Source organism: Rhinolophus sinicus, chromosome X, assembly GCF_036562045.2.
Source record: "Rhinolophus sinicus isolate RSC01 chromosome X, ASM3656204v1, whole genome shotgun sequence".
Taxonomy (NCBI): Eukaryota; Metazoa; Chordata; class Mammalia; order Chiroptera; family Rhinolophidae; genus Rhinolophus; species Rhinolophus sinicus.
In genome coordinates, this window is record NC_133768.1 from 27,750,499 (window position 1) to 27,894,677 (window position 144,179).

General features: G+C 35.9%; 1 protein-coding gene and 3 pseudogenes across 1 annotated transcript; 3 read left to right on the forward strand and 1 right to left on the reverse strand.

The window, feature by feature from the left end:
* Positions 1-861: 861 nt before the first annotated feature.
* Positions 862-40,960, forward strand: LOC109451730 (E3 ubiquitin-protein ligase RLIM). The gene is given in 7 exon segments (XM_074323292.1): positions 862-1,102; positions 2,441-4,063; positions 40,258-40,318; positions 40,320-40,434; positions 40,436-40,452; positions 40,454-40,602; positions 40,605-40,960. Coding segments are annotated over 7 exon segments (2,562 nt in total).
* Positions 40,961-73,853: 32,893 nt separating this feature from the next.
* LOC141569568 (ferritin heavy chain pseudogene) lies at positions 73,854-74,634 on the forward strand (annotated as a pseudogene).
* Positions 74,635-80,549: 5,915 nt separating this feature from the next.
* Positions 80,550-94,803, reverse strand: LOC109435271 (ralBP1-associated Eps domain-containing protein 1; annotated as a pseudogene).
* A 6,004-nt stretch (positions 94,804-100,807) lies between these two features.
* LOC109435272 (small ribosomal subunit protein eS1) lies at positions 100,808-101,596 on the forward strand (annotated as a pseudogene).
* The last annotated feature ends 42,583 nt before the right edge of the window (positions 101,597-144,179 follow it).

The following is a 144,179-nucleotide window of genomic DNA, read 5'->3' on the forward strand; positions in this document are numbered from 1 at the left end:
GGCTAGTTTTGTTTAAGTATTATTTATAATACTTATGATAAAGAACAAAAATGAAACTGGATGTATTTATGGAGAATTCCTTAAGGGATTCTCTGGGTGAGCAGAAAACCTGACAGGTTTTTAATTTATTATTATTTTTTTTAACAGAAGCTTGAGGGATTGTATAATGTAAGATGAAACCATTAAGAGTTAAAAGGGAGAGGACCCAATTAAACAGATTCAGCTCTGACCCTGGTGAATTATCAAAAATTGTGAGCTTTCATAGTGAGTGTCTATGATTTAAGGAATTAGGAAGAGGGAAAAAACAAGTCCCTGGGCACCTGAAAATGAGAATTGTTACATTTAACGAGGATGACTTTGGCATGGCATTTTGAAGAAAGCAGTCATATACAATGTAACTAGCTACATTTGGGTTCTGTAATTTTACACACAAATAACCACAGTATATCAGAGCCTGAAAAAGCCTCCTGAAAGCCTGAGAATAGGCTCATGTGGGTTAAAGGATATGAAGGAGTGCTTTGTATAAAATAAGCCCTCGTCAATATTTGCTGGTTTGGAATGAAGTGAAACCTAACTTGAATCCAGGCCCCATTTTGTGACACTAGGACCTATAACGGATGCCTACGTAACAAGACCTAGCCGCGGTTGGAGAGAACGCGGATGGATTTTGACAGTTGACGCACCGCTAGAAGTTACGGCAGCGGCACCCTCGCGCTGTCGTAAGCCGAGGGAGAAGGCGGTTGTAACTGAGGCGATCGGGTCACTCTGACTGAGGCAGAAAGTGAAGAAAACTGAAATATAGTTATCTGTATTTCAACACCATGCCGTAAAAGTCAGATAATTTTCCACTTGTTCATCGTGATGGAAAACCCGGATCCTGACCGTGAACATGAATCCGCAGCCATGGTTCGAAGTCAGATGGGCCGATTGGTTCGGGAAGAAGATTTCTATCGATTTGTAAATAACCTGAGTGAGGAAGATTACAAGCTTATGAGGGATAACAATTTGCTAGGCAACCCGGGGGAAAGTACAGAGGAAGAGTTGCTGAGAAGACTTCAGCAATTTAAAGAAAACCCACTGCAAAACGCAGATGAAAATACAGGTATATTTATTCCACTGTTGACGGGAATAGGATAGGACGGACAAGGAACTTCATAAAAGTAAATGTCAACCAGAGATTATACAGAAGTGGCACAAATTAATTTGGTGCTAACTTCTCATTAAAAAAGAACTGGTATTTACTTGATTTTTGGTGAGAATGTCGAGGTAGATATTTTTCCTGATTCACGTTTGGGTTGTTTTAATTGGGAAGCAGTGTGAAATAACCTATCGATATTTTCCTTGGTTTTCCACCTCATTGAAAGTTTCTCCCACTTCCTTAATTTTTTTTCTATGTAGATAAGTGACTTCCTCAGCAGCAAAAATAAATATTTCATATTCTAATCAAGTAGTTCTCAACTGGTGGCATTTGACAATGTATAAATATATTTTTGGTTGTCACAGGTAGGTGGGTGGGTGTCACTGGCATCCAGTGGGCAAAGGCCAGGAATGCTGCCAAATGTCCCACAATGCACAGGATAACTCCCCAATACAAAGAATTGTCCAGTGCCAAAATTTCAATAGTGTTAAGGTTGAGACACCCTGCTGTAACCTCAGATCTGGTGATTCTTTCCCAGTGTGAAGTAGGGGCTTTTACTATCTAATGAAGAGTTACGTTCTTGAATACAGCCTTATATGTACTATGCTAGATTCAGTCTATCAATTTGATCTAACCTTCAATTTCATATCAATTCAAAACATTGGTAATATTAAGAAGTATTCAAATACTTTTAAATCTATAAACCTTGTTGATATTTGGGCAATGGCTACAATAGTCTTATATTTTAAAACAACTTTATGTATTATCCAAAGCAGTTAAGTCGAAAGCCTAGAAGTAATGTTGTATGCTATTGAGAATTAGACAATAATGTAAATTGAACTAAAATAACCAGCACTGTACCTTAAATGGTGCTTGCCATGTTTAATTGCATTAGTATTTTGACAGTAGAGTGCTTGCCTTGTTTAATTGCATTAGTGTTTTGACACTGGAGTGAAAAAAATTTCGCCATTCCTCCCACAGTGGTACACAAGGCTGTGTATATGATGAAATATTGAAAATAGATTTCCTCCAGATTCCCTTTTAAAAAAACAACTCTGTAAATTTATTTAGGATTATCTCACTCTTTTCAGATGGAATGAAAACTTTCCTGCTTTTTACTTGTTAATTTACAGTGAAGTTTACAGAATATTAACTCTATAAATGTGAAATCTGTTTAAAATATCTGAGTATTAAGTTACCATTTTTTGTTTCTTTGTTGAAACAAAGTTTCAGAATGCTATTTTGTGATGGCTCTGACTTTAGTAGTTCCCTTCTGTGCCCCCGCCCCTTTTTTGTTAACAGGTGGAGGCGACACTTCAGATGATTCTAGTGCTGAATCTCTTTTGAATTGGCTTCTCTCTGCTGCAGAAACTGACGAAAGTGTGACAAGTGAGCAAACAGAACACCAATCTTGCAGAGAATTGAGCCAGGTTAGTCCAAACAATGATTTCACATTCAATTCAGAAACACATTTTCACCTTAATAATGACAACTCCAATTCAGAGAATGAATATGAACCACCTACAAGACTTCCCAGAGGAGAAAATATAGAAAACTGCCAAAGTCATGTGGAAAATCTATGCTCTGAATCAACATTTACAAGACCATCTAGATCAGAACAAAGTATAACTGAAGCATTAATGGAAGTGCCACCCACCAGAGGTCAGCGAAGAGCAAGAAGCAGCAGCCCAGACCATCGGAGAACCAGAGCGAGAATTGAAAATTGGTCACCTCCACGTTCAATGAGTGAAGTTTTCCAAAGATTTCATCAGGTTGCCTCATCTCCGACTATTGAGCAGCCTCTGGTAAATGCGACCGAGAGACTTACTGGAGCTCAGCACGAAGAAACATTGAGACAGCAAATAACTGGACATGATTGGCAAAATAGGGATCTTTTTGCAACTCCCAGAACAAGGAATGCCGCTGAAAGAGAATCTTCCCAAGATACAACAAGGGGAGATGAATCTCGTAGACTGAGACAGATAAGTCCCACCATATTCTTGGATTCTGAACTAGGACAAGTTCATCCTGGGGCATATTCTGAGAGAGAGAGTATAGCTAGTAGAACCCAGATAACATCTGAGACACCAATCAACACTTTCACTTTAGAAAGTGAACAAGGAGGACCCAGGCATATGTTTTCACATTCTGAGCAGGCAGATATGAGAGCTCATGTCAGTACCATCAGCGTTCCCATTCGTAGAACTTTAAATACTGGTTTAAATGATACAACATCTGTTGCAACTCAAAGCAATTCATGGCAGGCAATGACAGATTTTAGTGACTTAAACAACCTTGTGAACAATGACAATGATTTAGAGCCTAGTCTCTCACCTTCAAGTCAAAACGTGGAAAACACAGAGACCCCCACTGGAAGAGAGAGCTCTGATAGTAGGAATTCTGGTTCCAATTCAGATCCTAACCATGATTCCCATTCACCTTCTGCATTGATTTCTAGTTCAAACTCCAGTTACGTGTCTCCTTTCAGTTATAATCCTATGTCTGGTTCCAGCTCCAGTGATGAAAATCCATATCTTAACTTACTGATGTTTGAAACACGTGATGAAAGCAGCTTATCACCAGGCTCATTATCACAAGCCAGACAATACAGTAGATCTCTGAGCCCAATATCATTTGATGACAGCGACTCTTGGACCTCCCTTGAACTGGACCAGTTTTTTCTCGTAAATGACGATCAGAACCCTTCTACAGGACTCACCAGAGAACAGATTGACAACCTGACTGTAAGATCTTTTGGTAAAAATGATGTATTAAAAAGTTGCAGCATTTGCATCATGGAGTACACAGAAGGCAACAGGCTTCGCGTGTTACCTTGCTCCCATGAGTATCATATCCACTGCATTGATCGCTGGCTGGCTGACAATTCTACCTGTCCTATTTGTCGTGGGAAAGTAGTAGATTCGGGTGAGGGAGAAAATTCTAATTGAGTTCTGAATTCTCAGCTTTATGAACTGTTGTAGTGATGGACAAACCATAGTCACCCGCATTATGTCTACTTTGGGAGTGATGCTTAAATAGAACAATCTGAACCTAATCTAAATCTGAATCTAAATTTAACAATCTGAACTGAATTATTGGTTCCTGAAGGAATTAATGGACTTTCCCCAATTTCCATTCAAAAATAAAAGGGAATATTTAAAAAGTCAAACAATACTGTCTTATCTGACAGTAAAAACAAATTTCATACCATAGAGGGTCACTGAATTTCAATAACAACTTAGAAGGTACACGGGGTTGGGATGATCCTTATTCTATAGAGAAATGTCTTAATATGATACAATCAATCCAGATAGATCCTAGTAGTAGACTTATCTAGTCACGTAAATCCCAGACGTCTCATAGCCATGTCCTATCTTGGATGTACATTCAAAGAAACAGGAACCCAGCCAAAATAATTAAGCAATTTAAGAATCTGTTATTGTCGCTAACATAAAGAAGTCATGTTACATTCACAGAATGGTGTAAAAAGCTTTGAAAACCTACTCTGCCTATCTCTCTCTGCAGCAGTTTATCACACTCTAATACTACCTTGAAGTTTCTCCCATTCCCCCACTACCAATGTATCAGTCAGAGTCCTGGCCAAAAATTAATAGCACACTTGAAAAAGGTGAGGAAGGGTGTTTAATGAAGAGACTACTTACTAAAATGTGTAAGGAATGAAGGGAAACCAAGAGATGATGAAGGACCCTGAGGCTAGCAACTGTGAGAAGCCAGTATTATCTTCGCTAGGCTTAAAGGGGCATAGAGAAGGAGTAGCTCCAACAACCTGGAATGTCCTGTGGTTGTAATAGGAGGCCACCCAACAAGAGCTTTGACCTTAAATAAACAAATGGCAGCCACTGCCAATCTAAAGTTTTTTATTTTGGTTTGGGGGCAGGGGGGAGGGTGTTCATAGAAATAAATATCCTTACCTTTCTTTCTCCTCCTGACTTTTAATCTCCTGTTGGTAGTTCATATTAGGCAAACCCAACCGGAAGATACAGCGCAAGAGAGACTGACTGATTGATGAAGCTAGTAAAGATAAGCCTCCTGAAATCATAGAGCAGAGTAGAAAAGGATGGGAAGTGTACTTGACGTGCAAATCAGAGACCATCTACCACAACCAGCATTCCCAACTCTGTTCAAACCCAGTCTGTCTGTGCTTTCTTGTCTCTTCCTTTTGTTCTCCATTTGCTGCTCTTTGACTCGGCTTTTTAACAACCCTCTTAATTTGCCTTTCATTTACTCAGATCTTGTAGGATAAAGGAGAGAACAAGTACAGTTCGTCTTTAGAAGTAATGATATAACAAACCCTTAGAACTTAATTACCTTTCTCTTAAACTTGTCCCAGTTTGGTTTGCTGTGATTGTAAACAACTAAAGAAAAAGGGTTGTATAGGTATTTCTTTAATTTTTGCTTCATAAGTATATTCAAGTTTCAATTCTTTTTGTATATAAGTTTCGCTCATATAATTATTTTAAAAAATGAATCCTTATTTCTCTTAAAAGGTTTTATGGTTTATATATGCCTCTTACTTAACCTTTGTGTGAATGATACAAAGTACCCAATTGCTACTTGGAGACTCCCAAGTTGCAATCTGAAAGACTTAAAAGTAAAACCTGAGTTCAAAACCCGGAGTTCAATTCTCATTGTTCCTAGTAAAAGTATCACCCCATGCATCACCATGACTATTTGAAATCAAATTTTAGGTCATGTTTCCTTTGCAATTCAAACACAGTGAAGGATTTTTCTCCTAATGTAGCCTGAAAACTCTTTTTTGTTTAGTTTAGTTAAGTTTTTGTGTGTGTGTGTATATTGACCAGTTCAGCAAATTTTGCTTAAAATTTTCAACCCTGGTTTAAGTGAGAGTACATTGTATTAAAACCTAAAGCAATAGTCATAACAGTCATAAATTTTGTGCAACCTATATAAATGTGTACAGTATTAAGTATAAACCTGTTCTAAAAATTTAAAGTCAGAATCATCACTGACCTTTACTTCTTATGTGAATTGCTGACAGGCACTGTAATTGCATAGAAGTGTAAAATATAATTGGGGAGTCGTGGTGAAGTCTTTTAATACATCTTTGAGCTAGTATATTTTTCACACAGAAGATACTTGCGTGGCCAGAAATGAAGACTTAGATCAGTCCTCTAAAATTCTGAACATTGTGTGAATGTTAAACTCATCTGTGTGAATATTAAACTCTGAACGTTGTGTGAATGTTCTGGTTTTTATTAAGTATTTCTGGTACCAGATCTACTTCATTTAAAGTAAGCAGAATACTTATAACCGTAGTTGGCTTTCTCGCTATCTTAACAGGTTCTGAACTTCCAAAGGATGATAACTGCCTAATTAATACTTCAGTACATTCACATACGTCTTCTGTGGTAGACAGAATTCTACAATGACCCTTGTAGTAGCCCCTCCCTTTGAGTATGAGACCTGTGAATGTGATGGAATATATTCCAATTATTATGATACATTGCATAGTTGATTAGGAGATTATCCAGAGTGCACCTGACCTAATTAGATGAGCACTTAAAAGGCACAGAGAGGACTTCCAGTCCAGCCAGATAAGATGGTTTATACTCCTCTCTCCCTGCTCCCCATCTATAAGTACAATTATATATCCTAGAAATAAGACAACCAAAGGAGGACTTAGAAAGGTTTAAAGAAGGCGAATTGGCTAGGGACCCTCCGAATAGATGAACAACTTCATGGCAGGGCATCTTATCAGAAAAAAGGTGACCAGGCCCAGCATTTCCTAATTCCCAGTTTAGTAACAGAAAACAGCTCAAATAGGCTCTCCCTCTACCAGATCAAACTGAAGTCTCAATGAAAACACCAGGTGAGCCCTGCAGAAGTTGCAAGGAAGAGCAATTGGAAGCCCTGCTGACAGTAAGTGACCAGGAAAAAGTGCTCTCCTTCCCCACTGGCCCTGAGACCCCCCTTTCCCCACCCAGACATACTGGTGGCCAATCTGAATAACAGTCTGAATCTAATCTAAAGGGAAAAGTGAAAGTGAAACGGTACCAGTGAAAGTGATCCTCCCACAAAAAGCTCCCACTTGAAAAATGGTCTCTTCAAGAAGTCCTGAGACTCCTCTACCCTAGTAAGAGACACCAGGCAACTTGCTGATCCTCGCAACAGGGATCCCAGCACAAAAAGCTCTCAACCTGGTCAGCACCCTCCATCCCTTCAATGAAGGGAAGATCCTACAGCAAAAAATGCCTGGGCCAGGAAGTGCTCTTAATCCAAGTGGATCAGAGATTCCCCTCCCCCACCTACAAGTACCAGGTAACCTGTCCCGGGGAAGCACAACATGAACATGGACCCCATCTGCACAACATAAATCAAACAGACCGAAATAGTACCACAAACGTTCTGAAAACTAGATTGTCATGGAACCAGTCCACAAAAGTAGAGAAGGAACGGTGTGCCAAACCTAAACAGAGTGAATGCCTGCTAAATCTTACAAAAACACTTTAAATAGGACCCAAAGTATCCTAATACAATAGCTGAAATGTTCAATAGACAATAAAATACCACCTTTCATACCAAGAACCAGATACATGACAATTTGAAAGAGAAATGACAAATGATGCCAACCCCAAGATGAAACAGATGGTAGAATTATCAGATAGGGCTTTGGTCATGCAGGGTATCATGTGGGAGATCCTGCTCGCTGTGCCATGTGTCATGCAGGTGTCATGCGGGGTCTCAGCTCCCGCTCCCCACATAAGAACACAGGACACGGTGAGGCCAAAAAGGGAACACCCACGGAGCCATAGGTAGGGGAGTCATACCACTGTACTCTCACTGGAGGCTGGATTCACACGATGCGTGACATGCTGTCCGCTTTTCTGCTAACCCACCGACTCCCCACTTGCTAGCTGCAATCCGCCTCTCTGCAATCCGCAATCCACATTCCACCGCTTGCTAGCTCAGCCGCCATCTTCTTGCCAGCCCCCACTTTTCTGCTAGCGTAGCCACGGCAGTTATATTAGTGGCCAGTGGCTCACTGGTTACAGCTGACGGCCAACTAGCCACAGCTGATGGCCATCCAATCACAGTTGATGGCCATTTACTACCTGTGCCAGCACCTTTCCATGTGAGGCCAAGAGCCTGGAAACTGCACTCCTGGCTCTGTCCCCACAGCTTTTAATGCTGATTTCAGGACTTTAAGTCCTTGAACAGAGGACGTAGTCACTCCATGCCAATACTCCAACCTAACTGGGAGCTAATGAAGGTGGTTTTAAGCCACTATATTGGTGCTAATTTCTAACGCAGCAACACAAAACTAATACAACTTTTCCTAGGATCTATCCTGAACCCAGAAAAAGATTATAATGAGTCCTAGACAAGTCAATGGCTCAATGTCTTGGTTCTAGGCCCACTACAACCATATTATATTCTTGGGCCTGCAGAAAATGTGCTACTTGACCTATGAGCACCATTTTCCCCTAGAATGGAATACCCACCTAATTCCTGCTACTGAAGCTCCAAAAGGACAATATCCTTCCTGTTTGAACAACCACTCGTATGTTATTGCTCTAACTTTGCTTCACATCAGCCTATCCCGCCTAGTAGTGTATGTTGCGCATATCATAAACCCAATTTAATAGCCTGACTTTCAAACTATGTAGCCACTTATTTTTGTCTCAGAGTGACTACCATATTATATCGATTTCCCAAATCACATTCCTCTGTATCTGCCCTGCTAAATGTCAGAAGTTGGGAAGATGTGAATCTGAAGCGTCCCAGCTCCACCGGGTCTGTTTTTTACTCGTACATTACAACCTATCAGTTTAAATCAACAGTATCAATCATATGTGTGATTGTCAGCACAAATATTTCCATCTGATTAATTTTCTCTCTAGCTTTTAAAAAATATGTGTTATTCTGGCCTATTTCCAAAAAACAACAACAACAACAACAAAAAAAAAACACCTCATCTGAATAAGAAATTCTTTTTGAAAACAGTTATAGCCAATAGGTAGGTCTTTGATAGCAATATAAAGTGTACCTTTTTTGGCTAACCATGAAAATGAGTTGTGCTCTCAATCTTCCATGAAGAATTAAGTGTAAAAGATTCTTTAGTAAGTACAAACAAGCTTGAGCACTTAACAATATGACCATCAAAACACTGCAAGTACTAGAAATTTCACAAAGAAATGAGATGTTTCTGTTGAGTAATATCACCTGTTGTCAGTGTAATTTGAGACCTTCAGTATCTTCATCTTCAGTATCCTCATTATAATAATTATGCAAACATTTTACATCTTTAATGAGAGGTGAACGTGCAGTCCCTTCTATGAGATGTTTTCTGGTGTGAAAATTATGAATGGAAATCTGAACTATATTTATTTTCTGCAATTTCACTTAAGATGGGAGCATTCTTTCCCATGCTCACTGAGGCTTGACGATCCTTTCTGTAATATCTGAAACTCTCCATTTTTAGTCATTAAGCCAGCATCTTTAACATCATTGCAAAAATGGGGGTTGGAAAAACATTTTATGGACATCCCTTTTTCTCTTATCCACCATTCATGCAGGACAGACACTAATTATCAGCCAACTCGGGTCGCTTTATCCATTGTGACATCACTAATCACAACACAGCTATCCACCACCTCAGTTTTGTCATATTTTATTCTGGCAGGATATTTTTTTTTTCATTAGTAGCACTTGTGACTATCTAAAACATTTATTATTTATTGTGTGCTTGTTTTCTTCCCCACTCCTACCCCAAAATAAAACCTTCAAAAGATCTTTTTTTATTACTACTACATTTCTGAAAACTAGAACTGTTACCAGCATACACACATACATACGTACATACATACATACATTCATACATACATACATACATACATACATACATACATACATATCCCCCACCCCCCATGCCCAAAGAGAATTTTTGGCTGATCTCAGCATCCCAGACTTATTTTGCACCCTTTACTCTCCAAAGAAAACTTATTATAATATTGTTACCTAGCATCCTGGATTTGATCTATTTCAGCCTAGACTTCTCTAACTTAACATATTTGTATAGTAGTTCTTGCCTGTTACGTTATCACATCTGCCAAACCTTTTCCAAATCATTATTTCATGCATTCAGCACATATACAAACTATCTCCGATGTACGATGTTTCGTCTTACAATTTTTCAACTTTACAATGGTGCAAAGAGCCATATACATTTAATAGAAACTGTACTTCAAATTTCGAATTTTGATCTTTTCCTGGGCTAGCAATATCCATTACGATACTCTCTCATCATGCTAGGCTGCAGCAGCGATTTGATTTTGCCCAACTGTAAGCTAATATAAGTGTTCTGAGCTATTTAAGATGTTTAAGGCAGGATAGGCTAAGCTATAACGTTCAGTAGGTTATGTGCATTAAATGTATTTTGGCTTACAATATTTTCAACTTACAATGGGTTTATCAGGACACAGCCACATTGTAATTCAAGGAGCATCTGTATACTTACCCCGAATGTTCCGCCTGATGCTGGGTGCGAGGGTTATAGTTAAGAAGTATAGTGCTTATCATTAAGAAATGTATTGAATTTTTTTATTAGTTTCAGGTGCACAAGACAAAGTAATACTTAGATGTTTATCATTTATATCCCTCACATTGTGTGAACCCTCCTCCCCCTATCCACTATCCCTCTGACATCACGCAGAGCCATTACAAGAAATGTATTGAATTTTAAAGAAGCTACATGAATAAACATATGATGACACTCTATGTGATAGATGCACTGATAGAGATTCAGATACAGTTAAAGTGGTATCTGAGTTTTATCTTGTAGGACTAGTAGTAATTAATTAGCTAATGAAATGCTGTCATTAATTAATTCTAAGCAAAATAAACACTTCATGCAACAGTAGAGATGCATAACAGAGCGTTGAAAATTCAAGAACCAGTAAGCACTACACTGTGACTAAATCATCATACTCTGGAGTTGAAGAGGAAGAGGTCTAAGGACATTACCAAAACATGAAGAGATGAGGCCAAAGAGGGAACAAGTGGCTCTGTGCATCACACTGAGTTGAGCTAGATCTTCTAAGCAATGCACAGTCAATGTAATTTTAGTAAGAGGAATAAAATTATTCAATTTTTAGAATGATCATACTAGCAGGTGTGTGCAGAATAGATTGTAGAAAAGTTAAACTGACTCATTTATGGAGTTATGACATTAATTGCATCAATAAAGTATAAGGTCCTGAAATATTGGTGTGGCAGTTGAGATGTGGATGTAGTATTTAAAAAAACAATCAAATTTGGTGGCTGCATGGATAATTTGAAGAGAATCTCAACTTTCTGGTGTAGGTGGCTAAGTGGATGGGGGGAGGTTCCACTGATAAAAGAAAAGCAATATAACAGGTTTGTCATGGTAGAGGGACAGGTGACAACTGAGCTGGGATCTCTGAGATTTGAGATGTCAAACTCATCATATATATTTTTGTGGCAATGTTTAGTTATCATGGAATAGCAAGTAAACTTCTAAAATTAGAACAAAGATGCAAATTGAAATCCAAGAAGTATAAGGTATTACCTGTATAAAAAAGATAGCAAAGATAATCGAGATAGAAAAAAGAGAGGTAAAAAGGTAATCATAAAAGTATGATGTGACACAAGCCAGAAAAATAGAACATTTCCAGAAGAAAAGAATGCCAAGAGTCCACTTGAAAAAGCTTCTCTAGTTTAAATATAATTAAATAGATTTTTTAAATGTAAAATATTCTATTTAAAAACATGATTTTAAATAAAAGGGTCATTTTAAATAAATATGGCTAATCAATTCATTAGAAATTAGAATACTGTTTTAACATTAGAAATGTTTACATATTTTTATCTTAAGTAACAATAAAAAAATCTTTGTGGCTATATCTACATATTTACTTAAAAAATTTATTGATGTAGAAATTACGAGGTCAAAGGCTATGAACCATTTTAAGGCCATTGATATATAATGTCAAAACATCAAAAAGTGGGAGCAATTTGCATTCTCTCCAACAATTTGCCATAGTTACCAAATGAGTATATTATTACCAACATTGTCTTATCGTAACAAAAACAGCAAAGGGGAAAAATACTCTTTGTAAAAAAAAAAAAAAAAGGAAAAGAAAGGAAAGGAAGGGAAGGAGAAAAGAAAAAGCAAAAGAAACAGTTCTTTCTCAAATAATAGGTAATGTTCATTGCTTTAATTTAGACTCACTAATAATCAAATAAAATTAATTTGGTATATTACCATTGGAATTGGTGAACTGTCTGGTTAAACCTGCCATCTTTTTAAGTAGTTTGACAGATATTTTTCTTATTTCATATGAGATCATATCAATTTTGAATATATATCATATATAGTATATATGTACTCAAAATATTATATGTGTGCACTATTATTACCTTGTCATAGAGCTTGCTCACATGTTGCACAGTTTGTCATCTGCCTTTCTAAGTTTATGATTTTGTGAATGGTTACAGGTAATACAGTAAAATGTTAAGTCTGTCATTTTTTCCATTACTTCTTCCATTTCTCATATACATAAAAGGTAATTCCTCATTTAGAAATCAGATAAATATGTATTCATTTAACACTTGAATCCTTCTGAAATATATATAGTGATTTTCATATAAAACCTTCCTAGTTAACATTGTATATAGTATTGAAACTCATGCCTCGCACACTCTTAATGCTTCCAATTAAAGAGGAATTCTACCAATTTTCTAACAATAAACGAAAATTTCCTTGTTTGTTTAAAGAAGATAATCTCCATCATGTTAAAAAAAAGTGTTAATAATTTTCAAATTAAAAATTGGAATGGATATTGAATTTTGCAAGGTAACTTTTGAGAATATAACGAGGCTGATTAAACTATTAAGAGTAGTATTTTTACCACCCCTGGATGAATAGAATACATGCTGCTTGGACTTATTTTTATAGACTTTCAGCTTGGCCTCCAATTTTAATTCCTGTATTAACAAAGATGCTAATGTAAGAAATATGCTCCTTCTTTAAAATGAATTTAAAGCTTCCCCAAAAACCCCAGTAAAAATTTATATTAATTTTGAGTGCTCTGTACTTTGAACAATATGAATTTCTTGCTTACTAAAAAAATGAAAGTGAAAACAAACATATTCACTGTTTGTTTATGGATATACTGAATCATTTTTCAATTTCTTTCACGGTGATTTAACCATTGATATTTACTACTCTAGGAGCTAAATGTATTCTATATTTTACCCAGAAAAAGAAACACTTTGAAAATGTTTTCAAATTATAATTCATCAATTTGTACATGAAATTTTAAAATTTTGTATTTAAACAAGTTTGTGTTAAAACTTTAGGTTTAAACAAGGAATGATGAATGAGTATATTCTGGTCATTAGAAAAACAAAATACAAATGAATTACTCTTTTCTAAGATCACTTTCATTTAAATTTCGAGTTCCATTTCTCTCACTTTTCCCTTATACTAACTAAATTAATCACAGTTACCACTATGATATATATCCATCCCAAACTTTTTCATCCATGGGAACTTTTTTTCAGTGTACTGTTCTGCAACTTGCTTTTTCAGTGTAAAAGATCTAAATGAAGATTGCTGTTTCTCAGTATATATAAATAGAGTTTTCTTTTTTTAACTGTGGCATAGAGTTCCATATTACAGGTATCACATATACTATTTACCTATTGCATTACTAGTGGCTATTTGCAATGGATCTGTTCCTTTTGACATTGCTTTCGAATCTGAAATAGTATAATAATTTCCATTATCTTTATCTTTTCATTATTCTTTGTATAGCATCATCTCCACTTGATATGGATGTAACATTGACTCATATTTCTCTCATGTGAGTTTTTGAAGTTCTTTCCTATTCCATGAATTATTCCTATTTTTCCTATGATTTATTTTTCTATTTCAAATATTTATCTTATAATCTCTTACATCGCACCTTTCTCAAACATCTCAACAAATATTTATAGAGTACCTACTCTGGGCAAGGCAGTATTCTGGGTGCAACGAATATTGTAGTGAAAATTACAAAACCATTGCTTTCTAGGAGTTTACATTCTTCTTAACGTCTAGTAATATTTTGTTTTCTATTCATAGTGAAGAAAGGGGGCTATGGGCTCTGCGTGTGTGGTTAGGGTTTGGCTGCTGAAAGGCATAATTTCCCCAAGAACAGATTCCCCAAGAACCTGCCACTATTCTGAAGACCTATAAATGCTGAAAGAATGAGGCTCTGATCTGGGACATTAACAATCATACTGGCCTATGTAGTTCACCCTGGATATAGTCTTTTCATTTCTTTAAAGGAAACACTCCCTTTTAAGAGAAAGAATTGGTAAATGGGTGTCTAAATGCCTTTCTGCCAGCCATTCAGCTTGGAAGCAGAAAGCTGTAGGTGGAATGACTGCCCCACATACACTTTCAGTCCCCTTCTCCCTTTTGCTGTCCTGAGTTACTCAGCAGAGCTGTGGGGCATGTCGGGGAACAAAATGTGCCACTCCAAAATGTGTCTCTTTGGCATGAGGATTATTTCAGGCTGATTATTTTAAGAAACAGAGGACCTAGACGTTTTGATTTTTACCTCCCCCTTTGCTGCCAAAGAGAACTTAGAAAGAGGACCTAGAGCATGAAGGGAGCTCATCTCCGAGATAACCGCAGAGGATATGGGTTAGGTGTGGTGGGCTGGGGGGAGCTGGAGGCTTGGGGATCAAAGTCCTCTCTGTGTCCCATTGTCTCTGCCAGGCAGGACCAACATTTGTTTACCACACATTTGCTCCTTCCATCTCCCTGTGAAATGTATCCGTCCCCTTTGAAGCCCCACACTCCTACCCCCTCTCCTCAGCTCAGGATGGCACATGAGCAGCATGACTGCTGGAAAGGCTCATCTCTTGGGGGTTCCCATACATATGTAATTAAATTGATTTTCCCTTGTTAATCTGTTTTCTGTGAGTTTAATTATTAGACCGGCCTGGAGAACTTTGACAGGTAGAGGAAAAACTCTGCCTCCCTGACAGACACATGTACAGGCCCTAAGCTGAAGCTCCCTCGTTGCATATTTTACTATGGGGCTTCCTTTTCTGTCATATTTCACCATCATTATGATGGTTTATTCATGGCAAGTTAATGGCTGTGTATGCTCCTGCCCACGAACATCTTGAACCAGAGCCTATTTTCTTTTGTATTTTAAAATCCAATAAAAATGAATTTTAAAATTCAGCAATAGGAAAAGAGATTCAGAGTATTTGAATTTGAAAGTGTATATACCCATCACTACATGTTTGCAAGAAAACTCACTTCTTGGAAGTCTTACACGATTGCTATCATGGTTATTACATTTGTCAGGAGTTGTAATTTTAGAGAATTCCTTACAAATTAGTTTCAAAGTGTAAATCAATTTATTGACTGACAATACTCTGAAGTTTGGGACTGCTTATAGCCTCAGACACAGGTATGTATGGGAGCCCAAAGGATGTGAGTAGAAAATGTAATTTTCTCTGTCTTAGATGTTTCTCTTTCTGAGGTGTTTTGTTCTTTTGGGAAAGCTTTCCCCCAAGGATGGCAAGGGTGGATGACCAACCCAACCCTATTTTCATATATTACCAATGTACTGAACCCAGGCAAAGAGAGAGCCTTTATACAACAGGTTGACTCAGCTTTGGATTTCTGTTTAGCCCCCAAGTCCAGGGAATCCTAACTGCCCAGGTCTTGGTCACATGCCCAACACTAGAATATGGAGGTAGGATCTCCAAGTCAAACCATATGGAAATGTGGGCAATTCACCAGCAATAGCAATGAAAGTCCTTTAATAGATAGGGCTCTCTTTTGTTTTTCACACTCTTCTTCAATAATTCTAGTAATACATATTTTACTATAATGTGACCCATTTCATCCAGCGTTTTAAATTTTTATCACATATTTGTGTTCAAAACATCATTCAAAAATTAATGTATATGTTTCTTTGTTTGTTTTCTTTCTGTTCCTATACTTTATAGTTAGGCTTTCTCCTGTATCCTTGATTAGAATGTGTAATAATATTAGATAATATTTGTATTAGGGTTTGATCAGAGAAGTAGAACCACTTAGTGATATAAAGAATATTATACGGATTAAACCTTATGTGATAGTGCGAATTGGTTAAGCATTCTATGTAAATCCATTCGCTCTGACTCTGGAGCCTGTCCTGAAATCAGCAGGGCTGGCAGTCAGAAATGGGAGATGATGTGAAGTGGAGAGATCAAAGACAAGCTGGAACTGGCAAAAACAGGCTACAATCCATCTACCAAAATGAATTTAACACCACACGAAAAGGATTGCACACCATGACCAAGAGGGATTTATTCCCAAAAAGCAAGGATGGTTCAACACATGAAAATTTATCAAGACAGTATACCGCATTTACAGAATGAAGGATAAAAATGACATGAGCATCTCACTGATATGGAAAAAAAGCATAAAAAATGTGCTCACTGGAATTCAATACTCCATAGAAAGCTTAAAGAAGACATTAGATAAAACTGAAGTTGGTTCATAAACTGAAAATAAATCCGAAAACTACAATGAGTTTAAATGAAAATATGAATGCTAAAGGAATGAAAAACAAAATGAACACTCACATTCATTTAATAATATTGTCAGAAGGTGAGAATAAAGTAAGTGCAATAATTATTTGAAGAAATACTTGAATATTTTTTAGGCGTGAAGTTAGAAATAAATTATCAGATTGATATACATAGCATCCCGGGTTAGTAAACCAAGTATATAACAATACATCTGTATCAGACACCTTACCCTCAGCTGTACCCTTCCTTTGTTTCACATTAAATCAATGTGGAACTGTGGTGCACAAGCTGACAGTTTCTCATTATTCATGATGCCACTACACATACCCCCTACCTCTCTAGTCACTGCAGCAGGTGAGGATACTAACAAAGCAAATTCTCAGTGCCCGCCCATGCTGAGGTCCTGGGTGAATTAATTCTCCTTTCTTCAGATTCCTTCCCCATGACTTCGAGATCCAGTTTATAGGACTGCTAGGGGTCAGGTCTCAGCTTGATTCTGCATTTTCACATTGGATCATCCTCCTTCCCTGCTTCACTGCTTATGCCCTGCAATCCTGTTCATTTGGATTGTACTCTAATTAAATAATGGCACATAAATGCTTGGTTTGTGGCTCTGTCTTCTGAGGCTAAAAATCATGTGGTGAATCACAGCATATTAGTGACAAAGAAGAAAATCTAAAAAGCAACCTGGAAGAAAGACAGAATACCAAACAAGAAGAGCAATTAGACGGGTAGCAATCTTCTCATCAGTAACCAGATTCCCGAAGATAACTAAAAACAAAAAAACAAAAATACCCTCCTCAAATTGCTAATGGAGAAATCACTCTTAACCTAGAATGCAATACTCAACCAACCATATGAACAGATGAAGGAAATGACATTTTCAGACAAAGATAGAGCTTTCTATTTATAGACCCTCACCAGTAGAACTTACAAGAAATCGATTTCTTACTGAAAGGAACTGAATCTATAGAGAAGGAGTGGGATTAAGGAACAATATTGGGCATAGAAATTTACATAGTGAAACCCAAAAAGGATTAACTGTTAAACATCATGTAATTGTGTGGCTAATTTGGGAGCTGAGTCAAAAATAAAGAGCCATTAAAATCTAGACAATAATTACGTGGAAGATGATATAAAATACAATCAGAACAAATGCTTGGAAATTTCTTTTTTTTTTTTTTCTGGACGGGGTAGAGGTGCTCAGCATAAGACTGTGATCATTCCAGTAGGCACGTTAGCATTTCAACTACTAAAAACTTAGAATTAAAATAGATAACCTCCCAATCTCTTGAGGGGAAAATATAACATTGAATGAAAAATGCAAATTTCAAAAGGAAATATACTATTAATGTAAAGTTAAAATATACAAAACAGGAACATTGCTCTGACTGCAAACAAATGTCTTGATTTGTAAAAAACATGGATGCTAGAGTACAGTCAAACTTTAGACAATTTGCAACACTGAGCAGTAAGGGAAATGTCTTGGAATTTGAGGGCTCTCAAAGTGGATTGCTAGTATCATTTTATTTCTAAAACAAAAATATATCCATCAAATATGGGAAAATCACATCTGAATCTGTGTTTTGGATAGTCTAGTGATACTTTGATGTCTTTTTTCTAAGTTTGAAATAGTTTGTATTTAGTGAAAGTTTTAGAAAATCGTGGTAGATTCGTGTCCTTCATTAACTCCTTGAGTCTTGGATCATGCTTTCTCCTCTTCTGCTTTTTATTTATTTATCTCTAGTATATAACCTTGTAAATGGAACACAATATGTACACATTAAACATATGTTGACATGAATAATTCACATGAACATGCTTTCCAAACTAATGCCATTATCATAAATAGAAACTCCTCACAAAATAGCATATTTTCCTTCCAAGAAGCGAACCACTATAAATTGTATAACATTCTACAGTGTGCCTAAAAATTAATATTTGTGAAAATAATATGTACCACATTTAGAAACCTATCTTAAAGACTATTAGCAACACAAGGCATATTTGACTAGCATCATCATATTTGGTAAAACTTGTTTTGAGAGATGTCCTTCCAGAAAATTGCAGACTGTGGCATTTTCTGAACTGTGATTCTGACATGAATCCTGTAAACCTATTTTTTTGCAAATAAACACTAGTGAAAGTGTCATAAGGTAACAGTGGTGGGACCAAAGCATTTAGGAATAACTATTTATTTGTGCACAATTACATATAACTTATATGAGAGACTATTAAGTATTTGGCATGCAAAGGCAATCTATTAATGTAAGAGTGTAATGTATAAAAGAGGCGAGAGTAGATGCACAATTGTTATGACAGAAGAAATGGTATCAGAATTGTACCTGAGATCCCATTACAAAGCAGGCCACTTGCTGGGATAGAAAAACAAGATTTCTGAAGTGTGGGAGGCGAAAGGAAAAATAATGGACATGAAATACATGTTTTAACAATGAAAATGAAATTACAAAATAATAGTTTTCATTGAAAATAGTCCCTTTCAGTTACTAAGTCTTGCTAGAATATGTCTAACCAGATCATTTAGTTCCTGTTTCAACCCATTCTATACATCTGATTTGGTTAGTTGTTTTCAAAAACTGCAAAATTTGTAGAATATACCAATGGAATATTAAGCCTAATGTTATTATGAGATTGAGTAAAATCTGTCATTATTCAGTATCCTCATAACTGATTTCATAGTATATGGAGAAGAAACAATTGAAATAATGTATGAAAATCCATATGTTATACAAGTTTAACTGGGATACCACATTACAGTAATTCTTTGATATACATTAGAGATAGATGGTCAGAAGACTTGAGAAAATCCAAAATCAGACATCAACCTACTGTGGCATTAATTTTACTACTGTTCTTTAAAAGCATGTGAACCTTTCTTCAAAGTCTATTCTAAGGGAAACTCTCTTTCATTGTCAGCTGTGATTACCATACACCTCTTTTGTGGACACAAGGAGAGAACTGCCTGCAAATATCAGAACATCCTTCGAGTCCACAGAGAGATTCCTCGAGAACAGTCTACATACGTAGCAAAGAAACATGAGCTGATAGTACACACAACGCCCTGGCGTTCATGCATACAGTGTTTCCTTCAACTGATGTCCCATGGATGTTTAAGATATGACTATATAGGGAAAAGAGATGAAATCTTGAAACTGTACAATGATTCATAAATAAACATATAGTTGACAATGCCTATAAACACTGAAACTAAATCTTTCATTGTGTTTTAGATTTTGGCAAAAGTTTCAAGCCCAGAGAAAAGTTGAAAGTTGAAAGGCCACCATAAAAAATACATACATTAATTTTTAATCATCTCTCTGTCTCTCTCTGTCTCTCTGTCTCATCTCTGTCCACACACACACACACACACACACACACACACTCAACACCTGTCTTTTATGGAACAACCTAAAATTAGCCTGAGGACATGGTATTTTACCTTTAAATGCTTAATTATGCCTCTTCCTGTAATAAGGATTCAAACCCATATCACAGTTACCACACTTTAAGAAAATTAGCATTAATCCAATTCTATTAACCATTATGCAAAAGGGGAGCAAAATCTACCACCCCAAATATGACTTTCTGGCATATTATTTTAGGATAGCCATTTTTAAGAAACAGCAGACACAGGAGGAACTCTGAAAACCTAGAACTTACGCTTTCTTAAGGCACATTTCCATCTATAAGGGAAATTTCCATTTGTGAGGGTGTCTCTCCTCTGTACCAGGGAGAGTGGGATGACTACAGCTCTTATCCATGGAGAAGGCCAGGACCTCAGTCTGCATAACAACCTTACCCTTGTTCACTGTGCTTTCCTGCTAATTTCACATAACTTCCTTGGTCTTGAGCTGGAGATGGTATTTAAGGTGAGGGCCTGGGCCATTTCTGGGAATTACTCAGTTTCCCTGCGTCTCTCCCTAGTATACAGGAGGTGTCCATGTTATTCAACTTCTGTTTTTTTCCTGTTAATCTGTCTTTTATTACAGGTGGGTCTTAGCCAAGAACCTAGAAGGGGAAAGGGAAATTTATTTTTCCATTCTCACAATACTAAATATTTCCTCATTTCCCCCCAAAATGTGCTGTTTCCCACCTTGATTCAATCCAGTTCTACTTTCATATTTTGCTCTGATGGCTCTTGAGTCTTCCGTGATCCGGAAGAGTTGATCTAACTGTCCTGTACCTTTAATGGCATTGGGTCCTTTGCAGAGTCAAGGCCAGTTGCTCTTCAGTATGTTTCACATTCAAGGTTCATCTGAATGTGTTTCCACATTTAGATTCAGAAGAAATATTTCTGGCAAGGACAGCAGATGGATGATGATGTGTAACTTCCTCTGCATCTCATCAATAGACACATAATGTCAGGTCAGAACACTGTTAGTGATTATGAGGTGACCACCGATCTCTGTTGTAAAGGCACATTTTCCATTTGTAATTAATAAGAATCTGAAGGATTTTGAACCTCCTGCTCTCCCGTTTTTTACCATATGGTTTCAGTCATCGATCCTTACCTGAACATACAGAGGGTGCCAAAAAATATATACACATTTTAAGAAAGGATAAAACTGTATTAAGATTGTAATACTCGATATATACTGATAACAAAAGATGAATACAAGTCACTTTTGACTTCTGCAGTTATAAGAGGGGCTCAAAGTTGTTACCATCAGCGTAATGTTAATATAATTTTTTCCTTAAAATGTGTATACATTTTTTTTGCACCCTCTGTCTTATATCAGGGATTACAAAACAGTTCAGTTTCTAACTCTGGAATTCTTTCTATATTAATTTTCTGATCATTGTTATGATATCATTTGTTTAAGAGATCATTTCCTACTTTTTCTACCTCCTGTCTTTTCAAAATGACTGTGAATACTTCTTATACATGGGTATATTTCATTTTTAATGTATTGTAATTCACCACTCTCATTATTCTCATTAATGCTAAAGTTCCACCAAATTTATCTATTGGACACACCTTCAAGCTAGCTCCTGAGTCCTTTTGCTATGGCCTCATTTGTGTATGAATACTTCTTTACTTTCTGGTTCACCTTATGTTTTCTCTGACCTTTCAAATAATCAGCAGAATCCCCAAGGAGCTCTGGCTCCTTTTAGCAAGAAATGATATTTCAAAACCATGATGTCAGTGCCAGTACTCTTAGGTACTGGCAGGTCAACATGTCAAAACCCCACAATCATGTCTCACTCTGTTTTTCAAATTCTCTCCCAGTGAGAATATAATTGCTACAGTGAAGTGTAGTTTCTTTAATGATTGACACAATTAAGGGAGGGTTGTATCTTCTGATACTGCATTATTTTTTTGTTTCTGTAGGACCCCTCATCCCCTTCATTTACTTAATTCTTTCTCTTTGTTTTCAAAAGTCCAGGGGATGTTTACTCCCTTCTCTGTTGCCCCTTTCCCCCAGAAGCGCTGCCCTTCTAAGACTGTTACCTCCAGACCCGCATGTTTAGGTTCCTTCCTTTGGATACTCAGTAGCCAGTGATCTGATCCTTCTTGCCTCACATCTGCTCTTGGTATTTCCCCCACTCAAAATAAGACCTCGTTTTTCTAAGAGAAATTGATCTGTGTTCTGTCACCTGTATTTTCCTGCTGCATGCTTGTGATTTTCAAGCAGTCTCATCTGACTCTCCCATTCAGCCTGGCCTCAAGGCAGGTTCTGCTGGTTTCAGATATTTTCCTAGTATAGTCATGTGCCACATAACCACGTTTCAGCCAGTGACGGATCCCGTATACAATGGTGGTCCCGTAAGATTATAATGTAGCTGAGAAGTCCCCATCCACTAGTGACTTTGTAACCACTGTAAGGTCATACTGTAATGCGTTATGCACGTGTTTGTGGAGATGCTGGTATCAACAAACCTATTGCACTACCAGTTGTTAAACTGTAGCACATATGATTATGTACAGTGCATAATACTTGATAATGATAATAAACGACTATGTTACTGGTTTATGTACACAGTTAATTGTTATTTTAGGTTGTTCTCTCTCTCTCTCTCTCTCTCTCTCTCTCTCTCTCTATATATATATATATATATATATATATATATATATATATATATATATATATATATATATATATAAAGTTTCCCTTATATATATGTCTCCCTTAAAATAGCATGCTGTGTTACACCAGTAGCTGTCTCTTGCATCTTGTATTTACCACGTCTCTTGATTGCATCATTTTCCCTTGTGCTTGATTTAATCTCATTGGTTGTATGCAGTAATGTTCTGTACCGGCTCATAGCCTAAGAACAATAGCTTATACCCTATAGCCTAGGTGTGCAGTAGGCTGTGCCATCTAAGTGTGTGGAAGTGCACTGTATGATGTTCACACAATGATGAAATCACCTATTGATACATTTCTCAGAAAATATCTCCTCCATTTAGCGATGCATGACTAATCACAAATTCATATTGTAGTATTATTTGACTTTCAGTTATGCCGTTGGCATAAGTTTTGGGTGGTTCTATTTTGTTGTTGTCTATGGGTTTTAGTTCTGTGTGGAAATATTAGGAGTTAAGAAGCTGCTATTATCCTATAGAAACTCAGAGGTCAGAAACAATCTTTCTATGTTTGAAATTGTTTTGTGTTTCATTTAAATAAAATTTGTTTTTCCTTTTGATCTATTCCTTATTTGTAAGGCGGAAGGCCTTCGAAAATACATGCAATATCGTTTTATTTTAAGATTCCCAGTAACTTAAGGCTTAATTCTAGCAGGGCTCATGCCCCTTAACCAAGTTGCTTGACAATTTTGAGTTCACTTGAATGCTCTGAAATAAAGTTTTACACACAAAAATGAACAAATAAAAGTGTAAAGAGTATTTTTTTTTCTTAGTTTTTGGTCTAGCACTCCTGAGTTAACTAAGAAAATAATCGCTTTCTTATGTGCCTGCTGAATAATGATGTGTTAGACATCAAAAATTAATTTTAGTCTGTTTCTCATTTCTTTTCCTGTTTGGTCTGGTGTTCAGCTGGTTAGGCTGTCTGTAATCAGATGCTTGCATTCTTTTTAACTAAGAAACAGTAAATCAAGTGAGAGTACAAAAAGGAAACAAATGGCATTGGGTAATGATGAGATTATCCAATTAAACAGAAGAGGAAAAAACCTAGTAGTTTATGAAAGTCATTTAAAATTTCCAATCAAAAATTGCCAGTGAACACTTAAAGTTTAATGAGTATGTTTTCCATTATGTCAGCCAGATCATTAATGATCAATTGCCCCCTTTCCCCAACTGGTTTTTCAATCTACACTCTTATTATAGTGCTTGTTGGTAGAATTACAAAAAGAAGAATCAAGATTATATTAATCCTGCTGTAGACCACTGCTATATCTTTCTGTGTACATGTGCTTTAAATATAAAGGGAACAATGGGAACTTAAAGTTACAATAAAACTTTTTATCAACTTGAATCTCTGTCCACATTTCGGAATGCTCTGGCAACCTTAAAATGGAACATGTAAAAAATGCTTCATTTTTTCCCAAAGTAGTTAGGCTTAAATATCTTCATGTTAAAGCAGACCATACTCTGTTTTAATCATTCTCTAATTTATTCAACACAATTTGTACTGAAAGTTTAAAATGTGAATGGTTATATGCTATAAGCTAAATATACATTCTTAAGTAACATATATTCTGTACCTACCTTTCCAAAGCTTACAGTCTGGTGGAAAAGCAACATTGAAACAATAACGATACTAATACATGCAATTATATATATTGACAATTGTTTCACATTAAAAAAAAAAAGAGCTATGTTGAGACACATAAATATAATACTGGTCACGATTCAGATATAAGGTTGGAGAAGATCTCTTTCATGAAGGGACCATTTCACCAGGTCCTGACAAGATGGGTTAGCCAGAGGAAGCTACCAGGAGAGAACAGTTATGCAGGAAGATAGGTGATATGGCACGTGTCCAAACTCAAGCATCCCTACTCTCTACATTCTAGCTGATTGGCAAGAAGAAACAGAAGAAAAACAAAAAGAAAATAGGTCTATCTACCAGAGTAGGTCATTGGTTTGTTTAATGTTCTAGCCCTTTGGGTAAAAAACAAAGAACCAGTCTGATAAACTAAAATTTTAACACATCATCCACTTCTAAAAGTAAGCAAGGCTTATTCATTCTAACCAATTCATAAACTATCCTCCCTTTGGAGGTGTTGTATGAGGGGTTAGGAAAGGGTCAGATAGTGGCCTTGAATTACTTCCCATGTAAGCAACCTACCTGATTTCAAGCAAATGGTTTTTCAGCAAGGAACATACGGAAGCATTGCTCACCTCCCTGATCCCTCCCCTAATATGTCTGCAGTCACACCCACTTCTCCTTCCTGTCCCACTGAAGGAAGTAGTCTTCCTCATGACTATAACAATCCTTCTATCTGTTTTGGATTCCATACATTTTCATTTCTTCAAGCACCTTGTTTTATCTGATTCATATATCTTTACCTTCTCCCCCTCTGTTGGCTCTTTTATCCTCAGCATTTAAGAAAATATTGACTTAAGCCACTCAGATCTTTAGGAGCAACTCTCCATCTAATCTGCATCTCCCTAACCCCACCATCATTATCACCAGAAATCTCACTATTCATTTCATAACCCTCATAACAAAGTTTCTTTTGAAAAGTTATCTAAATTCTCTACCTCTACTTCTTGATTCTTATGCATTTCCCAACTCACTGGAATTTAGCTTCTTCTCTAGTCATTCCATTGGAAGCAACCACTAAAACCACCAAACACTTCCACTTTGTGAAATCCAATTCAAAGATTTTGGAGATCATTTTACATTACCTCTGAAACCTTCTACAATGATGTCCACCTCCATTACTCTGAAATTTCTTTCTCTCTTGATTTCTATAACTCCTTTCCAGATGTCCCTTGTTTATCTTTGTCCTGCTACAATGTCTTCTTTTGATGTTTTCCAGAGCTTCCTTCTCAAAGCTTTACAAATGTATGTATATTTGGAAATGAAATGTTGTTCCTATGAATGCTCCCAATCTTTTCTCTCTTCCTATAAAAGACTCTTCTGACTTCTTTATCCATTCTCTCAAAGGATTTGGACAGCCTAATTGTTTGACTTTTGTGAAACATTAAATTAGAAAGAGGAAGAAATAAACAATTAAGAGAAACATATTACTGCTTAAGGAATAGATATGTGTATTTTCACAGAGTTTTTAAAGAGGATTATAGAGACGGTTGGGGTTCTAATGAAGAGTTTGGAGGAGATAAATTGAGATTTTATGGGTAAAAGAAAGTGTTAGGGAAATAAAATGGCATTTTAATAAGGGTTTCTCTAAACTCCATATATCTTTGCCAATGTTTTATAAGCACAAGAACTCTATTTTGAAGTTCATTTCATTTATAGTCTGTGTTTCTTATACTAAAACACCATGGTCAGACTAGAATATAAGTTTCTATATTCAATTGAGTTATCTGCATATTAAAATATAGTGATGAGATGGGTGTTTCATTTTGTAAAAATTCATTGAGCTGTGCACTTATGATTCCTACATTTTTCTGTAAACTATACTTCAAAAATTTTTTTCTCATGATGACTCTCTTCCAAATCTAAATGTCCTAATCAGATTTAACTCTTGAGCTCCAGACATACATTTTCAACTACTTACCAGCTATCTATCATTATGTACCATAGGCAACTAAAATCAAGGTGTTCAAATGAAAAACCTGCTCTTTTTCCTATTTCTGTAAGCAGAACCACCATACAGCCACCCTTTCAGAACAGATTTTCCTTTTCCATATGATAAAGTTCCTGAGTCAGGCACAAACTACCATATTTTGCCATGTGTGTTTTTAATTCTTTTATTTATGCTTATGAGTTAAAAGTGTAACTCTAGGAATCAATAACGATATCTGTGTGCAAAATAGTACCCTGGAATATGATAACCAGTTTTGTTGAACTTACGAGGAACTTGGAATGACGAAAAGTTCTTGGCCTTCTATGATGTGTAAATATCATAAATTTGTTACCGGTACATAAAATTTCTTGTACCTTGTATCTGTTCCTGTGTTTTGCAATGATTTGTTACATAAAATTTCTTGTACCATAATATGTCAAAAAACAAATGCTGAAATTCCTTTATAATACAGAAAATAAGTACCCCCTAAATGTAAACAAATAAAAATTTGAATTAAAAAATTACAATGAAGGATTTTTTCCCTGAAAGTTTGGACCAAGAATGTGGGTGTACAGTATACACAGGAGTGCATTATATACAGCAAAATACGGTACAACCACGCCCTCTTCCCCATACACACATCTACCATCTTAATTGGTCCATGCAACATTTCTAAGCCACATAGTATACTGGTCTGATCTCACTGAGGGAAGTTATGCATTCCACTTTCTATTCTTCTCATTTCTTCCACAGGGATCCTATTAAAATAAAAATCTAAATATAACCCTGTCCCTTCAGTCTCTTCAGCAGAGCATAATAGCAGCCAATACTCACATAGCATTTGTACATGATAGAGGCTATTGTAAAATATTTGAAGCTATTAACTAATTTAATCCATAATAAAACTTTATAATGGAAGTATTATAATGATCTCAGTTACAGAGGTATAAATCTGAGGCACAAAAAGATTAAATACCAGGCAACAAGGGGTAGAACTTGGATTTTGGAACTGAATCTATAGGACTTCAGAAACTTGTTAACTACATTTATTGTGGTAATCACTTCACTATATACGTATATCAAATCATCATGTCATGCATCTTACATTTGCACAATGTTTTTTGTCAATTATGCCTCAATGAAGCTGGGGAGGAAAAAGAAATTGCTGTTAGCCAGCTCTCAAGATCTGACTCTTTCTGCTCTTTCTGACCGTCCTTTTATTGACAGTCTTTGAATTTCATGAAAATATATGTTTTATGTCTTTGAGACCTTTCATATTTGTTTCCATTCACCTGGGATACTCTTCCTACGGCCATGTCCACACCAACCTTATCTATCTGGTTAACTCCTCTTTTAAAAAGGAATGTGTATTACCTTCTTCAAAACAGTCTCCTGACATCTCTGTATTTATCTTATGAGATACCAAGGATAGATCTCTACCAGTTACTCACGTGGCTAATCACTGTTTCACAATAGGCACTCATACACTGCATGGTACAAAATGTACACACATTCTACTTGTTTACTAAACTGATGAATAAGCACAGATCCAGAGAAATAATACTTATGTGACTGACTGATGGTAAAATAACAATAACTCTGCTTTGGTGATACTCTTTTCTTATGGAGATTATATGACTAATATATTCAGAGCATCTTTTAGTGTCTGGCACATAGCACGAGCTCTCAAAATGGCAATAGAATAATTATAATAATAACTTTGAAAAAGACCTCTAGGAATCCTAATTCTACTTTGCTTCCTGACAAAATCTTTGCATAATGGATTTATGGAAAGAAAATGAAAAAGAAGAAAATTCAGAGCAGGTAGGTTAGAGGTGGGAAAGAAAAGTCAAGAAAATTTCCAATAGGGATAATTCAAAGTGTAAGCAATACTAAGAGGATAAAATTTGGAATAATGAATGCAAGATATAAAAAGAAGAAGAAAGCTTACACTTAATATTCAACCCAGAAGTTGTATCAGAGAGCCCTTGCATTTAAGTGAGCACTCAATCGCTGTTTCATTGATTGGTTGATTATTTGTGACTAAGTACTAAACTCTTCAGCAGATAACCTGAAGTCTGGTTCTTTGGACAGAGTAAGGGTTGAGAAAAACATGGTCTTCTTAGGGTCTTCTGAATAAGCCTAGAGAGACAATAAAACAGACACTTTTCTTTCATGAACATGTACTTCAACCTCTTCTCTTAATAAGCAGGCACCTGAGTGTATGTCAATCTGCCCTGGATCCACTTTCAGCACTGAGGAAGGAGGTAAATTTACTGTGGAAGGTAAGGAAAGGTGCTGGTTATTTGGAATCTTTTCTTCCAGCACCTCTTTAGTAGTTGGATATTCCATGTCCACTGTAACTGTCCAGCCAGTTTTGGACTTCCTCATCTTCTCTTTCCCAGCATCCAGAGTGTCTCCAGCAGTTTCCCAAGCTTGTCCAGGGTGAGGGACATCAGCCACTTTGAAAAGCAGCTCCAAGTATGAAAAAAGCATTTAAAAACTAAAATTTACTTGACAACAGAGAGTGCTGAGGTCCACGTTTTGGGATTTTTTTTTAAATACTTTTTTTTTACTGAAGTATAATTGACATATAACATTGTATTAGTTGCAGGTGCACTCCATAATGATTCGATATTTGTATGTATTGCAAAATGATCACCCCAATAAGTCTAGCTAACATCCGTCAACATACATAGCTGCAAAAAATTTTGTGTGTGTGTGATGAGGACTTTTAAGATGATAATTTTATTTTAATTGAATTAATGATTATTTGAACAAGTATTAAGTTTATCCTGTTAAAGATCTCAGCTTCAAAAAGAACACAAGCAGAGAATTAAAAAAAAAAAAATCAGCTCTAGCCTGGAAGCTCGGCCAAATACATCTAGGAAATCAGGAGGTGACAGAGGCAACAAGCAATATTCCCCTCATATTAGATGCTAGGTGTTCAAAGAGGAACAATTGTACCAATGTTGTATCACTTCCAGTTCTCTTGTAAAAAAAAAAAATAATACATACACACAAACAAATACAAATATAAACAAAAGAACTTATTAGCACAGTCAATTATGCTAAAGATATTTAGATTCTTGTAAATAAACTATTAAGTGTTTCAGATTGAAACCTGAGCTTTACTTGAGTCCACAAAGGGTGTCACCTTGTATTTATGGATTACATACATAGTATGTGTTAGCAGTGTCACCTGATTTATAGTTAGAATTTTAATCATTTTAAAAACTCAATTAGATGTCACTAATAAGAATTATCAATTTTGGAAGAAAGGCTATCCTGGGTATGTAAGTGCAAAATTGTTGTCATAAGACATTAAACTAGAAAAAAACATGATCCCATCTTAAAGAAGTATTCCATCTTATTTGATGAATTTGTTCAAGTACAGATTTAGGCAGAAATGGGAAAAAATGACTTTAGAAGAATATTAGAAAGACCCTAAGGGTTTTTCCTATTTTATTTTCTCTTATTTGTTTCTGTGTGTGTGTTTGAGTTCGGTGTGTATGTACTTATACTCCCTGTCGCAATTCTTTGTCAATATATCTCACTAGATTAAAAAAATATACATATGAAAAAAATATTTTAAACCCATCACAAAGTATAACATAAATTTGAAATGAATCATGCCTTACCACAAAATGTGTACAGATCAGAAAACAAGTCTATAACATAGTGCATAAATGATACCCAAATTGTCCATTATCTTTTGTATTGAAGAAGATAATGGATCCAATGTTGTCTCATGGCAAATATAAGGGCTGTTTACCATCAGGTCCAACTCTCATCTGTTTTTAATTTTATGTTTACAAATAGCTCTGGCAAAAATCGCTAAGTGACTATGAACATTCATAACATTTCTCAAACCACATTTCATATTCCTAAATTATTGAATCAATGCAAATCAGTGCTTACTAATGCTACCCATTCCTTGGGAATTTTCCTTTTTTATAAGCATTAATTTTAACCAAAATAAAAGTAAATACAATCTGTTAAAGCTCCTAAGAGGAAAAGATTTTCTTTTCCCCCTAACTTAGTAAATCCATTGCAAATAGAAGCAATATTGTGACCTAATATAACCAGTGAGCAGAGTACACAGTGTTGACTAGTCCACAGATGCCCATTTACTTATCAGTAAATCAATGTAATTTACACTGTAACCCATGGCGTTACTACAGTCACAGTGAAGACTGAAAGGCCAGCTTTGTTCATTTTGCTAGATCCCCTAATTAGAAGACAAAATATCGTTTTAATGGTAAAATAATTAATGGAGAGCAAATTTTAACTGCCTCATGATCACTTCTGAATGTTTTATGTTTTAGAATTTTTTAAAGGACACAAAAGCTGCATAGTACGTTGAGACAGAACACTTATTCACTTCAATTCAACAAAAATTTTAGATCCTATTAAATTCAACTAATTGTGCTTAAGTATTGTGTAAATGTACCAATAAAAAAATGTAGAAGAGTTGCCTACAAAGAGCTCACGGGATAGAATATTACTATACATAAAATGACTCTAAAGCAAAGGTTAATGGAATAAAGGCTATGTGAGAATTTCAAATTGCTAATATAGATAGATGATGGAAATACTTCTTTTGCCTCCTGAGATTGCAAAAGGATTCATGAAGGAGAAGGTTGTATTTGAGGGATCCTTCAAACAGACAACTCTTTAACAGAGGTGAAGGAAAGAGCAATGTAGAAAGAACCACTTAAAAGGCATAAATACTAAAAATATAGGTGTTTTCAGGACATAGTGTGTCATTCTCTGTGCCTAGATTACCATGGGGGGAAACACAAAACGAGGCATAAAGGCAGATTGCATATCACTGTATTTAGAAAACGACAATTAACTGTGTATCGAGGAATAAAAAAGCAATATTATTCAAGGAAGAAAGTGATATGGTCAGAATCAACCTCAAGATTATTCTCACACTGGCACTTACGGGATGGTACTATGAAAAGTGGGCCCTATTTCCAACAACAAAAAATTATAACAGGTGAAAATTGTTTTTTAAAAAGCACTTAAAACCCCTACTTGTACAGCCAGAGGCACCATCCTAAGCGCAGCAGGCTAAGAATCCTCCTGTCCCAGGGCGCTTGCCCCAGCTCTCTCCTTAGGTGGAAATTCCACACCAGGAGAAACAAATGGGAAGATCAAAGGCTATTGCCCTACCCAGTGCCCTGCTTGTAAAGCAGGGCTATCATGCCAGTCCCCAGCTCCAGAGCAGTGGCACAGAGCTGTCACCCAGTGGGAAGAGATTATCAATAAGAACAGAGAGATTAGATTCCAAGTTCTCCCCAAAGGAACTGACTTTATTTGAAACAGATATTGAGAAAGTCCAAGACTAAGGGTGCTCTCAACAACAATGGAGATTCGGGTGGTAAGCAAATAAGAAGCTGGTAGCTCCATGAGAGCTTCAAGCTAAACCACGTGCCAGCTGGTATACCAGAAGAACCAGGGAAAGAGACATCCAAGAAGAGCCAGAACAAACATCAAACTCTGACCTCAAAAACTACCTCTGTAAAGACTCCTTAATTTAACTGGCTATTGTCAATTAGAATGTCCTTAACAAAATACTAGCAAACCACATCCTGCAATATATAAAAAGGATCATACACCGTGATCATGTGGGATATATCTCAGGAATGCAACGTTAGTTTTAACATATGCAAAAAACAAAAGACAAAAACCACATGATCATCTCAATAAATACAGGGAAAACACTGACAGTATTTGACACCGCTTCATGATAAAAACATTCAAAAACTAGAAATAGAAGGAAATTTCTCTGATAAAGTAGCTATGAAAATGTCACAGTATACTTAATTGTGAAAGACTGAATGTTTTGCCCCTAAGATCGAGATGACAAGACAAAAACTGTCACTCTTACCACTTCTATTAAACACTGTACTAGAGGTTCTAGTTAGGTTATTTAGAAAAAAATGAAATAAAGGCATCCAAGTTGGAAAAGAAGTAAAACTACCTCTACAGATATAAACTCATATACTAAAAATCCTATGGAATCCATTAAAAATAATTAGAACTAATAAATGAGGCCACTAAAGTTGTAGGGTACAAGATCAATATAGAAACATCAACTGTGTGTTTTATATACTAGCAATAATAAACCATTCTAAAATAAAATTTATAAAATAATTTTATTTTCAATAGTATCAAAAAAAATGCTTAGGAATAAACTTACCGAAAGACTTATAAAACTTGCATGATCCTTTATATTTCTGTGGTGTCCTAGGAATGTGATTTCTGGGTAATAAGGTAATTATATTTAACGTTTAGAGGAACTATGAAATTATTTCAACGTATCTGTACAATTTTACATTCCCAACAGCAGTGTATGAAGGTTCTCATTTCCCACATCCTCACCCAAACTTGTTATTATCTGTCTTTTTGGTGAAAGCCATGCCAGTGGCTAATTTCTCCTCTTTCATTTCTGATTTTGTATGAGTCTTTTCACTTTTTTCCTTGGTGAGTCTAGCCAGGGGTTTGTCAGTTGTATTAATCTTTCCAAAGAACCAGTTCTTTTTTGCATTAATTTTTTTCTATTGTCTTTTTGTTCTCTGTTTCATTTAGTTCTGCTCTAATTTTTATTTCCTTCCTTCTGCTGACTTTGGGCTTCATTTATTCTTCTTTTCATAGTTCTTTAAGATGTAATGTTATGTTGTTTATTTGGGATTTTTCTTGTTTCTTGAGCTAGGCCTGTAATGATACAAACTTCCCTCTTATTACCACTTTGGTTGCATCCCAAAAGTGTTGATATGTCATGTTGTCATAATTGTACACTTGAAACCTATATAATTTTATTAACCAATGTCACCTCAATAAATTCATTTAAAAAAAACAAAATGAAAGAAACACCGAAAAGAAAAAAAGAAGTATAAAACTTACGAAGATATCTCTCACTTTTTGAAAGTTTGCATTATGACACTTCACTTTTACAAAAGACCTCATTAGTACCTTTTTTGGCTAACCAAAAGAAATCTGGAGAGGATTTACGAAAACAGGCAAAACACGACAATAGCATTCAGTGTTTGCTTTGAAGCAAGTCATTCTAGAGGCAGCACACACCCTGAGACACAAGACTGTCACTGCCAAGTTTCTTCCTGGGAACTACACTCAGCATCTCAGCATCAAGCTACCATAAGCTTTGAATTGTATCGTGAGCATCTGCGCTTCATCTCAATTTCTTTTGTGTATCCATTAGCAAGATGTCTCCTAAGGTATCAGAAAAGCCTGAGAGAGCACACGAGGGTGTTACGCTTAGCATAACACTGGACGTAATTAAGCATTTCAATCATGTGCAATAAAATAAAAAACATATAAATTAACAATAATTGCATCTTCGCTTTATGCTATTTTGGTTTATGAAAGATTTCATAATGTTCTACTTTCTGATAGCAGGGGAAACCAGTACTCTGAAAGAAATTAAAGAAGTAAATAAATGGAAAGACATCATGGAGCAGAAGACTTCATAGTGTAAACCTAGGCATACTTCCCCAAATTTATCTATACCCTAAACACAGTTACTACCATGTTTCCCCGAAAGCAAGACCTAGCTGGACCATCAGCTCTAATGCGCCTTTTGGAGCAAAAAAAAATGCAGTATAGCTGATGGTCCAGCTAGGTCTTATTTTGGAGGAAACACAGTATCAAAATCCTAGCTAGCTCCTTTGTAGAAATTGAAAAATTGACCCTAAAATTCACATGGACATTCAAGGGATCCAGAATAGCCAAAACAATTTTGAAAAAAATCACAGTTCCTACTTCAAAACTTAAAGTTGCAATAATCAAGATAGTTTGGTATTGCCATCAGGCTAGACATATAGATCGATGGAATAAAATAGAGTCCAGAAATAAATCTTCACATTTACAGTTAATTTATTTTCAAAAGGGCTGCCAAGACAATTCAATGGGGGAAAAATAGTGTTTTCAACAAATGGAGCTGAGATTACTGAATATCCACATTCAAAAGAATGAAGTTGGACCCATCTCTCATGTCATATACGAAAAAATAACTCAAAATGGAAATGTAAGTGCTAAAGCTATTCAACTCTTAGAAAACATGGGGTAAATTCTTGTGACTTTGGATTAGGTGATGGTTTCTTAAATATCACACCAAAATGAAGGCACAAGCAGCAAAAGAAAAATAAATAAATAAATTAGACTTCTTCAAAATAAAAGACTTGTGCTTCAAAGGGCACCGTCAAGAAAATGAAAAGAGGGGGCTGGCCTGGTGGCTCAGGCGGTTAGAGCTCCATGCTCCTGACTCCGAAGGCTGCTGGTTCGATTCCCACATGGGCCAGTGGGCTCTCAACCACAAGGTTGCCGGTTCAACTCCTGGAGTCCCCCAAGGGATGGTGGAGCGGCTCCGCCCCCTGCAACTAAGATTGAACATGGCACCTTGAGCTGAGCTGCCACTGAGCTGCCACTGAGCTCCCGGATGGCTCAGTGGGTTGGAGTGCATCCTCTCAACCACAAGGTTGCCGGTTCAGCTCCTCAAGTCCCGCAAGGGATGGTGGGCTGCACCCCCTGCAACTAGAAAACGGCAACTGGACCTGGAGCTGAGCTGCGCCCTCCACAACTAAGACTGAAAGGACAACAACTTGACTTGGAAAAAGTCCTGGAAGTACACACTGTTCCCCAATAAAGTCCTGTTCTGATTCCACAATAAAATCTTGAAAAAAAAAAGAAAATGAAAAGACAACTCACAGAATAGGAGAAAATATTTGCAAGTCATATATATGATAAGGGGCTTGTATCTAGAATATATAAAGAACACTCGCAGATCAATACTAGACAAATAACCCAATTAAAAAGGGGGAAAATATCTGAATAAGCACTTCTTTAAAGAATATATACAAAGGGCCTGCCTATAAGCACATGAAAAATGTTTAATATCATTAACTATCAGGGAAATGCAAGTTGAAACCACAATGATATATCACTCCACACACACTGTCATAGCTATCACCAAAAGACAGATAATAACAAGTTTTAGTGAGGATGTGGAGAAATTAGAACCTTCATACTCTGCTGTTGGTAATATAAAATTGTACAGATACTTTGAGACAGTCTCACAGTTCCTCTAAATGTTAGATAGATAGTTACCTTATTACCCAGAAATCCCATTCCTAGGTATATACCAAAAAGAAATGAAAACATATACCACACAAAAAATGATACGTAAATGTTTATAGTGGTATTACTCATAGTAGAAAAAATAAAATATTGTGTTTCGATGCAATGGATTACCACTTGACAATAAAAACATATGAAGTATTGATACATGATACAACATGGCCAAGCCTTGAAAACATTATGGTAAATAAAATAAACTAGTCACAAAGGACCACATTATTCTTACATTTATATGAAATGCCCAGAATAGGCAAATCTGTAGACAAAAAGTAGATTTGTGGTTGTCAAGGGCTGAGGGAGCTGGGGAAAATAGGGAGTACCTACTAATAGACACAGAGTTTCTTTTGGGGATGATGACAATGTTCTAAAATTGATTGTGGTGATGGTTGCACAACTGTGTGAATATATTAAAAAGGATTGAATTATTCACTGTAAATGGGCTAATTGTATGAGATATAAATTATATCAAAATAAAGCTATTTTCTTAAAAAAGAAGAGTATATTCTACATCAATGTAGAGCGTGAGGGGGTAAGCTAGTAGGAACAGATGCCATGAGAACAGTATGCCTTTTCTGATAAGATACATTGAAAATCTGATCTAGGCAAATGTAAGCAAAGTAACATGAATCAGACTCATCTGTTTTTTAAGAGATAAAAGATGTTTCTCCTTTGAGAATTCAGAAATGGTTGTGTACTCCACTAATTTTCCCTATACAAAATATCGCATTATTATAGGAAAGAATCTGTGCCTCTCATGATAGTTGGGTCTTTTTTGTTTTGTTTTACTTTTATTTATTGAAGTGTGTTTCTCCAGGCCCATCAGCTCCAAGTCAAGTAGTTGTTTCAATCTAGTTGTGGAGGGCGCAGCTCACAGTGGCCCATTTGGGGATTGAACCGGCAACCTTGCTGTTACCGGCACTGTGCTCTAACCAACTGAGCTATCCGGCCGCCCCCCTCTTTAATTTTTAAAATTCACAAAGTTTTGGTCTGTGATTATCGCATTATGCTTGCAATGTTACAGTGGCTGATTCTTTTATCCTATATTGTTGCACTTTAAACAACACAGTATTTTGGTTATGTTTCCTTTCGCAATCCAGAAATAAATCTAAAATTTCACAGTCATGTTCTTTTCACTTGATTACTCAAGTACTAAAACATAAACTTCCTTGATATTTCAGTAAGAACAAAGTTTGCATGTTTCCATAGTGAAAATTAAGGTCAAAATTAGATGTAATTGAAGTTCAGAGAAGATGAACAAAAGGATGCAGGCCTGGAATAACTTATGAAGAAATATTAAACAAGGGAGGCTAAATTTGGAAAGCTGGGAATAGCAGATGACTAAGTGGAAGCATAATTATATACAAATATTTGATAGATGTCAAAGGAGAGAGAAGTGACACATTGAAGGCAAGAATACAGAGAAATAATTACCAATGTCATTTTGTTAAAAAAAGGAAAATCAAAATGAAAACTAAAAGGGGAAGCTAGTGGAATAATCTTACACTGAAAATTTTTGCTAGATTACAAAGTACCAGAAATGTTTTTATTGGGTGCTGGTATGAAGAGTCAAAGTGATGGTAATTACCTTTAAGACACACAATAGAAACATATTCCCTGTTACTTTAAGAAGCAAAAAAGGAGGCAGTTGAGCAAAGAGATGGGCATTCTACATGTGGTTTGGGAGACATTAAACAACCACAGCAGGCTCTTTTTCATAGCCACATCACCTAATGTTGATTTCCATAGCCAGAGTAGAATGGATAATTGGAAGATGCTGATTTTCATACAGTAATGTAATCTCTTTTATCTAAGAGTAAAGTGAGCTCTGGAAGCATTACTTGGAACACATGACGTTCATTCATTACATTTCACTTGAAAACTGTAATAATGGATTATGTAATTTCCGTTGTAAATCTGTCTCTCCTCATACAGAAAAAGTATATGCTATATGACAAAGTGGGACTATAGGGAACTTCCAAAGGTGTTTGAATATTAGGTGTTTTTCTACACTGATCATTAACTTTAGGCAATTTGCCAATCGTCTTCTTTTTTATATGAAAATGTCACTTTGTCCTTGACCTTAAAGAGATGTTCTTCCTGTGCTTCACACTTCAGGAAATAATAATAAGACAGTTACAAGCAATCATTGCTAGACTAGACCAAGTTCCCATTGAATGATGGTCACTGAATTTTTATTCCTTTGCTTCATACTTTAACTTCTGACGTCAATCTTAAGTCACCCTTGTTGTATTGATACACTTCATTATATTTCATTGATTTGTAATCTTAACCTGCCTCACTCAACACTTATTCGGAAAGGATGACACTTATTCGGAATGATGGACTTCAAGGATGAAGTCTGAACAAAATCTTTAAAATAATTCATATAAAAAACCTTATTTTGTCTGGCAAAGAACTGATGGGAATTTTATTATAGGGAAAATGTAGTGTTTGTATCTTTAATTGCAATAGTTTGAAGATCTAGTTGACTGCCTCACACAAAATGGGAACTTAACAAATATGTGAATAACTGAATAAATGGGGAAAAAAAGGATTTTAAGAAAATATACAAGTTGTAATCATGGTTGAAAAATTACATCTAATCTATAATTTGTGTATTAGAGTATTATTAGCTATGGCAACCAAAAAAAAAAAAGTTATGCTGCATCAAAACTGTAAAACACCTAATGTTGCATGCTAAGTTTGGTATTCATGGATTTTTAAAGTAGATGAATATCATGAGTATTAGGGGAAAAAACAAAAATAGAATGGTATGGATTTTAAGAGAGAATTTTGTTTCAATAATGTGAGTATGATCTACAATTTCTAATGATGGAGATCAGTAAGAATGTTATAAGGTATTTGATGGTTTAGAAGTGTTTAGTGACCTCTGAGAAGACAGACTCACAAATTGGGGGAGACAAAACAGGAATAAGTAAGTTAGATTTTCTGTTCTAGCCAAGATAGTATAACAAGGATTTGATTTACCCTCTGGAACACCTGAAAAATTGAAGGAAATAAGACAATAGTTTGAAAGACACTAGATATCATGCAACAGAGATTGATCCCTAAGAGATAGGAAGTAGGTGAGCCTTACAATTGCTTCACATTGCTTGAGTTTCCAGGCCACAGTTCAGAGAGTGGGAACCCAAGCAGAGAGCAGTGGTCTCACTAAATAGAGATTAAGCTTAGACACTCCAAAGAACAAAATGGGTAGAATTCTCAAGACAGAATACCAGAGAGGAGAATGATGTAAAAAGAGGAAATTCTAGAACCTTGTAGCCCACAATAATTGTTCAGCTGATTACCGATCAGCTTATGTATGTGAGTGCTTTATTAGAGGCCCGGAATGAAACCACTTAAATGGATTATAGATAACAGTGCCTGATACTCACAGGGGGCATAAAATAGTAACTTTTATTGTCAGCCAGACTGTAAAGCCTCAAGATTCACAGGGCATTGGGCAATTTACATGGAAGGGTCTTGCCTTAGTAGTGGGGAATATTTAACCATATAACATAACAATATAACAACATTTTTACCATATAAGAGCGGACTACATTATTTCTTTCTATCAAATCTTAAAAAGGACCCAAAAGGATCAAATCATTTCCAAACAACTTAACAGTGTCCCCCGCCCCCCCCCAAAAAAAAAGGTAAAAACATATTTGCAAAAAATGGAAAATTATCCAACACCAAATAGGTAGAACTTACAATGCCTGGCATCCAAAAATAATTTATCACGAATCATCCTAGTAATGACTAAGTGAAGCAACCAAAGTCAGCTCATAAGCTACACAGATGTTAGAATTAGAAGAAACAAACATAAAAACAATTCTTATAACTATACTCAAAATGTTCAAAAAGTTAAGTAGAGACATAGAAGATATTTTTAAAAATCCTAAATCAAACTTCTAGAAATGAAAATGTCAAAGTGTAAGATGGAAAAAAACAAACCACACTGGATAGCATCCATGACATATTACACACTGCAGAAGATTAGTGTACTTGAAGAATAAGCAAGAAATATTATTTAAAATAAAATGCAAACAAAAAAGAAAATTTTTTAAAATGAGCATCAGTGAGCTGTGAGAAAACTTCAAGCAACCTAATATATATGTAACTGAAGTCTTGAAAGAAGAGAAGACAGAAAACATGTTTGAAGACATAATGACAACTTTTTCCCAAATTTGATGGAAACCATAAATCCACAAATGCAAGGACTTCAACAAACTCCAAGCACAAGAAACATTTTTTTAAAATGACAAGTAACATCATATTCAAATTGCTCAAAAACAGTGATAAACAGTAAATCTTAAAAAGGAGCCAGAAAAAAAGAGACATATTACACACAAAGAAACACAAATCAGTGTAAAATCAGACTTCTAATCTCAGTAATGCAATTGAGAAAAGAGTTGAGCAGTCTCCTTAAAGTATAGGAAGAAAACTGGTCAAACTAGAATTCCATACACAGCAAAAACATCTCTTTAAAACAGGCAAAATAAGGACTTTTTCAGTCATATGAAAGATAAGTAAATTCATCACCAGCAGAAACAAACTACCGGAAAAAAAAAAAAAAGGGAAAAAATAGGTGACTCCTGGGTAGGTTGAGCAGACAAAAGGGAGGCCCAGATGCCGGGCTGAGGCCGAGCACGGGCAAAAGGCCTAGCTGAGCTGCGATCCAGGCTGGCCCAGAGAACAAAATCAGGAATCTTCCAAGACCTTCCCAAGACAGCTACCAATCACACAGTGGCTTCATTCCATACCTCAGCTGCCAGGAAACCTCCAGCCAGGACATGTCCCACTGTCTGAAAACCTTCCAGGAGAACACACTGCGATATAAAGACGAGGTGGAAGAAATTTTGCTGCTCGATGGCCACTGCCCAGAGACAAGTCCGTCTGCTCCGAGGAGAGGGTCCTGTAGACACTGTAGCAGTGCTACCCGCAGTACCACCCCTCGAGTCTGGAATGCAAATACATAAAGAAACCCCTCCAGGAGACCCCGATCCCTGGCTGGGCAGGTTACCTGCCAGAGCCAAGGTCACTGAATGAGGCTATGCCACATGGTACACTGTCATGGCCAGAACCTGCTACAAAGACTTCCTGGACATCACGGAGCAGGCCAAGAGAGCACACCTGAAACCATATGGGGAAATATATGGAGTTAGATCCACGCAACCCCTTCCTGCTCCTTCTCCAAAAGTTTTGCAGCACGCAAGGGTGCTGTTGAAATATCCAGACTTCTCTAGTCTACATGGTAGCTGTTCTGCCCTTGGAAGACCCCTGATAAGGGACACCTCTGGGGGCTGTCCTCAGAGGCCAAATATGTCATGTAACCGGAAGATTTATCTGGAGTCACTGTCCTCAGACAACTATGCAGAAGACTAGATAGAAGTGGACAGCCTCCCAAGGAGAGGTGAAGTTTAGGGCATGCTCAAAAGCTCACCCTTCTCACATGAGAATCAGCCCCTCACCCATAACCCAAAAAGCACTAGGGAAATTTTATAACCTAAGAATCCTTTTAACTGCCACCTGCACCCTGACTGCTTGACAACATGTTGTTAATGATAAAACCTTTTATTGTCATGTAGCAATAGAGAGGATATTCCTCAGGGGGGGAAAAAAGCCGAGAATTTTCTTTGGGCAGAAAGAAAATTACACCAGATAGAAATAACTTTCTACATAAATAAATACAGAATAGTGAAAATGGTAAGTATATGGGTAAATATATAAGTTTTTATATATTAAAGTCAATTGTGATGCAGTATTTAAGCAAACATAATCTTTTTAAGTAGTGTAAAATTTATTATAGAAATATATATATATATATATACACATATATATTTATATATATGTGCAAAATGTATGTCAACGGTAAACAAAGTTTGGAGAACTCAAAAAGAAAACAGAAAAAAATAGAGACAAATCAATGAAAATAAAAGCTCATTCTTTAAGACCAGTAAAATGTATTAACCTCACGCTAGTCTGATCAGGAAAGAAAGAGAAACAACAAAGACTGCTAAAATCAGCAATGAAAGAGGTGACATCATTACAGATTCCACAAATATTTAAAAGATAACAAGGAATAGTATGAATACTTTACAACTTTAATTTTGACAACAGAGATGAAATAAGATACATTCCTTGACATACACAAACTAACAAAGTTTACTAAAGAATAAATAGATAACCTGAAATACCTGTATCTACTAAAGAAATTGAATTTGTAGTTAGAAAATCCTTCCCACAAAGAAGACTCCAGGCTTGGATAGCTTTACTGGTGATTTCCACAAAACAGTTTAGGAAGAAAAAGTACCAATCATACACACACTGCTTCCAGAAAATAAAAAGGATGAGATGCTTCCCAAATCATTCCATGAAGCCAGCATTGCCCTAATAACAAAGTTAAACAACATGCAAGAAAAACAGTCACCAGATAGCCCTCCTAAACAGTGACGCACAAATCTTTTTGGAATATTTTCACAAACCTATATTAAGTAGTACAACCACTGGAACCCATGCCTCCGGGCATGAACTGTAAACCCTGGCACAAAGAAAAGTTACCTTCCAAGTGTTTGGCAAAGCACGAGAACAGGCTTCTGAAGTTCCCCTGCTCCCTGGATGGCCGATGGTGGATACTTGTGCAAGAGGGGCTGGACAACTGCAGGACGGGCTGTCCATCTTGAAAAATCTCATCACTCATGGCCCTATGGAAGGTTTTTCTCACCATTATTGCTCATAGAGTTCCCCCACCTGCTCCCAAAAAGAGTCAGGTAAAGCTGCCCAACAAGGCAGACCTGTTTTCCACACTCTCACCAGCCCAGCAAGCACGGAAGGCATTTGTAGAGGACATCAAAGCCAGCCTGACCAAGCATCCCTTGGCTCACTACCCGAATCTGGAGGACGTTCTGCCTGCCGACCTCCTATTAAAAGTGCTGAAAGTGCTTGATCCTCACAGGAAGCTGGAGGACACATGGGCCTATTGTCAGGGCACCAGAAAAAGAAGGAAGTCCCCCGCAAAACTCTGTGAAAGACGTCCTACCAAAGTCTACCTGGACCCTCCCAAGAAGACTCCTCTGTCACAGACAATTTGCTTGATGAGAAAAAGAAAGAAAGAAAGAAAGAAAGAAAGAAAGAAAGAAAGAAAGAAAGAAAGAAAGAAAGAAAGAAAGAAAAGAACTCAAGCACAAGGATTTTCCCCAAAGTCTTCCTCTTTGCAAAAAAATACCAAGAGTAGTTCATAAATTCTGCAAGTGGGTTGATACTTTTGGAGAATTAGGCATTGATGAAGAGTTCATCATGAAACAGCCTGACTCTGGCCTTGAGGGCAAATCAACCAATGATATGGGCAAAAAAAAGAAAGTAAGCCAGGTTCCTTCGGATGTACAGTACAGCATAAAGCTAGGTCAAATAAAAGAGAGAAAATTCTCCCTGCAGGGAAAAAACTGAAAGAGGAAACTCCAGAAACCACATGATTTTTATAAACCCAACCTGGTGAAGATGAGGTATGGAGCTAAGAAATGACAAAGTTTTGCTTGACCCCAAAGTCTTACTTGAAGCTCAAGGTGGGAGAAGAGAGAGGGCAAGGAATTGAAAACCTACTTGAAGAAATAATGACTGAAAACTTCCCTAACCTGGTGAAGGAAACAGATATATGAGCCCAGGAAGTGCAGAGAGTCCCAAATAAGATGAACCCAAACAGGCCCACACCAAGACACATCATAATTAAAATACCAAAGGTCAAAGGCAAACAGAATTTTAAAAGGAGCAGGAGAAAAGCACTTAGTTGCCTACAAGGGAGGTCCCATAAGACTGTCAGCTGATTTCTCAATAGAAACTTTGAAAACAAAAATTACAGGAAAATTTCAGTTATGCTATTTTTATCATACGTTGCAATTGAATATATTTAAAGATTTTCACCATATTCATAAAAATTCACCATGAAACTGTTTCCATATCATCTAACACAGGTGCAGAATGGCAGGGAGCTTGAAGTCCCAAAAACCTAGTGTGCAAAAATAGATGTGTTAGCAAAACTACCCAGCAACATCAAATATCCTCACATATCTATTCAAGTGCAATTAATCTTTGCATTTCACAAATAATAATTAAAAATTCACTCATAAATTTAAAATAAGAAATCAAGCAACTTCTTTACATTTCTAAAATAACAGTGAAAACTACCAGGGACAGGAAAATTTATAGATAGAAAGATTTGTAGTGCAGACCTAGAGTGTACTTTTGCTTCCTTTAATGAAGGAATTCATCTAAAAATGGAAATATATGTTTATGTTTCATCTTTATAGGACAGGATAGATATCTGGTTACGTGCAAATTTTCTACTTTAAATGAAGTTTGTCTGTGACCATCATGTGCCTGAAGAACCAGGTATTTTCTATGTATTTTTGTAAGGCACAGCCCAGAATTTCCCTTTAACCTAGAATTTCTCATCATAATTAAGTCCATGTCACCACTGTGTCTTATTTTTGCAATGGTTTCCAAACTAGTCTCTCTTCAACTTAAGTATATTTTTCTAAAATAAAAATCTGGCCAAATTCACAAGCTTGTTAATTCTCCAGGCTCATCTAAAAGTTACCTATATGCATGGACACACCTCCCATACACATACAGCTGCACAAACATGCTCCTGCATTCCAGACTCAAGTCAGTATGTCCTTTCATACCTCTATGTCTTTGTACATAGTCTTCCCTATTGTTAGGATTTCGCTCAGGCCATTGTGATCCTGTGTCAATGTTCTCTCCTCCAAGGCCAATTTTATGATTGGTTTTATTAAGATCTTATGTTTTGAGACAAGGACTCTCATTTTCCAGTTGCCTTTTACTAAAGAACTCACTCTAATATCCTAGAGGAGTCACTAATGCCTTCAAAATCTGGGAAATCCCCACACTTATTGATTCCGACATTAATGAGGCCAATATTATGCCCACTGGCTCAGTGTTATGTGGTTTCTGTGGCTCTCCTTTCAAGCCTTGGGATACGTGCAGTAGCATTCACCCTTACCCATTCATTGTTCAGTTCTGTAACATCTGCTTTTCTACATTTGGGTTTTGTGAACTTGCATTTCACAGAACATGTCTCCCCATCTATGAAATGGAAACCATATTGTCAAACCATATCGTTAAACTCAAATTTTGGTGAGAATTAAAGGATGACTTTACATAAGTGCCTACTACCACAATACCATTTCACCCCAGTTTTGAAGATTAAATGAGGTATGAATGCTTATAAAATCTTAGTTCTCAATTTCCCTCTTCATCACTTGGTAATGAGTTAAATATGAAATACCTCTTTGCTTTCAATTCTCAGTGCAAAGAGGAAACTTTATCACAGAATGCTACACAGCATATATCTGTGGAAGAGTAGGAGGGAGAGAGGAAGAAAGGAGACTGCTAAAAAGGCACAAAGGAGCCATGAAAAAAGTTTTAATGGTGTTTGTCTTGTGTGATAGCATTCAATTAAATTTTATGCAATCTTATCTGTTGATTAGAATGAAAAAGTGTATTTGCAAAGTAAGAGTCATAGTAAAGCTTCCTATTGCTTATTGGTGATGGCTACTTCCAGTTAAATAAACTTTCCCTGGAGAAATTACGTGGGTTTTTCCACTGCTATAATTACCTACATTGGTATTAGTTGTTATACAGAAACAGACAGGAGCAATGTTTGATCTACTTGAAATTTTTAGCACCAGTGAGACTTCAAAAAATAAACTGACCTCAAATCTGTACTTTTTAGGAGAGGGAAAGCAGGAGAGCCTAATATATAATTGTGTTAGCATAGTCCCCTAGTTTTCAAAGCCCATTCACAGTCTTTTTTTTTCTTTTTGAGGTCTACAACATAGAGAATCCCAAAATTTATTATCTCCATTTTATAACTGTGAAAACTCCAGATAACTTGAGTTATCTAAAGTATGAGGTCTGAGGCAAAGTCTTCTAGTCATGTGTATGATTTCCACACTGACATTCAGCAACATCATGGACAATGAAATGGTCACCTTGGAACCTTGGATGCCCAACTAGGACCCAAGCTAGGGTAAGAACATGTGCACCAGGGCCTCTAATAAAGGAAACACAAGGATATACTTTCATTTTCTGGAACTAGTCGTACCCTGCTCTTCCATGTTGCCTGGTATAGCAACCACAGCTTTGTCAGTTGTGAGGCTAAATTCAGCTCTGGAAGGATATAAAAGCCACAAACCAAATGGAATTGGATTGCGTGGCCAGTGATACCCACACAATGCTCTCCTGATCTCATATTATCTAACAGAGGATAAAGATATTGTCCTCTTTTCAATCTATCATTGGAGCAACAAAGGAATCTTTAGTGTGCATAATAAAAACTATGCCTTTAAGAAAGAAAAATATTTAGAGCATTGTTTATTCAACAAATATTTGCATCATGAGGCAGAAATTGAGAGCACATGGAAGAATTGTAAGATAATGAAATAGCCATTCCTGTTGTTTAGTACTTTACAAAATGGGAAACCTGTGATTTCTTAATTACCCTCCTTTCACCAATTCTTTTTTTGCTGAAGCACACTGCACTTAACTTTTTGAATTAAATTGTATCCTCCTAAAAAATATATTATACCTCACCCTATCTATTTTTTGGAAAATACTTTTTCTATTTGCAGCCACCCTAGTAAAAACAAGCACTATGAAATTATTAAACATTGCTAACCAGGTTAATAATGTTCATGTTAAAATTGTTTTAAATAAAGATTTGCTTAAGTTTGGAAAATATGTTACAGTAGGCTGTAGCAAATTTTCTGTCACAATTTTCTTTGGTGATGTGTATGCCCACATAAGCCTCTACTTTAAGCCAGCCACGCCCCTAAAGTTGACGGTATCGTATATAAATATTGTAATAATCAATTGTATTACAGTGTCACATAAGGGGTAACAAAACCTTTAGAGAATTTGGCTCTAGGAACATGTATTTTACTAAAGACAAAGGAAATTATTTTTCATTTCTAACAGTCTACATGAAAGAGTATTAAGAGCATGACCTTTGGAACTAGGCAGAAATAAGTTTATATTCCAGCACTGCCCTGTTCTTATCTTGTCACTATAGACAAGACGCTTCGCAGAATACGTTATCTCATCTCAAACGTAGACTAACAGTACCCATTTCACCTAAGTTTTGAAGATTAAATGAGGTGTGGATGCTTATAAAATCTCAGTTGTCAATTAAATTTCCCTCTTCATCACTTGGTAATGAGTTAAACATGAAATACCTCTTTACTTTAAATTTTCAGTGCAAAGAGGAAACTTAAGTAAACATCAGACAAAGTTTGATTAATTTCTCTAATTCTAATGTTTAGACCCAACTTATATGACCAAGGAACTATTGAACTGAATTTGAATATTGTACCAATATATTTTCCCCCATCCATTCAGTCATATCTTAAATAAAATTAGACTAGACCACATAGGAAATACTGAGATATGAAACTGCTCCCAAGCCCCATGGAGAAGCGCACTGCTTTTCTATGTAACATAAGTTTTGAGCTCAATGAGAACTGTGACAAGTGTGTTATTGACAATCAGAAGAGAAATGATATCAGAAATGTGTCCCTTGCTAATATTCAAAAACACATTTTTTAGGCATTGGCCTGGGGATTAAAAAACTTAATCACAATCTTGTGCCAGTATAATTTAGCACTGACCACTTTCTTTGTCATTTTCAAACTCTTCCTGATGGGGTGAGTAAGGAGGAAAAGAAGAACATGTCATGAATATCATAAATTACACAATAGTTACCAATTACTGAGTGTCATTAAAATATAGAACTAAAAGTTACTCCTGTTTGGGGTAATCCTGATCTAAATCTATGTGGAAACATGTTCATTCTATAGCATTAGAGAAGCGAGTTCAACCTCACTTCTTTCAACCCTAAAACTGATTCCTAGCCAGAGAAAATAAAAGGTTGGATCATTTAACACAACAAAAATAGTTGCATTTCTATTAGCTTTCAGGAGCCAGTCCCCATATACAGCTGGAAGTTGAACAGTTCCTTATGATGACACAATACCTAACCAAAGGCAGCAGTGATAGGTTTCATTTCTCAATAAACACTTAGAGAAGGAGGCCTAATTCTCACATAATTAATAAATTTGATACAGGAAGGTCAGAGTGAATATCAGTGCAGACATCTCGTGGGATGGGGTAAGGATGGGAAGGTAGCAGGGCAACTGCCCAAACATCAGAGGAAAAAATTTAGTACAATTATTTATTGATCCCTAATCCATAATTTAGATTTGGTCCCTTGTGGGCGCTAGGTTGCAAATTACTTAAGTATTTGTTTAAAAAGAATCGTTCTGAGTTCTTAATCTCCAATCTTTTCTCACGTTAGCAGCTACATGTGGTTTTAATTATACTAATTATACCTTATCTACCAGTCTTTCTTTCTTGTGTCCATGGAGAATTAACATCTAAAAATTACTCAGATAAGACATGGAAACAATCTAAGTGTCCATTGACAGATGACTGGATAAAGATAATGTGATATACATACATATATGTATGTATTCACCCATAAAAAAGAAGACACTCCTATATTTGTGACAACATGGATGAACCTTGGGGGCATTAAATTAAGTGAAATAAGTCAGAAGACAGACGAAAGACAAATACTGTATGATACCGCTTATACATCGAATACAAAACCATACTCACAGAAACAGAGAGAAGACTTTTGGTTGTCAGGGGCTGGAGGGTGGGGGAAATGGGGAGATGTTGGTCAAGGGATACAAAATTCCAGTTATGAGTAAGTTCTAAGGATCTAATATACAGCATGATGACTATACTTAACAATACTGTATTATACAGTTGAAAGTTGCTAAGAAAGTAGATCTTAAAAGTTTTCATCACACAAAAATGTTGTATGTGTATCAAATCATCACATTGTACATCTTAAACTTACACGATGTTATGTCAATTATATCTCAATAAAGCTGGAAAATTTCTTTTAAATAAAAATGACTCAAATCTACTATATGTTGTGTATTTGCAATCTTTCATTTTCTTTTTTAAAAAGCGAGTTCAGCATTATGAACTATCAAAATTTTCACAATACAGTACAAAATATCCATACTGGTATTTAGTGAATCTGTATTCAGTGGACTATAATAACTATAAGATCCACTACCTATTATACCATTATTATTGAGTCTCCAGGAGAAAAAAAAAATCTGTAATGGAAACACACACAAAATATAAGGTTCCTTCTCTGGTTGTTGTTAGAGACAGAAGGCAGATATTCTTAAAAGTCAATAGCAATTCAGGACAATAATATAAGAAATGTTTAAGGGCTATATAAATGTAGCCTTTTATAAGCTACTTTTTGAAGTTTAGTTCCTCTGTCTCAGACTAATCTTCGGGATTTATTGATTCCAAAAGCTATTCATGCTAAAAATGCACTACCTGCTAACAGTTCTACCAAAAAATATATATAAATGAGAATTCAGTGACTAGCTGGAAAAGAAAAAAAAAAAGATAACATTAAAGGGGAGAGAGAAAGTATTATATTAGCATCCCAAACTTATAATAGAATCTAAAGTTTGAAAATTAACTTTAGTTGGTACATAATGAATAGACTACTTTTTCAAGGTCAGCCTTTATAAAATAATTGCTACCACATACTGATTGAAATCAATGAAGTAAGTGTACTATTAGTGTCATTTAAAAAGCATCATCTAATTTAATAATTATAATATTTGGTATTATTAGTCCCATTTTTGTGATGAGTAAATCATTATACACAAGCTTACTCAGTTTGGAACAGGTAGAGTCAGGCTTTCAACATAGGACTATTTGACACAGAACCCCCCAAGTCTTCTATCAGGTCCTAAGAAAGGAACAAAGCATGCATATCGCATTCATTGGTACCTATGTATCTTAAATGAAGCAGCAGTACACTAAGAATATAGACTATAAATTATCTCAATTCCCAAGGCTGCTATTATATCATAAAGCTATTATGCATAGTTTTTTTTTGCTAACCACCAGAATATTGTAATTAAATTGATGTAAAAGGAGGACTTCAATTTATAGACATACGAGGTCATGCAATGTAGGTGTGTGGTTACATGTTAAATTTGGGTATCAACTACTACCTTTTCAGTATAATAGTTTATAAAATGACAGTGTGCTGTTTAAAAGATTTTAGTTATAGGTTGTTCTCAAGAGACAAGTGTCTTGGGAATATGTCTCACTTAATTGCTCTTTAGCATAATGTAACCCCCTACGGCTCCTTTTCCCAGTTAATGATCAACATCGGCAATATGTCTTTTTAATATGAATATGAAATTTGTGTTCTGCAAGATGATGACGGCAGAAGATAGCAACAAGCTTTTCATTTATTTATTTTTGCTTGCCTTTTTTAAACTACGGCCATCTAACCAATAGTTTAAAAAAAATTATTTAACACAAGAACCTAATTTATTTATCCCTAGATACAAAAAGGAAAACTTAATAAAGTCCATACAATTTCATTACCTAATGAACTGTAGTTCAATAATGCAGCAAAGATTTACATATAAAGAGGCTTATAAACACTTAACTATATGAGTTAAATCAAATAAATAACAGTTGCAACCCCAAAATTGACTACATTGGAAATATTTCTAATGTTTCTGAGTCACTGCTATAAACAAATTCTTTTTTTTCCTCCTGTAATTTGGCCACCAAACAGGGAATACCCAATACAGCTGACTTTATTACAAAGATACATGTAGTTAACATATATGTTGACTGACTGGTTCTATTTTTTACAAAGCTATTTCTATGGTCCACTGTTGATCTAATTATAATAAATTTTATACAATAAATAATCTTATACAGTGCTTTTTTTTTTTTTCAGAACCCGTCAACAGCTATTCTCTAATGCAAACAGATCTTGATTGACTACTGCTTTCCTAATAGTGATAAGGAGGAAAGCTGAAATAAACTCAGTCAAGCTTTTTAGTACTCCTTCAATCCCCCACATTTATATCATTACAATCATTTGGAAAAAAGAAAGCCAAACTTACAAACTGTCACGAAAGCAAAGATGTAAAAATTAGTTTTGAAATCTGGAAGAGGAAATGGAACGGGGCATGAAGGAATAAATGATAAATTTCATTGTAAAAAAAAAAAATACTTCCAATGCTGTATATGCCAAAGTGGCATTGTTTCATTTCTTAAACTGCCCTGTGTCTTAATATGTTCCATGATTGATAAATATTTTTACTAAAATAAATCTAAAAGATTCTCTGTATAAAACAACTTCTTAGAGTTTCCTAGTGCACATGAGTTTATTAAATGCCATTTAAAACAATGGATTCAAGAGATAAGTTTAATATTTGTGAAACACAGGGTTTCCTCAACTCATTTCACCTCAGAACAGTTTTTCTTTTTCAAGTAATACCTATTAAACTTTCACAGATCAAGTGGAACATCCTTGGGGAAAAAAATTCAAATAAGAGAAGTTTATCTGTATTGGCAATTTAGTTTAAGCAAGTAATATAAATTAATATTTTGAAATTATATATCACTTATATATTATAAATAAAACATCACAATCCTGTTTCAGGAATTTAAATATTCAGTATATGAACTAAGTAATGCACTAGATCGGGTAAAAGGGAAATAAAATCTAGGAAATATCACAGAATGATGAGCAAAAGGTAGAGTGATTAAATATATGAAAGATAATTAAGAAATGTGGTGATTAAGTCCAACACAAAACAAACGGAAGTCCTGAAATCAGAGAACATGAGAAATAGAGAAGAAATTATCAAAGAAACATCAGTAAAATAATATACCAGAGCTTAAGAAATATCCAAGTTTTCAGACTGAAATAGGTCCATGGAGTAAAGTACAGAGTTCAGGGGATGAAAAACAGATCCATCGCAAAACACATGCTGATAAAATTTTAGAATCTCAAGGATAAGGCTTTTTAAAAAGATTTCAGAGCAGAAAAACAAGCTGCCTACTAAGGAATAAGAATCAGAAGTGCATCCAATCCTTTACCGGAAATGCTGCATACTAGATGTCAATAGAATGCCTGATGAACACTATTTTGTACCACTAATTTTCACCCAGTCAGAGGATCAATTCTGTGAACTAAGACAAATATGCAAATGCAAAGCAAGTTTTCCTATCATGCATTCATATTTTTAAAAATTCTGTAAGAGGTGCTTTAACAAAATGATTTTTTTAAATGAAAAAATGATATGAAAATTTTAAACAGTGGTGGCACAACATAATCTATAAGAAGAAAAGAAAGCTCCAAAGAAATAAAAACACATTGACTTTGAAAATTTAGACATTGTCCTTTTAAGTAGTAGGTAATTAATGTCATAGATTTACATTTCTTACTCTATAGATCCAATTGCAATTCTTGATTTTTCCATGAGTAACATCAGTTAAATTTTATCTCTTTTGCAGTGCTTACAACAGTGCCCGGGAAAAAGCTGTTTTATAAAGATTTGAAATATAAACAAATTCATCTTAGATTATTCTTCTACCATATTATTTTTCATGACAGAATAAAGTGTTCTGAGCATGTTTATTAACTTGTCAAGGAAGTGTTTATCATTTCCTTTGTTAGATGTAGTTGAATGATGTTTTCTACTATTATTAGCAAGTATGCCTTAGTTCCTCCTTGTGAAGGAGGCATGACAAATTCCTCTTTTGCCTCTGGTTTTTCCTATGTAAACTGGACACAATACATATTCCTCCTAAATTTTTTATGAAATCAAACAAATGGATTATGTATAAATCAAGGTAACTATATAACATAATTTTGCATGTTATCTGGCACAGAATTAGCATCCAATATAATACTGCTATTTTATGCAGCATAATTATAATCAGAAAATAGAAGTAAGCTATACTCAATGCATAAAGGGGAAGCAAAAATCACAGGGATCTATTTATATCTCATGAATAATTTCATTCATTGATTATAAGAATGTGCTTTAAAGTCTCCAGATATTTAATTTCATGATGTTAAAGTAGTGAGACAGAATTTTAATATGGGTATACTTTTAACTTCCTTTTTGGGAGAAATTCTATGGAACTTGTACTAAATTCAAGAGCCATCGCTTCAACCATTCACTTTAACCATCCTGTAACTAGCCAACTAACATGAGTATTCCCCTATCTAAAATATCCTAAAGTTGAATTGGACAACTTCAAAAGTTTTCATACAACTATTCATTAAAACATTTTTTTTTGTACCTTCAATTCACTTCATTTTTTCATTTTTCAAGTGTATATTGTATAAAGGACTCATATCTAAGATATACAAAGAACTCTTAAATCTCAACAATAAGAAAACAACCTGATTAATATATATAATATGTATATATATATAATGTATTTCTATGTATAGTTACATTCATATTTATATAAAATAGAGAAAAATCTATGTATTTTCACCAAAGAAGATATACAAAGGGCAAATTAAAGATGCTCAATATCATCTGTCATTAGGGGAATACAAATAAAACCACAATGAGATATCATTACATACCTATTTGAATAACTAAAATCTAAAAACTAATGATACCAAAAGCTGGCAAAGATTTAGTGCAACAGGAACTCACATTCATTGCTGAGGGAATATGATACAGCTACCTGGGAATCACAGTTTGGCAGTTCCCTATAGACCTAAACATAGTATAAACATACCAGCTTTATGCATAATTGTTCCAAACTGGAAATAATCAAACTGTCCTTTACAGGGGAATGGATAAACAAACTCGGTATGTGAGATGACAGATATTTCAGTGATAAAAAGGAAGAAACTATTGTTTCACACAACATGGGTGAATCTTAAATGTATGCTGCAAAGTCAAAGATGCCAGTTCCAAAAGTCTACATATTTTATGATTCTGTTTGACATTCTGGAAAAGACAAATTATAGGAATGGAAAACAAATCAGTATTTGTCAGGTGTTGGGAAGGAATAATACAAAGGGGACTCACAGGGAATATTTTAGGGTGATGAAACTGTTCTGTATGGTACTACCATGTTTCCCTGAAAATAAGACCTAGCCAGACAATCAGCTCTAATACATCTTTTGCAGAAAAAATTAATATAAGACCCGGTATTATATTTATTATATTATATTATATTACATAAGACCTGGTCTTATATTATAGTAAAATAAGACAGGGTCTTATATTAATTTTTGCTCCACAAGACGCATTAGAGCTGATGGTCTGGCTAGGTCTTATTTTGGGGGAAACACAGTAGATGGAAGATACATGTCTCTACACATTTGTCAAAACCCATAGAACAGTACATCATAGGGTGAGCTTTAATGTGTGCATTAATAAAAAAAAAATTAGAGTATCCCAGAATGGAATGCAGACTGTGACAAATGGATCTAACTGTATCACCAATATATGATACAAATGCACTGACGGGGGGGGGATGGAGCTGATATAAGTGACTTTGGAAAATGATGTTTTGATTGGGAAATTTAAGACTATACGAAAACTGTATATAAACACAATTTTAGTTAGCAAACTTGTTTTTCACTGAGGTATGGTTTAAAAATATGAAACTACATGTATGCTAGGATTGAACAAGTAAGTAAATAAATAGTAAAAAGGTGAGTCAGGTTACTTACGGTCAGTAAAAGAAGTTACATATAAGGGGAGAAGGCTAGAATGAACTGTGTGATACTGGATTAGCGTCTTAGACATTAGTATGAACTCATGTTTAATTTAGTATGTATAAAGACAGATCCCTATAGAAATGGTTATAGGTATCTATATCTATCTATCTATCTATCTATCTATCTATCTATCTATCATCTATCTATCTATCTATCTATCTATCTATCTATCTGGATATATCTCTATCTATCTATCTATCTGTCTATCATCTATCTGGATATATCTCTATCTATCTATCTATCTATCTATCTATCTGTCTGTCTATCATCTATCTGGATATATCTCTATCTATCTATCTATCTATCTATCTATCTATCTATCTATCTATCCATCTATCTGGATATAAGATCCAGTCTTATATAAGACCGGGTCTTATTTTACTATAAGACTGGGTCTAATATAATATAATATAATATAATATAATATAATATAATATAATATAAGATAATATAATATAATATAATATAATATAATACAATACAATATAATACCGGATCTTATGTTAATTTTTTTCCAAAAGATGCATAAGAGCCGATGGTCCGGCTAGGTCTTATTTTCAGGGAAGCAGGGTATTTCATAGCTCCGTCTGCTGAGAGACTAGAAACAATGACACCCAACTAGAGACAAGCGCATCCAGCGTCCAGACCTTGATTTCTAAATATCCTTCTCCAAAATAACAAAAACAAACCAAAATCCAGACATTCTTCGAGAAACGATTAATTCTAGCATTGGGACAATGAAAATACAAGATGAGACTGGAGCATTATGTAGCGCCAGAAAACATGGGAGTGCTCAGAAAACAAAAGGATGGATGCAAATCAAAAGGGACGCCGGAGCCAAACTGGAGGAGTAAATGATGGCCTAAGCTAAAACAACTTGAGCAACAAAATTAATAAAACGTTGAAGTTACAGCACAATATGAAATAAACATCCGTGAGTCCATACTGATATAAATAATTCAATTACTTAAATAAATGGGGAAGAAGGTACAAATGTTTCTTACAAAGAATTTCAAATAATATATGTAGATACTCCTTCCTCCGGGAGGTGGGGCTAAATGCCCTCCCCCGAGTGTGGGTTGGATTCCCAGAGACGGATTATGGGAAAAGGAACAACAATAACTTTAGAATGAAGAAATCTGACAGACTTTACCTTAACAAAGTGAGCAAGACTGACATCACCAGTTATAAGTCATGTTGGTATCATGTACACCCTGATAAAATGTGATGACAAAGACATTTCACCTCTATGATATTCTTCCTCCAAACCCAGAATTCAGATATAATCATGAGAAGAAAACCAACAAACCCAAATTTGGGGACATTCTACAAGATACCTGACCAATACTGCTCAAAACTATCATGGGAAACAGGGCTGGAAACCTGTGAAAGACCATAGAAGACTAAAGAGATATGACAACTAAATTTAATGTGATATACTGGATTGGATCCTGGAACAGAAAACAGACATTGTAAAAAAAAATTAAAAAAAAAAAAAAAAAAAATATATATATATATATATATATATACACACACACACACACACACACACACACACACACACATATATATATACATATATATACATATATATACATATATATACATATATATACATACAAATCTGAATAAAGCCTGGAGTTTATTTAAAAGTAACATATCAACATTATTTTTTAAGTTTTAACATATGTACTATGTAAGATACTAACAATAGTGGAAGATGGGGGAAGAGTACATGGAAACTCTTTGTACTATCTTTACAATTGTTCTTTTATAAATCTAAAACTATTCCAAAATAAAAGGTTTAGCTTTTTAAAAGTGTATATTGCATTATGATGGATCCACATAGAATAGCTATTATGCACACTAGAGAGAAACTACCTCCTTTAAAATGCAAATTTGTAGAATTCTCCCCACATACACTTTAGAATTTTCTAGAAATGGAGCCAAGAATCTGCATTTCACATGGTCTTTAGATGATTCTTATGCACACCAAAATCTGAGAATTACTTTTCAAGAGCCCTGTGCCTTTTATAGGCCCCAAAAGACTTTCAAAGTCTTAAAAAAACAAACAAACCCACAGTAGTAACGGTATTCTCCAAGGTAACCAAATTTGGAGAAAATAAAAATTCAGCATATGCAAAATGGTAATGACGTATCAGATATAGAAGGCTGTAAACAAAATAATTCACTTAGATAATATGTATATAACTGGTGGACCCACAGGATAATGGAGTCACCATAGAAGAGTTAAAAAGATACAAAGTTTTGCAAGTATCCAAGTAGCAGCAAAGAGACTAGAAATGGAAGCAACTTGCTTATGTAAACAACACCTCCCAGGAGAAAGAAAACTGACATCACCATAGAATGCAGAGAAATTACAACTAGCCTGTTCAATTAGCAGGCAACAACTGCCTCAGTATGAACAGTGCAGTACTGACAACCAAAAGCAACACCCACCAAGATAATAAACAAATGCTTCAGCAAGTTCAAAGACTGACTGGAGCAGCATATAATGGACAAATGAACGAGGGAATAAGAATAAATTATGAAAATCAACGTGATGAAACTCATTGGTTAAATGAAGCCTCATGGCCCCAATTCTGACATCCTGTGTGCCTCTGCCTACCCTCAGTTGCCTACCACATTTACTGCCTACTTAAACACTGGCTCAGGACAGCATTTTCATGCCCCACCAGACTCAGGTGGTCTGCATCCTTGCTGCCTCCCCCACCCACACACAGCATCGGCCAGCCCTTCTCAGATAGCCAATCACATTCACTCTGATTGAACCCACTTCATCATTCTTCTGCCTGTTTCAGCCCTCACTAAAGTTTACTTTCTGTGATGATTAATTTTATGTGCAAACTTGGCTAGGCTATGGTTCCAGGTTGTTTGGTCCAGAAGTTGCTGTGAAGGTGTTTTTTTTTAGATGGGATTAACATTTAAATCAGCAGGCTTTGAGTGAAGGAGATTATCCCTCCATCGAGTGCATGGGCACCATCCAATCAGTTGAAGGCCTTGGGAGCAAAGACTGAAATCCTCCCAAAAAGAAAGAACTATGTCACCAGGTTGCAATATAGATATTCTGCTTGAGTTTCCGGTCTTTGGATTCAAGACTGTAACATTAACTTCTGCCAGAATTATTTAATATAAGCTGTTAATTTTGTTAATTTTTATATGTTTTTAAAATTATATACGCGCACACACACACACACACACACACACACATATATATATATATATATATATATATATATTCATTCCACATAAGGTCCAAATTTTAGTTAATTGTACCATTAGCTATCAAAGCCTTACATGAACATACAAATGTATACGTTCAGCTGGCATCCACAGCTGCAGAGACGCAGAGGATCCCAGGACAGAACAGAGAACACAAAAGCCAGGAGGTGGGCTCTTTCCCTGCGTCCCACAGCTGAGCTCTCCTGCTGAGGGGGCAGGATACCCAGCATTTGAGGCAGTAATCTCAGCTGAGACCTCCAGCTGGGACCTAGGTCGACAAAGGACACAAACTCCATACCTGGCCCCCTCCCCCCACTCTCCCAATCCTACCCCCAGCCCTTCCAGAGACTTAAACTGGCCCCTGAACTGAGGAGTAGTGTCAGATTACAGAAGAGCCTTAGTGCTCAGGCTCTGGGAAGACTGGCGTGCAGCTCTGACCCAGGGAAGAGGCTGGGAAGAGTGTGATTTTTGCTGGGCTAGGAGAGAAGAGACTCCTCCACCGCCAGCCACCACCTTTTCTGGCCTGTGGGAAGAGTGTGACATGGCTGGGCTGGGAGAGAGAAGACCCCTCCATCCCCAGCCCCCAGCCTTTCTGGCCTGCCTAGGGCAGGGCAATTACAACTGTAGAGGCACTCCCAGGGATCAGCAGTAGGCGGCAGACGCAGCTCTGGCCTTTCAGCAGCTCAGAAATCTCAAGCCCGCCACACACACACACACACACACACACACACACACACACACACGGAAGAAGTGCCCCAAGACTCAGGAGAACTGGACACAGGGCTGGTGGTGCTACTCTCAGTGTGCATATGTGCAGGCAAGGGCAGAAACTGCACTGACTTTGTAAAAACTACCATCCAGACCCCTCAGCCCCATGCATCTAAATCTGAAGTCCCAAGGTCACTCTGGGCACCAGGTGACCGGCTCTGCCTGCACAATAAGCAGAGGACTCTTTGGTACAGCAGAGGACAAACTGGAGATTACTTGGTGGGCTTAAGCCAAGGCTGGCACTGCTTTTTTTGTTTTGTTTTGTTTTTATATCTTTGATATCTTTGCCTGTGTTGAGTGTGGGTTATCGGTTGTTTTTACATGTGAATGTATTTGATTTTTTCTTTGTTGTTGTTGTGCTTGGTGATTTGCTTTGTTCTGAAATTACCCTACACCAGCATGCAGCTTAAGAGGCACAAGATTCAACACACCCAGATGCTAACACCCACAGGGAATTCTCCACACGTACAAGAGCCCATAGAGGCCAAACTTCATTTAAGTGGTCAACCCTCACGCAGCAGAACACCGTGCTGTGGGCAGAGCCAAGTCTCACAACTAGTCAGCCTAGGATTTAACCCCACCTACTCACAAAGGAAAAGCAATTAAAGATCTTCTTTAACAGGACAATATACACAACACAAGAGTTACCTTTGGAGCACACGCCGAGAGCAAGAACCAAGTAGTGCAAGTCAAATATAAAGGACACATACTACATTAGATAACCCAGAAAGAACTAAGAACTCTAGGGGATCTACCTAACACATCGAAGCAAACACAGAGAGTCAGCCAGAATGGGGAAACAAAGAAACATGTCCCAAATAAAAGAACAGAAGAAACCTCCAGAAATGGAACCAAATGAAACAGAGGTAACCAACCTATCAGAGACAGAGTTCAGAACACTGATGATAAGAATGTTTAAGGAGCTTAGAGACGACATAAAGAAGGATAGAGAAATCATAATGAACAACCAGTTAGAACTAAAGAACACAATTACTGAAATAAAGAACTCACTTGAAGGAATTAACAGCAGGTTAGATGAAGCAGAGGATCGAATCAGCGACTTAGAAGACAAGTTAGCAGAGATCACCCAAACAGAACAACAGAAAGAAAAAAGAATAAAAAACAATGAAGATGGTTTAAGAGACCTCTGGGATAACATCAAGCGCAACAACATGCGCATCATAGGAATACCAGAAGGTGAAGAGAGGAAGCAAGGGATTGAGAACATATTTGAAGTAATAATGTCCAAAAACTTCCCTAACCTGATGAAGGAAACCAACATACAAGCCCAGGAAGTGCAGAGAGTTCCAACCAGGATAAACCCAAACAGGTCCACACCAAGACACATTATAGTTAAAATGGCAAAGGTTAAAGACAGAGAATCCTAAAAGCAGCAAGAGAAAGACATAGGGTTACATAAAAGGAAACTCCCATAAGACTATCAAATGACTTTTCTACAGAAACATTGCAGGCCAGGAGGGAGTGGCAGGAGATACTCAAAGTGATGGAAAACAAAGGCCTACAATCTAGATTGCTTTATCCAGCAAGGCTATCATTTAAAGTTGATGGAGAGATAAAGAGCTTCCCAGAAAAGAATAAGCTAAAGGAATTTATTACCACCAAGCCAGCATTGCAAGAAATACTAAAAGGACTTCTGTAAATAGAAGAAAGATGAAAACAATCTAACTACAAATTTAAAAATGGCAATAACTATGTACCTATCAATAATCACTTTAAATGTAAATGGATTAAATGCTCCAATCAAGAGACATAGGGTGGCTGAGTGGATAAGAAAGCAAGACCCTTGCATATGCTGTATACAAAAGACTCACCTCAGATCAAAAGATACACACAGACTGAAAGTGAAGGGTTGGAGTAAGATATTTCACGCAAATGGAAATGAGAAAAAAGCTGGCATTGCAATACTTATATCGGACAAAATAGACTCTAAAATGAAGACTATATTAAAAGACAAAGATGGCACTATATAATAATAAAGAGATCAATCCGACAAGAGGACTTAACCCTAGTAAACATCTATGCACCCAACATAGGAGCACCTAAATATATAAAACAGATATTGACTGACATAAAGACAGAGATTAACAGTAACACTATCATAGTAGGGAACTTCAACACACCTCTGACAACAAAGGACAGGTCTTCCACACAGAAAATCAATATGGAAACAACAGCCTTAAATGACACATTGGACCACTGGATTTAATTGATATTTTCTGAGCATTTCACCCCAGTGCTGCAGAATACATGTTCTTCTCAAGCGCAAATGGAACATTCTCCAAGATAGACCATATCTTAGGCCAGAAAACAGGTCTTGATAAATTTAAGAAAATTTAAATCATACTACTTGTCTTCTCTGACCACAGTGCTATGAAATTAGAAATGAACTACAGGAAAATATTGGAAGACACACCCGTTTATGGAGGCTGAGTAACATGTTACTAAATAATGAATGGGTCAACCAGGAGATCAAGGAAGAAATCAAAAGATGTCTCGAGACACATGAAAATGAAAACACAACGACCCAAAATCTATGGGATGCCGCGAAAGCAGTCCTAAGAGGGAAATTCATTGCATTGCAGGCCTACTTAAAGAAACAACAAACATCACTAATCAACAGTTTACCTTACACTTAAGGGCTCTAGAAAAAGAACAGCAAAATAAGCCCAAAGGGAGTACAAGGAAGGATATAATAAAGATCAGAGTGGAAATAAATGAAATAGAAAACAGAAAAACAATATGAATCAAAGAGTTTGATCATGAATCCAAGAGTTTGTTCTTAGAGAAGATAAACAAAATTGACAAACCTTTAGCCAGACTCATTAAAAAAGAGAGAGAGGACCCAAATTAATAAAATCAGAAATGAAAAAGGAAAAGTGACAACAGATACCACAGAAATACAAAAAAATTTAAGAAATTATTATGAGCAACTATATGCCAACAAATTTGACAATCTGGAAGAAATGGACAATTTTCTAGAGGTGTACAACCTTCCAAGGCTAACTCAAGATAAAACAGAAAACCTGAATAGACTGATTACCACCAGGGAAATTGAATCAGTAATCAACAATCTCCCAACAAACAAAAGCCCTGGACCAGATGGCTTTACAAATGAATTTTACAAAACATTCAAAAAAGAATTATCACCTATTCTCCTCAAGCTGTTCCAAAAAATCCTGAAGAAGGGAACACTGCCAAACACTTTTTACAAAGCCATTATCACCCTGATCCCAAAATCAGACAAAGACACCACAAAAAAGAAAACTACAGGCTGATATCGCTAATGAACATAGATGCAAAAACCCTCAACAAAATATTAGCAAACAGAATTCAGCAATACATTAACAATATCATACACCATGATCAAGTGGGATTCATCCCTGGTATGCAAGGGTGGTTCAACATCCACAAATTAATTAATGTGATACACCACATTAACAAAATGAAAAATAAAAATCACATGATCATATCAATAGATGCAGAAAAAGCATTTGACAAAATCCAGCAGCAATTTATGATAAAAACCCTTATGAAAGTGGGAATAGAGGGATCATATCTCAACATAATAAAGGCCATATATGATAAACCCACAGCTAACATCATACTCAATGGGGAAAAGCTAAAACCATTCCCCTTAAGATCAGGAACAAGGCAAGGTTGCCCACTTTCTCCACTTCTATTCAACATAGTGCTGGAAGTTCTAGCCACAGAAATCAGACAAGAAAAAGAAATAAAAGGCATCCAAATTGGTAAGGAGGAAGTAAAATTGTCATTATATGCAGATGACATGATACTATATATAGAGAACCCTAAAGACTCCACCAAGAAACTATTAGAGCTGATAGATGAATTTAGTAAAGCAGCAGGATACAAAATTAATATTCAGAAATCAGTTGCATTTGTATATACCAATAATAAAACATCAGAAGGAGAAATTAAAAAACAATCCCATTTACAATTGCTTCAAAGACTATAAAATACCTGGGAATAAATTTAACCAAAGAAGTAAAAGATCTGTACTCAGAAAATTATAAGACACTGAAGAAAGAAATGAAAGAAGATACAAATAGATGGAAACACATACCATGTTCATGGATAGGAAGAATTAATATAGTTAAAATGTCCATACTGCCTAAGGCAATATACATATTCAACGCAATTCCTATCAAACTACCAACAACGTTTTTCACAGAAATAGAACATATAATCCTAAAATTTATATGGCACCATAAAAGACCCCGGATAGCTTCAGCAATCCTGAGAAATAAGAACAAAGTGGGAGGTATAACGATACCTGACATCAAATTATACTACAAGGCTACAGTAATCAAAACAGCATGGTACTGGCATAAAAAAGACACATAGATCAATGGAACAGAATAGAGAGCCCAGAAATCAATCCATGCCTTTATGGCCATTTAATCTACGACAATGGAAGCAAGAATTTATGGTGGGTAAAGACAGTCATTCAATAAATAGTGCTGGGAAACCTGGACAGACACATGCAAAAAAATGAAGCTGGACCACCTCCTTACACCGTATACAAAAATAAATTCAAAATGGCTTAAAGACTTAAATGTAAGATCTGAAACCATAAAATTCCTAGAAACAAATATAGGAAGAAACTTTACAGACATTACCCAGAGTAATATTTTTACTGATATATCCCCTCACACTAGGGAAGTAAGAGAAAAAATAAACATGTGGGATTGCATCAAACTAAAAAATTTTTTCACAGCAAAGGAAACCATCAATAAAACAAAAAGGGGTACTACTGAATGGGAAAAGATATTTGCCAATGACATATCTGAAAGGGGTTAATATCACAAATTTATAAAAAACTCACTCTCAACTCAACTCCAAAAAAACAAACAACCCAATTGAAAAATGGGCAGAGGACATGAAGAGACATTTTTCTAAAAAGGACATACAGATGGCAAACAGACATATGAAAAAATGCTCAACCTCACTACCATCAGAGAAATGCAAATAAAAACCACAATGAGATACCACCTCACCCCAGTCAAGATGGCTATCATCAATAAATCAACAAACAACAAGTGGTGGTGCTGATGTGGAGAAAAGGGAACCCTCGTGTACTGCTGGTGGGAATGCAGATTGGTGCAGCCACTATGGAAATCAGTATGGAGGTATCTCAAAAACCTGAAAATGGAACTACCTTATGATCCAGCAATTCCACTCCTAGGTATCTATCTGGAGAAATCCAAAACTCTAATTCAAAAATATTTATGCACTCCTATGTTTATTGCAGCACTATACACAATAGCCAAGACATGGAAACAACTGAAATGCCCATCGGTAGACGACTGGATTAAGAAACTGTGGTACATTTATACAATGGAGTATTATGCACCTGTAAAGAAGAAAGAAATCTTACCATTTGCAACAACATGGATGGACCTAGAGAACATTATGTTAAGTGAAATAAGTCAGACAGAGAAAGACAAATACCATATGATCTCACTTATATGTGGAATCTAAAGAAGAGAATAAGTGAATGAACTAATCAGAAACAGTTTCGGAGACATAGAGGAAAAACTGAGGGTTGCTAGATGGGGGGGTGAGATAAGGAGGAAGGTGAGGGGATTAGAAAGCAGTCAGTAACCACAAGATTGCCACGGGGTTACGAAAGTTAATTTGGGGAATGTAATCAATAATGTTGTAAAGATTTTGTAGGGTATCCAATGGACACTTGTCTCATTAGGGAGACCACCTCAGGGATGATGTAGATGCCTGATCACTGCACTGTACACCTGAAGCTGAAGCTGAACAATAATAAATGTCAACTACAAGTTTATCTATCTATCTATCTATCTATCTATCTATCTATCTATCTATCTATCTATTTACAAGAAGCAGAGTACAGCATTAGGAATAGAGACAGTGGAAATGTAATGGCTGTGTGCAATGTCAGAGGGATAGTGGATGGGGGAGGGGGGTTCACACAGTGTGAGGGATATAAATGATAAATGTCTAAGTATTACTTTGTTTTGTGCACCTGAAACTAATAAAAAAAAAAACAAAAAAAATGTATGCATTCATTACACACATATACACACCATGATTTTCTAAGATGGTGTAATGACAAGCGGGGAAAAGAAGGAGGGAAGGGAACACAAGCTAGAGTGGGGCTAATGAATTTATTTATCAATAGCTAATCAATTTATTTAGCAATATGCAATAGCAAAAGACAAAGGCAATTAATAGAATGTGCTAATGACAGAAAGTAAAGGTGGTTAAGACTAAACTATATACATTGATACCAATGTCACGTCAAAGGAGTACACATACTTATAAGTTTAAGAGATCCCAACATGTTTACTATTGATCAAAAATCACTTGGCTAAATACACAAATAACATCAGTAAGGAGTATCCAAAAACAGTAATAAGCTCTATAGGATAGTAACTATTACAGTAGATGCCAAAAGCTCACCAAACTGGGAGAGAACAACACTGGACCAGTTGGGAACCAGCCAGACCTCACCAGGTTCGCAGCTGAAAGTCATGACATCCCCTGGTGTCATAAGCTGCATGTTGCTGGAAGTCTTCAGAATGTTAGAATGATGAGAAATTACCAATGACAAAATGACCAAATGATGAAACAATAATTAATTAACACTGCCAACTGAGGTCTGTCTTATGTATTTTCTCAGATGTACCTTAGAGCCAAGTTTCTTGTTCCTGCCTCCCCCTCCGGGAATGGCCAGTTCCAGGAGGGTCCCACAGTTACTGATATGAATGTTGCCCATCCAGCCAAAGGGCCAATTCATCCTGATAAGCAGTATCTACTGTTCTTGCTTGGGACCATCAGCCCAAGGTCTTCCAAAGCCTGGCAACGTGCCTGTCCCGTCGTCCTGATATAACTTAGCTACTTCTTCTCTTCATCTGCTGATGTGGGTGAAACAGACAGAACAAAGAGGGAATTCTCACAACCCCTGATCAAGAATTTCTTTAACCTTAAGCTAAACATCACCTCACAACACGGACAGAAAAACAAACATCATCTCATATCTTCCCTGCTCGGGAGGATGAGACCAAAGGGGGACTTTATTCAACCCCTGATCACAGCACAGAAATCAACTCACATATAGGAACAGATAAAAGCTAATAGACAAAAGCTCACATTAACCAATGAAGACAAATTTTCTTTAACATCTTCCCTACAGATGGTATTAAACCTATCAGAAAATATGAATTGTATTGTTATTTTATAAAAATATTAGTTCTAATGTTAATTCTAATGTTACATTATTACCTGTTTTCTCTTTTTCATTTGACCCAACAGCACTCCTTTGCAAGAATAGTCCGAGGGATGCTCTACCAACCATGTGTCCCACATAGACATTTACTGCAATGAAGTGGTTTAATTTAGAATGCAATCTAACCAAACATTTAATAGCGTGGCTAGCAAAATCACCACCACGGTCTATAATACAGTGTCTGTGGGAGAAAAGGAAGGGGACTCTTGGTTCTGCATAGAATCTTATTCCTATTTCCATTTCCCCTCCTATATTTGTAACAATTGAATAAACTGAGTATGTTTTTTCATCTTGTAGCTGCAATCACTGTAGACAAAATGACTAACTGAAATACACTGATTTGATCAATATATTTATCAATTAATATTGACCCAGGAATTGATTTTTATAATTTGAGGCATTCTGTACCTTGATTCATTTATACGCTATTGTTTTTTGTTTTGTTTTTTTAAAAAAATGAGGGATTGTGAATGTGTGTGTGTGTGGGGGGGGGGGTGGAGAATTAAAGGGAAGGGCCACATAGGGAAAATTGCATTTCTCTGCAGCATAACTGAGGAATACATTTGATTAAGGACCAGCATGATGATTTAGGGTGGAATAAAAGCACTGATAATTGATAGAGACCTGGGGAAATAGGAAAAGCAATTGTAAGTAAATTATTTTGGACATAGAATTGACGTTTCCAGTTATCATTACTGGTTTTAGCCCTTGACGGTTAAGGTGAGGAATGCTAGGCTATGTTTCAATAGCTGCACGTGCAAGAAAATAATACTGCCTGCCACCAGAAGCTGCACTGTGCACAGCCTCTCCCTTCTACTGCGGTCCAGGGACTTGACCACACAGAAGGTCAAAGGGAAGAATGTTATCTTTCAACAGTTCTTTTCACTAGTTCTCTTCTCCTCAATTTCCAGTTTCAATAGCCTCTTCCCTTCAAGTGGGCTGCCTTTGGTCTCACTAAATCCACCAGCTACTCCACAACACATTTTCAATTTCATGTCCCTCAAGGAATGCTAGCTTTTGTCTTTGCATTCAATCCCTCTTGGTGTGTGTGTATACTGTACAAATTTATTTCACTGCCAATGCTTTAAAAAAAATCAGCACTTTCCTGGCTGGAAAAAATCAACGGATAACATTACAAACGGAGAATCAAGTCATACAGCTGACAGCACTTGGCAAGTTATTAACGAGCCTTTCCTTATCGGTTGTTTGTCATGTAAGAAATCAGAATTTAAGAGCACCGTCCACGTAAGCAAAGCAAAATGCTAATGTTCTACCTAAAAAATATATCCCAACCCATTGATTCACATTGAAATAAAGTAGGTTTAAAATAATGTTGGCGCAAAGCTATTAAATATGAGATATTTTCTAGGAATTTGAAATTCCCTAAATAGGTTTAACTGACTTTGAATATTCAGAGATGTTTTTTGGAAAATGGCAAAAGCCTTCAAGGAAATAAGTCAAAAAGGACATTGTTTATTTTTCATATATGAGCAAGAAGTGAAGAATGAAAAGCTCAGAGGAAAGGTGATAAATATAAATATGAATAACACACAGGAAACACTACACAAAACTTTTACTTTTATAAATTGTGTTTTTCACTGAATTTTAACATTGGCTAGTTGAGGTAATTATATTTTTATGAACAAGGAAATCAGGAAATAAGCCATTGAGAGTGTGAAAGAAAAGTTCAGAAAACTGAAAAAGAGAGAAAATTAATTATTCATGTCAGATCATGAAGAATAATGATTACATAAAATCTAAGCTTATTCTATTAACACTCTGGGTAAGGTATGGAATCATAGAAAAACTTTATAAGAATTATTCTTTTAGCCTAACTTCTTTGGAAAAACTTATAGTTCATTTTAGTGAAACAAAATATCTATGGCTTCAACCAAGATATTCTGGATCTTTAGGTTAATTACCATAATTGAACCAAATATATTTTTCCCTAAACATAACTGCTATCTAGGAAAAGGTATTAAAACATCGGTAGCAACTTCTGTATCTGTGACAATAGAAGCAAAGATTTTAAATAAAATATTATTGAATACATACGACTATTTCAAAGTAAATATATTAATACATATTCTATTATCAACTCATTAACAATTAACTTTATATTGGTCATGTACAAGGTCTGACAATTAACTTCGTGTACTTGTTGCAACGATGTTGCTAACGTTTTTTTGGTATCAGAGGGATTATTCATTATGAATTTGTGCCAACTGGACAAACAGTTAACCAAGTTTACTGTTTGGAAGTGGTAAAAAGGATGTGTGAAAAAGTTAGACGACCTGAACTTTTTGCAAACAATTCATGGCTCTTGCATCACAACAATGCACCAGCTCACACAGCACTGTCTGTGAGGGAGTTTTTAGCCAGTAAACAAATAACTGTATTGGAACACCCTCCTTACTCACCTGATCTGGCCCCAATTACTTCTTTCTTTACCCGAAGATAAAGGAAATATTAAAAGGAAGACATTTTGATGACATTCAGGACAATAAGGATAATACAATGACAGCTCTGATGGCAATTTCAGAAAAAGAGTTCCAAAATTTCTTTGAAGGGTGAACTAGTCTCTGGCATCGGTGCATAGCTTCCCAAGGGGAGTACTTTGAAGATGACTGTAGTGATATTCAGCAATGAGGTGTGTAGCACTTTTTCTAGGATGAGTATGCGAACTTAATTGTATACATTCTGTTGGTGAACAAAGTGAACTGGAAGAGACTCTTGGGCCCATGACATTAAAGTCAATGTCATTGCAACCATTTAGCACAAAGCTAGACATATATTAGGTCATAAATAGTTACTGATTAGATATATTCTCTGTTTGTGCCATTTTTTAAAATAATTTTTGATTTTTCAATTACGGTTGACATACAATATTCTATTAGTTTCAGGTTTACAACATGGTGATTAGACATTTATATAACCTATGAAGTGATCATCCAGATAAACCTAATACCCATCTGACACCACACATAGTTATTACAATATTATTGACTACATTCCCTATGCTGTACTTTACATCCCCATGACTGTTTGGTAACTACCAATTTGTGCTTCTAAACTCCTTCCACCTTTTCACCCATCTACCCAACTCCCCCTCCCCGCCCCGCAATCTGGTTAATATCAAAATGTTCTCTGTATCTATGAGTTTATTTTGTGAAATCAAATGGTATTTGACTTTCTTTGTCTGACTTATTTCATTTAACATACCATGTTTCCCTGAAAATAAGACCTAGCCAGACCATCAGCTCTAATGTGTCTTTTAGAGCAAAAATTAATATAAGACCCGGTCTTATGTTGAGACCGGGTCTTATATAACATAACATAACATAACATAATATAATAAACATAATATAATACCTGGTCTTATTTTAATATAAGACCCTGTCTTAAATTAGACCGGGTCTTATATTAATTTTTGCTCCAAAAGACACATTAGAGTTGATGGTCCGGCTAGGTCTTATTTTGGGGGAAATATGGTAATATACTCTAGGTCCATCCATGTTGTTACAAATGGTAACATTTTATTGTTTTTTATGGCCGAGTACTATTCCATTGCATATATGTACCACCTCTTCTTTATCTATTCATCTATCGATGGACACTTAGGTCTGCTGGTTTTCACAACCAGTAGTTATGGGGAGGCCTCTTCCTGGCACTGGAGCCCTGGGCTGGGTAAACTGGTGTGGGGCTGGGACTCCTCACTCCTCAGGGGGGACCTCCATAGCCAATATCCCACCAGATTTTTAACTGCCACATGTGGGCATGGGACCAGTCCATTCCATGTCTCCTCCCTTTCTACCAGTCTCATTGTTGCTTCTTCTGTATAGCTTCAGTTATAGGACTTCTGTTCAGCTAGACTTCAGGCGATTCTCAATGATGGTTGTTCTGTAGTTTAGTTGTGATCATGGGAAGTGAGCACAGTGTTTACCTACAGTGACATGTTGACTAGAAGCTCTAACTGTTCTAGCCATTCTAACTCAGTGATCTCTATCTGTATTTGTGAATTACATGGATCGTTTCTTGTGTTTACTGGTATATCTAAATGAAAAGTTACTGAAAGTATTTTCAGGATTATCTCAATCTCTTTATAGCCAAATACAGCCACACAGATACAGTGTCCACATTTGCAGGTGTGTTTTGAATCACGTTTAGTGTGACTGCTGCTAGACTGGCACATCCTAGTATAAAAAAGACAACTGTCCCATGTCCACCGTTGGTCACATTGACTAATTTTACCAGTTTCAAAGACTAAAATTTCCTTTTAAGTTATGACTGGGAGAAATATTTTAATAGAATGAAACTTCAACACCTTCAGTTATTGAAGTTAGTGAGAATTTAATGGGACTTCATGAAGTCAGAATAACTGCATCAGAAAAAAAGTATCACATTACTTTTCACAAGTTAATAAAAAAGAACAACATAGGCAGACAATATTTAAATGATGGCTTTCACTAACTGAAAGCAAATTTACCTATCATCCTATGAACTAAAGTGTGTCAATTGTTTCCTAAAGAAGAGTGGCTGAGACCTGAGATGGTCCACATATATCAGGGGATAAAGGCATAGCACTCGAAAGAGAGCTTGAATCTCAGCATATAGAGAATAGATCATAGATCTAATCTCACTGAGAAGTGATTATGTTTAAGAGAAAAAGCATAATTTGAAGCATAATTGAAATTCCTTCTTTAATTTTATTTTTACAGTTTTATTTGCATATATGTGAATTTAGTTGTACAGTTATAAAAGGACACCTTTTAGCATGGAGATTTTAATACCTAGTTTTATGCTTGTGCATATTAAAGTAAAATTATAAAAATAATTTGTTACCATTTGGTTTCTTTGATTTTTTTTTCCTTCTAAAGGAAACAGTTTAAACACATATATAACATCTACTCCTACTCATTGTTTTAATTTGGAGAAATGAGACTAAAGCTTCTAATAGGGCACACAACACTTTAATTAATATTTTTGAGTCCCTACTATGTGAAATTTACCATCAAACCAGTTAAACAAGCTTTGTCTTATAGGAGCTCATGGTCCAGCCAAACTTTCCAAACTACCTAGAGAGGAATCCAGATCAGACTGTCACTCTCTGCTATTGATAAGACATGTGCTTACTTGAGCATGTTAAATATTCTCTAATTGACAATTTCTTTATCTGTAAAACACGGGTGATAATAATAAAAATTAACTCAGAGAGTATCTGTAATAATGAATACAGTGTGAACAGCCAGCCCAGAGACAGATAATATTGATTTAATATTGATAGATAAGATTCATTTTGGATTGCTATATCATTTTCACTATACCTTTATTAAATGATTTTTATACATATGCATACACACATAGATAAGTCACCAACTGCTACTACTTATGATCTGCTTCCTTATGAATATATCACCAAGCCTACTGCATGTATTACTTTTTAAATAAGGGATTATATAGAACATTGAACAGCACTTAGCTGCAAAAAATGCAAACATGAAGAGCTTAGTACCTATAAAAATGCCTGGCATAGGTGCTCAGTAGGCATATATTGAATGAATGAATGAATAAAAGCTAATCACTACACTGAGTCATAATTTATTGTCTAATATCAGTTGTGTAACTATTAATTCTGTAACATTTTTCAATGAAGGAAACAAAGTCAAAACAGAGTTTTCACAGATTATGGCACTAGAATTTTTATTTGTTTACTCTGTATTTATTATGAATAATACTGTGATGGATAATTTTATAGGTCAGCTTGACTGGGCCAGGGGGTTCCCAGATATTTAGTCAAATATTATTCTGGGTGTGCCTGCAAGGGTATTTTTCCACGAGATTAACATTTGAAACAGTAAACTGAGTAAAGCAGATTGTCCTCCCTACTGTGGTTGAGCCTCATATAAACAGTTATAGGACCGATTAGAACAAAAATGCTAACCCTCTTCTGAGTAAGAAAGAACTCCTTCCTAACTGCCTTGGAGCTGGGACATTGGTTTATTTCCTGCCTTCAACTTGAACTTCCTGAGTCTTGAGCCTGCTGGCCTTTGGACTCCATCTATGCCATCGGCTCTCCTGGCTCTCAAGTTTGCTCACTGCAGATTTTCGGACTTGTCAGTCTCCATAATCACATGAGCCAATTCCTTATTTTACAGATAGACAGACAGACAGACTGGCAGATAGATAAGCAGTACCTATTGGTTTTGTTTCTCCGGAGAACCCTGACTAATACTAACACAGTATAAAAACTGACCACAGACATTTCAAAGAAACCTTTATCTTATAGTCCTGTATTTATATTTTTAAAAAACATGATCTGCTCTTAACTTTTTTCATTCTGTGTTTGTATTTAGTTTCATATTCCTCATTAAAGAAAAACTGGATGGAATGATTTTGTTTATACATATGTACGTTTCCTTCATGGAATTTTGAATCCCTGCTCCATGCTTGTTTATTGATTTCCTTTACTTAGAAAAGCTAGTTTTTAAACCTTAGGTTTCTCTGTTATATATTTGCCATTACCTTCTTCCTTAGGAAGCAATAATGAGGAATGAATTATCTGAGAAACACTATTATCACCTCTTAGTATACAGATAACCATTCAATGGTATTATTTTAAATATTTGTAGAGTAAAATTACAGGGGAAAATTATTAAATAATCTTGGGATATAATGAGAAAATGTTCTACAAAATCAAGATTTCTTCTATTTAAATAGATTCATACAGTGAAGTTTACAATGGAATATCCCAAGGAAACTTTGGAAGTCTACAATTATATTAAGACTAGGGGGCAGCCAGATGGCTCATTGGTTAGAGCGGGAGCTCTCAACAAGGTTGCCAGTTCAATTCCCGCATGGGATGGTGGGCTGCGCCCCCTGCAACTAAGATTGAAAATGGCGACTGGACTAGATTGAAGGACAACCACTTGGAGCTGATGGGCCCTGGAGAAACACACTGTTCCCCAATAAAATTAAAAAAAGAAAAAGACTAAATACTGGTGTTAGGCAAATACCGAATACAATTTTATCTCATTGAGAAACCGATCATATAGTTCTTTCCCATCTCTAACATATGATTCTATCATTACAATCAACTTATCAAATAGACATTATTTTTTTACATCAACAATTAAATGCCTCTAAAACTCATTAGATAAATTTAAATTGTAACACTTGATATCTGACCCTTTGTTTTCTTCATAAATACTGATTATAAAATAGCAGAAGCTTCCAAAGAGGAATAGACAACCCCCCCAAAAAAAAACAAAGGTACATTAATCAAAGCCATGGAAATAAAACTTTAAGTGAAAATAGGTATTTTATCCACAACTTTAAAACCACCTGAGAGAACTTCTAAAATTCTGTCACTCAATTTTGTACTTTGAGAACAGAGAACACATTTGAGTCTTCTGTGTATCTGCGGAATCACTGTATCTGACACACATTTGTAGTATATAAATGGTTGTTGAATTAATACACAAATAAATTAATTATAAATACCAAGGTTGGTCTTATGTTTCCCACTATAACATGCTTGAATCCTAACAATATATTTTCTTTTCGTAATTTCCATACACAATGCAATATCTTGCATGTATTTACTTGAGATAATAAAGGGGGACGATGGGAGTTTTGTGCTCGTTTTTGTTTTCGTCTGGGAAAGATGGAGAGGTGGAAAGATCACTGAGAATTTGGAGGCGGTGCTCTGGCCTCTGAGAAGTATGAAATTGATCATGAGTAGAAGGAGAAAACTGGAGATCACTGGAGTTAACAAGGATTGGGAACTGAGGGAGGAGGCTGTCAGAACTGTCATTAGTGTGGAGGTTGGTCACTCAAATAAAGCTTTGTGATATTAAACATAACCAATGATACTACAAACGTGCTAATTTAATGAAACAATCACATTAGGAAAATATTCAAATAAGTTGCTCAAAAAATCATGCAGGTGATTAAGTCAAACGAGGTGCACTTATACACATAAATAACATTTGAAAATATTATATATGCCAGGTACTCAGCACTGAGTCGCCCTCCTCCCCCAGGCTGGGATGGAACCTGGAACACGTTGATGGTACGCCGCCCACTCTGGCCTCCCTCCTCCCCCCTGGCCCCATCACTTCTGGGGGTAAAGGTCACGTCCAACGGTCACACCTCTGCTCGCTGCCTGGCCCTGGAGCCCGAGCTCCTCCAGCCGCCATCCTAGTCCATCGGGGAGCCCCCGAGGTACCCGCCATCGCCACTGCTGACTCAGCCTCTGGCCACCCTCGTCTACCACCATGGGGAATCTCGGAGGCCATAAAAGCCACCGCCGTGGCCCCCGCCGCCGCCCGCTCCACAGCCCCCCTCCCCATGACTTCTTGGCCTTCAATTTCGGAGGGCCGGTGCCACCAGACATGTTGCCTGTGCTGCCAGGCATGGTGTCTGTAATGCCACCCGTGGCACCTGTGCTGTCACCCGTGGTGCCTGTGCTGCCACCCATGGCGCCTGCACCCACCGGGCTGCCCTCGCAAGTGCAGCAGAGCTACCATCCCAACTGAGAGGCCGCCATCAACAACCAGATCAACCCGCGCTCTACGCCTCCTCCATGTACCTGTGCCTGTCCTTCTACTTGGACCGCCAGGACCCGGCCTTGACGCACTTCGCCCCCTCCTTCCTGCGGCAGTCCGGGGAGGCCAGGGAGCACGTGGAGAAGCTGATGCGGCCGCAGAATCTGCGCGGGGGGTGGGGGGGGGCGGGGGGCGGGGCACATCCGCCTGCGTGGTATCAGGAAGCCAGACTGCAACCGCGGGAGAACGGCCTGAAGGCCTTGAAAAGCACCTTGCACCTGGACAGAACCCTGAACCAGAGCCTGCTCGACCTGCACCAGCTGGCCACCGAGAAGAAGGACGCCCACCTGTGCGACTACCTGGAGCGTCATTACCTGCACGAGCACGTGAAGTACATCAAAGGGTTGTGGGGCCACATCAACAACCTGTGCCAGATCGGAGCCCGGAATCCGGCCTGGCAGACTGCCTCTTTGACAAGCTCACCCTGGGCGACAGCGACAAAAAGAACTGAGCCTGGATTGCCTGCCCCGTAGCCAGGGAATGACTTCCCCTGGTCACCATGCCGACCAAGCACATTGCAGTATTGCCCTTGCAAAACGTTCACTTAAGTTGTTTTCTTCCAATTTTACCATTTTGTTTAATAAAGTTGTCAGTTGCTAAATATGTGTGCAGTTGCACTGATTTGTGTGTGTGCGCGCAAAACCCTCACCTTTTAAGTTTTAAAACACGTATCCAGGAGTCTGTACACGGACCCATGCCACATCGACATGCAGCTCCAGATCTGAGTGGATGGAGGGAGAAGGTACTCCGTGGGACCCTGGAAAACACAAAAGAAATCTTCCCCTTATAAGCACTGTGGTATTTGGGGGTGGGGTAAGGTGGGGCCCTAGTGAAGGTGGGTGCAGGTGAATTAGTAAAAGTATTGAAACATGGCCTGAAAGTCAGGATTGCAGGTGCCTCTAGAGAAGAAGTGATGGGAATGGGATTGGGCAGGGGTTAAAATAAAGGGGGTCTTCAGCTTTACCTGAAATGCTTATGTCCATTAAATTATGTAGATGCTAATGTGAACTCTGGGTAGCAAGATGGGGGTTTTGGAAGTCTCAATGATGGAGTATCTCTTTGACAAGCTAACACTGGGCAACACTGATAATGCAAATGAGCCTTAGGCTGGCTTTCCCATAGACAGGGGGCTGACTTACCATTGTCACCAATGCCTGGCTTACACGTTGCAGGTATAGAACATCTACTTATGTGTGTTTTCCTTCATCTGTATCGTGTGTGTGTGTGTGTGTGTGTGTGTGTGTGTGTGTGTGTATGTTTGTGTAGGGGCGGTGTAGGCAGAGTTCAGTTTGAATCTCCAGACTAGATTCTGAATGTTTGCTTAGGAAGACAGCCTTTGTTGAAAACCAGTTCAGTGACTGCATTATTGAAAATGATATGGCTGCTTTCTAGACCTTTCCTGAGCCTGGCTTTATTTCTGCCTTTGCATTTCATGTATCCAACTTTGATTTAGTTTTTGTTATTCGCTATGGAGAGAATCTAAGCTAATATGTGTTCTTATTAACACCACACCTTTACCAGGCTCCACTGTAACTATTTACAGTAGAGTAAATACCTCCTGTAGGGCAGTAAATGATGCTTTTCTCTTTATCTTTAGTACAGATTGTACTGAAAAGAAAACAGATGAAAGGGTGAAAGGAATAAAATAAAAGCGAGTGCCTGGATGGAAATAGGCTAGTGAAGCTTCCTACCACAGGCATCGCTACTCACCTGAAAGTGTTTTCCTCTTAATTTGCAGGTTTTTCATTTCTTAGACCAGCCTTTGGAAGACTGTGATCAGTATCAGCCAATGCCACAAAATATTAGCAGGAACTCAGTGAAGAAAAAAAGAAAAAAAGAATATAAGTTAATTGGATTTTGTTTGTTTTTCAGTTTTTGTTTACACTAGGAATTTTATGTCTTTAATGTAAAGAAATAAACATTGTGAATTTATAACATGGGGATAAAATATTCAGTGTTTCCCAAACATTCTAATTGCAGGATCCTTTTTCTATCAAATCTCATAGAACAGTATCGCCAAGAAAAAAGCTTTGGAAACAACATTAAGAGATCTCATCTGTGCTGTTCCAGAAGCACATACCTGGTAGCTAAACCTCATTCATTTTCACTAACAAGTCATTCTGAGAAACGGGAATCTTTGCTGTGAAGGTTCTAGCACAGTAAGTTTTTGGACAGTACGTGTAAGGCAGGGTCCTCACCATGAGAGTGGGCAGATATCACACTGTCCCTTCTGTTTCATAACCGATAGCTGCTGACACTGTATTTTCCCCTCAGATTCTAATTTCCATTGTCAAATGAATGGCTGTCGTGCTGGAGACCCTGCTTGCTGCGCCATTTGTCGTGCGGGGCGGCCTGCGGGGTCTCTGGTCCCGCTCCCCTCATAACGCAGGATATGGTGAGGCCAAAAAGGAACATGCACGGAGCCATAGGTAGGGGAGTCATACCACTATATTCTCGCTGGCGGCTCTATACTCTCAATGGAGGCTGGATCCACACTGTCCGCAAACCGCCATCCACACTCGCCAGCCCAGCTGCCATCTTCTTGCTAGCCCCCATTTTCTCTTCTCCTTCTCCTCTCCCTCTCTCCTAGCATAGCCACAGCAGTTATATTAGTGGCCAATGGCTCACTGGTTACAGCTGACGGCCAACTAGCCACAGCTGATGGCCATGCAATCACAGTTGGCCATTTACTACCTGAGCCAACACCTTTCTATGTGAGGCCGAGAGCCTGGAAACTACTTTCTGGGGCTCTGCCCCCACAATGGCTTTCTGGGAATGATTACATTGATACTTTTCCCAACACTTAACGTACAGAGAACGGCTACGCCGCTTATATTCCTCACTTCCCTCTACCTGTGTATTCATCTCACCAGCAGAAAAATTCTTCATTTTGATTTTCCAGACTAGATTCCTGAATTTTGGTCAGTAACACACCCTTGGGTCAAAAGCAGTCTGTGCCTGCATTTTTTTAATTGAAATAAGAGGCTGAAATTTCTCTCAATTCAGATACTTAACTATGAGAAAAAAAATAAGGCATATATGCTTGTCATGCGGGGTGTCATGTGGGGTCTCTGGTCCCTCTCCCCACATAAGAACGCAGGATATGGTGAGGCCAAAAAGGAACACCCACGGAGCCATAGATAGGGGAGTCATACCACTGTAGTCCCGCTGGCTGCTGGGTTGGAGACACAGGCAGCGGGAGCCACACGATCTGCACTCCGCCGTCCACTTTTCTGCCTGCCAACCAATTTGCTAACTGCAATCTACCTCTCTGCAATCTACAATCCACAATCCGCGGTTGCTAACTTAGCCACGGCAGTTATATCAGTGGCTAATGGCTAACCAGTAACAACTGATGGCCAACTAGTCATAGCTGATGGCCATCCAAACACAGTTGATGGCCATTTACTACCCGAGTGAGCACCTTTCCACGTGATGCTGAGAGCCTGGAAACTGCTCTCTGGGATTCTGTCCCCACAATGCTACCAAGGGTTTTATTAATAAAGTCCAGGATTGTTCAATAAATAAATAATGAGTAATGTGCTTAATGTGCAGCATCTTACACTTTCACCTTTTTCCTCCAATGGGATCATCAACATGATTACCTACACCGTTATTTGATTTTGGATGAACACCTGATTGCAACGCATCCTCTCTGGGTTCCACTGAGGACCTATCAAGTTTCTCTGCTGCCTTAAAGTGCTTGGTGCAAATCTATAAATCAAAACTGCACTAGTCTCAAACAACAGCCCGTGTGAGGCAATATCTAATGATGAATTCTTGGAGATTTTAAAATTTAAATGTGTTCCCACAGCAACTTTCAGTTATTAACTCTCGTGACACTGCCAATGAATTGGATAAAGTGCCCATTTTATTCCCAGCCAGATACCAACATGAAATAAAACTACTATTGTCTCAACATGGAAAATGTGTTATCATATTAATAAATGATTGTTCATGCTAGAAAATAACAAGTGAATTAATCAAGCTTCTCAACAAGAAGAATAGTTGATTCTGACCCCTCTTATTAACCACAGCTTTCATTTGTCTACACTTTGGCTGCTTAATTAGATTCAAGAAGCATTTATTCTTTTCTTTTTGACCAGCAGAAATTTATTTTTTATATTTCTTTCAATTACACTTGACGTTCAATATTATATTAGTTTCAGGTGTACAAAATAGTGGTTAGACATTTATATACTTTACCCCAAGATAAATGAAATATTGAAAAGACATTTTGATGACATTCAGGAAATCAAGGGTAAGACGGGGACAGTTCTGATGGCCATTCCAGAAAAAGTTCCAAATTTGCTTTGAAGGGTGGACTAGGCACTGGCATCAGTGCATAGCTTCCCAAGCGGTGTCTTTCAAAGGTGACCATAGTGCTTTTCAGCAATGAGGTGTGTAGCACTTTTTCTAGGATCAGTTCGTTAACTTAATTGTGTGACCTCATATATCTTCAACCTTGTTCTTTTTTCTCAAGATTTCCTGGTATTCGGGTGTTTTGTGGTTCCATGTAAATTTTAGGATGATATGTTCTAGGTCTGTGAAAAATGCCATTGGTATTTTGGTACGGATTGCATTGAATCTACATGCTTTGGGTAGTATGGACATTTTAACATAAATTCTTCGTATTCATGAGGACAGAATGTGCTCCCTTTTATTTGTATCCTCTTCACTTTCTTTCTTCAATTTCTTATAATTTTACAAGCACATGCCTTTACTTCCCTGGTTAAATTTATTGCTGGGTATTTTTCTTTATGCAATTGTGAATGGGATGTTTTCTTCATTTGTCTTTCCGATATTTCGTTATTGGTGCATACAACTGCAACAGATTCCTGAATATTATAATAGTTTTGGATCCTGCTATCTTGTAGGTAACTAACTGCTTTTCTCTTGCTGGTTTTAAGTTCTTCTCTTTGTCTTTAACCTTTGGCATTTTAATTATGATGTTTCTTGGTGTGGCCTGTTCGGATTCATCTTTCTGGGACTCTCTGTGCTTTTATGTCTATTTCCTTTCCCAGGTTAGGGAAGTTTTCCATTATTATTTCTTTAAATAGATTTTTAATCCTTTGCTCTATCTTCTCCTTCCACTATCACTATTATGTGAATGTTGTTATACTTAGTGTTGTCCCAGAGGTCTCTTCAACAATCCTTATTTTTTGAAATTCTTTTCTTCTATTCCAATTGGGTGTTTTAAGCTACCTTGTCTTCCAAATTGCTGATTCAGTCCTCTGTTTCATCCAATGCTGTTGATTTCATCGAATGTATTGTTCATTGCGGTTATTGTATTCTTCATTTTTGACTGTTTCTTTTTCATGATTTCTATCTCTTCGTGTAACTTGTCACTGAGTTCATCTGTTCTTTCTCTAAGGTCATTAAGCATCCTTATAACCAATGTTTTGAACTCTGTATCTGGTAGATTGCTTGCCTCCATTTTGTTTAGTTCTTTTTCTGGAGTTTTGTTTTGTTCTTTCACTTGGGACATGTTTCTTTGTTTCTCTATTTTGGCTGCCTTCCTGTATTTGCTTCTATCCATTAGGTAGATCTGCTAGGTCTCCCAGTCTTGGCAGTGTGGCCTTATATTGTAGGTGTTCTGTTGGGCCCAGGGGCATAGTCTCTCTGGTCACCTGAGCTGAGTGCTCCAGGTTTGTCTCTTCTGTGGGTTGTGTGTCTCCTCCTGATGTACTTGAGCCTTGATTGCTGTTGGCACGTCAGTGGGTGGGATTGAGCCTCAGGCAGACTAGCTGTGAAGACTGGCCATGATTACCAAGGATGTGCTGTTGTGTGGGTGCTGACGCCACAGAGCAGGATTTGCTTTAGTGGGGCTCTGGTACCTGCCAAGACCACCCTTTGGGTGTATTGTTTTGGGGGCTAATTGGGTGGTACTCTGCTGTGGTGTGAAGCTGACCTCCAGGAGTCTTGATTCTGGGGCCTCTTGGGAGGGGCTCTGGTGCAGGTCCAGGTCAGCCGCTGCTTGTGCCCAACCTGGGTCCACCTGGTAATCACCACAAAGTGATCTGCAGTTGGTAGCTGTCTGTGCTGGAGTTGGAGGTGCCTGGGAGTGGTTGTACTATGAACTGATGCTGGCTGCCACTAGGGACAGGCTTGGGGCCACTTGGAAGAGGTACTGCATGCCCCCAACAAGCATTTATTCTTTTTTTCCCCCCAGAAAAAGTCATCCTGACCCTTTTATTGTTGAAATTCAAAAATAAAAGATACTTAAATACAAGGATGAACATATAGGGCAAAACAGAATAAAATTAAATGTTGAATTAAGCAGTAAGCTGAATGTTTAAGTCTTCAAATTGGCTTAAACCCAAAACTGCTTAAAAATGGGTATGTTCACAGTGAACAGCAACTGGCTTATAGGTGAGAGAATGGTGGAAGTCATTCCAGTTGAACTCCAGGGAAATTCTCTCCTCAAGAACATCCTTGACTTTTTCTGTCTGACTTATTTCATTTAGCATAATAATCTCAAGATCCTAAGTGAAATAAGTCAGACAGAAAAAGTCAAGAATCATATGATTTCACTCATACATGATATATAAAACTGAAAACAGAAGAACAAGACAAACAAATGAAGAAACAAAAACTCATAGACACAGACAATAGTGTAGTGGTTACTAGAGGGTAAGCGGGGAGGGGGTTGGTAGATGAGGGTAAAGGAGATCCAGTATATGGTGATGGAAAGAACTGACTCTGGGTGACGAACACACATTGGGATATATAGATGATGTATTACAGAATTGTACACCTGAAATATACATAACGTTACTAACAATTGTCACCCCAATAAAGTTTAATTTTAAAAAAAAAGAGCATCCTCTAATTGTTGCTGCAATTCACTGTTCAATCTGGCCCAAACTATGTTGGTTTCCTTGCTGCATGTAACTGATGCCTGATTAGCTTTCTTATCTTTCACAACAGACCTAGGCATATATAAATCCGTGATGCAAGAACAGCAGCTAAGACACCTTTCTTTTGTGCACATTCATCAACATCTGGCCTTAAGTCATCTTCTGATCTTAAGTTCTTCTTTGAACAGGTTTAGGTGGTGGAGCAAGAGCTGGTATACCTTTGCTCACATTAGCGGGAGCACTAGCAGCTTTCTTTTCTTCCCTTTTACTAGTGTCTGTTTTGGCAACTTGAAGCGAACTTGCAGGATCAGAAGCTATTTCAACCATCAAGACCTCTGGATGTTTCTCAGCTTCATCACCTTACTCTTTATTTACATTTGATGCAGCAAATACTTCAAATTGGCTGAAATCTGCAAAGTTTGGTTGTTCTGGTATCTGTTGAGGTGAGGTACTGGTGTGAGTTATTAGGCTATCGGCATCCACTGGGCAATGCACGACAGGACCAGGAGCCTGTGAGGTCTGTGGTCTTGGAGGCACTGCAGGAGGATGGGCTACAGCTCCAGCCTGTTGTTGATTCATGGTGACCATACACATCCGATTCGTAAGTGTGTATGATGATCTAGAATGAGAGGGTCGTAGCCTTGGAAGGGGAGGGGGTGGTACAGTGCTATTGGTGACGTTCCTGAGTCCAACCTTTAATGAGTTCCGTTGTTCCTGATCTGTTCTGGGTCTGAAATGAAAGAGTCCGAACTACTGTAACCATTGGCTACAGTATTTCCAGAAGCAAATTTCACAATGAATTTATCTTACTTTCTTCTGAAAGGCCAGATGTTTTCACAGGTAGTGGGCTAGTGGGATTAGTATGATCAGTGCCATTTCTTTTAAGTTCCATTTCCTGAATGTGGATTTTGCTTGGAGTCATCCGAATGGGAACTGGATGAAGAATAGCAGTATCAGGGTCAACTGGTGTAATGTTGGGATCAAAGTGGGTCAGAGTTTGTGAGCTTGAAATGAGTTCACTAAATGTCTCCCACTGCCCACTGCTCTGATTCATCTCCAGCCAAGTCTGGCTCAGTGACGGCATTGACGGTGACTTGCTTGAAGGTGCTTCTGCAGGAGAGCCTGAATCACCTACCTCAGCTGTCTGATCTTTTCAAAACTAGAAAAAAAAAGTGATTTCCACTGTAATTTGAATCTGTAAGAAATTTACAGGTAAACGTAATCTAAAAAAGAAAAAAATGGCAACTCTTTAATTAAGAAAGCTTTTAGAGTATCACTATTTGCATCCATTAATAAAAACAACTTGCACTTATTGAGAACTCACCATGTATTGGGCATGAGGTTAAGACGTTTATGTGAATTACCTCATTTCTCACAACACCAGAGGTAGTGCTATTTTTACCCCCATTTCACAGATGATCACAGTGAACTGAGAGAGAGACATGAATTCTGTAACAACTTAGTAAGTGGCTGAACTTAAATTTAAACACGTGCAGTAGAACTTGAGGACCTGTGCACTTAACCACTAGTCTACATGGTAATGAATAAATGTGAAGTTTACAAGCTCTATGAGTGATTATAACGTGACAAAGTCTGCTGCAAGAAGTCAGTAGGAAAGAGATCCTACAAGCCTGGTTAACAGAAATCTCAGTCCAGTAGGACATACCTTTAACAGGTTTAATCAGTTAAGTACCAGTAATACTAACTGATATGGTCCATGGTCTGAGAAGTCAAAGAGATTTCTGAATTATTCTAAGAAGGGCAGTAAATTTGAACATAGAATCTTCTGCTATGTATTAATGCAATGCGTAAGTTCAAAAAGATGAACCCTGGCTCTGATTGGGCAGAAGTCAGCTGCTGGGATCTTTTGAAGACATTCACTGGAGATATGAAATATAAAGAGAAAGATGAAATGTAAATAGAAATGGATTGTTTTAAATGGCTACTAGAGTGAGTATATTTAACAATGAATATAATGCTCAGTATCAAATAAAAATTACAAGTGAATTAGCATTGATTTTCTAATCCAACATTCTGTGTTCAGTAATGGAGTATGATTACCAATCTGAATCTCATATTTTGAGAAAAGCTTTTCGATCCCTTGCACTCCTCTAGAGGCTTCTAATAAAGTACTAGAAAATGGCACCTCTTTTTGCTATATTCCTCCAAAGTTTGCTTTTCTGGTTCTAAACATCATAGAAAGAGTGGGAATGGCAGGTCCTAAGAGTCCTTGTTAGCCAATGAAGTAGGAGAGGATAAATTTATGATGGAACACAAGTTAAATGCTTTCTCTTAGAATGCCCCTAAACCTTTTGCTTCCTGCCAGAGAAAACAGAAGTCTGTACTTGAAGGAAACTGGCAAGCCAGGTGAAGGGGGCCAGGAAATCCAGGATATCGGTGATGAGATCCTTGAAACGGTCCATACTGGGGTCCAGACAGAGCAAGAGGAATGTGTTTCTGGGACTGTGCTGAAAGATTAAGAGAGGAGAGAAAATAACGGGAGTGAAGTTCAAAAAGAATAAAAGATGGAGAGGTGGAAAGAGTCACGTAGACTTTGGAGGCGGTGCTCTGGCATCTGGGAAGTGTGAACTTGATTAGGAATAGAAGGAGAAAAGTGGAGATCACTGGAGTAATAAGGTCTAGCAACTGAGTAAGGAGGTTACCAAAGTGTCATTCACATCAACATAGATTCTTCTCTGTATATCTAGGTGATCTGTTTTGTGTTTTGGATTCTATGCCTGCAGGATGTCAAGACCATAAAATAATAAAAAATTATAATAATTTACAGTACCATAGCACTTTATAATGTGATATCAAGGTGGTCAGTTTTTTCTTATTTTTGCCTCACAGAGAGCCCTTTTTTATTATAATTGCAAAATCCATTAATACAGTTTACCTTCTATGGCAAAACATTTTAAGACTGTGAAAGAGGAAGAGGTCAAGGTGTTAAGTATTAAGGTATTAAGATATTTTAGATGTGGAATATTTGACTATGAGTGTGTCTCTTAGGTTTGAGAAAAGCCAGTTTGCTTGTTTGAAGTGTGTTAAAAACGCACATTATTTAGCTGATTTGGGGCCTGAGGGCAGTAAGAATAAAGGGAATATATAAAATATATATGGTTTAAGGAAAGCAAGCAGTTCATGGATTGGGCCTCACTTGCCTTCAGTTGGCTACCGTGAAGTCATTTGGAGAACAAATATATATGTTTGTCTTGGGTGGGTAAGTCCATCAAGAAGAGCAGGTGCCAGCATGGAAAATAATCAAACTGCCATGGCCGAGAAGCAGCAATTAAGTAGCTCTGAGAGATGAAAGGAAGGTGACGTGTATGTGTCAAACATGATTCCAGCACCACATCCTCAATGCTAGCTGTTTCAGCATTCTACAAAATCCACAAATACTACCAATATTTACTTTTCTTTTTTAAAGAGATAAAATTCTATATTGGTTGAAGTAAAAAAAAAAATCTACCTAAGCTGATCAAACTAAATGAGTTGGTTTGTACATTAAAATTACAAAATGTACAAATTTATATCATTCCTCGTACTTTACAATAATATACTTGCTTATCTCCTTTTTGTTGGACGAAACTAATATATTTAATATGAAACATAAATTAAAATCTAAAGTCCACAGTGGAAACTGAAATTATTATTAGAGTTTGAAGAACGGGGTGATACTTGTGAAATTATAGCGATTTATCACTGGATTTCATGTTCAAAGACATCTCTTCTGATGATGATTATAATCTTTGTGTGTGGTTGTGATTGAGAAGCAAATATGTGGTCAGAATTTTAAGGTGATCATTTAACTTTTTTACTAACATACTATTTTCAAAGTTCTGTTCCATTAACAAGTGTGTATTATTACAATAAACTTCCTTAAATAGAGAAGTACTTAATTAGGTATTTCTAAAGGATCTCATTTTTTTTAACTTATTGTTTAGAAAGGAATAACTCAGAGGTCCAAAGAATTCTCATATTTAGGTAGTGAGTACCTCAGAAGTAAAAGTAAAATCTGCCTTCTTCCAGTCAAGTTCTTGAACACAAAGTTGACAAATGTTTTCCTTAAAGCAGCAACCTATCAGGCAGATCAAATCACTACTGTTTTATGAGTCAGAGCATCATTTTTAAGGATGTTTCAGTGTGAGCCTTTGGATCTGCTTGTACCTTTCCTCTTTATAGTTCCTCCAATTTGATTTGTTGAGCGGTAGCTCTTCCTAGCCATGTTTTCCTTGTATGTATGTATGCTAATAGTGAAAATGATTACTCAAACAAACTCAACTAACACCAAAATGAATTATGTTCTTGTTGCCTTAAATACCAGTCCTAAAATAAAAATTTGCTGTAATCTTTCAGGTTTATTTTTCCCAGAAGACTTTTTTAAAATGTCTCATGTAATCATCTGCCTGTAGTCACTAATGCCAACATACAGACCCTGTCCCAGGTTTAGAAAGATTTCAAGCCTTGTTGGAGAGGGAAATCATGATTGCAATCAATACTCAAGTTGATCTGGCTGCTCCTGTTTTTCTACTTTATGTCCCAGTTCTAGAAACTTAGTTTCCTCTTGGGATCAAGTCCACATCTATGACTCAGTTTCCTATCTGGACTCTGCTATTATTCCTGATCTTGAAAAGCAACCCAGCACATCTGTGACTTCAGGATTGGGATTCTGATTTTTTTCATTCCTCCATCCTTGCCACTGGAGACCTGATTCTGAACTTCACACCCCATGCCTTAGGGCTGGCTTTCTGTTTCCTCACATTTCTTTACAAGTAATAGCATGTCTGCTTACTACATCTCAATACTATATTGCTTCTCTGTAGGTCCTCGTTTTTTGTGCCCTGCTCTGCCAGCTCTGTCACCTTTACTGTAGCTCCTCAGGCTAACTAGTTACCTATCAGTGTCTCTCAAGACAACTGGCTTTTCCTGTATAGCTGGACTCCCTGACCTGCCAGTAACTTTTCCTCTATTAAGTACATCTAACTCCAGGCCCAAACTCTCTAGGATTGGCTTTCCGAAATCTTGCAATCAAACATTCTTTGAAGAGCCATTCAACAGAGAAAACTCAAGTCCTCTATCCTAACGCTATCTGTTCCAAGACCTCTTTAAACATGGCTATCACATTTAATATTATGTACAGACATTTATTCAGAATTTTTGACAAATCTTTTATTCTCTCTGAAAATTATAGATTCATATCTCTAAAATCCACTAGACATAAAAGCTGTAAAAGTTTAGATAAAATATGCACATTCTTTAAAAATATGTCTTTATTTTACCACATATAAACTATATCAGAAAAAGTATAGCAACATTTCTGTTTAGTCTATTAAAAAAATGCTGCTTATTTAAATGAGTCATTATAAGCTTGTCATGTAGAAGACATCAATTTTAACATCACAAAAGAAAACCAGTGCCTCCATTACCATGACATTCAAAATAGTAGATGAACTACAGACACAAAGAAAAACCATCAGAATTACAGAGAGCAAAAGTATGACGCTGTGTTTGCTTCTTTCAACATCAATATATATTTTTTAAATTGGAGTTAAGTTGAATTTGATTCATGTATTCAACTTGTGTTTGAAAATATTTTTATCTAGAAAAAAATGAAGCCTTTTTTCACACTTATTCCCTTAATCTATATCAGCTTCATTTATAATCTAACCTGATGAAGATATGTTACTTCTTAAATGCACCTTACATTATCCTCTCAACATTTATCTATTAACATCTTTTGACATAAGACAAGGGAGGTAAATGCTTGGTAATGTGGGTTCACAAGCACATCTCCATTTCTGAAAGCTATTTTTAGAATGACACTAGGAAAATAGTATCAAATAAAATATAAATCTTCAACAAAAGCCCCCCAATTTCTAGGAATACATTCAAAAGCAATGGTAACACTTTTTGAAAGGCAGTGTATCAAGGATTTTAAGAATTTGAGTCAGACAAACATGGGTAAAAATCCTGATTCTACATTATATTTGCTGTGTGACTTTTGACAAGTCTTTCCTTCATTTCATCATTTGTCTACATAACCATACTTTTTAAAACTAAAGAGTGAGCTAATTTATATAAACTGCTTAGCAGTGTGCCTGACATGTGGAAAGTGTTTAATAGCAGTAGCTAGTATTATTATCATCTTATTGTCAATAATCACTGTATTCCTATAGTTCTTGACCTTTATTTTCATTTAACTTGTATTATAATATTCTGAAATTCCTTTGGTAATACTCGGTTATAACATTGTATCACAGACTCTATGTATGAGGATTTTTAATATTTAATCAGGCTATGGTATTTTGCTTTTAAAAAAGGGTGTATTGAGATATGTAGAGAAGATAAATGAGGACATTAAAAAGGTGCATTTTAAGTAGTTTATTTCTTGACAATACATTCAGATCACAGGAAAATCTATTCTTTCATATGAAATCTTTTGAAACCTCTTGCCCAGAGAGGCTACAGGATCATTCATCATTTCTCACTGTTTCTACATCCATCACATCTTTTTCCTCTGCTTTCCATGTGATCTCCTTAGCTTTTCTGATTGTAGCAGTAAGCAGAACTAATGAATAAATTCAGATTTGGGACAAAGACAAAGCACAGTGGCCAGATATGACCTTAGGTCTGTCTAGCCTATGGCCGTCAGGGTATTCTTATCTATCATAAGAAAGAGCTTATTACATCCCAGCTGTGCAGAAGGCTAGGGTGGGCAGTAGAGAGAGGAAGTTAAATGGGCATAATCTGCCAACTCTGGCAGACATCTTTAGGTGATGATCACTTAGCATTTATCAAATGTTCCCTGTACTATCTCTGTCAAAACAAATCCAAGTCTCTGCTTTGAAAAACCTTGTGTCTTAATAAAGCTAAAAAAAAAAAAAACACAAAAAAACCCCAACAACAACAATAGCCAAAGTAGACATATACAAGAGATGCTGGTCATAGATTTATGCATTTTGTGGTAAGAAAAGTAAACAAACAGAATATGATCCTCTTTCTCTATTGTAGCTCTACGGTTTTGGTACTATTGAGTTAAACTGTTGACAGTGGGGGGAAATTCAAGATAATGCAGTGCTAGGAACTATTGCAGAATATCCCCCATCTCTCCTTTTATTCAGAAGCCCCCCTTTTTAGTTCTCCTTTTCTCTGTAAATCTGAAAACTTACATTAATCATATTTAATGTTCCCAGAATTATGCTCTCTTTGGGAGGGTAGGGGATCAAAACAGAGTACAAAAGAAAAACCCTAAGAATTCTTCACCTTTAGGGAGCAAAGACACATATACTTGGAACAACCACCAAACAATCCTAATAAAAATATTAAATTCTAAATGTTATCAAACAGACAATAGGGGTTAGAAAAGAAATAAATCAGAGAAGACTAGAATAGTTAAAACACTTATGGATTCAATTAAATTGTAAATGAAGTTTTAGTATCAAATTTTAAACATTGTTTATATAGTTACTTTCTTTGTATTTATCCTTATTTTTTCTTTAAACTGAAGAATTGTGAGATAATCCTCAAGATTTGCAGATGCTATTTAAAAACAAACAAAATGAGGTCAATTCCCTCATAAAGTAATGAAGAAGGAAAAAGAAAGAAAGGACTTTTGCATAGATTGATGCACTTTCTTGTTCTGGGTTACAAAATTATAAAGACAGTGATTGATTGAAGATCTACGAAAAAACCCAAATTTAAGACTTGGACAGAGGAAGAGAATCCACAAGATAAACCAGAGATGGTCATAATGATCAGAGGAGAGCCAGGAATATGGAGGACCAGGATATAAAATTTCTATTGCTTTTTTTGTTAGTATTTTTTTCTTTTGTTGTAAGAGCACTTAATATACACGGTGTGATCAAAACATATGTTGAATGCTGCTGCCGAGTGCCATCCAACGGAAAGGCAGGGACCTTATCAATATAGGAAGCGGCACTTCGAACCTTAGTAACAGTGTGTGACAAGTTTCAACTTGTTCGGTGCAGTCAGTCGGGTGTGAGCTATGATTGAAAGAAGGTGTGTTTTAAAGTGTTCCATAAATCATGGATCATGAACAACGCATTAACATGAAATGGGCAAACAGTTTCATCCTCCATCATGACAACGTTCTGTACCACACATTGCTTCTGGTATGGAAATTTCTATCAAATAAAAACATTATGGTGTGTCCTCATCTACCTTATTCACCAGATCTGGCACCATGTGACTTCTGGCTCTTCCGCAAAGTCAAAATGACCATGAATGGTAAACGTTTTGAATCAATTCAGGACATCGAGGCAGCCATGACAGCACAACTAAAGAAACTCATGAAAGAGGACTTCCAGAACTGCTTCAGAAAGTGGCAAGAATGATAAGTGTGTTGGAAACAGGGGTGGGGGGGTATTTTGAGAGGGATTAATGGCAATGTGTCTTTTTTTATCATACCTTGTAAGATCTATGCTGTTAGCAAATTTTTAAGCATACAAGTGCTGTGCAACAAATTTATCATCTTAAAGCTATACCCATTTATTCCATCACAGTTATATTGGTCAGAAGTCTGGGGACAAGGTCTCACAATCTAAAATCAAAGTATCAGCCAGATTGGTCTATTACCTGGAGACTCTGGGGAAGAATCTGTGTATAAACCCATTCAAGTTATTTGCAGAATTTAGTTCCATATAGTTCTAGGACTGAGGTCCACATTTCCTTGCTGGCTATTGGCCAGGGGCCTCTCTCAGCAAGTTAAGACTGCTCACATTTTTTCACACATGCTCACCTACCCTCTACTCCATCTTTAAACAAGCATTGGTGAGTCAATTCCTTCCCATACTTCAACTCTCTCTGACTTCCCTTTCTGCAACTAGCTGGAAAAAAAACCCTCTACTTTTACAGTGCTCGCTTGATTAAGTCAGGTTCTCATGGATAATCTCCATATTTTAAGGACAAATGACTTGAGACTTTGATCCTTCACAACAGTCCCTACATTACTGTTTGATTGAATAATCAAGGGGGAGGACTCTTGGGGTGCAGGCATCTTTAGAAATCTGCCTACCACATCCAATAACAACAACAAAAAAGAGATTTTAAGAACAAATGGATAAACCAAGTATAAAGAGCTATGGCAAGCTAAAGGTCAAGTACTAAGTAAAAGACACTGATAAGTTAATCTGGTGGAGCAGGGCAACTTTGGAATGAGCTAACTTGGCAGAGAGATGGGGTTGAAGAGAGCATTGGAAGAGTGATGAAATTGCAAGGAAATGAAGATTAAATGGGTGGTTTGAAAGCATAGACACTAAATACAGCATAGTTAAGAAGAAATAGAAATCGATTCCTAGATACATTTAAAGTAACGTTGAAAAACCCTAAAGATGAATAGAAAAATTTAAAAAGCACTTAGAAAAGATAGATTACTAGAGAGAAATGAGAGTTAAACTCACAAAAACAAAACAAAACAAATGAAAAACAAATAAAAAGCTCAACAGCAATAATGGAAGCCAGAATATAGTGGAATATTATTTTCAAAACGTTGTAGAAAAAAATTATCAACCTCGTAGTGTGTGCCTAGCAAAGCTGTCTTTCACCAAGGAGAGGAAAACAATAACATCTTAGGATACATGAAAATTGAGAGATTTTTTTTTTTTTTACCATAAACAACCTTACCCTGATGGAACTTCCAAAGGATCTACTTTCTGACGAGAATGCTTAACAGTGAGAACAAAAAGATTAAAATGTAGGCATATTTAAGAGGTATTTTCTGTATAAAATAAGAATAATAACAATAGCAACAATAAGTCTCATATGTGGAGCTCAAAAAACAGCAGATACAACATACTTAATACAATATAACATGTCAAAAATGTGACAATAAATGTTCAAGTTTTAGGTTCTTTGCATTGGTCAGTAGGTGTTTGAATTAACGTTAGACTGTGTGAAATAAACATGCAGGATAAAATATGAAGTATAACCAGTAAAAGAAAATTGCTGCACGTATTCAAAACCAATAAAAGGAAAAACAATATGTGAAAGCAAACAAACATAGCTCAATCAAACCCCAAACAAACAAACAAACAAAAAAACAAAAAAAAAAAAAAAAACAAGAAAGGAGAAAAGCAGCAGCTCAGAGAAAATGAAATAAATATAAAAGGAAAAGTAAATTTATAGAAACTAATCTAGGTATTATCAATATTTATGATACCTATTGTCATGTATAAAATGTATATGGCTAGAAGCCCAAACACCAGACATGGCTGGAGTAGTGTTTATCAGGAAAAACCCTTGGAAATAGAAGCAATAACACGTGGGAGTGTATGTCCTCTGTTACCCACTGAATTCTAGAGCAGTGAAGAGAGATTTCAGGGTAGCCCTCAGACTCTGAAAGAAGGTCCTCGCACATAATCTGTAGAGCTCTTAAGCATCCTTAATCCATGGGAAACATTAGTCCTTCCCATGGTTAGACTACAATAGCAATTTGACAAGGCAGAACCTTGACTTCAGCCTTGCCCTGCAATTTCAGCATTTATGATAGGAGGGGAGTATTATCTGCCCCTTTTGGTTCAAGCCATGTAATTACAGCCATATGATATGTCAACATAACAGCAAGATTTGACATATTCCTTTCATGGGATAAGGGGTTGAGGTCCAAACCTACGTATGTGCCAGGAATGATAATCACCAGACCAAAACTCATCTCCATGAAGCTTTACTGCAGTATTATGAACTCAACTTTTTTTATTGCTGGGGACTAACTTGCTGGACACCATTCTGGGACAAGTTAACCCTTACCTCTCAATAATATATGAACTAAGGTTATTAATTAAGATACATATTTTCAGGTTATATAAAAATATCAAATTTCAGCTACCTGCTCTTTATCATAGATGCACCTAAAACCCAAGGTCAAGTAAGGATTGAAATCGTAAAAATTAATAAATATATACCAGGCAAACAAATTACAGTTGAGTCAGTTATACTAATATTGGGGAAAAAAAATAAACCTAAGCTGGATAGATTTAGTATATATTTATATATACAAAAGTGCCAATTCTCTAAGAAGATATTCAAATGCTAATTCTTGTATGTGGTAAAATGCTCTTACAATATGTGAAGCAAAATTGTCCAGAACTACAAGTTGAAATAGACAAATTCAACATAGTAGGAGATTTCAACATAACTCTCTCATCTTCTGTCAAGTCAAGCAGACAAAATAGTCAGTAAAATATAGAAAATTTGAACAACAAAATGTGAACACACTTCGCTTAGTGGTCATATGCAGAACTCTGCAGCAATAATAGAGAATAACATTCAGTATATACTATACATTTATAGAAATGGCCACCTAATCTCTAAAGCAAGTCTCAAAAAAAGTCAAAGCAGTATCACAGAAACTAATTTTTTCCTTTTTTAAAAATTAGCTTCATGTGTACAAAACACTGTAATAGCTAGACCATACAGACTAATTGTGCAAAAGAAATCATAATAGAAATTTTTAAAAAATATTCAGAACTAAGCAATAATAAAATTCTACATATCAAAAGATGACATGTATTGTAGACCATGATACTTTTTCAAAATATCATCTATCTAACTGCTAAAATAAAATTGTTCGAGTATTAAAACAAAATATGGATGAATTCCTTTATTATCTAGAAAAGGGTGAACAATGCCTTACTGTGATTCAAACTCTAGAAGCAAATGGGGAAATTATTGATGTTTGATCACATTAAAAATGTGCATGGTATAAATGAAGAAAAAGGAATGAAAGAAGACAAATGACAAAGTTGGGTATTTACATCTTACATCACATACAGAGGGCTATTTAACATTGCTATTAAATAAAGTACTTTTTGAAAAAATAAGAAGACAGTCCCAAAACTTTAGGAAACAATAGGCAAATGATATGGAAAACAGTTCACAGAAAAAGAACCAGCAATGGCCCTTAATCATATGAAGCAATCATACATATAGTGAGAGAAATACAAATTGAAACTACACTGTGGTATCATTTCTAACCTTGGCAAAAACAGGACATTTTGACAACATACTCTGTTGTTAAAGCTGTGAGAAAACAATCACTTTCACATTGTTAATGGAAATGCAAAACCATACCACCTCTAAGAATTTAATATTAGCAAATTATAAATTAGAGAAATTACACATGCATTTATACTTTGACTCAGTAATCCCACTGCTAGGAAACTATCCCTAAGATACACTCACAGAAATATGAAATGACTTATGCACAAGGCTATTTATTTCCATAGCTTTATGCCAATGCAAAACAGTTATAAAACAAACCAAAAAAGAACAAAAGAAATATGTTACACCTTTTTGGGTTCCAAAGGTGTGGGAACTCCTACACATACTCATATACATATACATGCATATTTTCTAATATTTTCAAAAATAAACAGTGGAAGGATAAACAAAAATTAATTAAAAGAAATAGTAAACTTTAGATAGGAAGAAGACAAAAGAGAGATGATGGTGGGAAGAACAAGGATAAAAGCTAGATATTTTCTAGTGTTCCTTGTTTTACAATTTTGACCTTAGAATTTTATTCCTTTATATATATATATATATATATATATATATATATATATATATATATACTTGAAAGATAATATTAAGTAAAAATGAAAAAAAGGGAAGCAATCCTTTAAATTAAAATAAAAAAATTAAAAATCACTAATATTATTTTATATCAAATTTGTGGCATAATGTCAAGGATATTTACCTCAATGAATTTAAAAGTAGGATTATGACTGTATACACCTAAGTGGAACCACAAATAAAGATCACTAAATCTTAAATTGCAGCTAGTGATCCTGTTATTAAGTTTAATATGGTATAATTTTAAAACGATTACAAACATACACACATACACCACTACACGCAAAGTAGATTAAAGCATATAAGTAATGTCATGCAGGGACTCAGCTCCCGCTCCCCACACAAGAACACAGGATACGGTGAGGCCAAAAAGGAACACCCAGGGAGCTATGGATAGGAGGTTCATACCACTATTTCTCGCTGGCGGCTGGGTTGGAGATACAAAAGCAAAACATCTACCAGTACCCCAACAAGGGGTCTTCCTGCACCCTAGTCTCGCTGGCTGCCGGGCAAGACACACAATCTACAATCCGCCCTCCAGTTCTCTGCCAGCCAACCAGCCAACCAACCAACCAACCAACCACCCAACCAACCACCCAACCAACCACCCAACCAACCACCCATCCAACCAACCAACGCAGCCACCACAGTTATATCAGTGGCTGACTGGCTAACTGGTTACAGCTGATGGCCAGCCAGTCACAGCTGATGGCCATCTACTACCCGAGCCAGCACCTTTCCACGTGAGGCAGAGAGCCTGGAAACTGCTCTCTGGGACTCTGTCCCCACAAGTAATCATTAGGAACCAAGATTTTCAGTATAAAAGACAAGGTAAAGCTATACATCAAGTAAGTTAAATAAAATTCTATCATCTATCATCTCCATTTAAATGTGTGAATTTAGTATTATGAACTTAGAATTTATTTACTTTTGCAGAAACTTTATTTTCTGTCAACTTTGTATTTCCATTTTCTGTTTAAGAGCCTGTGGAAGATCAGCTCACTCAGTGGTCATTCCTAGCCATTTAGTGGCCTGAGCAGTGGGAGATACTGACCAGTCTTCAGTAGGGAACCACTGAACAGGCGCAGATGGCACCTGCGTGCCTTCAGCTCAGTCCGCAGCCTCAAATTTAGTGGCAGTAAACGCAGGAGCTGGAGAAGTCCATTCATCCGGAAGTTCCTCCTTGGTCACCACATTTGGGAGGCAATTTGGACTCCCATTTGTCAAAGATGGGACAATTTGAGCTTCAGAAAGAAGAATGAATACTAAAATGTATCAAATCTTTTAAAATTGATAATGACACTGATTATCATAATTATACTTAATCCTTCAGTGTTTATCCCTTGAGGTTTTACTTAGGTAACCAGTTCATTATTCAGGGAATTCATATACCGCGTTTCCCCGAAAATAAGGCCTAGCCAGACCATCAGCTCTAATGTGTCTTTTGGAGCAAAAATTAATATAAGATCTGGTATTATATTATATTATATTTATTATATTATTATTATATTATACTATACTATATTATATTATATAAGACCCGGTCTTGTAGTAAAATAAGACCGGGTCTTATATTAATTTTTGCTCCAAAAGACGCATTAGAGGTGATGGTCCGGCCAGGTCTTATTTTCGGGGAAACATGGTATAAGGTAAAACAATCAATAGGAATTGCACAGAACTATTTATGAAATATTCTTGCCAAAATAAAATAAAAGATAAAATTAACTGAATCAATTGGACATCTAGATCTAACTAAGTTACATAAAATTTTGACAAACAGAAAAAATATTAAGAGAATTTCAAACACACAAAACAGAATAGTATATGAAAAGTAGAATAAACCAAAGAATATAGAAATTAGGAGATAATAAATATAAAATCAAAATTTAATGAAATTCAAAGCAAATATACAATGGAGAGAATCAGCAAGACAAAAGGTGTTTATTTTTAAAAATAAAACTGCATAGGTGCTGGCAAAATTAATCAAGATCAGCAGCACATGTAAACAATGAGGGAGGAGAAAGGGGAATAGGACAAAAGTAAAGATAAAACTCAGATACAAAGAGAAAACATGAATTTTATGATAATAAGCTTTAAAATTTAGATAGTCAAATTTTCTTGAAAATAATAAGTTATAAAAATGGACTCAAAAAACATTGTGCTATAGCAAATAAATTGAATCAATATTTTAAAATGTAAAGTGATAACAAACACCAGGCCTAAGTGGTATTCAGACAAATTCTACCAAATTGCAAAAGATTAATCTTATAAACGCATTTGCAGAGAATAGTGTGTGTGTGGGGGGAAGACATAGATTATTTCACAATTCACTCAATGATGACAATATAACCTCAATAGCAAAATTTGACCATGGCAGACTGAGAAAGAGAAATTAGAGACCAAAGGACTTAGTAACATAAATGCGAAGATCTTAGACAAAATATTAGCAAATATAACCGAGCAGTATATAAAAAATGTAATACATTGTGCCCATTTGAGCTTTTTAGAATTTTTCAAAATTGAATTGCATTTTCATATTGGAATTCTGGCTGCCATGTTGAGAAGATACTGACATGGGAGAAGAAGCAGAAGGTGGGAGAGTACTTAAGAGCAAGGTTGCCAGATAATATTTTCATTGGCTAAATCTGGCAACTTCAGTTAAGAGGTTATTGCAATAATTGAGATGAGATGTGTTGTTGGCTTGTACCAGGATGGTGGCAAGGCAGATGGTGAGCGGTGGTCACATTCCGGAAACAATGTGGTGTTAAATTCAACAGGCTTTTTTCTTTCTTTTTTCTTTTTTTTGATTGTTTGGATATGGGTTATTTTCTATCCTTCTGTCTATTATCACTTGCCCACACTGTGCTAGGCCATTATCCTCCCTTACTGCAGATTTGAAACAGCCTCCTAATTGCTTTGTTGTTTCTAGCCCTGTCTCTCTATAGTTCACAATTCCAGTCTAAGTAATATTCTAAAAATACAAATCTGATTATTCACTAACCAAGTCCCTTCAATGACTTAATTTTGCCCTTTCAATAATGTCTGACTTCTAAAAACAGATGTCATTCACTCCACCAGGTGATCGCTTCTACTACCATATGCAACCTCCACCTTCTGTCTGGCTAAGTCCGATTCATTCTCTAGTTCTTCACCTAAATGTAACATTCTCAGGAAGACCATCACTAAGACAGGTTTTGTTCCATAAACATAGGTTCCCATAAAATTCTCATTTCTCCTACTAAAACATTCATTAAGCTGCATTATAATCATTTATTTAACTGGATGTTTTCTCAACTGTTTTGTAACTCTGGGGAGGAGAGAGATGTAAATATCTTATTTATTGTAGTCCTAGACCTTGAAGAATGTTTGGCACAGAATACATAATCAATAAATATTTTAAATGAATGATTAATAAATTAACTAATTATGTATTCACATTTCACATTTGCATAAGGATTATTGAGACCCCCCCAAAATAACAAATGGTGTGCTTCATAACAGCACCTTAAATGGTACCACTAATTATTTTGTTTGCTAAAAATAACCCCATAGGATGAGTTTTTTAAACTTAAAACATAAATTTGTATATATATCACAAAATATAATTATGACAGTTTATATTTTGACATTTTACTTTAAAAATAATTACTTCAATCTCTGATTAACTATAACTTACTTTATTCCCACAATATAAAAATAAACTTTTATTTCTGTATATTTTATTTCACTACCTATCAATAAGATGACTGAAAAGAAAACACACATTAGAAAACATTTCCTTCTCTTACTGTAACTGATAGTGAAAGAAAATGAAGTGACTCTAGAATGGAACTAAATGGAACATAAAAATTATAAAAGAAAAAAGGCATATTTAAAACCTTGGGGAAGGATTTATAATCTAAGTGTCATGTCATTGATAGAATAAACTAAACTTCACATCAAAAAATACAGATTTCGTGACTATATATGTATATATAAAGTTATAGTTCACATTCAATATTATTCAGCGTCAGTTTCAGGTGTACACGTGTAGGAAGTACAGGTGTACAGGCATCTACACACTCCATGAAGTGATCTCCATTGCATATTAAAATGAGAATACCTTATATCTAGTGGGTTAAATAAAATATATTATTAAAGTTAAAAAATACAGATTTCATAAAACTAAACAGTAAATATTATGAACTCATAGCCTTTTTAAAAGTAGTGTCTTTTCTAGTTCTAGCCAGAATTTTACCCAGCATTAATCTCACCCTATCTACCATACTTACTCATGTGGAAAAACCTGATATGCAGCCCTCAGTGCCCAGAATTTAGTTTCTAATACATTTTCTCTTCCTTGGTAAAAAGAAAAGAACTAGCACTTCTTGGATAATAGCTGATCCCGTGACCCAAAACATATTTGGCAGCCCAAAAGTGAAGAGGATTTCAAAGATGGCTTGGATAGTGCAAGGACAAATGAGCTCAGTTAAAAAGGATTCTCATTGTCTAAGTTTTGACAATATACACATAACAGAGAAAATGCTACTGTAATTATTTGGAATAGTTGAGCCTGTGAATAAAAGCATGACTCTGTAATTATGAGAAGAAAATTTAATATGAAGTTTAATAGGAAAGTTATAATCCAAACGAAAGGTGATATAGTAAGTTTTATTTACTTTATTAGTTAATTTTAATAAGGGAGTGTAATCTATAATATTCTTTTTCTGTTAAGAAATTATCTTTTTATGAACAGTAAATTTTTACCTTTCTCGGTATTTGTTATGTAAGCCAATCTGTTAAGGAAAATTAAGATCCTACAGAAAAAAATTGATTATAACTGGTGGTCTCTCACCATGTATAGGAAGAAAGAAATTTCAACTGGTTTTGTAAGATGGAGAATGAACCAAATATCATATTCATCATTGATCAGGACATTAAATCTCTGAATGACAACACTAAATATAATAGGTGATGATAAGGCTTACTTGTTTCCAATAATGATAACACACCAGATCAATCAATGTACAATATTTAGTTGGCAGTAGGCTATAGAGCATTGGACAAGTGAGAGTGAAATAATGGATTATTTGGGGAAAGTTGACCAGGGTATAGGATACCAAAACTTAAGTGAAAGGCTTAACTTTGACATAACTGTTTAATCTTTATTATTAAAATAATGGGACCAGGAGCTCCAATTTGAATTATCTTAAAGGGCATAACTGTATTCCATACCCTATTCAAGAAATGATTAGTTGATATCCAGAGCCTCCATAACTTTGACTGGTCTTGTTGACACTTGGAATGTTTCCAACCTAAATACCAAGATGACCATAGCTATAAACTTCCCAAGTCTGCTTGATGAGACAGAATTACTCTGTTTCATTAGAATAACTTTCTAAGAGTGAAAACGCCCTGTCAAAAGTGTAGAAACATTTTAAATATTTGAATATAATTTGCCAAAATTTCATTCAGAAAGTCTGTATACTGTAGTCTATAAACTTAGTATATGAGAGTGATTTTCCCCATAGTACGTTTATAGCAGAGACAGCTAGTGGCCTCCCCAATGTCTAATCTCTCCTTTACCAACAGAAAGTACATTTAATTCCAGACAGCAATGCGCCCAGCCCCAAACTCCATATCCCAATGCCCTTGACCCCAAGAGTAAACAACAAGATGGAGTATAAATCACGTAAGTCTCCTAGTATTTTCCATCTTCTTCCTTTTCCTACCTGGAACAAGGACATGAAATTAGGCCTACAGCAGAAATCTTGGAACCAGACAACTTGAGAATCAAAATCACTTGCGAAGGATGACGATACCTTGAAACTACCAAACCAGTCCTGGATTGTATACGCGTAGAACTTATTTTAGGTGAGAAAAAATAAACCTCCATCTTATTAAAGCCATTTACTACATAACTTCTCATAAGGAATTCTTTTTTAAAATTATGTTTACAAAAACAGTTATTCTTGGTTTAATTTTTAACTGCTTTCAGGGCTTAGCACCAGTTCCTCTTTACCAGGCTTATATATTTGTGAGCTCTTTCCTCTGTCCTATCCAGTTTCAAAGTTTTTAATAAATCCCACATATTATAATTCACAGACTTGTATCTCTGTGTGAGAACTCTCCTCAGAAATGCAGACCCAACTGCTTTCTTGAAATTTGAGATTTTGATTTAAGTGTCTCAAAGGATACACCACCTAAAAATTCCCCACATTGTACATGTAACCTTCTCACCAACATGCAACCCACCTCTTCTAACATTTTTTATCTTAGTGAAAAACATTAATGTCCAATAAATTGCACACATCAAAAACCTAGTTTTTAGTCCAGCACATCTTTAAGATGTCTACTTTTGCCATCTCCATTATCACCACTCTAATTTGCCATCTCTGAAGGTGTGCAAATAAAATAACACCATAGATTGTTTTCCTATATCCATATTGTCTAAATTTTTCCCTTTTAATCAATTCCTCAATACTCAAGCAGTGTGAACTTTTAAAAATATGAAATCTGAACATGTCCCCCCCCCCCACACACACACACCTTAAATCAATCAATGGGTTCCAATGCTTTTCAGATAAAGACCAAAAATGTTAGTATGGCCTATAAGGCCATGCATGCTCTGGCTCCTGCCACTTCCCATGTGTCACGTGACACTATGATCCTCTTTTTTCCTCTATAGTCACACTGGTTTCTTTCAGTTCCAGGACCATGTCGTGGTTACTCCCTTTCCAGGATCTTTGAATATGGTTTCCCTTTTATCGTAATGACTTTAATTACTCCTACTCGTATTGTAGTTCTCCACTCAATGAAAACTGTCTCAGGTTTCCTTGATTCCCTCTGTGGGTCCTGTCTCTTAGTTATACACTCTCCAGCACTGCATAAGTTCAAGTATCACTTTGTAGTACTGTATGAAATTTGGCCCATCTTTTCATCCTGAGTGCTTAGCATAGTGTCTGACTCTAATAATTGTACTACAGATAGCTATCATTAAATATTTAATTAATAAGTTCACAAATAATCCACAGTGATGCTGGCTAGAATATATATTCAAGTGTTTCTTATGAGAGAACATGGGTGGTTCACTTTTTCCGCCCTGCAAACATGACTGACAAACCACCTGGCATAGAAATTTTCACTTCCTTTCTCTTGCAAACTAGTGTGAAGTTTGCCCTTTTGGATCTCTGAGTCAGCAAGAATAAGCACCTTACGAAAGGTAGCAAGAAGGGAGCCAAGAAAAAAGTGGTTGACCCATTTTCTAAGCAAGATGGGTATGATGTGAAAGCACCAGCTATGTTCAATATAAAAAATATTGGAAAAACATTAGTCATGAGAACTCAAGGAACCAAAATTGCATCTGATGGTCTCAAGGGTCGTGTTTTTGAAGTGAGCCTCGCTGATGTGCAGAATGATGAAGTTGCATTTAGAAAATTCAAGTTAGTTACTGAGGATGTTCAGGGCAAAAGCTGCCTGACTAATTTCCATGGCCTGGATCTTACCCGTGATAAAATGTGCTCCATGGTAAAAAAAATGGCAGACTGTGACTGAAGCTCATGTGGATGTCAAGACTACCGATGGTTATTTGCTTCGTCTATGCTGTGTTAGTTTTACTAAAAAATGCAACAATCAGATTCAGAAGACCTCTTATGCTCAGCATCAACAGGTCCGCCAAATCCGGCAGAAGATGATGGAAATCATGACCCGAGAGGTGCAGACAAATGACTTGAAAGAAGTGGTCAATAAATTGATTCCCGATAGCATTGGAAAAGACATTGAAAAGGCTTGCCAATCTATTTATCCTCTCCATGATGTCTTTGTTAGAAAGGTCAAAATGCTGAAGAAGCCCAAGTTTGAATTGGGAAATCTCATGGAGCTTCCTGGGGAAGGTGGCAGTTCTGGAAAAGCTACTAGGGGTGAGATAGGTGCTAAAGTTGAACGAGCCGATGCTATTAGCCCCCAGTCCAAGAATCTGTTTAAAATTCAGACTTTTCAATTTGGGGAATGTAATCAATAATGTTGTAAAGATTTTGTAGGGTATCCAATGGACACTTGTCTCATTAGGGAGACCACCTCAGGGATGATGTAGATGCCTGATCACTGCACTGTACACCTGAAGCTGAAGCTGAACAATAATGAATGTCAACTACAATTATATATATATATATATATATATATATATATATATATATATATATATATATGTATATATGTGTGTGTGTGTGTATGGTTACAAGAAGTGGAGTACAGCATTAGGAATAGAGACAGTGGAAATGTAATGGCTGTATGCGATGTCAGAGGGTTAGTAGATGCGGGGAGAGGGGTTATCACTGTGTGAGGTACATAAATGATAAATGTGTATTACATTGTTTTGTACACCTGAAACTAATAAAAAATGAAAAATAAATAAATAAATAAAATTCAGCCTTTTCACAGTGACAAATCAAACCCTTTGGTGATGTTTAAAAGATATATATATATATATATATATATATATATATATATATATATATATATATATATAGTGAATTTTACTGTACTCTTTACTTATTATTGCAGAGGTTCCAAAGGTCATTTTTTATTCCTTGGAGTAAAAGAATCATTTTCTGCCTCCTCAATTTTAGAATTATTCATTTTTCCTTGAAATATTTTACGAATTCACTAGGAGAAGATGAGGTATTTTTCTTAGTAAACACTTCGTCTTAGAAGTCAAACTTTTCTTCAGTTGTAGAATGTTTTCTTAAATTATATCTTGTATTGATTTTCTTTCAATCCTTTGGTTTTGCTCTCCTCCTTAGGAACATAAATTTTCTCATTCGATCTCATGTCTTACCTTGTGGTTTGTAATTGTCTTTTTCTGTTATTCTGTATTCAGGGTAGGTGTCCTAGATTTGTCCTCCACGTGACAGATTCAGTTTCTGCAACACTATCACTACACTTCATTATTTCTAAGACTGAATTTTAGTCTGCAATATTCAATCCTTTGACACATTTTCTTATCTTACTGCAGTTTGTATTCATTTCTTCCTGACACTAAAATCAACCGAATTTTCATCATGGTTTCTTGTGTTTTCATCATAGTTTTCAGTGCTCTGACTGAGAACATAATAGAGTATCCGCTTCCTAAAACTAATTTCAGTTCATGTGGTGCACCTTTCTTCAAAAGTTTGGGGTTTTGTTTTCTTTGTTATTGTTGTTGTTGCAACTTGCAACATCCATGAAATAGGAGATATAAAACTTGTGCTATGTCAGTATCAGATCTAAATCAGTGAATTCTCCTTTCTCATAATAGCCACACGATTGCTATTAGAATTATTGTCTTAATTTGTAAAACAAAGAAATAACTGATTAGCCCATACATAACTAATACAAAATAGTTTTTGTTGTTGCTGTTTTATAATTGTATCCATTTTATGTAAATTTTCTGGTCTACGGAAGGATACCTTGGTCTCACTTCCTGTTATGTACCCATGAGCAAGAGATCTGTTTCTGGATACTCTTAGGAATTCTTTTTTCTTTCATTAGCAGAGATCATAAATAAAGAACTACATTCTCCATAGGACACCATTCCCACAGCTCTCTCAACTCAAACAGGACTTCTTGGAGAATGAGAGTCATGAATGGGACATGTTGGAGAGGACAGATGATATAACCCTCTCTTTTTTTCATGGGAGAATGAAGCAATTTAACAGATAAATGAATGAAAGTTTCTATGGTCCCTTTTTCCCTCCGTATCTCTGTTATCTACCCCATATTCTGCCTCATGTCCTCACTTCCACTTTAGTATATAGAAATACTTCTTTGAGTTTTATAGATTAGAGATTCACTGGTTTCCAATGCTGTTGAAAGTCTGAAACTTTTTGGAAGATTTATTGTGTATTCTAATGGTTGCAGAGCAAATTATTAGTCATTATCTGCCATCATAATTTGAAAATCCCTAAATAATAACTGCAGTGTTCTTTAAGAGAAAATTATTATAGGTTTCTAAGACTAACTGACAAAGAGTGTTTTGGTGCACAAACAAATGGCATGTTTAGACCACTTATCAGTATTTGAATCTTTTTCTCTGTTTGTACTTTCAATTGAATTTTAAAGTCCAATTATATTTTTATGTTTATATTTACAGTCCAAAATATCAATTTGAATGTTAACATGTACTGCAGGTGACAAAATATATGTTCATAGGCAATGTCAGATCTTTTGTTTCATTTAACCAACTGTACACTGATTAATTTAGTTGACATTTGTGGGAAAATGAATGTGTTTGGTCAGTCTGGAATTGTTGGTGGTGAAGTAAGACTACCTAATATTTATTTTCGTGTGGGAAATTTTTTTGTTTTTTAATTCACCAGACAGAAGGCAAAGCCGCCTGGAAGTTAGAATTCAATTTTCACACACATTTAATTATCCTTCTACACTAACTGCCTTTGATTCTCTTTTCTCAATAGGAGAAAATGTTGCACTTCTCTTACCAATGTAGTCATAGCATATATTCTAAAAGAAAACTTCTATCACTACAAATTAACTTAAATGTATGTAACATTTTTGTGGGAATTATTTAATTATTCAAAATTCCTGTTTGTTCATACATTCAAGGTAGAAAAAGTATTTCTCTTCCAAACTTATATTGTTTTCTGGAGGGTTCTGGTAGACTAGGTATATGAGTAATGTTGTAACAACCATTTCAGAGTTTTTAAAAATGGATTTTTTATGGTCTAGATATAGGTGATATTTATTTATAATGTATACTTTATCTGATTAATAATATAATTTGAGAGGACTTATGAAACTACACAAGAAATTATTAAAATGGAAAGAAAAATCTTTACAAATTGTTGAATTGGTAAGAAGGTAATATCATAATGACCTAGGGTAATAGTTTCTGTCGTTTATTAAACATTAAATTTTACTAAAGCAAAATAAAATTTAAAAAATGTCGTATAAATCTCATTATGTAATAAAAGGAAACTTCAAATGAGAGATGCTATGCCTAGTTTAAGAATTTCTTACATTATCACAGGATTAAATGGACTTAGATAAGGCCCATTCTTTCATTCATCCATTCACTTCATTCAATTAATTTAATTTGTATGTATTGAGCACTTACTATGCACACCAGACACATTTATTAACTTGCAGGTTATAGCAAGAAATAAAATATACAGACAAAAATCTCTGACCTTATGAAGTTTATACTTTAGTAAGGAAAAGAGAAAATTAACAAATAAAAAAGTATTATGTATTGATAATTTCTGAAAGGAAAAGTACAAGGACTGCAGGTTGGGGGTGGGAGGAGTATAAGTTTTTAAGTTAAGAGAGCAAAGGACCTTATTCTCACTGAGATGAGATGACAAAATTACTTTTCACCTCTAAGTAATTTTGCCTGCAGACAAGGTCAGCATTTTTCTTACAGACAGCTTTGAATTCATTCACCTGCCTGAGCAAATGGCTGATGAAGACCCTAGAGTTCCATATTACAGAATATAATATAGACACTTACATGGGAAATTTATAAGTGCAAGTGTATTCCACCCTGGCCAGAGGAAAAGTTCAGTATTGCTCTGTGAGGAAAAAAATTCTGATTTTGTGCAATACCATTTCCCAGTAGCCTGCCAAGTTTGAGTCAGCTGCTAAATGCACATTGAAATAGCTAAACAAATTGCTGCACTGGCTTCATTAGTATTCATAATATGACCTCTGGAAAATATCTACCAAAAACAATTTTGCCTTTGGCAGATTTACTATCATCCTGCCATTTCTGAAAGTAATTGGAAAATAGGATCAGTTATTTCTAGAGACAATTCCTGGTTCATGACATTAAGACCATTTAGTCTGTGTTCAGAATGCCTGTCATCCTCTTTGCCATCACAGAAGGATACACATCTAATTAATCCAAAGTCTGAATCAGAAAAGTTAACTATAACTCAAGGTAAAAGGAGAGGAAAATCTAGCCTTATTTTCTGTTCTATGACATTGAAACCTTATGTGATTACCCATATGAATTCACTTATTTGTATAAAAATGCAAGCTTTTATAAACAAATGCCTTATATGGGGCAAAGTATTTTTAAAAACTTAAAAATTAATTATACAAATATAAAATGTATAATTTTATATAAAATATTTTATTCGACTCATTAATTAATGAGGAAACCAGTAAAATGGTAAAACTTAGTCCAAGAGCATTTGATGAAAAGGGGTTTATATAGTCTATTATATAGTCTATCAAGAATGCCATCTAAAAATGTTTAGAGTGGGACTGCTAGGTTATATAAAACTCATTATTGTCCTATTGGGCAATCAAACCATAACCATTAGGATTTTCTTTTCTATCAGCTAGAAATTATCATGCTATCAAGTAACTTCATAGGTTCTGATCAAGTATTGAATAGCAAAGGCAAACAAAGGTACATTCCTCTAGAAAATTACATAATCTGTGGGTGAGCTTATTTAAACAACGTCTCAGAATAACATTTGAAAAGACATGCCACCCACCTTTTCTGCCTTTTTCCAGTTTTAATAATTTTCTTTAAAATATCCCTGTCTTAATCCAATACAACAAATACAACAGAGTGCGAGGCTTAAATAACAATGTGTTTCTCATAGTTCTGGTGGTTGGGAAGTACAAGATCACGGTGCCAGCATGGTCAGGGTCTGGTGAGAGTATCCTTCTTGGTTTGCAGATGGTTATCATATTGCTATGTCCTCACATGGCAAAGAGACAGCTCATCTCTCTCCTGTCTCTTCTTACAAGTGCGCTAATCCCATTCATGAAGGCTCCACCTTTATGACCTAATTACCTCCCCAAAGTCCCATCTCCAAATACTGTCACATTGAGGATTAGGATTTCAACATGTAAACTTTGTAGGGACAAAAGCATTCAGGCCATAGCATTATTAGTTTTGGTCAAAAATTATCTCCAAGTATTGATCAGAATAAAAGGTTGGCCTCATTGCAGTTTATACTGATTATTTCCACAGATGCAATAGGAGGTGTTAAATAATCATATAAGCTTCCTTAATCATGTAGTATTTAACAGATACTGAGGCAAAACTATTAGTTCTTTCTGCAAATTTTCTTAAAGAATCTAGGATTCAACCACTTAAAAGACTCTATAAAGTCTAGTCTAGGAAGTCAAGGCCAAGAAAACCTCTCCCTGAGAGATCACTGTAGTACCCATGGAATTAGCAAATTCCTCCTTCTCGAGATCCTCAAAATATGCTAAGGCTCTTGGCCTGCCAGGAAGTAACTTGATTTATCACTTGTGAGTCTGGAGTCCTATAAGCCAAGTATCAGGCCAGTTTCCTGTGAGGGTTTTGTAGTCATTGGTGCTCTTGTTCTTTAATGGTGGGCTTGTTGTACCTGATTAAAAGTGATTCACCCCCAAATATAATACTACAGTATGTCTTTGGTTGTACAGTTTTTCCAATTTGAGGAGACAGATTCTTACCGAAATAATGAAAATACCTTTTACATATAAGAAAATGTTAAACATATTTGGTTCAGAATTATGAGATTTCAGTGAGAATTAGCTTCCATTTAAAAATGTTTCATTTCTGTATGCGATGTCAGAGGGGTAGTAGGTTGGGGGAGGGGGTTATCACTGTTTGAGAGATATAAATGATAAATGTCTAGCTATTACATTGTTTTGTACACCTAAAACTAATAAAAAATAAATAAACAAAAATAAAAATGTTTCATTTCCATTTGTAAAAGCATATAATTCTACATTGAACGTAAGAGAGTTGAAAGGAAGAAAAAGTGATTCGTTGTATATTCATCAGTAAATAGAGCATTAAACCAACATCAACAATATTCCAAACAAACAACTGCTATTAAAATTTTCTCATCAGTTTATTCAGTCTTATGTAATTAATTATTGTTCCCCTGGACCTCAGACCAGCAGTTGGCTTTCAGGAAGTCATCTTCTTATGAAATAAAAAGTCCTAGAAAGCCTGATTCAGTCCTCTGACACAATTGAAAATATTTCTAAGCGATACCAGTTTGACAATATTTAGCCAAAATCTATTCTTTGATGCATCAATAGTTAAGATACCTGGTAGAGTCCTTTTCTTGAGATACAGAAACTATCCATCTTTGTTGAAGACATGAGTTCCAACTTTTGAGTCTTCAAGTAAGAACCAGAGGAAAGCAAAGGTCACCTGTAAATGAGAGTAAATGGCTGTCATTCATTTATTACAGTAGTCAATATCAAAATGGAAGAGAGCCATTGGGGTGTACAATACATAACTATTTAATAAGATTTTAATCCTTTTTCCCTTGAAGGTAAGAACCAAATACGAATAGTGAACACATTGACAAATACGCAGGACCTTGCTGTTTAAAATCTCTTGCATTTTTATATAAAAAGCATTTAGATGTGCAAAATTAACCTAGGTAAGGATAAGCTTCTCTTATTTTCTGATTATTCTTCTCATTCATTTCTTAACAATAGTATTGAGCTAATTAATAGACATATAGCAGACCAAGTAAACCTAAATAATTATAGTTTCTTTTTTTAATCAAAGGAAATTTAGGTACTTCATTAAGATAGGATGATGGAAACCTGAGAAACAATGTTTGGTTATCTACTTAATCAAAGTGGCAATATAATATTTTAAAATAAACATAGACGTTTACATGGTTGTAAGAAATTTTAGCTCCTTCATAAATGAAGACCTTTTGTTCTTTTATTTTATAATCATCTGTCACAGAGGTTAGCACTGCTCATAAACTTATACATGAGTTCATGGGTATAGCTTACCCATATAAGCTAAGAATAGTTTCTAGATTTTTAAATGTTTGAAAAAAATGCAAATAGGAATAGCATTTTGTGACATGTGAAAATTATATGAAACGTCAATGCTCATAAATAAAGTTTTATTGAACAAAGCCACACGTAATCATTTACATATTGTCTATGGCTGCTTTCCTGCTACAGTGACAGAGTAGTGCCAGATTTTACAGTCTTATAGTCCGCAAAGCCTAAAATATTTACATTTAGCCCTTTATAGGAAAAATTGCTTACTCCTGTTGTAGAAGTCAATCAAGTCAATACAAAGGACTGAACATTTTTTTAGTGAGATACTGCATCTCTGCTCTCTAAGCAGATTGCACAAAGAGTAACCTTTTTCTACTCTTGGTTGAGACTAAAAATTTCAAGATCAATTTTCATTTTAACAAAGAGAAAACCAAATAAAAGATTCATAAGCTCCTTTCTTTATAAATCATCTTGTGAATAAGCCCATCAACACTGAGCAAAGTTTGTCAAAATATTATACACTTCAATGCTTCTTTTCAGCTCCATTATTTGAAGTTATTTTGAACCAAGACTAAATTTCTTACCTGCAAAAATTCTGCAGCTTTCTATATCTATCCTGGTTCTGTCTTTTGCTACCCTCTTTCACATGTTTGAACAGACTGCTTATTTTATAAACTGCTCTCACTATTTTTAATGAAATAAATCCCAATACCTTGCACACACAGTTGTGCTTTTCTGCTATTATTAATTTTGTAGGGTCTCAGTTTCCCACAGAAACTATATCTTTTTTATTTATTTTTATTTTTTATTTTTTTAATTTATTGGGGTGACAATTGTTAGTAAAATTACATAGATTTCAGGTGTACAATTCTGTATTACATCATCTATAAATCCCATTGTGTGTTCACCACCCAGAGTCAGTTCTCCTTCCATCACCATATATTTGATCCCCCTTACCCTCATCTCCCAACCCCCACCCCCCTTACCCTCTGGTAACCACTAAACTATTGTCTGTGTCTATGAGAGAAGCTATATCTTTTAATCAACTTAACTAACTTCTTTTTTACAAAGGCAATGTAATACCCTCCCCTACCACCCTCCGACCCCCTTACCCTCTGGTAACCACTAAACTATTGTCTGTGTCTACGGGTATTTACCCAAAAAATCTGAACATTTAGCTATAAAGATATATGTGCTCTGATGCTCAATGCAGCTTTATTTACGGTGGCCAAGACATGGAAACAACCAAAGTGTCCTTTGATAGATGATTGGATAAAGAAGATGTGGTATATATACACAATGGAATACTATTCTGCCATAAGAAAAGGTGAAATAGTGCCATTTGCAACAACATGGATAGATCTTGAGATTATTATGCTGAGCGAAATAAGTCAGACAGAAAAAGTCGAGAACCATATGATTTCACTGATATGTGGGATATAAAACTGAAAGCAACACAGGAATAAGACAAACAAATAAACAAAAACTCATAGACACAGATAGTAGTTTAGAGGTTTATTTTTTATGAAGAGACTAGTAATTCTGATATTTATAAACAATATTGGATTATTGATTAGATAAGCAAGCTTATTTCTATATACTGTTTAGGACTGCAAACAATTTAAAACTATGTTTTCATATTCTGATAAAGTTTTTATGCCAATGGTAATTATGCACAAAGTAATATGGATGTCTGTATATAATTTCTAAAATTCTTATATGGGCTCATGAGCTTTGCTCATTTGCTAACTGTTTTGCATGATAGACATTGTCTTTGTAAAAAAGAAGTTAGTTAAGTTGATTAAAAGATATAGTTTCTGTGGGAAACTGAGACCCTATAAAATTAATAATAACAGAAAAGCACAACTGTGTGTGCAAGGTATTGGGATATATTTCATTAAAAAAGTGAGAGCAGTTTATAAAATAAGCAGTCTGTTCAATAAATGGGATCAAATATATGGTGATGAAAGCAGAACTGACTCTGAGTGGTGAACACACAATATGATATATAGATGATATATTACAGAATTGTATACTTGAAACCTACATAACTTTACTAATCATTGTCACCCCAATAAAATTTAATTTAAAAACTAAATAAAATAATAAACCTAAATATAAGAAACAAAAGGCTTTAATTATATTATATTTAACGCCTATAAAAATTAGAGAAAAATCATGTAACTATTTTGAAACCAGTCTAATTTGTGCAAAGACTCAACTTGAATATCTGAACTTGGTAACCATGCTCACAGTTTCTGTAAAAAAAAAGGGGGGGTTCTCTCAAAAGTCTAGCACATTTAAAGTTTCAGTTTCTTTATTTTTCTAAAAATCTTAGGAACTGCTAAATATAGAGAATCATTTACAAATCTCTATAAATCCATTAAAATAAAGCTCCATTAATTTTGGAGACTGTATAATCGAATTCACCCTCCAGAGACAGGAAAATATTTCAAATTTCAAAAGGCTTTTCTCAATTAGACTCTCCAGCACTGAGGGAGATTGTGGCTCCATTTCTCTATCCTGACCATAAGTCAAAAATAAACATAGAAACATAAAAAGTACCTCTTCAGATATCAAAAGACTGTTTTTGGTGCTGTGCTAAGTTTCTACAGGATAACTTTTGTTGATAATGGGACTAAGAAAGTAATCGTAGAACCTTCTTTTATAACTTCCATGGAACAGAACAAGTAGATGGTAAAGAAGTCCCCACGATTGGGTCTGGAGAACTGGGGGCTGAGGAGCCAAGACCCTGGCTGCAGCCCAAGAAGAGTCAGAGATGACATCCTTTGGGAAACACTCTTACATTGGACATAGAAGTTTCATTCATAGGCAGCTCCTATAATCTTTTGTTCTGTAATTCCTGTTGGATTCCCAATGGTTTCCATTTTTATTCCACCAATGCTTCCCTGACTGCTTTGGGAGGTTACTTCGGCCTTACTTTGGGTACACTAGCTCTTAAAAACAAAAGCCTTAGTAAGTGCATGTGAGATGGCAAATTACAATAGACCTCTACCAGAAGAGATCGTTCAAATTCACTGCTGACTATTCTGGAGAAAAAAAAATTACTTTGAATCAGTACAGAATCAAGACTTTAGTGTTAACTTCAGCTTTTATTGTGATCTTCAAAGACAGATGCTGCTAGGATATTTCTCAAAAATGGTTGGCTTCAAGAATGAGGGAAAACACAGTGAATTAAACTTACCTCCAGGCTTATCCTCCAAGTCATTTGTGAAGCTGTTACTAAAAGGCGAGAAACTAACAAATCTTTTGTTTAGATTTCCTAACTAGTTTATCTTAGGAAATTACTTTAGCTTCTCATCAATTTGATAATATTTGTTGTTCAAAAAAATCTTTGATTACAAATTTAAGGATTACGAGACTGCTTCATGTGTGCTCTGATGCAAACATTCATGGTTGGTCTGAAAAATAGTACTGAACTTAATGTGGACTGCTATTAACTCTACACAGAGCAATTGTTATACAAATGAACCATTTTTCTTATGCAAAACATAGCTACACACATATACAATGAGTTGACTGGATGACACACAATTTACCTCTCACTTTTTAGTAGTAAATAACTAAATTTAACAGAATTATGATGAAATGAATGATAAAGCATATCAAATATATTCACTAGAAGGTTGTTTACTCATATTTTACTTTACCTATTATTTTGGCTGATTCCTTCTGATTTAGCCTATGTAACTTTATTACTCCAGTATTACCATCATATTTGGCAATGTATGGAGAAAATCATATATTACATTATTTGAAGCTCACCTAGGAAAAAGCATGAGTCACGTGGAATCTGTTTGGCTAAGAAAATACAATGTTGAATAAATGATTTTTCTTTCCGTCATCATTAGTATTTGGTTGCAAAAATTGGTTCGATTTCTAGTATTATCAAACTTAATCTCTTTATGCAAGATATAAATGAGTTGAGCAATAAGAAGAAGAAGAAAAAATTATTTTGTTTTTTAAAGAAAATTAAATAATGATGACTACGTTCTTATTTCTGGGGTAAACAAGCCAATGCAAATTAGAAATTAAATTTTAATGAAATAAGTTAATGAAGAGCAGCTTCTAAGGCTATGTACGATGCCTAAGAATAAATACAATACATACAGGTGTGAAACCTGTGTGAAGAATATTATAGAAGTTTACTGAAAGACCTAAACAAATGAAGTTAATGGATAAGAGGATTCAATGTCAAATATTCGATTGTCCAAACTGCAATTCAAACAAATATCTCAAAAGTGTATTTTATGGATCCTCAGATCTTGAGCTCGTGGTAATTTGCAATAAAACATAGGAAAGTGGTGCAGCTGCTATGGAAAATGGTTTGGAGCTTCCTCAAAAAATTGAAAATAGAACTACCTTATGACCCTGCGATTCCACTTTTGGGTATTTATCTGAAGAAATCCAAAACATTAATTTGAAAAGATATATGCACCCCTATGTTCATTGCAGCATTACTTACAATAGCCAAGATATGGAAGCAACCTAAGTGTTCATCAATAGAAGAATGGGTAAAGAAGAGGTGTTGCTACATATATACCATGGAATAGTACTTTGCCATAAAAAAGAATGAAATGTTACCGTTTGCAACAACATGGATGGAACTAGAGGGTATTATGCTAAGTAAAATAAGTCAAAGAAAGACAAATATCATATGATCTCACTTATATGTGGAATCTAAAGAACAAAATAAACAAACAAACAAAACAGAAACAGATTCATAGATACAGAGAACAAACTAATAGTTGCCAGAGAGGAGAAGTGTCGAGGAGCTGGGTGAGAAAGGTGAAGGGATTAAGAAGTACAAATTTGTAGTTACAAAATAGTCACAGGGGTATAAAATACAACCTAGAGGATATAGTCCATAATGTTGCAACAACTATGTACAGTGCCAGGTGGGTATTAGACTAATCAGGGGGGTCACTGCATAAATTATATAAATGTCTAACCATTATGCTGCACACCTGAAACTAATATAAAATAATAGTGAATGTCAATCATAAGGGATTTAAATAAATAAATATTTTTTTAAATGTATAGGAAAAGGCAAAGGGAATAACAAAGCCACTCTTAAATAAGAAAAACAAAAAGTTGAAAGGGGCACATATTCTGCCAGAAAATTAGATAATAACAATCAGCAATAATTTAAAATCGTACTAACATAGGGGTACATAAGTAGATGATGCATTCATATGATAATGTCCTAGTTTATAAATTTGGGGGAGGGGCAGTGCCATGGGCATTTATTTTATTAAGTTTTATATTAATAACATATATGTTAGATATATTCTTTTCTATTGTATATTATTTATGTTGCTGTACATTACCCCAAATCTTAGTTGGGCAGAAATTCAGGATCAGCTTAGCAGGGTGGGTATGGCTTAGAGTCTCTCATGAGGTTCAGCCACAGTTTAGGAACTGACTGGATGGAGCTAGAGAATCTGCTTCCAGGGTATGTCGCTCATATGGTTAGTGCTGGCTATTGGCAGGAGGACTCAGTTCTTTCCCACTCCACCTATCCATGAGCTGCTTGAGTTTTCTCACCATGTGTCAGCTGGCTCCTCCCAGAAGAAGGTAGAAACTGCAGTGCCTTTTGTGACCTACCTTTGGAAGTCACATACCATCAGACTTAGCAGGGTGGGTCTGGCTTAAAGTTTCAATATAGGAGGAAACTACACAAGGATATAAATATCTGAAATGTGAATCACTGGGGGCCATCTTGGATGATGGTTTTCACAGTATCTTTCATATATTATATTTTTAAAATTAATATAAAGAAAAATATCTTTCCTGAGCAACGTAAGGAAGAACAGCTAATGTTTCATATTTTTTAATCTCCCCAATTATGCTCTGAGCACCCTGAAAAAATACAACTTATATCATTATTTGTAAAGCCATAATTTCACCCACAAGTAAAGATGCCATAGAACTTATACTCAATATTTATTGACTGATAAACTTTTATAAAATAAATTTACTTAAAATTGTTGGGTACCTTGATAAAATAGAAAAAGCCTAATAGCTTTACATGATCATATGTTGGCATAATATGATAGAGACTATTTTCACCTTCAGTATTTTGTTTGCAGTTTGAACATATTTTTATTCTGTATACTACTCAATCATTTTGGAGGAATATTTTGGCCATTCCAGCTGTAATCTACATCTATACATTACAGTACATATGAGAAAGTGATGGTATGACATTATTAAGTAAATCATCTTTTTTATCTTGACTCTAATATATTCAACTTTTAAAGAAATGTTGCAGTTAAAATATGCTTAGTTATTGTGTGTCAAGAGGATAAGTATGACTTAGCAACTTGCTATATTTATTTCAATAACAGTAATTTAATATTCTCCTTCAAAATGTGGACAGAAATATTAAGAGTTAGCATCGTTAATGAAAGTTTGCATACCCCCATATATCCTGCTGATCATGTAAGCGTTACTAAAACTATGTAGTTCAGGATTGCATTTGGAACCAAAATGTTTTGGATTTTTCCTGTTTCATAACACGGGAACTTTTCTGTGCTGTTATAGGAGAGTTTTCATCTGCATCACTCCATGAATTCCTTTAGCTAGCCAATTTAGTTTAATAAGCAAACTTATTGAATTAAATTTATTTAATCTAATTAAAAGTATTTAAAATAATTAAATTTATTAAATGTGTTTAATTGACATTAATTTATTGAATTAAAGCTTGATGCTTGATATGATTTCAATCTTCTTAAATATATTAAGACTTGTTTCATGACCTATGGTGTGATCATCCTGGAGAATGTTCCATATGTACTGGAGAAAAATGTGTTTTCTCCTGATGTTGGATGAAATGTTCTATAGATGTCTCTTAGGTCCACTTGGTTTAAAGTATGGTTTAAGTCCAACATTTCCTTGTTGATTTTCTTTCTGCATCACCTATCCATTGCTGAAAGTGAAGTACTGAAGTCCCCTACTACTATTATATGTTTGTCTATTTTCTTCATATCTGTTAGTATTTGCTTAATATATTTAGGTACCCAATGTTGGGTGTATATACATTTACAATTGTTATATCTTCTTAATGAATTGACCTCTTTATCATTATATAATAACCTTCTCTGTCTCTTCTTAATATTTTTGGCTTAAAGTCTGTTTTGTATAAGTATAGCTACTTCTGCTCTCTTTTGGTTTCTATTTTATTGTAATATCTTTTTCCATCCCTTTTCTTTAAGCCTATGTGTCCTTAAAGCAAAAGGGAGTTTCCTGTAGACAGCACATAGTTGGAACATGTTTTTTATCCATCCAGCCACTTTAGGTCTTTTGATTGTAGAATTCAATCCATTTACATTTAGAGTAATTACTGATAGATAAGAACTTATTAATGCCATGTTATTGTTTCCTGGCTGTTTAGTAATTCCCTTGTTCCTGTTTTCCTCTATTACTGCCTTCCTTTGTGAATTGATTTTCCATATTGGTATACTTTGATTCCCTTCACTTTATCTTCTGTGAATCTACTGCATGTTTTTACTTTGTGGTTATCATGAGGCTTACATAAAACATCTTAAAAATAAAAGTCTCTTTTACATTAATAACAAATTTCGATTGCCTACAAAAACTCTACTATTTACTCACCCCATTCATTTTTTATTTTATTGAAATGTATTTGACATATAACAATGTGTAAGTTTAAAGTATACAACATGTTGATTTGATACAATTGTATGTTGTAATATGATTGCCATTGTAGTGTTAGTTAGCACCGTATCACGTCATACAGTTATCATATATTTTTTTGTGGTGGGAATAATAAGGTCTAGTCACTTAGCAATTTTGGTGTTTATAATATTTTTGTCTATAATCCTTATACTGTGCATTAGATATTCAGGACTTAATCTACCAGTTGTAAGTTTGTAACCCTTAAACAACATTTCTCCTATTCCCCCAGCCCCCAGCCTCTAGTAACCACCATTTCAGTCTCTATTTTTATGAGTTCAACTTTTTTTTTGGATTCCACATATAAGTGATATTCTACTGTATTTGTCTTTCTCTGTTTGATTTATTTCACATAGCATAATGTCTTCAAGGTCCATCCATGTTGTCACAAATGGCAGGATTTCCGTCTTTCTCATGGCTGAATAATATTCCATTATATAGGCAGCTAGCTAGCTAAATATTCTTTATTCATTCATCTGTTCCCAAGCACTAAGGTTGTTTCCATATCATGACTATTATAAATAATGCTGCAATAAATGTGGGAGTGCATATGTCTCCTTGATATCCTGTTTTCATTTCCTTTGTGTATATCCCCAGAAGTGGAATTGCTGGATCATATGGCAGATCTATTTTTAATTTTTTTGAGGAACCGCCATATTTTTTTTTCCATTCTGCATCATATTTTTTTTCATAGTGGCTGAACCAATTTATATCCTTACCAACAGTACACAAGTATTCCCTTTTCCCTACATCCTTGTCAATAGTTTTTCTCTCTTGTCTTTTTTGTTTTTTAACTGGGGAGTATTCGGGAACAGTGTGTTTTTCCAGGACCCATTGCTCCAAGTCAAGTTGTTGTCCTTCAATCTAATTGTGGAGGGTGCAGCCCAGTTCCAAGTCCAGTTGCTGTTTTTAATCTTAGTTGCGGGGGGCGCAGCCCACCATCCCATGGTGGGAATTGAACTGGCAACCTTGCTGTTAAGAGCCTACACTCTAACCAACTGAGCCGTCCGGCCACCCCTCTCTTGTCTTCTTGATGATAGCTCTTCTAACAGGTGTGAGGTGATATCTTGTTGTGGTTTTCATTTTGCATTTCCCTGATGATCAGTGATGTTGATCCTCTTTTCATATACCTGTTGGTAATTTGGATGTCTTCTTTGGAAAAATGTCTATTTAGTTCCTCCACCCATTTTTAATTGGATTGTTTGGGATTTTTTTTTTGTCATTGAGTTGTATGAGTTACTTATGTATTACGGATGTTAACCCCATATCTGATATATGGTTTGCAAACATTTTTTCTCATTCTGTAGGTTGCCTTTTCATTTTGTAGAGTGTTTCTTTTACTGTGGTTTTAAGTTTGATGTAGTCCCACTTGTTGATTTTTGTTTTTGTTGTGTGTGCTTTTTGTGTCGAGAACCTTCTTCCCTATGTTTTCTTCTAAGAGGTTTTAGGTATCAAGTCTGAAGTTTAAGTCTTTGGTCTTTTTTGAGTTAATTTTTGTATAGGAGTCCAATTTCATTTTTCTACATGTGTTTATCCAGTTCTTTTCAGTGCCATTTGTTGAAAAGAATATCCTTTCCCTATTGTGTATTCTAGGCTCTCACTGAATATTAGTTGACCACATATGTGGAAATTCAAATCTGGTCTCTTTATTCTGTTCCATTTGTCTATGTGTATATTTTTATGCCAGTTCCATACTGTTTTGATTATGATAGCTTTGTGGTATAGTTTTAAATCAGAAAGTGTGATGTCGCCAACTTTGCTGTTCTTTTACATGATTACTTTGGCTATTTGGGATCATCTGTGGTCCATAGAAATTTTAGGATTATTTTTTTTTTTTAAAGGATATTTCTTTGATGTCACAATTTACCTTTTTTATATTGTATATTTATTAACAAATGATTATACCTATAGTTATTTTTAATACTCTTGTCCTTTAGCCTTTATACTAGAGTTAAGTGGTTAATACTCCACTATATTATAATATTAAAGAAATCTGAATTTGACTATATTCTTTTTTGTTTGTTTGTTTACAAAGTGATCTTTCATTTTTGTTTCTTTGTTTACCACCACTAGAGAGAAACACAGTACACTCTTGACTGAGAGTCGATACAAGCTGGAGCCCCAAAGTCAGAGAAGATGCAGCCCTGACATTCGTATATTTAAATCAAGTCACCACCATCAATCATAAAACACAGAAAAATGAAATCATTGTAGAAGGCTGTGTACCCAAGGTAATATTTATTTATACATATATTTCCTATAGATGCCTCCAAGTAATACCACTGTGTTGTATATTTCCATATATTTTCATGTTACTAATTAGCATTCTTTCATTACAGCTTGAAGTACTCTTTTCAGCATTTCTTGTAAGGTGGGTCTAGTGGTGATGAATTCCCTCAGCTTTTGTTTGGGAACATCTTTATTTAGCCTTTATTTTTGAAGGATGGCTTTGATGATAAAGTACTCTTGGTTGGCTGGTTTTGTCTTTCAGCACTTTCAATATATGATTCTACTCTCTCTGACCTATAAGATTTTTGATGAGATATTTGCTTATAGCTTTATGGAGGTTCCCTTGTAAGTTATAAGCTTCTTTTCTCTTGCTTCTTTTAAGTTTCTCTTTTTGTCTTTGATCTTTGACTGTTTTATTATAATGTGTCTTGGAAAGAATCTCATTAAGTTGATTTTTTGTTGTTGATCTATGAACTTCATGAACTTGGATGTCCAAATCTCTCCTCAGATTTTGGAAGTTCTCAGTCATTCTTTCTCTCTCTCTTTTTTTTTTAAATTAAAGTTTATTGGGGTGAGATAATGCTAAGCAAAATAAGTCAGACAGAAAAAGTAGAGAACCATATGATTTCACTGACATATGGTGTATAAAACTGAAAACAACAAAAGAACAAGAAAAACAAATGAAGAAACAAAACTTATAGACACAGACAATAGTTTAGTGGTTACCAGAGGGTAAGGAGGGAGAGATGTGGTAGAAGAGGGTAAAGGGGGATCAAATACATGGTGATGGAAGGAGAACTGACTCTGGGTGGTGAACACACAATGTGATATATATATGATGTATTACAGAGTTGTACATATGAAATCTATGTAACTTTGCTAATAGTCATTATTTCTTTAAACATACTTTCTGCCCTCTTTTCCCTCTCTTCTCTTTCTGGAACTCCAATAATTTGTAAACTGGTCCTTCTGATGTGATCCCATAGATCTTTTCTCTCTGTTCTCCTCTGAATGGATAATTTCAAAGTTCCTGTGTTCCAATTCACAAATTCTTTCTTTTGCTTCATCCATTCTAATGTTGATACACTCTATTGCAGTTTTTTTTTAATTGTATTCTTCAGTTTCAGAGTTTGTTTGGTTCTTTTATATGATTTTTATCTTGTTGCTTAACGTTTCATTTGATTGGTGTATAATTTCCTGACTTCCTTGAATTGGCTTTCTGTGTTTTCTCATAGCTCATCAAGTGTCCTTAAAATAGCTGCTTTGAATTCTTTATCGGTTAAATACAGATCTCCGTGTCTTTGGGTTCACTTACTGAAAGATTATTGTGATCCTTTTGTAGTATCATGTTCCCTTGATTTTTCATGATCCTTGAAGTTCTGTGTTGTTCTCTGTATACGAATAGCAATCACCTCAAGTCTTTCCTAACTTCCTTTGGGAGAAAGATAGCTTCTGCCAGCCCTGCTAGAGATTCTGAGGTTTTCCTAGACCTTCTATTGGTACACCTGCTCCTTGCTTCTTTCGCCCTTTTGTGGCAGAATTCTTAAGCTTATATGCTTTCTCTGGATCCTGCACGGCATCAGACCAATTGCTGACAACCTCTCTTTTGTTTTCTCAAAGGTGGAGCTAAAAGTCATGTTTTTGGTCCCTTCCTGGCCCGCAGATTTGGGCCCACTTTCCGTGCATGCTGTCTAGCCGTCTGCCACAGCTTGCTCTTGCCACCACCATCAGGAGCATGTGCAGTGAGCAAGTCACAAGATCGGGCAGTATGTGGATGAGGCACACAGAGCACTGGGGGTGCCTGGAGACAAGCAGGGGGAATCTGCGAGTAAGACATTCTCCAGCTGCTCATGAGCAGGCTCCTTGCTGGAGTCCATTATGCAATTAATAGGACATGCGTACCTTAAATGCCCTCTGAGAGTCCTATTTGTTGCTCTCCCAGCCTCTTCCTGCCTTCGAGTTATGTAGGTCACAGTTCAGTTCTCTGGATAAGGTGAGAGAGAAATGAGCTCCTTTGGCAATATCCCATACCACTGGGGAAGCCAGGTGTTCACTCACACACTACTCCTTTCTCCTGTAGGAGAAATCACGAGCTGAGACGATCTCTCTTGGCCATAAGCTGTGCCACCTTGGAATAGATCTGATGCTGGTCAAGTCAAGCTGTTCCTCTTACCCACTCCAATGAATCCAAACTCATACTTTTTTGCTCCAGCAGTGTGCTGGGACTTCTTCTCTGGAAACCTGGACTTCCACAAAGATTCGCTTATCTGTGGGTGATTGTTTAAGAGTGTTTTCCAGGGGCTCCTGGACTGCGGCTAAGAGGATGCTGGAGCTTATTCATGGGCCACTGCAGGGTCCTCAGTTGTGACTGAGGCCTGTCTGGCTATTACCTGACACACAGGTGGGTGAGCCTCCTCCCAGGTTTCTTGGCATATGGTGCTGGACCCCACCCCTCCCACAAAAACACTTTTGTCTATGGATGGATGCTGAACTTTTGTTGTTGGGGAGAAAACAAATCCCAAGGATGTCTTATACTCCCATGATACTGTTATCACTCTCTCTTGTTTTCTTTGGAGAAATATTTGAAACCGTCCTTGAACTAGTTTAGCATAAGCTGATTTTTAGAACTCAGCCTGGCTGGCACATGGGAGACACTCAATAAATGTTGCTAAATGTGAATCTAAATTTCAGAAGGTAGCAGAAAATTTCAATTTATAGAATCAAGGGCAGCCGGATGGCTCAGTTGGTTAGAGTGCAAGCTCTGAACAACAGGGTAGTGGGTTCGATTCTGACTTGGGACAGTGAGCTGCGCCCTCCACAACTAGATTGAAGACAACAAGCTTCCACTGAGCTGCCAGAGGGGCAGCTGGATGGCTCAGTTGGTTAGAGCGCGAGCTCTTAACAACAAGGTTGCCGGTTCAATTCCCGCATGGGATGGTGGGCTGCACCCCCTGCAACTAAGATTAAAAATGGCGATTGGATTTGGAGCTGAGCTGTGCCCTTCACAACTAGACTGAAGGACAGCGACTTGATTTGGAATTGGTGGGTCCTGGAAAAACACACTGTTCCCCAATATTCTCCAATTAAAAAAAATCAAATACCAGTGTGCACATATAAATGTATATATTGCAACATACTAAAATATAATCTAAGTGTAGAATTAAACCAAAACTGACTTATAGTTTAAGGGATTTTTTTTCCCTTTTTCTATTTTGTCCTGTTTTTCTTCTGAAATAATGTAAATTTTAAACATCTTTTCAATTTCCAAAATTGTTGTTCTTGATAAATTGAGTATATGGGGATTTTTCCCTTTGTTTGGTAGATGTTTTTCCAAATAATGAAAACTTGAAGCTTTTGTAAAGCCACTGCTGTGAATAAAATAAATAAATTATTTAGAACCATCATATCTATTTAAGTAAATGAAAATATGATTTGTCTCATCTATCTCATGTTAAATAAAATATTTTAAAATGACATACTAAAAACTCAAGAATGTGAACTGGGTATTTTTCAGCTATGTATATCCCTTGGCTGCTGGCAGGGTACTTCTCACATAGAAGATGAATAATAAATTCCATAGAGTGAGAGAAGATAAGGAAAGCAAGACATACTAAAATGATGGAAGAAATGGAGAAAGTTTGATTTGATTAAAGAGTCTCTGTATTTAACTATTTTAATCTTCTTTCAAAACAAGATCAATATAATGAAATCTACTTCCCTTGTCCCAACGGAAAGAAAATGTATGGTCTCTGTGGTAAGCATGCTCTGTACTGAAAATGATCATAAAAGTACTCTTGGGTTCAAGGGATTTGGGGGCTGATCAAGGAAAAAGATATAACCACAAGGTGACAGTAGCACATATAAGCTTTATAGGACAATGCTTTGACTTGCATTCAGAAGAGTTACTCATAGCAGGAGACTGTCCAGAGGCTACTGACACTGTCCCTCCTCAGAAGAGAAAAAGGACATGAGAACTTCCAGGAGAGAGGGGACTCAGAAATGGTACTTAAAAGTCTAGGTGATGGCATTCAACAGCACAGCGGGAAGTCTCTGGGTCAGAGACTTCTAATGGGCAGCAAGCAGCAGCTTGGGATTGTTTAATCAGAAGGCTTACCTTACCTATGGCCGGCAGGTATTAGGTGTGGTTTTGTGGGGTATATAAAGGAGGGAGGCTCCAGAAGGTTGAAAATGCTGCTTGTTTAGATTGCAGCTTATAAATGTATCAAATCAACATGCTATACACCTTAGTCTTATATCATATTATATGTCAATTATATCTCAATTTAAAAAAATAATAAGTGGAATGTGGAAATATTTGAGTTTGGCCCCAGTGGGCTTTTGAGCTAATGACTCTCAGTCTACAGAGATGAAATAAACAATACACAGAAGCCATCTTTGGCTCATTTATAGAACGTGGATGTTCTCCATTACACTGGAAGAGCCATGGCACAGGAGATGCTAGCTACAGAGGATCAGTTAGTATCCAAAATCCTGAAATCCTTTTGCATCCATTAAAGTTACATTAAACCAGCTTGAAGTTGTTCAAGTTGCTCATGTTTTACAAACTAGTTCATTTACTATATGAAGTGAGAATGTTTACAATATGCCCACAATGGTCAAATGACGAAGTAGTATAATAATTTGGCAGGAACAATTGCAGTTATATTTTTATATATCTATTCTTCTTACAGAGAGGAAGAGGGAATATTTTCTTTAAAAATTTAGATATAGTCTACTCTCAAGATTTTTCTTGTAGGCAGAGCCTGGGAGATATATTTTAAAAGGATGGAATTGAAAACTAGAATGCGTTCGAAATAGGTATCACTAAAGATTTAATTCAGTCAGAATGAGGAAGTACTGAGCTAGCCTATTTAAATTAGAAGCACTGATGTGTGGGGGTGGAAGGCAAAGTCAAAAGATCTCTAGAGAGTGAAATGCTCCATAAAATATTTACTCTATGCTGGCACTATACAGAACTTGCATTGTACTAATAAGAGCACAGTTTAATGGACCCATTCCTCAGCAGGTTGTGTATGTAGGCCCTTCAAGACACTAACGGGATAGACAGTGAAAACCACACAAAGTTGAAGTAGTGTAACAAAAATCAATCCATTAAAAATACCATAAATAAATATAGCAAAATGTCTCTTTTTTTTCCATAGGATTCAGCGAATGTAGTAAAGCTTCAAATTACAATTTGAAAATAAGCTAGTATATGAAAGCTTAAGTGACATGGGTTACAATAACTGCTCTTCAGTGCATTCAAATGGACCCTTAGTGATCAACAAATAGTTCATTCTACTTTCAAAATGAGTCAGTTATTAGTAGAATGTGGTTTATATGCACAGATACAATCTAGGTCTGTAAGTATAGTATGTTTGAAGAATTTAACTCACACAAAATAATTATGTAAGGGGAAATTAATACCAACACCTTTCAACCTGAATTTCTTAAAGTGGTTACTTTTGTCGTATTCAGGTGAGGATTTCTTTGTAAAACTCTCTCTTTTGGAGATAAGATCTGGGAAAGTCTCTGAGGAAGATGAAGGGTTAAGATGTATTTCCACTCATCCTATATGTGGTCACCTGCAGTCAAATATAAGTGAACTCACTTTTGAAATGATTGGATTTCTTGTAAACAATATGCCTTTAAGCAACATTCCCCATGCTTATTCTCCTGCTCATAGACTAAACTCAGCATCAACCATTTGATCTCATCGAGATCCAATTTTGTTTTAATTGAAATATATTATGTAAAAAGTTAATAATCCACTGAAGTTGTAATTTACAAAATTGTACCCAAGTGACTTGAAGTGTCAACACAGCTTCCCAAAGTATCTAATATACCGCAAGGGAGTAGTTTATGCCTCTGATGAAACCAATTGAGTATGTATGCTCAATTCTAGATATTGTTTGCTTATGTAGTCTAATCAGCTTCTTGTAAAAGTTTCTTTTTTTTAAATTAAAGTTTATTGGGGTGACAATTGTTAGTAAAATTACATGGACTTCAGGTGTACAATTCTGTATTACATCATCTATAAATCCCATTGTGTGTTCACCACCCAGAGTCAGTTCTCCAGGAAGGTATTTTTAACCAAAAAAAATTACAATTGTTGAAAAAGAGGGTGAACTAGAAAGAGAAACTATCCTCATACATATTTTCCTTGCAGGTCTTCATCAACTATTTGTTACTAGACTTAGATTTAATCTACTCCTAGAATCTAGGAAATAAAACAGGCTGGCAGAGAAAAACAAAATATGTCTATCAATCTAGAATGATGCTGATATGGGTTTGACAGCTCAAGAAATGTTGAATACGATCAATAAATTTTTTTGAACTAGATTATCTCAAAAACAGTCACAGACGACATCAGTGGGAATTGATGAGTAAAATGTTTCTCTGTGCAATAAATTCAGTCTTCACTATATTTGTTCTAATGTTTACCATCCTTTTACATGGAGAATATGTTCTCCTAGGAGGAAAATAGGTCTTATGCATGATTAAGCAATGAGATTCCCTGGTAATAATACTGCTAAAAATGCACTGCATTAAAAAGAAAGAAATTTGGGGTTCTCAAGCACAAAATTTATGTGTGTGTGGGAGAGAGAGAGAGAGAGAGAGAGAGAGAGAGAGAGAGAGAAGAGAGAGAAGAGAAGAGAAACAAATGAGGAAACTGAAATATTGAAAAAGAAAGCAGGTAGACAGGCTTAGAAAGTGTTTAAAATTTTCTTAAGTCTCCCAGCTTGTGAGTAGTAGAGTTGATGAAATCTGAATTCAGGTCTGAAACAAAGCCACGAACCCATACTGCCTCTAGAATTTCTATCACTGGTAAATTTCCAAAGCAAATTATTCCTTCTATTGCTCCCTCTCCCTGAAGTTATAATTTCCTTAGTTTTCTGCAATTTTATGCATTTATAAAATTACTATTATAATCAAATATTCATCTACATGTTAAATAAGTAGACTTCACTTGTTTAAATGAGCTTAATGACCTTAAATTTTGTCTTTTTTAACAGATCACTTAAAATCTTATACTTCTGAATTATTCTTTTATTCGTATTCTTTGATATGAATATGCCATATTATATAAAGCTTCCAATTAATATGCCATATTCTGTAAGTGGTCATCTGTACTTGGAAGATATACATATAGACATAGATATAGATATATTCATTACGCAGACTTAAAATCATCAATAATCTACTAAATGCGTATTGAAATCCAATTAGTAACTTAAATAGTGCTTCACCAGATTGCAGAGATTAATGATCTCATCCACTATGATGGCATTAAAATGTGTTTTACATTGTAATTGGCATCAATAAAGTAAGGAGCTTTTCCATCTACTATGAGGAAAATGACATGAATTTTAATATCAATGAAATGGAAATATTAATATCTTAAGCCTGTTCATGGTGTTTATTAAATGTCCCCAACATTAAGTTTATTTTATGTATTCAAACTTTTTGATAACTCCCTGCTCGATTTTAGATATAGCACATTATTCAAAAAGTGGTCATCTGTACTTAGAAGATATATATATTCATTTATGCACTCATCCATTAATTCAGCGCAGAGTTAGTATACTTCTTTCTGCTGGAATCTCTTCTCGGTGCTGGGTTTTCAGTGATGAATCGAACAGAATAGATTCATGCTCTTTTGGCACTGAACAAATAAATACTTATCTCTTGGTAAGTGCCATAAAGAAAAAACAAGAAGTGTATGGGAACCTTGGGGCTATTTAATATCTTTAAGGACTGATTGAGAAATCAGATTAGACAAATGAAGAACAGACTTTGTTTTGGAGCAGCATCTTTGAGGTGACCTGCTGGGCAGTTTCTTGGTCATGGAGAGGTGTGAGGGGCCCCAGGAGTGAAGGTGCATAGTCTGGGCAGCAGAAGTCCACTCAGGTGCACCGAATAGAGGCTGTTTACTAACCCTGATAGGATTTCCTTAAAACCCCACAATAGCATGCTATGGGGTATCCAAAAATTTAATCACATAAAATGTGGTGTGATCAAATCTCACTGTTTTGTGAGATTTAAAAATAAGAATTTCAAACAGCCTGAACTGTCAAAAGCACAATAGTACAGAGAATGAAGCTTATACTTTACGTAATTAACTGTACACTGAACTCAGAAATTCCCCATCACTTCCTAACCCTCTCATGACCCCCATTCCCAGTACAAAAACTTTTCCCAGTTACTTAAGAACTGGTTATGGACAAAAGACAGAGGTTGAGGGTGGCAATTATCAGTCATGCTATGTCCAGGGCACATTATCATTGAGTTTTACTCTATTTCGATATTTTAACATCTGAAATATGCTTTAACATGATATATACTCATGTTGAAACAAAGATTATCTCCTTGTGACTTTTCTTTGGTTCTAACATTATTTTCAGGAGCAACACATAAAAACAGCTACAGTATATTTTCTTAGTATTCTTTTATCCAGGTTAACTGCTATCTGTTCTTTCAACAAATTTCCCATGTGACCTGGTTTTTGTATCTCAGCTGTCAGTATTTCTAATATATTCTCCTTAGTATTAATAATGTCAAATATTTAAAATATAAAGCTCTCCGATCCAGGTACTATTCTAAGAGATTTATGTATGTTAATTTATTTAATCTCACAAAAATCTTATAAGGTAGATTCTATTGTTATCCCCACTTTACAGATGAAAAAATGGAGGCATACAGAGATTACTTCATTGCTTGAGCAACACAGCTAATAGAGTCAGAGCTAGGAAACAAACCCAGGAAGACCGGCTCCATATTCTGTGCTTTGATAAAATGTCCAGAATCACATTTAAAATGTCAATGTTGTTAATTGTTCGATACTTACATATTACGCTTTATGTATACATTTATTTATAATTTAAACATTATCTCAACCTGTATGTATGAATGAAAATACACGACTTCTTTCTAAACCTGATATGGGGAAGTTGCTAAAATTACATTGGCTTAATTTTAGCTAAAATTTTATTCACTGTTAATCTTCAAGGGAGAAAAAAGAAAACCACTAAAATCCAGAGTTTGAAATACATACTTTTGAAAAAAAGGATGGGGGAGCAAGAGGTTGGAGGAGGAGGAGAGGAAAGAAACAAACCAGCAAACTAAAAATGACACATAACAAAAAACTAAAGAACATTTGGTATAAACTTCCTCTCTTTTCTCCTTGTAGATAGACCAGGAACTTAATATTTCTCATGATATAATGGATGGGAAAAGAAATATAAGCATATCTAAAATCAGAAGAGGGAAAGAATTTATGCCCTTACCTATCTATAGCTTACTAAATTAGCAAATATTGACACTTCCGCCAAAACTTGCCAAATAGTAGATAAGCAGAGAGCTTTTGAGAGTATATAACACATCCACATGTTCTTTGCTCTTCTGAAGCTCTTTGTGGATATGCATTTTCAGAACTCTCTCTTAAGCATTTTTCAGCGCAGCAAAATCTTACTATAAAGCACTCTATTGAAATATCAATTTACACATTCTGAGAGTGTAAGCTTATGTCCCACATTCTTGACAATATTTAGTGAACTCTCACTAAAGCAGGCAAAGCCCTGAAGTAGTAGTATTTGTCCTTATTTTCCAATATCTGAATTAGGTCAGAGTTTTATAGAACAATGCTTGTTTAATAAGTGCTGTTATCTCTTAGTATGTCATTTTACCCTTGTTCCCACCAGGACCATAAAGGAAATGTCATTTTGAAGGAAACATTACTGCACATTTATAATAACCGATTATAAAATTCCATATGAAACAATGTCATTGCTTGGTTCCTTTTTAAAAATGAACACATTGCTTACAACTGAGTATAATCTAAATAAGAATCAATCACGAATAGATTGCACATACAAAACAACTCATGAATAGAAAATTTTAGAATGACAAATGTTAGTTTATTAAAGTTTGAATGCACAAAGGCCTTCAATAATATAAAACTGTTTAGTTTTTCTAATCAAAGGCTGGATGCCCCATTCAAAAAGAAAGAAAGAAAGAAAAATTATAAAGTAAGAAGTTATTAAAATAAAAATTAAAAAATCCAATCTTGATAATTACATTTCTCAACATTGGTAATAAAATAATCAATGAATGAGAATAACATTTTTGTGAAGAGCTGAAAAAAGTCCTGCATTGTGACTTTATAAAATGAAAATTGATTAAGCTTATATTAATAGTGTGTGCCAGTCTTTTTAAAGTGATTTTCATATGATATGTATTTATCTTGATAGTCTCTTTCTCTATCTCTCTCCCTCCTACCATGGATTGAAAACAAAATTCTCAATGTAAATGAGCATGTCTTCCAAATCTGATATTGGTCATGCTTTCAGATTAAACTCTAATCTAAAATATATGAAATCAACTTATGAAAATATAATTATTTGAATATCTGTAGAAAAATTCAAGTGAGTTTTTATACACACAAAGCCAAAGAAAACATGTTTTCAATTTTCTAAGTAGAAAAATTTGTTTCAGTCCTATAGTTTATTCAAAATAAAAGTGGAAATGATCCCTATACCATCCACTCGAAAGACATCATGTCAAAATGGAAATATGCATTACTGTAACTGGAATGTGAAGTAGATCTTTTTGTTTCCCATCATGATTGTGTATGGGCAGAGAGATTGGAGGGAGGAAAAAAAAAACAATGTTAAAGAAAAATAGAGTATGCCACATGTCACCAAAACATCCAAATGCCTGACTGTCTTACGATTTACTGATATTTTCCATTTGGGAACACTGCATATGTACACCCCATAGTAACAACGTGCCTGTTGTGCCTTGTTGGTGCTTTACACTTAGGTAAAGCATAAAGAAAGGCTTTAGTTTTAAACTCCATAGAGATAAGTAACGATATTAAACATACAGATGTTGAGGAACACAAAAGATAGCTCTACAAAACTTTTAGAGAGACATGGAGAGAAAAAAGAGAGTGAGCTTCATTCTGAAGCAACATCTGGATAAAAGCAATTATGGAAAATTCCATAGGTTTTTAAAAATTCATTTAAAAACTACCCACTGTGAATGCTAGGGAATCCTCACTGTTTTCTATGTAGTATTTTCAAAGTCGAGGCCAATGTATACAAGTCAGTTTGAATCAGTAGAATACAGTCAATCGATTACTCGCATATTGTTTTAAAACTAGCCATTGGTTTGAGAAATCTAGCTCATGCTTGATTTTCCAACTGTTGTGTATAAGGAGGCATAGCCAAAGAAGAAGTTAAAAGTGTTGTTGCATTCTGATGTCAGAATTTATTTTGGTTGCATTCTGTTCAACTTTAATAGCCTGCAGCTGTGTGAATCTAAGGACTGCCTTCTTCTTTCCCAAAAAACAAATTGTACATGATAGAAGATAATTTTCTTTAGTCTCACTTGGAACCAACAAGTAAGAATCTAAAATCATAGCATTTAGCCTCTGCTTCCCTCCACTCTCTCAGTTCTACAGAAACAATAAATTTACCAGAGGAAGGGTATGAAAAAAAATCATGTGATTCTCCAAAGGAGGATTACTGAGGTTACTGTGGCAACCATGTTTTTTTTTTTTAAAGCTTTGCAATACAATTTAACCTGAAAGAAGATACTTGAGACGCTACAGCCTACTTATTGCTTTAGAGATCTTAGACTGTGGCTACACCTTCTGGGCTATTTCTTATGATTGTGAAGTCACATCTAAGAAAGCAGTGGTAGAGCGGCCAGATAGCTCAGTTGGTTAGAGTGCGAGCTCTGAACAACAGAGTGGTTGGTTCGATTCCCACATGGCTAGTGAGGTGCGCCCTCCACAACTAGATTGAAGACAATGACTTGACTTGGAGCTGATGGGCCCTGGAGAGACACACTGTTCCCCAATATCACCCAAGAAAATTTTGTTTAAAAAACAGTGGCAACCCTAGATATACATTTAGACTAAGCATCCAAAAGTTTAAGTAGTATATGTGTTGTGTGGAAAAGAGATTGGAAAATAAAATCTAAGTTTTAAAACTGGTTTACTTTGATATAGACTTACATTGACTAATTCTTTTTGACTTACTCTGTCCAGCTTCTCTTGGCTTTTGGAAAAAAATATTTTGGGGTACTAACCTTCTTTCTTTTTTCTGCTTTGCCTTCCTTCTCAGGTTGGGGAAATCATTTCTATAAGAATAAATTCCAAGATACTAAATTAGTAGACTGGCCAAAACTGACCCTTGAGCAAGATGGATTTTTGTTTTTCTTCTGCATGGCTAACTGTATGAGTATCACCCTAGGTAAATGATTTCATCTTTGTTCTTTATTTCCAAACTTACCCATGGGAATAGTTCATGGAGCAAGTGTGAAAATAGAACTTACTTTAAGACTTCTGGTTGTATATAATGAAGCAGGAGAATTTTTGCTGCATGTCCTCTCTCAAATCTCTCCAAAAGGAAAATATAAAAAACAAAATGTAGAATAAACAATACAATAAATAATTTCCTCAGCCCCACGTTACTAAGAGTGAGAAATCAGGACGGAAACAATGCTGGGGGTTACCAGTACCACCTTAGACCTGTTAAAAATTAAGGACCAGTATCCTGAAAGACATAGCAATGTTCCTTTGGTTATGTCAGGGAGGGGAAAAATTCTTCATTTTTTTTTTTTTGGGGGGGGGGGTTTAACAATTAAATTGACACAGGACAGATTAACAGGAGAAAAAAAATAATTTAGTTTGCACATACAGAGGTCTCATAGAAATGAGACCTAAAGAAATGACAAAAGCCGGAAGCTTTTATATTTTTTATGCAAAGAAACCACACATTCCTGAAGAAAAGACAAACTTAGGCTTGGGTGCTTGATTAGTAAAGAAGTAACAATGTTTGTTTATACAGCCTTCTCAGCCCTGAATCCCCTATCTCTGGTGATAAGGATGTCTTTCTACCTCCTGGTACAAGGAGGGTACCTTTCACATGGGATTTTTATTTCCTGATTTCAGGGGAATAAAGGAGGGTTAGAGTGTCCTTTTTGCACTGGCAGTTTCTCAAGTGGCTTTAACTCAAAGTAAACAGTATGCCACTATGGCATATTTGGAGGCGGCCTGCCCTGAATCCCAACAATTAGAATACATTGAAATGTAGGGTCACAGGAAAGGTTGAGGAGGTCCCTGCAGTGGCCTCAGTAGGATAATACAGAACCAGAAGGGAGGCAAGTTAAAAGAAAACATATGTGCTGGTAGACCATAAGCCATTTCTCTTCGAAGGAGAGCAGAATTTGCCACCCCAAAATATGCCTTTTTGGCATGAGAATTATCTTGAGCTGGTTATTTTTAAGAGACAGCGGACACAGGGAAAGCTCTGAAAACTTAGTAGAAGCTACCCTTTTGTAAAGGACATTTGCATCTATAAGGGAAATCTCCTTAGAAGGGAAAAGTCCTTGGGTCATTTCAGGGAGTTGCTCAGTTTTTCTGAGTCTCTCTCATATACATAGGAGGTATACATGTTATTGATAGGGTAGGTAGATAGATAGAAATGGGCAGGAGAAGGAGAAACTTAGCCCCGTTTGGAAAGCCCCTTGCTGCAGCTCCTACTTGGGTCAAGAACCCTTGCAGCTGCCCTGCAGGATTCCAGGTTTACACATACCCCAAAGGGGTGTGTTTACACATGCCCCTAAATCAAAGAAATGCATTGCTAAATGCCAGAGGACCAGGCACCACAGGGAGAGAAACAGATAAGAGAAGGGAGAGGGGGAGGCAATTCTACCCACAGGAATAAAAGCCTTTGTTCAATGTAAGGAAAGGCTGCTTCCCTCTCTTGGGTCAACCTGCTCCCTGTCTCGGAGTGTACTTTCTTTTATTAATAAACTTCTGTTGTTCATGCTGCGCAAATTTCTGTCTCTTGATTGAAGTCTTTCCTTCAGGAAGACTAGTGCGGAGGTACAATGTCATTTCTCGGTAACATTATTAAACTTCTATTTGTTTTTCTCCTGTTAATCTGTATTTTCAGTACTGGGAATCTCAACCAAGAACATAGAAGGGCAAAGGGAAGATTATTTTTCCTCCCGCACATAGCATACGACATCAAATTATGAAAATCAATTATATTTCTATATGTTAGCAATGATTATTCCAAAAATGCAATGAAGGAATTATTTCATTCACAATAGCATCAAAAAGGGTAAAAATATTAAAGGAAATTTACCAAAAGAGGCATAAGATTTGAATATTGAAAACTACAGAATATTTCTGAGCTATATTAAAGAACATCTAAATAAATGAAGACTGTCATAAATTGGAAGACTCAGTATTTTCAAGATGGTAATTCTCCCCAAATTGATCTATTAATTTCTGGCAAGTCTTTTCAAAATCCAGTTTTGTAAGAACTGGCAAGCTTGTCCTAAAATTTATACGGAAAAGCAAAAGAACTAGAATAGCCAAAACAACTAAAAAAAAACAAAAAAAACATTATGCAATTTTAGAACTGAATATAAAGCCCTAGAAATTAAGGCAGTGTGATATTGGTTCAAGGATAAGTATTTAGACCAATGGAACAGAATTAAGAGTCCAGAAATAAAGCTGTGCATTTATCATCAATTGATTTTCAACAAAGATGCCAACGCAATCCAATGAGGAAAGACTAGACTTTTTAAGAAATGGTGCTGACCAAAACTATTATAATATAATGTTGTATGTCAATTATACTTCAATTGAAAGGAAGGGAGGGCGGGAGGGAGGGAGGGAGGGAGGAAGAAAGGAAGGAAGGAAGGAAGGAAGGAAGGAAGGAAGGAAGGAAGGAAGGAAGGAAGAAAGGAAGGCAAGCAGGAAGAAAGAGAGAGAGAGAGACAGAGAGAGAGAAAGAGAGACAGAGAGAGACAGAGAGAGACAGAGAGCAAGAAACAAAGAAAGAAAGAAAGAAAGAAAGAAAGAAAGAAAGAAAGAAAGAAAGAAAGAAAGAAAGAAAGAAAGAAAGAAAGAAAGGAAACTGCAACAATGGAATATCTCTTCACAGTTAAAAAAAAAAAGAACATAGACTCTTATCTCACACTGTATACAAAAATAACTCAAAGTGGATCATAGGCCTAAATGCATGAGATAAAACTCTCAAATGTTAGTGTTGTTGACTGTAAGCACAATGTTATTGAAGGGGTTCAGCACAGGCTCACCAAGATGTGCTGCTTTGACATGTGGATCATTTTGAGCTAAAGGCAATCAAGACCCTGACAGCCCAAGAGAAACTTCTATCTCTTCCATAAAGAATTTAAATTAGGGGTATGTCCATAATAAGGGTTATTACCAGGAGTAACCTTTTATGACCTTTTTATAGCACAGGGCAAACTTCTAATTATTGAACATCTGCTCTTCTTATTGTCCTCCAATGACCTTCCTCCCCTCTGACGCCCCAAGGTTTCTTACCTCATCCTGAGCTCAGAATGTCCTAGTATATAACTCACTTTGACTTTCTGTCGCCGAACCTCCCCTGTATGTGGGGTCTCTGACTCTCTCATCTATGTGGGGTTCTCATACATACGTTTGTAATTAAATGTGGTAATTTTCTCTTGTTAATCTGTCTCATCTATTTCATTATTAGACTAGCTGAAAGAACCCTGAAGGGGAGAGGAAAATTTCTTCCTCCTTCACAGTGTACAACTGTGAAAAGATCTCTAGAACTTTTTCATCTTGTATAACTGAAACTTTATACCCATTAAATAACACTCCCCATTTCCCCCTCCTCTAGCCCCTGCCAACCACCATTCTACTTCCTGCTTCCTTACTTTAGGTCCTTCATATAAATGGAATCATGCAGTATTTGTATTTCTGTGACTGGCTTATTTCACTTAATATATGTTTTAATGATGATTCCAACCTCCAAATAAAACTTATAATCTTTCCTCTCCCTCCACTTCTCTTTACAGAAATCTTTTCAGACCTATTTTTTCCTTGTGGTGAAAAATACATAATCTTAAATCTAACAGTTTTTCCAATCTACTTTCGTCCTTCCTCCTTCATTAAATTCAAGTAAATTAAATGTAAGGTTGTATTAGTTAGAAATGTTTTCCTGACTGACCAGGGTTTAAACCATAAGGACATTCTTGTTTTCTTAACCAGAAACCTGGATATAGGCTGTTAGACACAGGAGTTGTTCAGAAACCCAACAATACCAATAAGGATAGTGGCTTTCCCATCCTATCTACCACCCTCACCATATTCGGGTTTGCCATTTTACAGTTAGAGGCTGCTGTAACTCTAGGTATCAGATTCTCATAACAGCAGAAAGTAAAGCATAAGGGTAAAAGGCCTTCTCTAAGAAGACAAAAATTATATCCAAAAGACAAAACTCTTTTTCAGAAGGCTAATCGAAATATTGTCTTGGATTCCATTATCCCAAAGTTCATCTTAACTGCAAGGGAGAGAGAAAATTAGTATCTAGCATTCTTTGAGTCTGGGTACAAAAAATGCCAGGGTTTTCATCAGGAAGAGATAAAGGGTAAATAGATGTTAAGCAGATAAGAATGTCTGCCAGAAATCCTTTTTATTAAAAACAGCATTTTTTATGATCCAATATTTTTAAAGTTGTATCTATCTAAATTTTTACCAATATTCACATAGAGAGGCAAGCAATACTATTTACCAAATACTGGTGATGTTTATTTATGAATGGTTAAGTTTGGAATATTTTTGCTTTTATCTTCATCCAATGCTTGAATCATTTTTGAACGTGTATCAATGTTATATTAATAAACCAATTAGTCTTTAAAAAGATTTAAAAATTCCTGTGAAAATCAAGATGATTTTAATGACAATATTATTGCTAATCACAAATCTATACGGAAAGGAGTTTTAAAAATCAGTTTTCAACCTATGGTATACTGATTTCCCCAAATTCTTGTAGATAATATTATTTTAACAAAAGTAGACTGACAACAAAGAAATATAACTTGCTACAATAAAGGTGACTTATCTTACAACTTTTAGAAAATGTTGCATAGAGACCTGATTTTTTTATACTCTTGCATCCAATGTAGAGTTATACTAAGCCAAGAAATACATAAGTTCAGGGCTTAATAGTGCTATATATACATATATATATATATATATATATATATATATATATATATATATATACATATAAATATATACAAATAGATATATAGATCTATCTACCTATATAGATAGATCTATATATCTATATAGAAAGAGCATATATATTCTATATTGACTATATACATTGATATATAGAGATAGAGTATATATATTCTATATTGAGTAAATATATATATTTATTCAAGCTCTATAAATCCAGTATAAATAAGAGAAAAAATCATACATAACAGTAGTATAGTACTAAATTCATAAAAGCCTTTATATTGTTCAATAAATGCTGGTTCCCTTCCTTTTCCTACAGATGGCAGTAACAGTTCAAGCTTATAGCTATCTCTTCCCACATTACAATTATATTCAATTAACTGGGCAGAGCCTCCAGCAGGCCATCCCATTATGGGGTAATTTCATGGACAGTTTTCATCAAAGTTTCCTTAAAAGAACCCTTAATCTGCACCAGAATTGGTCAAAATGGTCCTGCTAACCAAAGATGTTACCTAACTTCACAAACTGAGACATTAAAAAATTAGCCAACACACAATGTTTGATTTTATACAATCCCTTCTCCCTTTTCATTTTCTCCCAAACAGATGGAGGAAGAGGGAAGATCAATAACGACCAGGCATACTTGCTATTTGTGGCATCACTGATGATTTAAAACAGAAATACTACAAATAAAACTTAGGGAACATTGATTACATTAAAATATGGTCAAGCCCAATACTCCAGTGGTTATCAAACTATGGTTTTCAGACTAGTAGTAGCATCAGCATCACCTAGGAATTTGTTAGGGATGCAAATTAGGGGAACCCACCCCAGATCTATCGAATCAGAAACTTGCACGTGTAGAGACCAACAATCTGCCCATTAATGAGCCCTCTAGGTGATTTTCATGAGTCCTCAACTTTGAGAACCCCTGCTCTAGTCTTTAACCAACTCAGTTTCCCCAAAGCTTTTTCTTATCTCATTCTTTTCTCCTCATATGTCTTATTCTAGCCAGTGGGTCCAGAGTGGGTATTGCTTGCCCTCATGACAGTACTTAGTATTAAGGCTCTATTTTTACCTCTATGGTTACAATGTATACCACTTTACAATTTCACACATTAAGAAAAGAAGAAACCAACAGACTTCCTCAAAACAATCATCTTTACTTACTTTGGAGTCCAGAACTCTAAATGTTCAAGGTTCATCTTACCCTCTGAAAGAATAGGATTCTGGAGATGATACTTCTTTATTTCCACAACTCTTTTACTCACAGCTCTCTTTTCTCCTGAAAGGGGGGTAGAAAGAGGAAAAGCAAGGAGAGAGATTAAAAGTCAAAGAAAAGTCGATGGTTCTTACAAATAATACGGATGGTTGCATACTTAGAATTTTCTTCTCCATTTTATGTATTTCTTTAGTAATCAGAAAAGCTCTTTGAAATATTTGGAAACTTCGAATTTGAAAAATATATTTGCAGTTCTTTCCACCTGAGTTTCAAGTTCACTGGATTAAGCTGTATTCCTCACGTTGTTTCTAATGAAGGAAGAAAGATTGTGCTATCTTTTCAGCCATATATGTTTGTCACCTCATTAGTATCACTCATTGTTTTTGCTTTTTCTACATTCTTTCATATATATTTTTCCCTCAAAGCATTAAAAACAAAAAAAGAAAAAAGAAAAGAAATACAAAGGTATATGTTGGCATCTATGTGAAACATTATTTTACAAAATTCCATTGTACTTACATGACACACAAACCATTCCCTATTTCACTGGAGATATATACTGTTTTCAGTTAAATTAACATTTCTCTAGAAGACTCTCATTTTACTAAAACTATGCTAGTTTTCCCCTTCTTGTATTTATATTTAAATTCTCATTTCTAGGGCTTCAATTGACTGACAAACTTGATTTGGGTCAAAAAATGACCCTAAATATATTTCAAAATTAATGTTAAGAAATCTGTAAATTTTGAAAGACAAACAGCAGTAAGTAAACAAAATATCTTGTTCCTATTAAGAAACAAAATTCCCAAATTATATTTATGCTTTAAAAGAATCTAGCAATATTAGTTATCTATTATTATATAACAAACGACTCCAAAATTTAGCATCTGAAAAGAACAAAATTGATAATCTCACCGTTTCTGTGCTTCAGGAATATGGAAGGAGTTTAGCTGGTTGCCTCTGCCTTAAGGTCTCTGAGGCCATAGTTAAGCTTTTGTCTCTGACTAGGGCTGCTCATCTGCAGTGTTAAATGATGTGAGGATGGGGATCTATTCCAAACCCATTCATGTGGAGGATGGTAGGCCTTGGTACCTCTCTAGGTAGGCCCACCCCCCCATAGGACTTCCTCACAACATGGTAGTTGGCTTCCTCCAAGGTGAGCAATGCAAGAGGAAGTGAGAGAGGGTACTCAAGACAAAAGCTGCCACGTTTTTATAATTTAATATCAGAAATCACATTTCATCACTCCTGCTGTACTCTATTTATTAGAAGTGAGTCACAAAACCTAGTACAGTCTCCAGGGGAGAGGATTACATAAAAGTGTAAATACCAGGAGGCAGGGATTATTGGGGACCAATTTAGAGGCTAACCATCACACTAGCATATAAATGCCAAATAATGTCATGCTTTTCTCTCCAGATTCACAAAATTCCCTAATGAACTCGTAATAATATATTTGTCTTCATAAACACTGGATTTTCATTGTTGGGAAATTATGATGTACATAATTTGATATCATTCAGCTGTAACTAAGAAAAAGGTGCTACAAAATTCCATGTACTTTTTTAAAGCATAAAGACTGGAATTTTAGGAAGAGACAGAGATAGAAACAATAGAGGTAGAGGTAAAGACAGAGATAGAGATATAGTATGTATACAGTTATCAACATAGATATATAGATATCAAAACACAGAATATATTACTGAATCATTAAGGTGCGGCAGAAAACAGATTGTATACTCAAAAGTTTAACTGGAAAACAGATCTTCAAAGGGTCTATTTACAGAGATTTGGGCAGAGATCTATGTGATCTAACAAGGGACTGATGAGAACATAAAGTCATTATGGCCCGGAGCCAGAAGAAGCAAGAGGAGGAAAAGGCATTATCTTAACTTGGTGAAAGCGGAGCCTTGAAAGAGGAGGTGCACATTAAAGGCAATATGCATATAAAACACTGGGGGATCCTATTTAAGTGCAGATTCTGATTCAGCATGCCTGGGATGAGCCGGAGATTCTATGCTTCTAACAAGTTCCTAGGTGATGCTGATGCTGTTGGTCCAAGGATCACACTTGGAATAGCAAGGGCCTTGCTAGTTAGTCACCACAGAACCTCAAGGAAGCAGGGAAGAAATGGAAATAATGAACACACCAGTCTCTCTCTACTCTCTGCCCACCTGCTGGGAGTGCCTCCATTGTCTAAATGTAACCAAAAACTGAAGGCAAAGAAGAATAAGTGATGTAGTCTATAAGGAGAATCTTCCTGGGGTCGAGAGCAGAGCAAAGACAACTACAAAATACACAGATTCCTCAGATGTGTGCACATCAGTACTTAACTACATACTTGAGAAGGTCCCTCTGTGGATCTCCAGGCTTCCGTCTCTGCTCAGCTCTCTCTTCTCAGGCAATCTGTCTATGAATTCTAGCTGCTTCTCACCCCAGATTCTCACCTCTGTCTCTTCAACTCTGGGAGTCTGTTGGACTCCACCTAGGTTCCCCTCCCTACGCTATGTTTTTGTTGCTCCCAGGGTCTATTTGGTTGGTTGGTTGGTTGGTTGGTTGGTTGGTTGGTTATTCTCAAGATTTTTTATTTTTGGATACTTCCAATATGTTGGTTATTTCCAATACGTGGACTGTCTTGTTGTTGTTATTTCAGGCAGGAGGGTAGGTCCTGTGTCTGTTACTCCATCTTGGTCAGAAGTAGAATTCCTCACATGAATTATTGTTAATGATTTATTGTTTAATCAGGAGCACTCTTTGTTATAGATCATATTTTTGATATACAAATTGAGTCTGATGGTATTTCTGTTTTAAGGAGGATGAGGACAGGAGGTTAGATAAAGTGTTGTCTTTTGAAATGTAAAAGGCAAGATTATGTTAGTATTACAGCTTTATTATTTAAAGACAGCAATTGTATAAGTGTATCAATACTGTGTGAGGATATATTATGGCCCATCTTGGCTCAAGTTCAGAATTGAAATGTGTAAGTATAAATTTTAAAAATCAAGAAAATGTAATTTAGAGGTAGGTAAAGAAAAATAAAGTCAAAATAAAAACAAGTATAATTCACATAATATGACATAAGTCTCCTAAAAAATTTCATATTATATAGTGGTCAGAATAGTGGTTACCTTATATGGAGTACTGATGGGAAATGGATATGGAAACAACATTCTGTGATGCTGACAACATTCTGTATTTTGAACTGGCTGGTGAATTCATGGGCATAAAATCTCACATAACATAACATAAAAATTCATCACTCTGTACACTTAAGATTTTTGCACTTTATGGAAATTATATTTCAATAAAAAAGTAAGTAAAAGTTATTTGACTCCTGCATATTTGCCACAGATTGAACTGAAATTTACCTCTGAGCTTCCTGGTAGTCAATAAACAAAAAAGGGACACCTGTTTAATTTCACAAATCTCACACAGAAAAGATAAAAAGAAACATTGTATCATAATGAACTAACCTAGTTCTTCAAAATATTTAAAAGTCTATAAATAATTGCATAGAAATGTCTGCTTAGGTAACTGTGTTCTGGGATATGGAGGGAGAAGGAAGTATTGAGTCATATAAATAATATATAAAGTTAATTAACCAAACCTGCTTAATATTATTTCTTGTACCTTTCTTAAGCACACTCTAAAACCATGTCATAATTATGTTGCAGAAAATGAAGGGTCATAGTTGTCCTGGGAGGAAACAGGAAATGATTCATCCAGCTCTTATGGAATGTACTGAACATTCCACAAAAATTCCTTTGGCCTTTCTGAGAGGATACCTTGAATCACAGAGCTCATGAACAGCCGGGTAAGGCTTCCTGCAATTTCCTGTGTTATTATATAGAGTGTTACACACTCATGAAACCTCTCTTATTTGTAACCCAATAAGGTAGAGAAAATGTTGTTAAGTAATCAGAAATGTCTTGGCCTCTGTCAAATCACCTATTCACAAAGGCAGAAGAAATGGCTCAAAAATTGGAAAGCATAATTGAAAAAGGCTGGCCTGGAGGATTTATAGAGCTATAAAAAAGTGTGACCTCTTGGAATAAATGCAAAGACGTATGTGTGTTTGTCAGCATTAAAAATACAATCCTCAAAGCACAAATCTGGCACCAAGAAAAAATGATGTCAAACTGTTCCTTTCTCACTCATTTCCTCTTCAGAGTTGAGATGATAAAATAAATTTAAGTTTTAAACTAAGCCTAATTGTCTAAACTAGTTTAGACAATTTCAAAGCCCCAAGGGGCTAGTTTCCCATTAGTAAATATTGTGTGATGAGGTAGGAAGAAGCAGGTGAAAACCAGAAGGAAATTAGATTTCTTCTAGCAATTTCTTCTGGAAATTTCTTCTTCCCTAAGACAGTTTTGCTGTGTCATGACCTGCTGTTCCATCAACATTTAAGAAATTCATAAAGCAGGAAGCCTTTCTACTATGTTCCCAAAATAACTAATAATAATTATTATTATTATTTTAAAACAATAAGTGATTTTAAAAATAAAATTGGATTATAATTTTTAATAATAATTAAAAGCAAATAGATTCAGCTTTCATCTTCACGGTTGGTAAAAATCCATTGCTATTAATATAGTAACATTTATTGTCAGAGTGAAAATTTTCCTTTTCCTTCCAAAAGGGTATTTTAACAAAGCTACTCAAAATAATTGCTATCATTGGGATGTTTTGTCTTTGAGCAAAATTTATGACAAGCAGAGATACAATTCTGTAATAATAAAGGCATTGTAACGTATTACTTGAGGCTAAATTGCAATGTCCTTCCTGTGGAATTACAAATTCTACCTCAAGCAGTGAATCATCCTTTTGTTCAACTGGCATTTAGTATCATACCCTAACCAGACTGAATTCGTCTGTGCTTTGCCATGTAACATAACCTCAAACAATCTCTGCAAAAATTACAACTTAAGTAATATCTTTAGAATCATGGGCCCAATTTTACCAGAAATTAGAAAAGCAGTTGGGATAATTTCTTCCTAAGTTTTTCCTCTTTAACGTATTATTTCATACTATCGATTATAGCCCAAAGATATCTTTTTTAGAATCAAACGCATATCAATAAACCCTTTTCGCTTGACCTCTCATTATTTCTTTTTTGCTCTGAAAGAGGGTAAATGTTTCTTTTCTCTTTTTTAAAAGAATGTTATTAAAAATATAGCTAACATACAATATTATATTAGTTTCAGGTGTATACCATAGTTACTCAACATTTATACCTAAAGAAGTGATCATCATGGTAAGTCCAGCAACCATCTGACATAGTACCACGCTATCACAATATTATTGACTGTATTCCCCATGCTGTATCTTACATCTCCATGACTTATTTGTTTTATACTCTTATTCCCCTTCACCTTCCCCCCTTTTTTATTTTTTCAATTACAGTTGACAGTCAATATTATTTTATATTAGTTTCAGGTGCATGGCACAGTGGTTAGACATTGATATAAGTAGTAATCCCCCTGACTAATCTAGTACCAGTTGTGTCATTGGAATTAACCCCTGGTCATTTGCAAAAGGTGAAAAAAATTAACAGACTCAGCCTGAAATAAGCAGAGCAAGGAAGTAAGTTTATTCAAGAAGAAAGAAGCTGGCCTAGACGTTGCTGGGGCAGAGGACTGCATCTAACTTTAGGTTACCTTTTTCTTATATAGGAAAGTGTAGGTAAATTTCCTTATGGCAGGAGATGTGACACATAGACTGAGGTCATTTGATTGACATATATTGATCATGTAACTATTTTCTTTCTGCACATGCTCTTACCCAGAATGCATCCAGAAAAACCCATGGGGGGAGGGGGGGCAGGCCTTAATGTTCATTCTATTCTAATTGCATTATAATTGGGCTAGAGTTCAACTAACAGGTAGGTTTTGGCAGTTAGCGCATGTGTGGAGAACCAGTTAAAACCAGTTGGGTCTTATCTCCTCTTTTTATGAGGGTTTATTAGATTTATTTCTAGGGGATGAGCCTGGGCGGTTCCTGGGGAGGGGATGCAGGCCTGGGCAGTCCCCTTCAGGTTCACTTTTATTAACCCTTTTCTGCCTCATCAGTACACACCTCACACTATCATGTTTCCCCGAAAATAAGACCTAGCCGGACCATCAGCTCTAATGCATCTTTTGGAGCAAAAATTAATATAAGATCTGGTATTATATTATATTATATTATATTATATTATATTATATTATATTATATTATATTATATTAGACCCGGTCTTATATTATAGTAAAATAAGACCGGGTCTTATATTAATTTTTGCTCCAAAAGACGCATTAGAACTGATGGTCTGGCTAGGTTTTATTTTCGGGGAAATACAATATAGTTATTACCATATTATTGACTATATTCCCTATGCTTTACTTCACATCCCCATGACTATTTTGTAACTATCAGTTTGTACTTCTTACTCCCTTCTTTTACACCCTGCCCCCCAACTCCCTAAAGTTGGAGGCACATGGGAGAAGCCACACTGTGAACTGAGGACTGGTTCACACCAGTACCAGGTCTGAAGTAGCTCCACAAAAAGGCAGGTCATCCCAGCTGCCACCTGCCAGCTCCCTTAAGATTCAGCCACTGATAAAGCCTCATGCAGTACGCAAGTTGGGTGAGGCAGTGTCTCTGGGAGTTGTTAGGTCTCTGAATGTTCGAGAACTTGACTTAATGTTAGGTCCCTGAATGTTAGGTCTCAGAGACGTTGACTTACAGACAGAGCCATGTCTGCAGGAACACAACAAAATGTCTGTTGGCCTGTACCCGCAGACAGAGCCAAACTTGCGATAACAGAAAATGCCACAAAACAGCTACTGGCTGACAGACTGTCAACATGTTCTGTTCAAACAATGCTACCCTGTCAGCATCGCTCCTATAAAACCCTCCTCACCCTCTCCCTTGGGCTGCAAGTCTTCTTTAGACATGCAGCCCGATCTGTAGCCATCTTTTGCTCAGCCTGATATACTTTTCTCTCTTACAATAAAAACTTTCTTAACTTGCCTGAGCATACACGTTCCTTTACCAGCCGACTTATCAGGAGTCACTAGAGTGGGAAGAGTTGTAGTCACCAGGTTAATGTAGACTCTGGTTTGGTGCCAGAGCTGAGACTGGAGCAACTCAGCAAAAGTCTTAGAGCACATTGTGGCTGGTTGCTGCCGGCCTGGGGCTCATGGACTCTGACAGTTTTCCAAGAAAGAGTGCAATGCAGGAGGCTGCTCTTGGAGAAAGTGCCTCAGGTGCATAAGTTGGGTGGAGCAGGGTCCCAGCTGAGTCAGCAGGGCAGAGCAGTGGAGCTTAACAGGCCAATCAGATTCAGATTTGTCCTGTGGGGGCGGGCTCAACATAGGGAAGATGGTGTCCGCCTGCCGGCTTCATGGGAGAAGGACCCCTCACTGGTAAAATGCTGAGTGTCCATCACTTGCCTTAAGTTTCTGTTGGAAGCCCTCCCTCTGAAGCTATACTCCTCAGACTGCCTCCCACCCCCATATGTCTCCGAGACTCCGTGAGTCACCACCCCCCCGCTGGAGCTCAAGGTGAGTGCCTGCGAGCAAGTCTGTGTGCGGGCAGTTTGAGAGGACAT